Raw genomic sequence first — 144,179 nt, forward strand, 5'->3', positions numbered from 1 at the left:
GTGGCTCGGCACAACGAGGAGGAGGTCCGGACCGTCAGCACGGAAGTTATGGCGGTATAAGACGCCATTTCGTAGGGTGAAGTTGCGCGTGGAAGAATCGGGTGATGAAGAGGTAAGTCGTTGAATGAGGGAACGGAGCGACGGGTCACGGCGCTGCTCGTCACCGATGTGGAGAAAGTCAGATATTGCGAACACGCAAGCGACATCAGTAGGTGGGGTGGCCTCAGGGGGCTCAACAGGGTGACGTGAGAGGCTGTCAGCGTCTTTATGCAAGCGACCCGACTTATAGGTGACGGAAAACGTATACTCCTGCAGACGTAATGCCCAGCGACTAAGCCTTCCGGTGGGGTCTTTCAAGTTGGTAAGCCAGCACAGCGCATGGTGATCTGTGATGACTTTAAAATGTCTGCCGTACAAGTAGGGACGAAATTTAGCGAGGGCCCAGACAAGAGCAAGGCACTCGCGCTCTATAATGGAATAATTGCGCTCGGACTTTGACAGCAAACGGCTGGCGTACGCAATCACGCGGTTTTGGCCGGCTTGCGATTGGGCCAATACGGCGCCGATCCCGTGGCCGCTTGCGTCGGTACGCACTTCGGTGGGCGCGGAAGCGTCGAAGTGACCCAAAATGGGCGGTGACGTTAGGAGGGAAATCAAAGTGCTGAATGCTTGGGCTTGATCGGGTCCCCATGTAAAAGTGGCACCATTCTTCAAAAGGTCCGTGAGAGGACGAGCGATGTGGGCAAAATTTTCTATAAAACGGCGAAAATAGGAGCAAAGTCCGACAAAGCTGCGGACATCGTGAGTCGAGCGCGGCACGGGCAAATCGGTGACGGCTCGAACTTTGTCGGGGTCGGGCTGAACTCCAGAGGCGTCGACCAGGTGCCCAAGAATTGTTATCTGGCGGTGGCCAAAGCGACACTTCTTGGAATTTAGTTTGAGACCAGCGCGTCGAAATATTTCAAGGATATCTGACAGGCACTCCAGGTGTGTCTCAAATGTGGGTGAGAAGATGATGACGTCGTCTAGATAACATAAGCATGTGGTCCACTTAAAACCGCGCAAAAGGGAGTCCATCATTCTCTCGAATGTGGCCGGAGCATTGCACAGACCAAATGGCATAACCCGGAATTGGTAAAGGCCATCAAGGGTCACGAATGCAGTCTTTTCGCGGTCTTGCTCATCAACGGCTATCTGCCAGTAACCAGACCTCAGGTCAATCGACGAAAAGTATCTGGCGCCATGCAGGCAGTCGAGGGCGTCGTCTATGCGCGGAAGCGGGTAGACATCTTTTCTCGTGATCTTGTTTAAATGCCGATAATCCACGCAAAAACGCCACGTGCCGTCTTTCTTCTTGACTAAAACTACAGGGGATAACCACGGACTAGAAGACGGCTCAATGATGTCCTTGCTGAGCATTTTTTCGACCTCTTGTTGGATCACGAGGCGTTCAGAATGAGATACGCGATATGGCCGTCTTCGCACCGGTGCTGCATCTCCAGTGACGATGCGGTGCGTCACAGCGTGTGTCGTACTCAGTGGACGGCTGCCTAAATCGAAGATGTCTTTATAGGACGTCAAGAGAGAACGAAGAGCGTCGGCGTCCATTTGCGAAAGATCGGGTGCGATCATCGCGGCGACTTCATTCACTGGGAGTGATGACTGCACAGTGGGACCCAAACAAGGCGTCACGGGTTCTAACGGGGTAGTAGCGGCATGTGCTTCCAAAGGGCACAGTGATGAAAGTGCCATTCCTTTCGGTAAAACTTGAGGGAAGGAACCGAAGTCGAGGAACGGGAGACAGGTATTGTTGTCAACAATAGTGACTATAGTATGCGGCATAGCAACATTGCGTGACAAAAGCACATCCAGAAGAGGTGAAACGACGTAGTCGCCGTTTGCAACAGGGGAGGGCGGGGATAAGGAGATGTAGCTGACAGCGTTTGGGGGCAAACGAACGTGTTCGGTGTTGCAACAGCGCAGCTGGAGTGCGTCGGAAGAAGGTGGGAGAGGAAATTGGAGGCGGAGGAGTCCAGTAGAACAGTCGATGAGAGCGGAATGCTCAGAGAGAAAATCAAGGCCCAGAATGAGGTCATGAGGACAGTGTTCGAGTACGGTAAACAGAACGGCTGTTTCTTGGTCAGCGATGCGTATACGAGCTGTGCACATTCCGACGACCGGAGGCGTGCTGCCGTCGGCGACTCGAACTACACGGGACGTTGGCGGCGTAAGGACTTTATGGAGACGGCGGCGAAGGCTCGAACTCATGACGGAAATCTGGGCACCGGTGTCGATAAGAGCTCGTACTACAACTTCATCGACAAGGACTTCAAGCAAATTGTGTATAGTCGGCAAAGTCAGTAGAGGATTTACGGGCCGGGTCGTTGATGCAGCGTCACCTCCTTGAGCTGCATGACTTAGTTTTCCGGAGGGGGTCGAGAGTATTCGGCCATGGGGGAGGGGCGGCGAGGCTGCGGTGATCGGGACTGGCGGCGTTGCGGCGACGGCGATCGGTTCATTCGGGTGTTGGGACTGTTAGAGTTGGGCGGGTTAAAGTCAGTGCGGGAAGAGAAGCAGTTTTGCCGGTCATTGGAGTAGCCAAAGGATGGTCGAGTACTGTAGTTGGCGTAGCCGTTGCGGAAGGTCGGGGGCCTACGGTTGCGACAGTACCGGGCAATGTGGCCGACTCCAGAGCAACTAAAACAAATAGGTTTGTCGTCTGGTGTACGCCACTCAGCAGGGTTCCGGCGGGGGTAGCGGGGAGGAGGATGGTCGATGTGGGGACCGGGAGACCTAAACTGTCGTTGGAAAGTAGAGCCAATCGCGCACACAGGGTGAAGGCCCAGGTTGGCTATTTCGTCGCGGACAATGGCTTGGATGGCGGAGACGGTGTGGAGCTCGTTCCGTTCCGGCCCGTATGGCAACGCAGTAGTAGGGGCCATAGCCTCCAGTTCTCGGCGCACGATTTTTGTTGCCCCGTCACAATATATATATATATATATATATATATATATATATATATACAGAATAAGGGGTCGCTGTCCCGAAAACCTCGGAAAGCAAACGGGGGAATGCGGTATGTCACAGAAACAGATGACGAATTTTTTGAGCCAGGAAGAAAGTGGTGATAAAATGCCCGCCGGGTGGGATCCGAACCCACGACCTACAGAAAACGGGTCTGGTGCTATGACCGCTACGCTACCGGCAGGGCTCTTTCCCCAACACCTTCTTGGGTATTTATGTTAAGATATTTTTTTGTTTCCTGCACTTGCGGGGCGTAGCCAGCGCCACTCGGACTGCTCGGGGTGTAGCGGACCTTCTTTTTAACCCAAGGGCCGTGACTCGAGTATCTACGACATGTCGAGAGTGGTCGACCAGCGTTGAACCCTCTTAACCTACCTTTGGCACCAAGACTGCCAGAACACGCGCCCTCGCTATGCATGTAGCAAATCAGAAAACGGGAAACTGAGGGGCTCGTTGAATTAATACAGAATGAGGGTTGGCAGTCGAGAAAACCTCGGAAAGCAAAGGGAGGAATGCGGTAGGTCACAGAAACAGTTGAATTTTTTCAGTAAGAAAGTGGTGAAAAAAGGCCCAGCGGGTGGGATCCCAACCCATTACCTCCAGAATACCGGTCCGGTATGACGACCGCTACCCTACCAGCGGGGCTGTTTTCCCACCACCTTCTTCGGTATTTATGTTAAGGTATTTTTTGTTTCCTACCCTTGGGGGTGATAGCCAGCGCAACTTGGGCTACACGGGGTGAAGAGGACCTTTTTTTTAACCTCTGGGCCGTGACTCCAGTGTGGTGGAGAGTGGTCGACCAGCGGTAAACCCTGTTAAGCTACCTTTGGCACCAATACTGCCAGAACAGAGGGCCTCGCTATGCATGTAGAGAATCAGAAAATGGAAAATTAGGGGCTCGGTGAATGTATACCGAATAAGGTTTGGCAGTCAAGAAAACCAAGGAAAGCAAAGGGGGGAATGCGGTAGGTCAAGAAACAGATGGAGAATTGTTGAGTCAGAAAGAAACTGGGGAAAAATTGCCCGCCGGGTGGGATCTGAACACACGACCTCCAGAATACCGGTCTGGTACGAGAGAGAGAGAGTATAAGTGAAGGGTCAGATACATAGCAAGAATAATAACAACGAAGGTTTACTTATGTACCTGCAATAGGAATTGCCTTCATCTGATTACAATCACAAGATTTTGCTGTCGCAAACATTTTGAGCACATTTCTTATATAGCTTCGCAGAAAACTGTAGAGAAGGAGTGCAAAAATTTTTGGAAATGGAGAGTAGCAATGCATTTGTGCTATACCTGTGGTACAACATCAACCAGAAAAGAGGAGACAAAGAAAGAGAAAGAGGTAGAAAGAGAAGGGTTGTATGAGAAAGGCAGCGCTCAAGATTGCACGACAGTAGGGAAAGTCGCGTGGCGTGGGCTGCAATTTCAGACAATGCAGAAGACGGGACAATCACGGATTCAAAAAGAAAGAAAAAGTATACAATAAGGTATTGAGAATGTGCCGACGCTGGTTCAGACGGATCTATTCAGACATGAGCGAAGACTGGATTTTGGGTGTGCCCCTCGCCAATTGAAAGAATAGATATGGAGCACAATATGCGTTGAACTATCAACTAGCAACTGAACTGGAAATTGGTACGGTTCATTGACTACAAAGTTGCTTAGTGGTAGGGGGAACGCGGCCTCCTTCCCAAAATCATATCGCATTGCGGGCCGCATTGTGGTACTCAAACTGGTGTATTTTGAGAGTTTCTGCAAATCCTGAAGGGAAACTCAAAGGTATTAGTAAGAAGAACGTTATAAAAATTGTGGCGTAGGCAATTTCCATCAAGGGATAAGCACGTAGGTTTTTGGTAACTTAATTTATTAACAAGAATCGTTGACAAAAACTTATAAATAAGATAAAACTCCCGATCCTCGCGGTCGAGGTGGGTTTAAAAAGCGGTTTCTGAAATTGTTTTTTTTTAAGTGTTCAAATGCATGAACGGAACTGTTCACATGTCTGCACATGGACAAATAATGACAGCTTTTGCATGAGAGTGGTGAATATTGAATCGTTTCCGAAAGGGCATTCCAGTTTGGCCGATATATTGTTACATACAAACAGGGTCATCTAGAAGCTATACTGCATTAGCGGAGTAAGAGTTAAAGTTACCTGTGGGATCCGTCGACCCCCAAGGACAAAACTCAAGCGTCGCCTGGGAGAGTAGCGACCATCAAGGTCTATGTTTAATGGAACGTCGAAGGGAACTAAGTGAAGAGAAAGAAAACAGTGCGCGCGCTCATGCGGCCCGAGAAATGACGATGATGCCAGCACAGGAAGATTGACCTCTGTCCCTTCAATCACAATGGCTGCCAACACCAGGCCTATGGCTGTCGATGACGATATGGCTTTGACCCCTTCAAAGAGATTCTACATCTTCCCGGCCGCCAAGGACGCGGAGCCAGCATGCTTCTAAAGGGTAGATACGTTGAGTGGGCAGCCTGGTTCAATCGGGTAATGTTCGCTGCATATCGCTGCATCCATTGTTGTTGTCAGGGTGCCACTTCAGAGGCCGTCTTCTATTTTCGTCAAGACGGCGGAAAGGTTGTCCCGAAGGGCAGTTCATCACAGCAGCTTGCGCTCGATTGAAGTCATCCTTGGTCCTTGGATGTAGATCCACCGGTCAGTCAAGCAGAAGCTGCCGAAGAAAGGCTATCGGTCCTGCTTGTCGGTATTGGCCTGGCAGACGCGAGTCCCAGGCAGTTTCGGCACCAAGTTGTAGGATCCGTCGACACCCAAGGACAAGAATCGAGCGTCTAGGGGGAGAGAAGCGACCATCGAGGTCTATCTTTAATGGAACGTCGAAGGGAAATAAGTGAAGAGAAAGAAATCAGTGCGTGCACTCATGCGGCCCGAGACATGACGATGATGCCACCACAAGGAGATTGCCCTCTGTCCCTTCAGGACAATGGCTGGCCACAGCAGGCCTATGGCGGTCGAAGACGATGCGGCTGTGACACCTTCGCTGAGATTGTACATTACCCTTTAAATTTACGAAATAATCTGAAGCTGTTATGGTGGCACGCTGTGTAGTGATCATGTGAGGCTTACTTTAGATCGAGGTTTACCACAGGGCATGCAACCAGTAGTTTTCGGTCGGTTGATGCGGGAGTTAGCAAGAAAGTCGCCTAATTTCTATTACGCTGGTAGAGAATGAGTGGTGCTTCGAGGAATATGCTTTTTAAGCCTTTGCTTTGAATTAGGATATAGTGATGGTTTCTTGGTAGGGTTGACACGTTTGGAAGGGACGCCGAGTGGGTTAAAACCGAGTTTCTTTGCGGATTAACGCTCGGGCTCTTCTTTAAAGATTTCGTTGCGATGTAAGTGGTTAGCTCGCACAACAATGCCATTTATTACATGTTCCGAATAGTTTTTATTCAGGAGGGCGTAATAAAACCTCGAAAATTTTAGTCAAAGTTGGTTTGTGCATATTCTCCAAAATCGGTGGGGTAAAGAGTAAGGTGTTGCGGTCTTGCATTGTCTGACATGGCTACTTTGGAAGAGCAAATACTGCCGCGTGTCTGTCAATTTTTTATACCGTTTTGCTTGAAGCCGACCTTCTGAAGTAGTAATTGTAACCTCCAGAAAGTTTACACTGTGTTCCGAGTAGGAATGAGCAAGAGAAATACTGGGACGGGCTAGGTAAAATGCCTCAATTAAGTTGAGGAGGTGCGCGGCACCGTTGTGCCGGATCATGGATTTGTCGTCAATATTTTCTTTCTTTCTTTCTTCCGTATATTTAAAAAAAATGTTGACTTCATTAACCGTAGTATAAGACAGAGTCCAACCACACCACTTTTGCCTCCTTTCGCGTTGTAGACTGCCGACCTATCTTTCTGTATTTCCACAACGAGCCACTGATTTCTTTGCTATATTATTCTGCGAAAACCTAGCATGAAGAATCACATACACGTCGTCAAGATTATTCAGAAGGCCTCGGCAGTTCCCTTGAACGATATTTTGTCTTCCCAACATGATGTGCTAGAGCTACTGGAGTGTGACTATTTATGAAGGGTCTTTCGGGGCTTGGACTCTTGGAAGGGGTTTTTTAACATTATCTGGATGTTTAGATGGAGGGACCAGCTCCTTCCGCTTCGAAGCAGACAGGAAATGTCCCATATTCATGCCGTGATCAGATTTGGGAGGGGTACCCGGCGGACCGGTCTCCCCCCACTTGGCACACTTTCCGGCGCCCTTCGTTCGAGCCACGACTACTGAGGGCGTCAGGAGCGCCCCGGGTGGCAATGGCAGTGCCGCGGGCGCCTGCGTCTCCATTTCCTCGCTGCCCTCGCATATGCTTTGGGCCGGTGGAGAGGAGGCCGTGGATGCACCGGCATCCCCAACCGATGGGGTTGCCACCACAGCCGCTGCGGGCTCAGCGAGCAGTGTGGACGCTCCTTGGGCTGCCCGAGACAGCCCGGTGGGGGGCAGTGGCGGGATCAAGTCCGACTCGCGGTACTGGGTACTCGCCAAAACCAGACGCCGCTTAACCCCCAGGCGAGCTGAGTCGGCGTATCTTCCCAGGGGATACCGCCGAACCTCTTTCGCGCCACTGGGAAAGTGATGTTTTCTGTTACCATTATATTTATTATTATCTTTCAAAGTTGAAACTTCTCGCATTTTCGGGAATGTGTCGCGTGTGGGCCCTGACAGTTTATGCAGAGGAGTTGCTGTGAGCTGCAATTATCTGTTGGATGGTCATGTTGGGCGCACGTGGCACAGGTTATTTGGCCCCTACATGAGTTAGTACCATGACCCAACCATTGGCACTTGAAACAGCGCGCGGGTTCTGGATGTACTCTCAGAAGGAGAACCAGATGAAGCCTGCTTTGATGCGATCTGGAAGAGTGGGCTGGTCCAATGTAAGGATTGTATGCCCTGAGAGCATTTCCTTCTGATCTCTTGTGATGATAATGCGCCAAACTGCCGTCACACCTTGGTTTTGCAGGCCGTCAAGTAGGTGGGCCTCTGTCTCGTCTGCCACATCTGGCTCCGAAATCACGCCTTGGGAACTATTGAGTCTGCGGTGGGGCGTGACCCGGATGGCCCGATCGGCGATTAGGGTTTGAGCAAGGAGTTTATAGGCCTGACCCTGTCTACTGACCTCGACAAGTATTTCCCCAGTTCGATGTTTTTGGCCTTATACGACTCTCCAACAATACCCTTAAATAATTTGAGACCAGAAATACCCACTGTGAAGCAAGAGGTTTTGATTGGTTGACCGATTCCATCACCATGAAGCGAGGGAAGCTGTTCAGATTTGGAGGACTCCAGTTAGAAAGTGGTGGGAAAGAAACTCCAGTGCGCACCCTTTTCGGGGGCCGATCACGTTCGGGTTTGGGTTTTGCAAATACCATGTAGCACAGTATAGAAGCAGGGGACGGGAGTACTTTCTTCGCTCGGGTTACCCTGATGCCGAGAGAGGTCCCGGAGCTTCCTGCCTGGTTAACATACAGATAGACAATCCACTGGGGCTTGATCTGGGCTCCGACACCCACCGTTTGATGTTTCTACCCTTCACCTCACAACACATCGCCACCATTGGATACAGCTTATGTTTCGGGGCTCGGGGTCAGCGGTGTTGCCAACACCGTCACCAAGATTTCTCAAGGTGCCCCGTGCGGAAAGTGGCAGTTGGTTGCAGCGCCGACTCACCACAGCGGTGGAAGTTTTTTTTTTATTCAAAATACCTTACAGGCCCGGGGGCATTGGGTAAGGGGGGCAAAAACAGCAGATAAACAAAAAATAACAAGAGAAGTTATACAAAAACTAGATATTTAATACAGCAACACGTCAGTGAAACAAGAAAAAAAGAACATGATAACAGCTAGTAAAAGTGGCAAGACAATAAGAACAAGCAATAATAACATCTAGTGTGGTAGCCGCAACCGCAAAAAAAAAGAAAGAAAAAGGAAAACATCATGTAACAGAAAGGAATGCCAGCGTTCCTGTTTGGTGGGTTCACATGTAAAAATGCTTGTGCAGCTGATGGCGGAATGTTTCTGGGTTAGTCAGCGATACGATATTATCAGGCAGATCGTTCCACAACCGGATAGCACGTGGGAGAGCAGACGGATTGAAAGAGTTTGTGGTGCCGTAGATTCTGGTGAAGCTGCGTTGATTAAATAATCTGCGTGATGTGGAAAGAGGGGTTACAATGGATAATGGGGAGGGTCGGGCACGATTAATGTATTTGTAGAACATGCATAGAAGCGCGATTTGCCGTCGGATATGCAATGGTTCTAGTGAAAGATTATGTTTTATTGAAAGATTATGTTTTAGTCGTCAGCAAAAAGGCACATGGAAGATGTGACGCGTGTAGGCAAATCATTAATAAATATTAAGAAGAGTAGGGGACCGAGAACGCTGCCTTGAGGCACCCCCGAAGTGACTGGGGACAGCGGCGATGTATAATCATTCACTACCGTGAACTGTTCCCGCATAAAAAGAAAGTTACGAAGCCAAGTTAATGTTAAAGAATCTAGTCGAAGGGCGGACAATTTAGAGATTAAACGGCAATGGGCGACACGATCAAAAGCTTTAGAAAAATCAAGAAAAATACAGTCAGTTTGCAAGTTATTGTCCATGTTATTGTGCAAGTCAGTGGTAAATTCAAATAACTGCGTGTCACAAGAAAAACCTTTTCTGAAGCTGTGCTGGTTATCAAAGAAAAAGTTATTGGTTTCGAGGTGAGAGTAAATGTTAGAAGCGATAATATGTTCAAGCAATTTGCAACATATGCACGTTAGTGAAATAGGACGGTAGTTGTCGGGTGAATTTGTAGTCCCAGATTTATGTATTGGCACAATTTTAGCCGTTTTCCAGTCGCTCGGCAACTGTCCGGATGATAAGGACTGCAAGAAGATGTGGTACAAAATCTTACTTGAAATAGACTTTGTATTTTTTGGTATTTTCGAATTAATATTATCAACTTCTGCGGAGGTAGATAGTTTAAGGTTATTTATAAGACATTCAATTCCTTCGGCAGTTATTGCAATTGGTTGCATTTATGGACAGTCTAGGTCATCAAAACAAGGAACGCTGGAATAATCTTCTCTAGTGAATACTGATGAAAAAAATGTGGTAAATACGATGGGGCAGTCACTTTCAGGAATGGGAATGTGCTCATCATTGTGTAATACAATCTTGTTAGTATCGCGCGGGGGGGATATTTCTTGCCAAAATTTTCTGGGGTTAGTTTTTAGGATAGAAGGTAGGTCATTTGAGAAGTATTTATTTTTAGCAGTAGATATGGCCAACGAGTAATTTTGCAGACACTCTTTGTACTTCTGCCAGGCCTCCTTAGTACCCGAGCCTCGGGCGCTTTTGTATAAGCGTTTCTTCTTGTTTCTTTGTGCATGAAGAGATCTACTGAACCATGGGTTAGCTCTATCATTTGAGATGGATATCAGTGGCACGTATTTCTTAACCAAAGTAGATAATTTATTTCGAAAAAGCGACCAGTTAGTATCAATCGAGCGACTTTCAAAGGAGGGCATTAGTTCTGTAGTATAGAATATCTCCAGCTCTTTGTTCATTTCATTGTAGTTCGCTTTGTTATAGTCGTAAATTTTTTTTACATTGAATCCGGGAGGTGGTAATGGTAAGTTAAGTGTTATAATGAGCATGTTTTGATCACTGAAACCATCTCTATTCAAGACAGAGTCAACGCTTTCAGGAGCACTTGTAAATGCTAAATCTAAAATGTGGGATCCTCGGGTGGGTTCATTAACTACTTGGAAGAGATTGAAATCTAAAGTAATATTGATTAGTTCTAAAGAATCGCGACAGGACGATGATAGATGAACCCAGTCAATGTCCGGGAAATTGAAATCGCCCAAGAGATACGTTTCATCGGCAGCACATAACTGGGTAGCCGTAGCCACACTCGTGCGCAAGTCATTGAGAAAGGAAAACGGAGAATTCGGAGGGCGGTAGCAAACGCCTATTAGTATTTTAGTGGCACCCATTAAACAAGCAACCCATATGATTTCGACGGCAGAGTCAAATGACACAAGGTATGAAGAAATGGTTTTCTTAACCGCTAGCAAAACGCCACCACCTCTTTTGTTAGTCCTATCATTACGATATATGTTATATGCTTTGTTATCAGGGAGAATCTCGCTATCGTTTATGTCAGGATTCAGCCACGTCTCTGTTAGGGCAAGGATGTCGGCATTAGTATCGTCTAAGAAGGAACAGACTTGGTTACGTTTATGCAGTAGGCTCCGAATATTGGTAAAAGCAATTGATAGTGACGAACCTGAGCGAGGTGACAGAGGCCGATTAGCAACTTGAGGGCGCGTGGCCCCTTCTAGCTATTTTTACATAGGACGACGGCTATCTTTTACATAGCACCACATTGTTTCTGTTTCAAAACATTCTTCATCTGTTTGTAAGAAACCCCATTCTCCCCATTGCTTTCCGAAGTTTTCTTGACTGCCAACCCTTAATTCTGTCTTGATTCAAGGAGCCCATCATTTCCTATTCGACTTCGCTACATGCATAGCGAGGGCTCCTGTTCTGGCAGTCTTGGTGCCATAGAGAGCCTAATAGGGTTCAACGGGGGTCAACCGCTCTCGACATGTCGTACCCAGTCGAGTCACACAACGGTGGTTAAAAGAAGGTCCCCTTCACCACTAGTAGTCCGAGTGGGGCTGACTACCACTCCCAACTGCGGAACAAAAAATACCTTCACATAAATAGCCCAGAAAGTGGTGGAAAAACAGCCCTGCCGGTAGCGTAGTGGTTATCGCACCACACCGGTATTCTGGAGGTCGTGTGTTTAAATCCCACCCGTCGGGCAATTTTTTACCACTTTCTTTCATTCTCAAAAAGATGTTCATCTGTTTCTATGAAATACCGCGTTCTCCCCTTGGCTTTCCAAGGTTTTCTTGACTGCCAATTCTTAATTCGGTCTTGATTCAACGAGCCCTCATTTCTATTCTGATTGGCTACATGCATAGCGAGGCCTCTGTTCTGGCAGTCTTGGTGCCATAGGGAGCTTAAGAGGGTTCAACGCTGGTCCACCACTCTACATGTCGTAGACGCTCGAGTCACGCCTCGGGGTTAAAAAGAATGTCCTCTTCAACCTGAGTAGTTCGAGTGGTGTTGGCTACCACCCCCAAGTGCAGGAAAGACAAAAAAATAGCTTCACACAATACCCGAGAAAGTGGTGGGGAAACAGCCCCGCGAGGAGCGTAGTGGTTATCGCACCAGACTGGTATTCTGGAGGTCGCGGGATCAGATCCCACCAGGCGGGCATTTTTTCACCACTTTCTTTCTGTCTGAAAAAAGTCTTCATTGGTTTCCATAAACTACCACATTCTGCCCTTTCCTTTCCGACGTTTGCTTGGCTGCCGACCCCTAATTCTGTTTTCATTCAACGAGCCCCTCATTTCCTATTGTGAATAAATATATATATATAATATTGTTACGGGGCAAATACGCGTAAGGTGAAGCTATTTATAAGTCAAAATAAGCTGGGAAGCACTGGGTTAGGCAGCAGCGTGAGTCCGGGGCCAAGCGTTATCGTTCTCGTCGTCTTCTATCAGCGGCGCAGCGCCCACCGCATGTTTGGCGCGAACAGGGATTGCCCCGTCACATGACCCCCGGCGGAAGAGGCACCGTCTCGGTGCTGTCTAAGGAGAATCGGTCAGCGGGGCTGATATGGCTTGAGGCGGGCGACATGGACAACACTGGTAGGCGGGACAGTAGAGGACGAGGCCCAAGTAGAGACGGTAGGAGCAACCTCATATGTCACATCTGTGACGCGACGCAACACTTTGTATGGACCAGAATAGGGTTGGAGCAGTTTTTCGGACAGGCCATCACGACGTGCAGGGGACCAGAGCAGGACGAGGGATCCTGGAGGAAAGTGGACCGCGCGGTGACGTTCGTCGTACCGCGTCTTTTGTGAGACTTGCGAAGCAAGAAGCTGGTCGCGAGCCAGTTGATGAGCCTGATGGGGGCGAGTGATAGCATCGCGAGCGTATTCAGAGGAGCAGGCAGGAAGGAGCGAGTCCAAAGGCAAAGCCGGTTCACGGCCAAACAGTAGATAAAATGGGGAGAAACCGGAAGTGTCATGGCGGGAGGTGTTGTGCGCGAAAGTTACGAATGGTAATGCAAGGTCCCAGTCTCGGTGGTCAGAAGACACGTACATAGACAGCATGTTGGTCAGCGTCCGGTTCAAGCGTTCGGTGAGGCCATTAGTTTGCGGGTGATAGGCCGTGGCAAGCTTGTGTTTCGTCGAGCAAGAGCGGAGGATGTTGTTGATAACTTTGGACAGAAAGTTTTTCCTGCGGTCAGTTAGAAGCTGGCGGGGAGCGCCGTGGTGCAGAAGGACGTCAGAGAAGAAAGTCAGCGACGTCAGTCGCGCAGCTTGTTGTAAGGGCGCGGGTGATGGCGTACCGCGTCGTGTAATCTGTCGCAACGGCGACCCACCGGTTTCCCGCTTACGACAGTGGGAAGGGACCAAGTAAATCGAGACCCACCCGGAAGAACGGCTCATGGGGAATGTCGATGGGTTGAAGTTCTCCAGAAGGAAGTGTGGAAGGCTTTTTCCGACGCTGGCAGCTGTCACACGAGGCAACGTAGCGGCGTACAGATCGGTAAAGGCCAGGCCAGAAGAACCTACGCCGCACTCGATCATAAGTTCTGGTTATCCCTAAGTGTCCTGCGGTGGGTACGTCGTGTAGCTGGTACATAACGGTCGAACGCAGGTGGCTCGGCACAACGAGGAGGAGGTCCGGACCGTCAGCACGGAAGTTATGGCGGTATAAGACGCCATTTCGTAGGGTGAAGTTGCGCGTGGAAGAATCGGGTGATGAAGAGGTAAGTCGTTGAATGAGGGAACGGAGCCACGGGTCACGGCGCTGCTCGTCACCGATGTGGAGAAAGTCAGATATTGCGAACACGCAAGCGACATCAGTAGGTGGGGTGGCCTCAGGGGGCTCAACAGGGTGACGTGAGAGGCTGTCAGCGTCTTTATGCAAGCGACCCGACTTATAGGTGACGGAAAACGTATACTCCTGCAGACGTAATGCCCAGCGACTAAGCCTTCCGGTGGGGTCTTTCAAGTTGGTAAGCCAGCACAGCGCATGGTGATCTGTGATGACTTTAAAATGTCTGCCGTACAAGTAGGGACGAAATTTTGCGAGGGCCCAGACAAGAGCAAGGCACTCGCGCTCTATAATGGAATAATTGCGCTCGGACTTTGACAGCAAACGGCTGGCGTACGCAATCACGCGGTTTTGGCCGGCTTGCGATTGGGCCAATACGGCGCCGATCCCGTGGCCGCTTGCGTCGGTACGCACTTCGGTGGGCGCGGAAGCGTCGAAGTGACCCAAAATGGGCGGTGACGTTAGGAGGGAAATCAAAGTGCTGAATGCTTGGGCTTGATCGGGTCCCCATGTAAAAGTGGCACCATTCTTCAAAAGGTCCGTGAGAGGACGAGCGATGTGGGCAAAATTTTCTATAAAACGGCGAAAATAGGAGCAAAGTCCGACAAAGCTGCGGACATCGTGAGTCGAGCGCGGCACGGGCAAATCGGTGACGGCTCGAACTTTGTCGGGGTCGGGCTGAACTCCAGAGGCGTCGACCAGGTGCCCAAGAATTGTTATCTGGCGGTGGCCAAAGCGACACTTCTTGGAATTTAGTTTGAGACCAGCGCGTCGAAATATTTCAAGGATATCTGACAGGCACTCCAGGTGTGTCTCAAATGTGGGTGAGAAGATGATGACGTCGTCTAGATAACATAAGCATGTGGTCCACTTAAAACCGCACAAAAGGGAGTCCATCATTCTCTCGAATGTGGCCGGAGCATTGCACAGACCAAATGGCATAACCCGGAATTGGTAAAGGCCATCAAGGGTCACGAATGCAGTCTTTTCGCGGTCTTGCTCATCAACGGCTATCTGCCAGTAACCAGACCTCAGGTCAATCGACGAAAAGTATCTGGCGCCATGCAGGCAGTCGAGGGCGTCGTCTATGCGCGGAAGCGGGTAGACATCTTTTCTCGTGATCTTGTTTAAATGCCGATAATCCACGCAAAAACGCCACGTGCCGTCTTTCTTCTTGACTAAAACTACAGGGGATGCCCACGGACTAGAAGACGGCTCAATGATGTCCTTGCTGAGCATTTTTTCGACCTCTTGTTGGATCACGAGGCGTTCAGAATGAGATACGCGATATGGCCGTCTTCGCACCGGTGCTGCATCTCCAGTGACGATGCGGTGCGTCACAGCGTGTGTCGTACTCAGTGGACGGCTGCCTAAATCGAAGATGTCTTTATAGGACGTCAAGAGAGAACGAAGAGCGTCGGCGTCCATTTGCGAAAGATCGGGTGCGATCATCGCGGCGACTTCATTCACTGGGAGTGATGACTGCACAGTGGGACCCAAACAAGGCGTCACGGGTTCTAACGGGGTAGTAGCGGCATGTGCTTCCAAAGGGCACAGTGATGAAAGTGCCATTCCTTTCGGTAAAACTTGAGGGAAGGAACCGAAGTCGAGGAACGGGAGACAGGTATTGTTGTCAACAATAGTGACTATAGTATGCGGCATAGCAACATTGCGTGACAAAAGCACATCCAGAAGAGGTGAAACGACGTAGTCGCCGTTTGCAACAGGGGAGGGCGGGGATAAGGAGATGTAGCTGACAGCGTTTGGGGGCAAACGAACGTGTTCGGTGTTGCAACAGCGCAGCTGGAGTGCGTCGGAAGAAGGTGGGAGAGGAAATTGGAGGCGGAGGAGTCCAGTAGAACAGTCGATGAGAGCGGAATGCTCAGAGAGAAAATCAAGGCCCAGAATGAGGTCATGAGGACAGTGTTCGAGTACGGTAAACAGAACGGCTGTTTCTTGGTCAGCGATGCGTATACGAGCTGTGCACATTCCGACGACCGGAGGCGTGCTGCCGTCGGCGACTCGAACTACACGGGACGTTGGCGGCGTAAGGACTTTATGGAGACGGCGGCGAAGGCTCGAACTCATGACGGAAATCTGGGCACCGGTGTCGATAAGAGCTCGTACTACAACTTCATCGACAAGGACTTCAAGCAAATTGTGTATAGTCGGCAAAGTCAGTAGAGGATTTACGGGCCGGGTCGTTGATGCAGTGTCACCTCCTTGAGCTGCATGACTTAGTTTTCCGGAGGGGGTCGAGAGTATTCGGCCATGGGGGAGGGGCGGCGAGGCTGCGGTGATCGGGACTGGCGGCGTTGCGGCGACGGCGATCGGTTCATTCGGGTGTTGGGACTGTTAGAGTTGGGCGGGTTAAAGTCAGTGCGGGAAGAGAAGCAGTTTTGCCGGTCATTGGAGTAGCCAAAGGATGGTCGAGTACTGTAGTTGGCGTAGCCGTTGCGGAAGGTCGGGGGCCTACGGTTGCGACAGTACCGGGCAATGTGGCCGACTCCAGAGCAACTAAAACAAATAGGTTTGTCGTCTGGTGTACGCCACTCAGCAGGGTTCCGGCGGGGGTAGCGGGGAGGAGGATGGTCGATGTGGGGACCGGGAGACCTAAACTGTCGTTGGAAAGTAGAGCCAATCGCGCACACAGGGTGAAGGCCCAGGTTGGCTATTTCGTCGCGGACAATGGCTTGGATGGCGGAGACGGTGTGGAGCTCGTTCCGTTCCGGCCCGTATGGCAACGCAGTAGTAGGGGCCATAGCCTCCAGTTCTCGGCGCACGATTTTTGTTGCCCCGTCACAATATATATATATATATATATATATATATATATATATACAGAATAAGGGGTCGCTGTCCCGAAAACCTCGGAAAGCAAACGGGGGAATGCGGTATGTCACAGAAACAGATGACGAATTTTTTGAGCCAGGAAGAAAGTGGTGATAAAATGCCCGCCGGGTGGGATCCGAACCCACGACCTACAGAAAACGGGTCTGGTGCTATGACCGCTACGCTACCGGCAGGGCTCTTTCCCCAACACCTTCTTGGGTATTTATGTTAAGATATTTTTTTGTTTCCTGCACTTGCGGGGCGTAGCCAGCGCCACTCGGACTGCTCGGGGTGTAGCGGACCTTCTTTTTAACCCAAGGGCCGTGACTCGAGTATCTACGACATGTCGAGAGTGGTCGACCAGCGTTGAACCCTCTTAACCTACCTTTGGCACCAAGACTGCCAGAACACGCGCCCTCGCTATGCATGTAGCAAATCAGAAAACGGGAAACTGAGGGGCTCGTTGAATTAATACAGAATGAGGGTTGGCAGTCGAGAAAACCTCGGAAAGCAAAGGGAGGAATGCGGTAGGTCACAGAAACAGTTGAATTTTTTCAGTAAGAAAGTGGTGAAAAAAGGCCCAGCGGGTGGGATCCCAACCCATTACCTCCAGAATACCGGTCCGGTATGACGACCGCTACCCTACCAGCGGGGCTGTTTTCCCACCACCTTCTTCGGTATTTATGTTAAGGTATTTTTTGTTTCCTACCCTTGGGGGTGATAGCCAGCGCAACTTGGGCTACACGGGGTGAAGAGGACCTTTTTTTTAACCTCTGGGCCGTGACTCCAGTGTGGTGGAGAGTGGTCGACCAGCGGTAAACCCTGTTAAGCTACCTTTGGCACCAATACTGCCAGAACAGAGGGCCTCGCTATGCATGTAGAGAATCAGAAAATGGAAAATTAGGGGCTCGGTGAATGTATACCGAATAAGGTTTGGCAGTCAAGAAAACCAAGGAAAGCAAAGGGGGGAATGCGGTAGGTCAAGAAACAGATGGAGAATTGTTGAGTCAGAAAGAAACTGGGGAAAAATTGCCCGCCGGGTGGGATCTGAACACACGACCTCCAGAATACCGGTCTGGTACGAGAGAGAGAGAGTATAAGTGAAGGGTCAGATACATAGCAAGAATAATAACAACGAAGGTTTACTTATGTACCTGCAATAGGAATTGCCTTCATCTGATTACAATCACAAGATTTTGCTGTCGCAAACATTTTGAGCACATTTCTTATATAGCTTCGCAGAAAACTGTAGAGAAGGAGTGCAAAAATTTTTGGAAATGGAGAGTAGCAATGCATTTGTGCTATACCTGTGGTACAACATCAACCAGAAAAGAGGAGACAAAGAAAGAGAAAGAGGTAGAAAGAGAAGGGTTGTATGAGAAAGGCAGCGCTCAAGATTGCACGACAGTAGGGAAAGTCGCGTGGCGTGGGCTGCAATTTCAGACAATGCAGAAGACGGGACAATCACGGATTCAAAAAGAAAGAAAAAGTATACAATAAGGTATTGAGAATGTGCCGACGCTGGTTCAGACGGATCTATTCAGACATGAGCGAAGACTGGATTTTGGGTGTGCCCCTCGCCAATTGAAAGAATAGATATGGAGCACAATATGCGTTGAACTATCAACTAGCAACTGAACTGGAAATTGGTACGGTTCATTGACTACAAAGTTGCTTAGTGGTAGGGGGAACGCGGCCTCCTTCCCAAAATCATATCGCATTGCGGGCCGCATTGTGGTACTCAAACTGGTGTGTTTTGAGAGTTTCTGCAAATCCTGAAGGGAAACTCAAAGGTATTAGTAAGAAGAACGTTATAAAAATTGTGGCGTAGGCAATTTCCATCAAGGGATAAGCACGTAAGTTTTTGGTAACTTAATTTATTAACAAGAATCGTTGACAAAAACTTATAAATAAGATAAAACTCCCGATCCTCGCGGTCGAGGTGGGTTTAAAAAGCGGTTTCTGAAATTGTTTTTTTTTAAGTGTTCAAATGCATGAACGGAACTGTTCACATGTCTGCACATGGACAAATAATGACAGCTTTTGCATGAGAGTGGTGAATATTGAATCGTTTCCGAAAGGGCATTCCAGTTTGGCCGATATATTGTTACATACAAACAGGGTCATCTAGAAGCTATACTGCATTAGCGGAGTAAGAGTTAAAGTTACCTGTGGGATCCGTCGACCCCCAAGGACAAAACTCAAGCGTCGCCTGGGAGAGTAGCGACCATCAAGGTCTATGTTTAATGGAACGTCGAAGGGAACTAAGTGAAGAGAAAGAAAACAGTGCGCGCGCTCATGCGGCCCGGGAAATGACGATGATGCCAGCACAGGAAGATTGACCTCTGTCCCTTCAATCACAATGGCTGCCAACACCAGGCCTATGGCTGTCGATGACGATATGGCTTTGACCCCTTCAAAGAGATTCTACATCTTCCCGGCCGCCAAGGACGCGGAGCCAGCATGCTTCTAAAGGGTAGATACGTTGAGTGGGCAGCCTGGTTCAATCGGGTAATGTTCGCTGCATATCGCTGCATCCATTGTTGTTGTCAGGGTGCCACTTCAGAGGCCGTCTTCTATTTTCGTCAAGACGGCGGAAAGGTTGTCCCGAAGGGCAGTTCATCACAGCAGCTTGCGCTCGATTGAAGTCATCCTTGGTCCTTGGATGTAGATCCACCGGTCAGTCAAGCAGAAGCTGCCGAAGAAAGGCTATCGGTCCTGCTTGTCGGTATTGGCCTGGCAGACGCGAGTCCCAGGCAGTTTCGGCACCAAGTTGTAGGATCCGTCGACACCCAAGGACAAGAATCGAGCGTCTAGGGGGAGAGAAGCGACCATCGAGGTCTATCTTTAATGGAACGTCGAAGGGAAATAAGTGAAGAGAAAGAAATCAGTGCGTGCACTCATGCGGCCCGAGACATGACGATGATGCCACCACAAGGAGATTGCCCTCTGTCCCTTCAGGACAATGGCTGGCCACAGCAGGCCTATGGCGGTCGAAGACGATGCGGCTGTGACACCTTCGCTGAGATTGTACATTACCCTTTAAATTTACGAAATAATCTGAAGCTGTTATGGTGGCACGCTGTGTAGTGATCATGTGGGGCTTACTTTAGATCGAGGTTTACCACAGGGCATGCAACCAGTAGTTTTCGGTCGGTTGATGCGGGAGTTAGCAAGAAAGTCGCCTAATTTCTATTACGCTGGTAGAGAATGAGTGGTGCTTCGAGGAATATGCTTTTTAAGCCTTTGCTTTGAATTAGGATATAGTGATGGTTTCTTGGTAGGGTTGACACGTTTGGAAGGGACGCCGAGTGGGTTAAAACCGAGTTTCTTTGCGGATTAACGCTCGGGCTCTTCTTTAAAGATTTCGTTGCGATGTAAGTGGTTAGCTCGCACAACAATGCCATTTATTACATGTTCCGAATAGTTTTTATTCAGGAGGGCGTAATAAAACCTCGAAAATTTTAGTCAAAGTTGGTTTGTGCATATTCTCCAAAATCGGTGGGGTAAAGAGTAAGGTGTTGCGGTCTTGCATTGTCTGACATGGCTACTTTGGAAGAGCAAATACTGCCGCGTGTCTGTCAATTTTTTATACCGTTTTGCTTGAAGCCGACCTTCTGAAGTAGTAATTGTAACCTCCAGAAAGTTTACACTGTGTTCCGAGTAGGAATGAGCAAGAGAAATACTGGGACGGGCTAGGAAAAATGCCTCAATTAAGTTGAGGAGGTGCGCGGCACCGTTGTGCCGGATCATGGATTTGTCGTCAATATTTTCTTTCTTTCTTTCTTCCGTATATTTAAAAAAAATGTTGACTTCATTAACCGTAGTATAAGACAGAGTCCAACCACACCACTTTTGCCTCCTTTCGCGTTGTAGACTGCCGACCTATCTTTCTGTATTTCCACAACGAGCCACTGATTTCTTTACTATATTATTCTGCGAAAACCTAGCGAGGGTCTCGGATCTGGCAGCCTTGATGCCTAGGTAGCATAAGAGGGCTTCCCGCCAGTTACCCGCTCATGACAGGCTGTATACGTTCGAGTCCGCCCCGGGGGTTGAAAAGAAGGTCCCCTTCTCCCCGTGTAGTCAGAGCGGCGCTGGCTACCACCCTCAAGCGTCAGATACACTTCTAGTAAATATAAATAGCCCAGAAAGTGAAGGTGAACACAGTCGCCCAGATAGCCGAATTGGTAAGGCATTCGAGATCTAATCGAAAGGCGTGGGTTCGGTCCCCACTGTGGGCGCGTGTTTTTCTTTCTTTTGTAGGAAGCGGAGCCGTAGACTCGGTGAGGCGATGTGGCTCTCCTACATTTATTGGGGTGCGCAAGGCCCGGCTGGAACTGGAGTGGGAGCGGCGATGGCAAGCGACCGCCCAGGCGCTCGGTAGAATCCGATCTTGTTCTCGCGGTGCGTGGCACTGCTGACGCAGCTCGGCAACCACCGCTGCTGATGATGATTGTGGGATGCAGGGGTGATGATGATAGTTGTGCTGTTAACCGGTGAAGCTGTCGCCACTACAGGGCTCCCCCCCCCCTAGCGCAGGGCGCGTTAAGACAGAAAGAGAAGAACAAGCTATGTACAGATAATTACTAAGCATGTCCATGGTAGGTCCTTAGACAGTCCAGGTCAAATCGTGCGTAACTTAGAAAATCAATCCTGGTCTGTCCGTTGTGGGCCTCCGGAGCGTTGATTGGCCTCAGGTGGCCTTGGCTGGGAGTGCAAAGTGGACGAACTGGTGTGCGGTGTAGTAGTCCCGAAGTGAAAGAGGCACGAACCGCTGCCACAGTGCAAACTTGGCGGGGCCGGTAGAACGGGCGTTGCACGACCAGCCTCTTGCGACGCGTGTACACTGGCGCTCGTGTGCCACTACAAGGAGGCTTGTACTCTCGGAGGTGACGGTTTGAGCACGGTGTCTTGTGCGACATCGTTGCGCATGCTCTAATTCCAACCGCAGTACCACGCCTAGGGAGACAGCGGCTACAGCGAGTCACCCACTTCCCGGAACGCCGACGAATATGACCCCGCAACGCTGGTCGTAGCCGGCATGCAAGACGTTGTTTGGCAAAATGGCATTGACGCCTCGTCGATGTGCGCCGAAGAATTGCCAATGGCGAAACTCGCTTTCTTGACTGGTGCTTACGGCGTCGATGGTGACGTCGGCGTCGAGTTTCGGGAACGCGCTCCTCTGGTGGCGACATCAGTGGTTTATGAGGTTGGACGTCTGTCGTCAGTGGGTCGGGCTTCTCCTGGTAATCGTGCACGTCGCGGTTGACGGGTTGCTGGCGGTGGGTTTCAATTAGAGGAAGGGTCGCTGCTGTGTTGGTGTCCGCGGAGGGTGCCACGGCTGTCGCTTCACCCGAGTCATGTTGCGGTAGGAGTGGAACGGGGCTCTGTGTTACTGTCGTGGTGGATTTGACGTGCAGCAGTTGTGTAGCGGGCGACCAGGTTGGGAAGCATAGAACGCTCACGGAGCACTCACCGGAGCCCTTGCATGGGGTGGTTGAAGGGAAGAGGAGGGCTGCGGCTGGTTGGCGTCCTGGACGTCATCGGCTGTGGGTATTGTAGTCGTAGGTGTGGCTGCCGCGCTGGCGGTGGAGTCAGCGATGGCGACATTCGTTGCCGGAAACGACGCCGATGGTGCAGAAGGTACGATGTGCGGCGGCGAAGCGTGCACGGACCGCGCGAGTACCTAATCTGCTGCAGACCGAAAGCAGTCGGCCCCCAAGCCGTAGTGGGCGAGCACAGCAGCGCGGTCATCGTAGGGTGTTTCGCTGGGCGGTGGTAGGGCGAGGACGAAGCGGAGCTCGAGGCGAAGCGTCTCCCAGAGGATGGAGTGCTTGAGCGGCTGAATGGTGACGTAGTTCAGCGAGAAGGTGGCCTCAAGCTTGAAAAACCATCCTCGGAGGTGGCGTGCGTCGAACACCGGTATCGGCGGGTCCCCCCACGTCGCCATGTCGGTGTGCCGCTGGCCGGGTATCAGGCGCGGAACCTCCGGGTCACCAATTGTAGGAAGGGGAGCCGTGGACTCGCTTAGGCGATGTGGCTCTCCTACATTTATTGGGGTGTGCAAGGCCCGGCTGGAACTGGAGTGGGAGCGGCGATGGCAAGCGACCACCCAGGCGCTCGGTCGAATTCGATCTTGTTCTCGCGGTGCGTGGCACTGCTCACGCAGCCCGTCAAGCACCGCTGCTGCTGATGATTGTGGGATGCAAGGGTGATGATGATAGTGGCGCTGTTAACGGGTGAAGCTGCCGCCACTGCACTTTCTTTCTTCCGTATATTAAAAAAAATGTTGACTTCATTAACCGTAGTAAAGAAAAGAGCCCAACCACACACCTATGCCTCATTTGGCATTGTAGATTGCTGACCTATCTTTCTGTATTTCCTCAACGAGCCCCTCATTTCTTACAATATATATATATATATATATAAATATAAATATATATATATATATATATATATATATATATAAATATATATATATATATATATAATACGTAAAAAGTTTCGGACTACCGTAGCAATAAACCTTATGCAAAAGCGCGCCCTCTACCGGAAGAAAAACGAAACGAGCACGCGACGCCATGTTGGGGGATGGCGGTCGCGGGATTGCTGGTACGGAGCTTGCGAGGGCTTTCTCGGCATGACGATCCTTTTATATTCAGACTTAAGCGCAGAAAAATTACCGACGATTGATCTTTGGACCTTTCTTTGTTGCCCACATTTGCGGGCGATTTCGTAAATAAGCTTTATGCATCGAAAAAGCAGTCAGGGCGGCACCGGCAGGGATGCTGTTGAAGACTGTCGCGTTTCTACTTGTTTTTTTAGATGCAAAGCATCACTTGCTCGCGGCGATGTCCATTTTCCTTCCGGCGCAAGTCCGCAGCTCTCCTCCTCTCCACGCCAGCTCTGATAACGTCATTCTCTCCCCTCCCTCTGTACACACCACCTGTGTGCATTGCTCCTTATCTACCGCTCTCCACGGCAGCTGTGATAACGTCCTCTCTCCGCTCTCATCTACACAACAGGTGTTCCTGCTGCTTCTCCTCTCCCCTCCTCCTCGGCACTTCAGATAAACCAGGTCGGCGCCGCTGCTCCCTTCAGTTGCAGCTTCAGTCTGCGCCGTCGGATGAGCTGACAATGGACGCCAACAATTCTGGCAGCGACCCGCCGCGGTGGATCAGTGGCTAAAGCTTTGCGCTGCTGAACACGGGGTCGCGTGTTCGATTCCCGGCCGCGGCGGCCGCTTTTCTGATGGAGGCGAAAAGCAAATAAAATAACACCATCTTCCCACGTGGGAACCCTGAGGCATCTCGAGTTTACACGAGTTTTCACGGCTTCGCATATCCTCAGGGTTTCCACGTAGGAACATGGTGTAATTTTTTGGCTTTGAGAACGCAAACATTGAACGTATCCTGCGGGTTTCTCATCCTGCGGGTTTCTCAGGAGGTCATTCCTGAAACGCTTCAAAACTTTAGGGCTGTTCTGAGGTTGAAATGGGAGAGGGGGTCGCTCGCGATATATCTACACGCTCAGGATCCTCTGGGATGCAGAAAACCTGCAAAGGAAAAAAAAAACACTGAACAAAATAAATTGCACACCTGGCATTTTTTAACAGCGGAGCTGTTGTAGCTGGCCGTAATGAGTAGCGCGTAATGTGTGTGGCGTGTAACGCGTTGTATATTGCCAATAAATTACAAAAAAATTTCCAATAAAAATTAAATTACCTATAAATTGCCGAGCGCTGAGGAGCGCGTGCCTCGTGGGGACCGCCGAGCGTCCCCAGCCCACGCATAGGCTTCAGCGAAAAAAGAAAAAAATGGGAAAAATTTAAAAGCGAGAAAATGCCGAGCGCTCGTGAGCGCGTGCCCCGCGACGACCGCTGAGAGTCCTTTGCTCGCGCCGTGGACAACAAAACTGGGTGTACACTACCGCTTAAAAAACTCCGCTCGAAAAATTTCATCTGAGGAATATAGGCTACGGTCGAAAGCAGGCTACGAACGGTAAATGACCGATACTCGGGATTACTGCATACGTCACTTGCGCTACTCATGGCGCTACGTGAAGGTTGCAACTCTCGCGGATCCCTTAGTTGCTGTAACGTTTCGCAAACGAAAGAATGCGTAGTACTTCTATAAAAGCCTATCGAACGTCCAGAATAAAAAGAAAACGTGGGCACGCAAAGCACGAACGGCAGACTCAAATCTCTTCCCGCACGATAAAGAACGAGCTGACCGATGCAGTGCGCCTTAACAACATGCAGGGAGGAATGCTTCGCAACAAATACAGGGCTAGAAAATAGCTCACTTCGGGACATTTTTAGTCCTACACATAATATTCGTTTCGTGACTATGCGTGCGATCTAGCTATAATATTACTCCGCGAAGGGACGTCGACACCCGCAAGCGACTTCACGCAGGGCTCGAGTCATGCTGCCATTGAGAAATAAAAGAAAAGATGTGGACGCCGTTTCTGTGTTAGTCCTCGTCCCAAATACTGCCACGCGGCAGTATTTGGGCATCTTAGACAACGATAAATGCCGACGTGCGCGTCGCTAACCACGGGATATTGTGTACACAGAGGTATCGGTAGATCCGGGAATCCCCCAACATGGCGGAAGCGCACGCTGTTCCCGGAAGAGGGCGCCAGTTTTTGCATAAGATCTATAGGTCAAAACTGTTCTAGTGTTTTCTAGTGGAGTTTAATAGAGAGGGCGTATCAAATTTCTGGTCACCTAATTGCCGATCCTATTCTTTGACATAATCATTCCAGTCGAGAAAAACAATATCCCCTCCTTTGTCAGCTGGTTTGATTAAAATGTCCTGCCGGTTATTCAACGCATTGAGAGCATCCTGTTCGTTTTTTGTAATGTAGTGATGACGGGTTTGTCGTGATTTGTATGCCTGAAAAACGTCTCTCTGGACAGCACGAATACACAATTGGAATTTTTCCTCCCTTTGTGCACTGGGCGTCCAGTGGTGCTTGGCGACGATAGAAGGTTTGGCATTCTCCCTATCACTTCTATCGAAGAAGTACTCTCGCAAATGCAGAGTACGGGCAAACATATCTAGATCTTTCAGGAGTGTTAATTCTGAGTACTTCCCGTTGTTCGGGCAAAATGTGAGACCCCGGGACAGAACAAATATTTCACCGACGCCTAATTTGATCTGCAATAAAAAACGATGTTGCCGCCCCCGCCGCCGCAGTCAAACCGTAGCCCCAGATCCCCCGGTGTGCTGTCAGCAGCCTCGACACCGTCAACCGAATCCACAAGAGGCAGACTCGGTTGATGGGTGACACCCATCGCATACAACTCGCCATGTCCCGGAACGTTATCCCTCAGAACGTTATCCCATGTCCCGGAACGTTATCCGTTAAGCGTCAGATACGTTTGTAGTATATATAAATACCCCAGAAAGTGAAGCGGAACACATTCGACCAGATAGCCGAATTGGTAACGCATTCGAGATCTAATCGAAAGGCGCGGGTTCGGTCCCCACTTTGGGCGCGTGTTTTTCTTTCTTTCTTTCTCACGTAATTAATAATAATAAATAATAATGTAACCTCACTAACGGTAAAAAATATTCTAACCATTCCCCTGTGCCTTCTTTGGCGTTGTAGACTGCCGGCATTTCTTCCTGTATTTTCTAACGAGCCCCTCATTTATAAACCCTATTATCATGCGAAAGCTTAGCGAGGGCCTCGGTTCTGGCAGCCTTGATGCCAAGGTAGCATAAGAGTGTTTCCCGCCAGTTACCCGCTTATGACAGGCTGTAGACGTTCGCGTCACGCCCCGGGGGTTGAAAAGAAGGTCCCCTTCTCCCCGTGTAGTCTGAGTGGCGCTGGCTACCACCCTCAAGCGTCAGATACAGTTGTAGTATAAATAAATACCCCAGAATGTGAAGCGGAACACAGTCGCCCAGATAGCCGAATTGGCAAGGCATTCGAGATCTAATCGAAAGGCGTGGGTTCGGTCCCCACTCTGGGCGCGTGTTTTTCTTTCTTTCTTTCTCACGTAATAATAATAATAAATTATAATGTAACGTCACTAACGGTAAAAATATTCTAACCATTCCCCTATGCCTTCTTTGGCGTTTTAGACTGCCGGCATTTCTTCCTGTATATATATATATATATATATACATATATATATATATACATACAAGAAAAGAAAACTTTGAACAACGTAAAAGCTCAATTGTTGCCAACGGTTTAGCAAAAAGACGTGCGTTCTTGCTTTCGTCAGGGCGAGCTGATTCAGGAAGTCTCTTTGCTGAAACGTTGCAACAATCGGGCTTTTACCTTGTTCAAAGTTTTCTTTTCTTGTGTGCTCTACCATCTTCAATGATCTATTCCGCGCCTAATATATATTTATATATATTTATATATGTATATATATACATATATCCCTTTAGGTCAGGAATTAGTATATTCACTGCAGAAAAATTCTATACATCGAGGTTTAGCAGTGTTAAGTGTCTACAGGTAAGAAAAAAAGTTCAGTCTCTCTAGCATACTTATTACGCAAACGGCGTCGCGTCCCAATACGAAAATAACATTACTCAATCGTGCTTTTTCCTATAAAACATAATACAAAGCCGGAGGCAGTTTACAAACAAGGAGGTGAATAACAATTTTTGCACATGAAAGAAGCGTTTTTACTTTTTATAAATCATTTACGCCGCCTTAAAAAGAACTTAGCACAGCAACACACCGGAGCTCCAGCAAAATGTGGTGGCGTCACTTTTAAAAAGATGTTTATGAGTGCGGTTCCGCCATTCCACATTACATGGGGCTACCTTTTACTTCCGTAGGTTTCAAACATCACGCACCGCTCTGCAGCCTGAATATTTTTCGTTTTTACGAGGAAAACGACGAAGAAAGTCGCGTCTCCATAAGGAGACATGCTGACGGAAAGGCATTTATATATATATATATATATATATATATATATATATATATATATATATATATATATATATATATATATATATAAAAAATATATATATATATATATATATATATATATATATATATTAATGTATGTATATTAATGTTGTGTGAGGAATATTGGTGCAGTGGAATATTGTTGCGTCCAGGAATATCGATGCACAGCTTCTTTTATTGTATCCACGTGTTCTGTGAAGAAATTGTAGTTGCTCTCCATGCTCTCGAAAAGGTATCTCGCTACTTGTTGAGAAAAACCGGGCTCCTCGCTTCCGTGCAACGAATTGAAAGGTACTTTGTTCCAGTTTGGCTAATGCTGGGTAAAGCTCGCTTCGATTCTTCCGTACTACTCTAGAGAGTTTTAAGACCGTGGGGGTGCAGGAGCACCCAATAGTCGATCACATGTCGAAGAAAACTGTCGGGAGCACCTTTGCAGCCCTACGTTGGAGCGTAGAGAAGAAAACATTTCCCACATAGCGTCAGCCTGAGGCATCTCCACGTCTGCGCAAGCTGTTCTTCTGGCATAATCTTCTTGGGATGGCACCAGCTTATATGCGAGAGCTACAAAAGCGGCTTTCACCGACTTTCACCCACTTTCGACTGTATAAATAGGTCATAAAAATGTGTTGCCAGGCTGCGCAAGAGGCCCTTTTCAAACGATGTGGTTTTATCAGTTACAGATATCCTCTAACGAGAACTACTTTTGTGCATGGGCAAGCTGTGTTACTTGTAGATAAGTTCGGTAGTGGTATGCTAATAGCTCAGGCTTCCTTGGTTACAGGCCAGCCTTTCAAAGCCCCAGCCATTCATTTACAATCATTTCGCCCAGATTGTGAAGACCAGGCTTGGGAGGTTTGAGTGATATCAAGGCGCAGACTGAACACCGTCTCTAACATTACACACCGGTCACCTACACGCTCGGCTGAAAAAAAGAGCAGCCTAGCTACAAGTACCCGCGGCTACAGCCAAGAAAACCGCTAGATGAAGGCCGCCATAATAGAAAGTGTTGAACTACTTACGTATTGAACAGGCAGTACTTGTGCGCCGGTTTGGTACCGCTACGTAGGCCGGTGTGCCGTTTCAGTGCCGCATTTTATTGGCAGGTGTGCATTTAAATGGCATTTGAATGGCAAGAGAAACGCAACGTTCTCTAGCTTCGGCATGTCATCCCAATGGTTAAACGCGCGGACGCGAGTGTACTGATCCAGTCAGTCATCAACGTCTATATCGTAGAGTCCTGCGAAATGAGGGGGGTCACGTTGGCAGCTGGCGATAGCAAATGCCAAAGGCGCAGCAGGGGAGTTGCCAGAGGGACTGCTTCCTGCCTAATGCTCCATCGTTGCTACAGGCAATCGCCTACCTGAATGGATCTCTAAGGGTGTGCTTGGAAGCCGTTGAGGACGGGCTGGAGCGCAACCTCCACCACTTGTAAGGGCCTTGCTTACTTGTGGAGGTAAGGCGTTTATTTTATGCAAAACGCGTGTCCGAACACCGGTCCAGGAATCAATGGTGATGACCTTCAGTCACATAGTAGGCGTAGCGTTCCTCGAAGTGTATTATGATTGGGATAATTAGAAAGCGAAATAAATGATTTTCTACTCTGCGGAGCTTTGCGTTGAAAATATATATGTCTGCGTTGGGGGTTCCTGCCTAAAGACTGGCGTGAATCTTTAGGAGAGTGACATAAAACTGTGCTTATGGCATTTTTTTCCGCAGCGCCGAATAGTAATATATTTATTACGTACTATTTATTAGGTACTATTACATATGTATTCTTGTTATGTACTACAATACAGTTACACCTGAAGCGGCGAACCTATAAATAATGAATTCCCGATTTTAACGAAGTTTTGCAATTCTCCACTGCCAGCCCCACTGAATCCTTGGTGTTTCGCGACCTCTTAAACGAAGGCATTACGACGGTTAACCTTGCTGCAACGAAATCGCTAGGATGATAAGTCATTACCTTTGCACTTTTTCTTGAATATGGGATGAAAAAATGAAAACATTTAGTCAACTTCGACGCAATGCCCGTAGGCACAATGCGTTTGGCGTGTCAGTGAAGTTTCTATTAGCTGGTAGGCCTGGATGTCGGACTTTATTGCTCAACTCGACCGCTACCGGCGGTGTCGGTTAATCGGTGATGAGTTGTGCTGCCATAAAACGAGACGTTTTGCCTTTTCAAGACAAGTTCGCAATTTTAAACGCTGTCTCCGGCGGCCCAAAAATGAGGAACGTCGCCGCCCGGCATCCCATAAAAACTTTGAGTGTGGCGATGAGCACCAAGTTCGCAAAAAGGCTCCTTTCAGCATAACCCTGTCTTGAAAACACGTTAAGACACCAAAAATTGTCAAAAGGCAAACATTATGCTAAAATAACGTTTGTGAATATGGGGGTTAGTGAACTTGCATCTCTGGAGTGACGTTTAGTAACTGTAATAGCCAATCCCGCAGTTTTCACTGTGAAATAATTACGTTAAGGATGAGTTCACCATCACTAATGTCTAGAATTTTTGTTTTGCACACGCTTCGTTCAAGAGAGCCTTAACACAAAACCTACATGTAATGTTTGTCAACTTCGTTATTTCCACGTTTGACAGTACCTGCATTTTGATTCTATCGAATAAAAAAGAGACAGCAATTGGTCCGAATATTTGGCAACACCAATCGTCTCAAACTTGTTACATATTGTCACGTAGCCAAAGATGACACAGTCGTCTTGAAGGAAAAACAAGTTTATTGGAGCGAACCTATGCTCCCCTAACAACTCAAAAAGTACACAGGCGGCGAAGCAGCAGGTAACAAAGAGACGCAGTTCAGCGAGGGACGGCGAGTGGAATGCCGCGGCGTCTGCTCTGAAGATCAAAGATTGTTCTCTGCAAGCGACGTTAGAGCGAAAACGCTCTTTTATCAAAATGAGATAACCAGTGCGGCATAAAATCAAAGAATGGAACCCGCGCTTCGCTTGGGGCACAGATAACACAGCCGGGCGCAGCCGGGCAGCGAAAACATGAAATAAACAAATCCAATGCATGGTTCGCGCATTACGTACCCTCTAAGAGTGCATCGACCCGATCCTAATACAAAACTAGAGCCCCGGCAAACAAGAACAAAAAAGTCTGTCTTCCGGAGTCTCGGCAACGGAGGTTTTGGCGGGCGGCATTCACCAGATGCTGGTTCATTACACGAACTCGAGTGAGCTGGCGGGAATCCTCCGCACGTTTAAGATATCCTTGGACGTCGGCGTTGAGGTCGTCGTCTTCTACGTGCGGAAGCGTGGCGTCGAGCATCGTGGTAGGCTGTCTTCCTTTGAGAAGCTCGAACGGTGTCTTCTGTGTAGTTTCCTACTTCACTGTGTTGTAAGCAAATGTGACATACGGGAAGGCTTCGTCCCAATTGTTATGTTAAACGACGACGTAGGCAAACACCTTATCTACGATCGTCTTGTTTAGACGTTCCGTAAGTCGGTTCGTTCGGAGGTGGTACGCCATCGTTCTTCGGTGATCTGTGTTGCTGCAGGGTCAGATTCCTTGTATAAGCTCCGCAGTGAAGGCCCTTCCGCAGTCCGTGATAAGGACTTCAGGGGCTCCATGTCGCACCACAACTAGGTTTACGAAGAACTTCACTACTACTTGCGCAGTCTCCCTACCTAAAGGTGCCGTCTCTGCGTAGCGCTTCATGTAGTCTCTCGCTAAGATATCCCACTTGCTGTGGGATTGTAACGTAAGAAACGGACCCAGAAGATCAATTTCATCTGGTTGGAAGGGCCTTGAAGTGACGGCGATATCCTGCAAACGTCCGCGGGCCTCGCCGGTGGTGTTTTTTGTCGCTAGTAATACGCCAGTTGTGGACGTGGTGGGTCACATCAGAGGTAAAGCGCGGCCAATAGTACCTCGCCTTGTTTTTCCAATACACGGGTCGTCGTGGCACGCTTCGAATATTTCGTCACGAGCGTCCCCAGAGATGACGAAAACGTAATTCGTTCTCTTTCCGGGGCTTAAATTCTTCTTACAGAGGACGGCGCTTTTCAGGCTGAATGCTGGTAGGTTGCGTTTGAACGCTTTAGGCACGGCGACGTTGCGTCCTTTGAGGTAGCCGATCATGACGCGTAAGTCAGGGTCGGCACGCTGCTGCGCGGCTAGGTCGCTCTCCATCACGACTCCGAAGAACGCACTGTCTTCATCAGAGTCTTGCTGCGCCATGCACAGCCAAAAAGGCATCACCTTGAACTCATATAAGCCTTCCGGGGCTATAAATACAGGTTTCTCTTGGTGGGTTGACGGAGGCTAGGGACGGGCAATCGGCATCGGAATGTTTCCTGCGGGATTTATGGATGATTGCAACGTCGAACTGGCATATGCATGGGGGGTGTGGCGGTTGCTACACCAGCGTGGCCAATCCTGCTCTGGTGAGGGAGTGCGTTACCGGCAATGGTTGCCGGGGTCAGGCTGCACCCCAAGCCCCATTCTGCAATTCTATCAATACGCGGATTTAAAAAAAAACCGTTGGGAATTGTCCGGCACCGGGATTCGAACCACGGTCCTTCTGCACGCGAGGCGGATGCTCTGCGTCCACGCCACCGCTGCACCCGATGCAAGTACCGATGCACCGGTGCACTGGTGCAACCGGTGCAGCCGCTGCCAGTGCAAGCTCTATCGCCCAAGACGGCCAGAGGGGTCCTTTAAATTGGAGACCAAACAGCGCATGGTGGTCTGTCACATCCTTGAACGGTCTACCATGCACGTATGGGCGAAATCGTTAATGGCCCCAATAATAGCTAGGCACCCTTTCTCGGAGGCAGAGTAGTTTTTCTGCTCCTTTGACAGACCACGGCTGCATAAGCGATTACCTTTTCGCAACCGCTTTGCTCTAGGACGAGGATGGCACCCAAGCCTATATCACTGGCGCCCGTGTGCATTTTCGTTTCGGCATCTTTTGTGAAATGAGGCAGCACAGGCGGGCTTTGCAGGCGTGTTTGCAGCTCGAAGAATGCTTTTTCTTGGTCGTTTTTTCAGCTAAAAGGGGTGCTATCTTTCGTGAACCGGTTGAGTGGCTCTGCGATGCGTGCGACGTTTGCAACGAAGCGCTGGTAGAATGCGCACAGTACGGGTAATATTCGCACGTCCTTCTTATCGGTCGGCTTTGGGAAGTTCGCCATGGCTGAAGTTTTTGCCGGATCAGGTAGGACTCCCAGGGCGTTGATGACGTGACCGAAGAACTTATGTTCCTCATAAGCAAAACGGCACTTTTCTGGCTTCAGCGTAAACCGACACGTTTGTATGGCCCCGAGTACAGATTCCAATTTTGCAAGATGTTCGTTGAAAGTCCGGGCGAATACCACAGCGTCGTGAAGGTACACGGTGCACGTGTGCCACTTTACGCAAGCTAACACAGTATCCATGACTCTTTGAGGCGTTGCTTCGCCGTGCACAGCCAAAAAGGAATCACCTTGAACTTGTATAGGCCATGCGGGGTTATAAATGCAGTCTTCTCTCTGTCTCTCTCGTCCGCTTCAATTTTGCAGTACCCGGCCTTCAAATCCATCGATGAGAAGCACTCAGCGATCGGCAGAAGTAGTCGAGGGCGTCGTCGAATCGTGGGAGGGGGTACACGTCCTTTTTGTTATTTTGTTCATTCGCCGGTAGTCAGCATAGAACCCTGATGTGCCGCCTTTCAGATGCGAAGCATTTCATGATAGGGGCTATCTCCCCCCTGTTGTTGTTGCGCCGTTCCCAGCCGCCCTGCGCAAGCTCGGCCTGCTGAACGCCCGGCGGTGTCTTACCCTTTAACGTCTCCTGTCCTGGATCGACAGTGTTGCCGGTGTATTCCTGGGCCGGCACGAGACGAGCACGGTTCACACGCCTTTGACGTTCAATTGTCGTCGTCGGCGGCGTGCGTCGGCGGCGAGCCTCGGCGGGCCATGATTACAAGCAGCCCACAATCATACGGGGAATATGCATAGACCTCATCTTCAGCAACTTAGATTCATCCACTACAACAGCCCTTGACTTCACATTTCATGGACAATAAGGCGGTCATAATCAAAGCGGAACGCCAACCCCAGCTCGACGTCACCTACGTTAAACATGATTACGGTAATGCCTAAATAAAGATAAACTTATACCACATACAACGTCTCTCTATCTCTATTTAATGCCTCTCCACTCTTGCACCCCCTCCCTCCAATACAATTAAAGGCCAACTACACTCAAATTTCACCATGGCCAAATGCCTTGGAAATGTGTAGTAGGTACCATACGAAGTACTGCGACGCGACTGGTAGCTCTGTGCAATGCGTGGTATTCAGTTTCAGGCACTGAAAATAACGACCTTGCAGACGACAAAGCACCTGCCGGCGTGTCGCGCAAACAGTCATTTAGCCGAAGTGAGATGACAGCCGTCCGGCCGATCGGCCTGCATCGCAGCGGGAGAATCCAGGAAACTCGTATTTCGCGCCAGTACGCCTGGCATTCAAGGCTCCGAAGAGGCTTCTATAACCGTACGCTTCTCTTTTTTTCCAGTGTAGTCGCGACATCATGCCTACGCGGTGTGCTGCTGTCGGAGCGCACGATTAGTGTCGTGCTTGCGTGACAAGCGCTCGCTTTTCCGCGTGCTTCCCACACCCTCGCACGCGCGCGCTCACACTTTCGTCCTGGCTGGCCGAACCGGCCGGGTCGGCCGGTCAGCACAGCTCGCGCCAACAGCCGATACGTCACTTCCTCCTGCCTTTATTGGCCGCGTTTTGGCCAGTTTCGTTTTCAAAATCGCTGATTTTTTCTGGTCGCTTGCGGCGTAATTACGCACATTTTAGGCGTCATACTTCGTACATCGCGGTCTTTTAGTCATACTATGCAGGAATTTTGATTTCGCCCGGTTGAAATTTTGACTGCAGTTGGCCTTTAAACCATCTTCCCGTAGGATGAATATTGTCGAGCCTGTTCCCTCCCTTGCTGCGCCGTCCACACCTCCACGGCGCATGCGCGTCTCTCCGCGATTCTTCTCCTCACAGCCGTGTACACCAGGTGCGCACACGCGCTGCGTGCTACTCCACTGCGCATGCGCGCCTCTCCTCCATTCTCCTATTCCATTCTCCTCCTCACCCTATCCACGCTTCTTCTTACTCCAACACCACACACCATTTCTACTCACACTAATCACTTCAACCGCATTTACAAACCAACCAACCCCCACGGCTGCTTCGCATCCTCCTCAGGGTTCCCCCATGAGAAGAAGGTGAATTTTGTTTCTTCATGAGTAGACCGGGCGCCGCCCTGGGACTTTTCGATGGCTGTAAAATGTTGTCGCTGAGAATGTTCGATATGAGTCCGGATGGCTTCCCGCTCGTGTAAATAGACACGGTACGGTGACCGTAGGGTACGTCGGGCTATATCTTCGGTTAAATTCAGAGCTCCGCTAGGGGTGTCTCACGTATTTTGAGTTTGACAAAAAACACTTGCTGTTGTGACGCAGAGGATTCGGTGATCTGTCCCAATTTTTTTGCGGCAGCACCGTGTTCACATCGAAACGATACGGCAGCTTGGAACTATCTGCGCGTGCGCATTCAAAGTTGGCGACCGGGATCACTTGACCTGCTTCTTGCGTGTCTTCGAGGAACGCAACTGCGGCACCCTTGTTTAGATGCTAGTACTCTTCGTTGAAATTCGTGAACAAAATGTGGGATTTGCATCGCCCAAACCGCGGAATGCCTCTTGCGACGGCGACAGAGCGGTTCAGAAGCAACCTTTGGTCACTCTCTATGATAGCATCGACGTGAGGAGCAGCATCTTCACAGTATAGGAAGATCATCAAGCTTGCGCGGGGATGGGGTGTGACACGATCATCGGCCATCCTTACAGCGGCACGGGGTTCGGGATTCGGTTCCAGTGTCATGGAATTATCGGAGAAAAAATTTTCGACTCGGTCTGTAGATCAATTATAGCACCGTTGTCATTCAAGAAGTCCCTTCTAAGAACTACGTCGAGGTAGCAGTTAGGCAAATAGGCAAAATAAGGAAAGCGACAGCGTACGTGGTGCCATCTATGTTGACGAGTGATGTCAAAGTGCCACTGGGCATTACGAGATGGCGTCATGCAGGGCGTATGTGCCCATCGTTTCATTTGGTCCTAACTTTCTTGTGCATAGAAGCGAATGATCCGCTCATCACTGAGAAGTCGGCTCCCGTGTTTATGAGGGCGACTACATCGAAGGCGTCGATGGACATATGAACGTCGGACACCACCTTTCTCGAGTTTTGGGTGCGTCGGGGCATCGTATCTCGGCTTGTGCGTTTTGACAGTCGGGCACCGTGAGTCGTCGTTGTCGTCATCTGCTCAGTGGCAGTCTCCGTCTTGTCTGGTACGCGTCGGGGCGTGCGGCTGTCATCGCGTTCGGGAGTCTCGTCACGGTTAGGTCGGGTTGCATGGATGTGGGCATGTTCTGAGTCACGCCTTTTGGCTAATCCTTGCGTCGTTGGAAGGTTTTCGTTTTACCGCCGTTGTGTAACTTCACCACCAGAAGTTGCTCCCTTTGGTTTCCCCCGCATGGGCTGGGGAACGTCCCACGTGCGAAGTCAGCACTGCTACGGTGGTTCGGCGACTTGTACAGGTAGGGCAACGGCGAACAGTTGAAACGGGCAGGTCCACGGGTGGTGTTGGAAAGGTATTTTTCAATCTCAGCTGGGCGCAGGCTGGTTAGGGGGGCGTAATGCGTCAGATGAAGTAAACTCAATCTTGTAGGGGGAACGACGGTAGATGCACTCGGTCTCTCCGAAGTGGTAGCAGAGAGGACGATTATCGGAAGTTCGCCATACCTCCGTCTTCCTCAGAGTCTGGTTTCAGACAACTGGGGGTCGGGCGTGCGACAGTAGGCAGCGGTACGGTGGGGCCTGTTGATGACGTGTTGGAGCAAGGCGCGATCGACGAACAGCCGCGGTGTACCTCATAGCTTGTGGCTCGCGGAGTACTTCGGACGGCCCCGAAGTTCCCAACCTTTGTTGCACTTCTTCCCAACTCACGTCGGTAAGGGTAGCGACGTGATGCTCGGGTGTCGTGGGGAGAAAATTCTGCAGCCCATCTCTCACTACTGCGCAGATTGTCTACCATAGGCTATCAGCCAGAATCTCCATGTTGTCGACGTAGTTCGCATTGGCCGCGCTAAAAAGGTTGCGGTCATACTGCTTAGCACGCAATTCAAGGGCCTTTTGAATTGTGCTGGATTCGATTACGAATTCGGCGACGGTTTCTGGCAGATTGCGGATACGTCCAGCAAACAGTTCCTCCTTCACACTGAGCATTAGGAAGCGTAATGTCTTTTCTTCTGTCATTTCGGGCTCCGCGTTGCGAAATAGTTGCTTCATCTCCTCAACGAAGATGACGAATCCCTCGTTGGGGTGTTGCGTGCGAGGTTCCGAGAAAAGCGTGGCTCGTTCCTTCCGCGCGATGCTGGCGAATGTTTTCAGGAACTCGCTTTTAAAGAGAGTTCAGTCATTCAGGGAGCTTTTGTTGTTTTCGAATCAAGTTTGAGCTGCATCATCCAAAAAGAACACATGGCGAAAGGTTTCTTCGGCGTCTCACCTGTTAAAGATCCGGACGCGCTCCACTTTCTCCAGACAATCCTCAGGGTCTTCACCGGGGGATCCGTGGAACGATGGTGGTTCCCGGTGGGGTTTCAAGACGCTGGAGGGAGTTGATTCATGCACCATATTGTGAGCTGCGGCAGTCTTTCTCTTGGTTCGGTCCTGTAGAAGTTTAAAATCGCCCGCTAAACCTTGAAATCGGAGGCTTGCTCGCCTTTGGCTGGGTTGCCGGTGTCCAGAAGCAGCGGCGAGAATAAAGGATGCGTACCCAGTACCTCTACCAAATGTCACGAAGCCAAAGATGACACAGTCGTGTTGAAGAAAAAACAAGCTTATTGAAGCGAAGTCCTGCTCTCCTAACAAATCAAAGAGTACACAGGCGGTGAAGCAGGAGTCAATAAAGTGACGTGCGTCAGCCAGCGTCAGTGATTCGATTGCCGCGGCGGCCGCTCTACAGGCATATATGTTTTGGTGCGACTGTTTCTTGAAACGTCATGTTACATCCAGAATATTGTAGCAAGAATATCCTAGGCAAGTGACGTTAGAGAGAAACGCTGTCCTATCAGAGTGATATAACCAGTGCGGCATAAAAATAAAGAACGCCACCCGCACATCACTTGGAACACAAATAACACAGCCGGGCGCCGCTGGGTACCAAAACAAAACATAAACAATCCCAATGCACGGTTCGCGTTCCGCCTTTTTGGTGTTTTATATTTTTAACAGAAGTTTAAAATTTTACAGTCTGTCTCCGGTGGCCAAAAAATGAAGAACATCGCCGCCGGTAGAGAATCCCAGTTAGCACTATAAAAAAATTCGAGTGTGCAACAGCATCAAGTTGGCAAAAAGGCGCCCTTTCAGCATAAGAGTGTGCTTTTAACAAGTAAAGGCACCAAAAATTGTCGAAAGGCAAATGTTATACACAAGTTACGTTTGTGAATACGGGGGATAGTGTCCTTGCTTCTGTGGAATGCCGTGGAATAACTCTAATAGCTTATCGCGCAGTTTTCCAGTGTCCAATCAATACGTTAAAGGCGAGTTTACCATCACTGATGTCTAGCAATTTGGTTTCGTTCCTGCTTCGTTCACGCGAGCCTTAACTGGAAGCTTGCATGTTTTTGGCATCTTCGTATATCCACATTTCACCGTACCTGCATTTTGATTCTATCGAATAAAAAATAGACAGCAATTGGTTCGAATATTTGGCAACACCAATAGTCTCCAACTTGTTACTTACATCTGTAAATGTGTATTTATATAATTATTTATATATGTATTTATATTTATATATATGTATATATATCTACAGACAAACTTTGAAAGTCCGCGCTGTAGAAGATTTCTGTTTATAAAAATGCAAATTTATAAAAATATACAAATATATATAATACTTATACCTATACTTCGAACATTTTCTTATACTATTAAGTGGTTCCCATATATCTGACGGCTTATTTATAATAATTCTACTAGCTTTCTGTGTTTTCTTGTATATATATATTTTATATATATATATATATATATATATATATATATATATATATATATATATATATATATATATATATAAGAGAAGAAAAACTTCGAACAAGGTAAAAGCACGATTGTGGCCTTGTTCTTTTTTTTTACCTTGTTCGAAGTTTTTCTTCTCTTGTGTTCTCTACCATCTTCAAAGTTCTACTACTCCCTATATATATATATATATATATACATACATATATGTATATATATATATATATATATATATTGTTGAGGCGTGAAGAATTGCACCGCAAAAGCTGAAAGCAAGGTCAGCGGCCAATCCACTACCAAACCAACTACGACGGCCACTGACTGGAAGCGAAGAAAGAAGAAGCCCGGTGCTAGTTCTGACAAAAAACATGGCGTCTTTAGAATCGGCCAAAAGTTCATTAAATTGCCACAGCTTTTCCTCAATTCGACGCACGCACCTTGAATACACGTTAAATAGGCTTAATCTCATTTTATCTTTAACCGCTATTCTTTCCCTGGGTACTTCCATCATAGGATATTGCCACAGAGATGTTGTGATCGCCTTTTATTCCTTTGTTGCGGCAACAGGCCGGATGCCCTGCTAGATAGCTATGCCTTCATTCGCAAGTATTTTCCCTGGCAATCCTGTTCAATCCAAAGATTTCTTTTTCTACTCTCAAGGTTTTTCTCGTACTTCATTTTTTCCCCGGTATAATAAACCTGGTCACAGCATTATTATTACACTCAGCTTCTTGGCCAATACCCCGCGTGGGTACACGCCATGACTAAAGGAACCAACCAACCAAACAAACCAACAAGTGGCGCAGTCGACACCCCTTCAAGATCCGAGGTGACCAAGCCTCTGGACCTGCTCTCCCTCGCGGCGATCCAGCCGCAGAGGCGGCCCTCAGCAGCGGTCAATGCCTGCCTCGCCTTCCAGCCCTGCTGCCCGAGTGATCGGTGGGGCCACGGTCTCATCACGAGCGCTGAACGGAGGTAGCGCCGAGCCCCCAGGCGGCTTTGGGCGCGGTTGTCGAAGTGGACGACGTCTTCTCGACCAGCCGCGGCTTCCAACGTTGGCACCGTGATTTCTGTCATCTTTAGGGTTTCCGCCGATAGTGACCGACCCTCATAATGACGACCGCTGATGTGAATTCCAGCCGACCTTCTAGTGCTGCCCAGGCCCTCACAGAAATGTTTCAGCAGCTTCGTGACGTCATTCCCAGCCCGTTTCTATTGCCCGCCCACACGGTCGTCCCGGTCTTCTGAGGGTTCCAAGACGATGCTGGTTGTTGAATAAAACTAATGGGCGCCCTTGCCACTCACCACGCCTAGCCAGACCACACCAAGTTGTTAGTTGGTCAAGAACGCGTGCGCGATGCTGCTCGAGCATGGCACCTTTATGATGGTCACCCCATTCGTCACAGGAAAGCTGGAGCCGAGCGTTAATCGCTGCATTCGGTAACTGGACTGGCAGCTATGACGCTCACGTCAAGAAAATGCGTGCTCGTCGCCAACGCCCTAGCGAAAACGTCGTGACCTACATCTAAGACAAGCTGCACCTGCTTGCAGACTGTGACTTCCCCTGGGTGTCTCCTTTTGACAGGTAGTATGTCATTGACGGCCTGACCGACCCCACACATGCTGCAGCCGCCAGAAGAGAGCCCTCAAGCGTTCATCCGCCTAGCAGCAGAATTGCAACAGAGCACCACCCGGTGGCTGCCGCAGCCTCACCGGCAAGCTTCAACGCGGACCCTGTAGGAAAGCCGTGACCCAGGTCCCGAAATGATTAATGTTCAACTAAGGTATGAGAAGATGACCGGCGAGACTTTGACGGTTACACGCAACTGCATCGTAGCCGATCCAGCGTCGGCTCCCGTAGGTTCGCAGAAAGCGTCTCCGGAGAGCCTTCAACCATCGTCATTAAATTGCATCCCGCTGGAAGGCCTGCGATGGCAGTCAATGTCATCCGAGCTTAAGAAACTCCAGAGCTAGACTGGCGAAAACCTCTTTGCGGAAAATCACCCAGGCGCCGTTCACCAGCTCCATGACATCAACCTGAGGATCGGTTCTTCACTCTCCCAGTTGGAGTGCAGAGCTCTGGTGGAGCAGCAGCCACATGTTCTAACACTCACACCTACACCGCCGAGCAAACGAAGTGAGGACGGGCCTAACCACTTTTCGGAAACTGCGACGACACCCGTGTGCTTGAACCAAGAAAAGAACGAGAAGGGTGAAGGACACAAGGAGGCAATCATCGCAGAGAACACCTTTTCAGAGACCCCCCTCCCCAAGTAGACAGTGACAAAAGTGAAGGCAAGAACACCCAAGAAACGATGGAGTCAAATAGCAAGGAACAAACCGGAGAAAACAGAGCTGCGGCACAAGCACACAGAACAAGTTTATCCGAGAAGCCGGTGTGGCTTCCCTTGGAGCGTAAGAGAGCATATATCTGGTGCAGGCTAGGGAGGAAGAGATGAACCACAGAACCACGAGACATGCCCACCGACGGGAGACTCACAACTACCCGGTTATCAAAGTAAGGGACTGGCACAAACAGCTAGCCGGTGGCCTTCATCTCAGTGTGGCCGAATGTGAAGGCGTGAAGAATTGCACCGCAAAAGCTGAAAGCAAGGTCAGCGTCCAATCCACTATCAAACCAAGCAGGGCGGCGACCGACTGGAAGCGAAGAAAGAAGAACGCGGCGCTCGTTCGGACAGAATAATCATGGCGTTTTGAGACTCGGTCGCAAGTTCATTACAATATAAATATATAAATATAAATAAATCAATATATATATATATATATATATATATATATATATATATATATATATATATATATATATATATATATATATATATATATCGAAAGGCGTGGGTTCGGTCCCCACTCTGGGCGCGTGTTTTTCTTTCTTTCTTTCTTCTGTATAATTAAAAAAAAATGTGTACTTAATAAACCGTAGTGATAAAAAAAAGAGCCTAACCACACCCCTATGCCTCCTTTGGCGTTGTAGACTGCTGACCTATCTTTCGGTATTTCCTCAACGAGCCCCTCATTTCCTTACTATATTATTCTGCGAAAGCCTAGCGAGGGTCTCGGTTCTGGCAGCCTTGATGCCTAGGTAGCATAAGAGGGCTTCCCGCCAGTAATCCGCTCATGACAGGCTGTAGACGTTCGAGTCACGCCCCGGGGGTTAAAAAGAAGGTCACCTTCTCCCCGTGTAGTCAGAGAAGCGCTGGCTACCACCCTCAAGCGTCAGATACACTTCTAGTAGATATAAATAGCCGAGAAAGTGAAGGAGAACACAGTCGCCCAGATAGCCGAATTGGTAAGGCATTCGACATGTAATCGAAAGGCGTGGGTTCGGTCCCCACTCTGGGCGCGTGTTTTTCTTTCTTTCTTTCTTCTGTATAATAAAAAAAATGTTTACTTAATAAACCGTAGTGATAAAGAAAAGAGCCTAACCACACCCCTATGCCTCCTTTGGCGTTGTAGACTGCTGACCTATCTTTCTGTATTTCCTCAACGAGCCCCTCATTTCCTTACTATATTATTCTGCGAAAGCCTAGCGAGGGTCTCGGTTCTGGCAGCCTTGATGCCTAGGTAGCATAAGAGGGCTTCCCGCCAGTAATCCGCTCATGACAGGCTGTAGACGTTCGAGTCACGCCCCGGGGGTTAAAAAGAAGGTCACCTTCTCCCCGTGTAGTCAGAGTGGCGCTGGCTACCACCCTCAAGCGTCAGATACACTTCTAGTAGATATAAATAGCCGAGAAAGTGAAGGAGAACACAGTCGCCCAGATAGCCGAATTGGTAAGGCATTCGACATGTAATCGAAAGGCGTGGGTTCGGTCCCCACTCTTGGCGCGTGTTTTTCTTTCTTTCTTTCTTCTGTATAATTAAAAAAAAATGTTTACTTAATAAACCGCAGTGATAAAGAAAAGAGCCTAACCACACCCCTATGCCTCCTTTGGCGTTGTAGACTGCTGACCTATCTTTCTGTATTTCCTCAACGAGCCCCTCATTTCCTTACTATATTATTCTGCGAAAGCCTAGCGAGGGTCTCGGTTCTGGCAGCCTTGATGCCTAGGTAGCATAAGAGGGCTTCCCGCCAGTAATCCGCTCATGACAGGCTGTAGACGTTCGAGTCACGCCCCGGGGGTTAAAAAGAAGGTCACCTTCTCCCCGTGTATTCAGAGTGGCGCAGGCTACCACCCTCAAGCGTCACATACACTTCTAGTAGATATAAATAGCCGAGAAAGTGAAGGAGAACACAGTCGCCCAGATAGCCGAATTGGTAAGGCATTCGACATGTAATCGAAAGGCGTGGGTTCGGTCCCCACTCTGGGCGCATGTTTTTCTTTCTTTCTTTCTTGTGTATAAAAAAAATGTTTACTTAATAAACCGTAGTGATAAAGAAAAGAGCCTAACCACATCCCTATGCCTCCTTTGGCGTTGTAGACTGCTGACCTATCTTTCTGTATTTCCTCAACGAGCCCCTCAATTCCTTACTATATTATTCTGCGAAAGCCTAGCGAGGGTCTCGGGTCTGGCAGCCTTGATGCCTAGGTAGCATAAGAGGGCTTCCCGCCAGTAATCCGCTCATGACAGGCTGTAGACGTTCGAGTCACGCCCCGGGGGTTAAAAAGAAGGTCACCTTCTCCCCGTGTAGTCAGAGTGGCGCTGGCTACCACCCTCAAGCGTCAGATACACTTCTAGTAGATATAAATAGCCGAGAAAGTGAAGGAGAACACAGTCGCCCAGATAGCCGAATTGGTAAGGCATTCGACATGTAATCGAAAGGCGTGGGTTCGGTCCCCACTCTGGGCGCGTGTTTTTCTTTCTTTCTTTCTTCTGTATAATTAAAAAAAATGTTTACTTAATAAACCGTAGTGATAAAGAAAAGAGCCTAAACACACCCCTATGCCTCCTTTGGCGTTGTAGACTGCTGACCTATCTTTCCGTATTTCCTCAACGAGCCCCCCATTTCCTTACTATATTATTCTGCGAAAGCCTAGCGAGGGTCTCGGTTCTGGCAGCCTTGATGCCTAGGTAGCATAAGAGGGCTTCCCGCCAGTAATCCGCTCATGACAGGCTGTAGACGTTCGAGTCACACCCCGGGGGTTAAAAAGAAGGTCACCTTCTCCCCGTGTAGTCAGAGTGGCGCTGGCTACCACCCTCAAGCGCCAGATACACTTCTAGTAGATATAAATAGCCGAGAAAGTGAAGGAGAACACAGTCGCCCAGATAGCCGAATTGGTAAAGCATTCGACATGTAATCGAAAGGCGTGGGTTCGGTCCCCACTCTGGGCGCGTGTTTTTCTTTCTTTCTTTCTTCTGTATAATAAAAAAAATGTTTACTTAATAAACTGTAGTGATAAAGAAAAGAGCCTAACCACACCCCTATGCCTCCTTTGGCGTTGTAGACTGCTGACCTATCTTTCTGTATTTCCTCAACGAGACCCTCATTTCCTTACTATATTATTCTGCGAAAGCGTAGCGAGGGTCTCGGTTCTGGCAGCCTTGATGCCTAGGTAGCATAAGAGGGCTTCCCGCCAGTAATCCGCTCATGACAGGCTGTAGACGTTCGAATCACGCCCCGGGGGTTAAAAAGAAGGTCACCTTCTCCCCGTGTAGTCAGAGTGGCGCTGGCTACCACCCTCAAGCGTCAGATACACTTCTAGTAGATATAAATAGCCGAGAAAGTGAAGGAGAACACAGTCGCCCAGATAGCCGAATTGGTAAGGCATTCGACATGTAATCGAAAGGCGTGGGTTCGGTCCCCACTCTGGGCGCGTGTTTTTCTTTCTTTCTTTCTTCTGTATAATTAAAAAAAAATGTTTACTTAATAAACCGTAGTGATAAAGAAAAGAGCCTAACCACACCCCTATGCCTCCTTTGGCGTTGTAGACTGCTGACCTATCTTTCTGTATTTCCTCAACGAGCCCCTCATTTCCTTACTATATTATTCTGCGAAAGCCTAGCGAGGGTCTCGGTTCTGGCAGCCTTGATGCCTAGGTAGCATAAGAGGGCTTCCCGCCAGTAATCCGCTCATGACAGGCTGTGGACGTTCGAGTCACGCCCCGGGGGTTAAAAAGAAGGTCACCTTCTCCCCGTGTATTCAGAGTGGCGCAGGCTACCACCCTCAAGCGTCACATACACTTCTAGTAGATATAAATAGCCGAGAAAGTGAAGGAGAACACAGTCGCCCAGATAGCCGAATTGGTAAGGCATTCGACATGTAATCGAAAGGCGTGGGTTCGGTCCCCACTCTGGGCGCATGTTTTTCTTTCTTTCTTTCTTCTGTATAAAAAAAAATGTTTACTTAATACACCGTAGTGATAAAGAAAAGAGCCTAACCACACCCCTATGCCTCTATTGGCGTTGTAGACTGCTGACCTATCTTTCTGTATTTCCTCAACGAGCCCCTCATTTCCTTACTATATTATTCTGCGAAAGCGTAGCGAGGGTCTCGGTTCTGGCAGCCTTGAGGCCTAGGTAGCATAAGAGGGCTTCCCGCCAGTAATCCGCTCATGACAGGCTGTAGACGTTCGAGTCACGCCCCGGGGGTTAAAAAGAAGGTCACCTTCTCCCCGTGTAGTCAGAGTGGCGCTGGCTACCACCCTCAAGCGTCAGATACACTTCTAGTAGATATAAATAGCCGAGAAAGTGAAGGAGAACACAGTCGGCCAGATAGCCGAATTGGTAAGGCATTCGACATGTAATCGAAAGGCGTGGGTTCGGTCCCCACTCTGGGCGCATGTTTTTCTTTCTTTCTTTCTTCTGTATATAAAAAAAATGTTTACCTAATAAACCGTAGTGATAAAGAAAAGAGCCTAACCACACCCCTATGCCTCCTTTGGCGTTGTAGACTGCTGACCTATCTTTCTGTATTTCCTCAACGAGCCCCTCATTTCCTTACTATATTATTCTGCGAAAGCTTAGCGAGGGTCTCGGTTCTGGCAGCCTTGATGCCTAGGTAGCATAAGAGGGCTTCCCGCCAGTAATCCGCTCATGACAGGCTGTAGACGTTCGAGTCACGCCCCGGGGGTTAAAAAGAAGGTCACCTTCTCCCCGTGTAGTCAGAGTGGCGCTGGCTACCACCCTCAAGCGTCAGATACACTTCTAGTAGATATAAATAGCCGAGAAAGTGAAGGAGAACACAGTCGCCCAGATAGCCGAATTGGTAAGGCATTCGACATGTAATCGAAAGGCGTGGGTTCGGTCCCCACTCTTGGCGCGTGTTTTTCTTTCTTTCTTTCTTCTGTATAATTAAAAAAAAATGTTTACTTAATAAACCGCAGTGATAAAGAAAAGAGCCTAACCACACCCCTATGCCTCCTTTGGCGTTGTAGACTGCTGACCTATCTTTCTGTATTTCCTCAACGAGCCCCTCATTTCCTTACTATATTATTCTGCGAAAGCCTAGCGAGGGTCTCGGTTCTGGCAGCCTTGATGCCTAGGTAGCATAAGAGGGCTTCCCGCCAGTAATCCGCTCATGACAGGCTGTAGACGTTCGAGTCACGCCCCGGGGGTTAAAAAGAAGGTCACCTTCTCCCCGTGTATTCAGAGTGGCGCAGGCTACCACCCTCAAGCGTCACATACACTTCTAGTAGATATAAATAGCCGAGAAAGTGAAGGAGAACACAGTCGCCCAGATAGCCGAATTGGTAAGGCATTCGACATGTAATCGAAAGGCGTGGGTTCGGTCCCCACTCTGGGCGCATGTTTTTCTTTCTTTCTTTCTTGTGTATAAAAAAAATGTTTACTTAATAAACCGTAGTGATAAAGAAAAGAGCCTAACCACATCCCTATGCCTCCTTTGGCGTTGTAGACTGCTGACCTATCTTTCTGTATTTCCTCAACGAGCCCCTCATTTCCCTACTATATTATTCTGCGAAAGCCTAGCGAGGGTCTCGGGTCTGGCAGCCTTGATGCCTAGGTAGCATAAGAGGGCTTCCCGCCAGTAATCCGCTCATGACAGGCTGTAGACGTTCGAGTCACGCCCCGGGGGTTAAAAAGAAGGTCACCTTCTCCCCGTGTAGTCAGAGTGGCGCTGGCTACCACCCTCAAGCGTCAGATACACTTCTAGTAGATATAAATAGCCGAGAAAGTGAAGGAGAACACAGTCGCCCAGATAGCCGAATTGGTAAGGCATTCGACATGTAATCGAAAGGCGTGGGTTCGGTCCCCACTCTGGGCGCGTGTTTTTCTTTCTTTCTTTCTTCTGTATAATTAAAAAAATGTTTACTTAATAAACCGTAGTGATAAAGAAAAGAGCCTAAACACACCCCTATGCCTCCTTTGGCGTTGTAGACTGCTGACCTATCTTTCCGTATTTCCTCAACGAGCCCCCCATTTCCTTACTATATTATTCTGCGAAAGCCTAGCGAGGGTCTCGGTTCTGGCAGCCTTGATGCCTAGGTAGCATAAGAGGGCTTCCCGCCAGTAATCCGCTCATGACAGGCTGTAGACGTTCGAGTCACACCCCGGGGGTTAAAAAGAAGGTCACCTTCTCCCCGTGTAGTCAGAGTGGCGCTGGCTACCACCCTCAAGCGTCAGATACACTTCTAGTAGATATAAATAGCCGAGAAAGTGAAGGAGAACACAGTCGCCCAGATAGCCGAATTGGTAAAGCATTCGACATGTAATCGAAAGGCGTGGGTTCGGTCCCCACTCTGGGCGCGTGTTTTTCTTTCTTTCTTTCTTCTGTATAATAAAAAAAATGTTTACTTAATAAACTGTAGTGATAAAGAAAAGAGCCTAACCACACCCCTATGCCTCCTTTGGCGTTGTAGACTGCTGACCTATCTTTCTGTATTTCCTCAACGAGACCCTCATTTCCTTACTATATTATTCTGCGAAAGCGTAGCGAGGGTCTCGGTTCTGGCAGCCTTGATGCCTAGGTAGCATAAGAGGGCTTCCCGCCAGTAATCCGCTCATGACAGGCTGTAGACGTTCGAGTCACGCCCCGGGGGTTAAAAAGAAGGTCACCTTCTCCCCGTGTAGTCAGAGTGGCGCTGGCTACCACCCTCAAGCGTCAGATACACTTCTAGTAGATATAAATAGCCGAGAAAGTGAAGGAGAACACAGTCGCCCAGATAGCCGAATTGGTAAGGCATTCGACATGTAATCGAAAGGCGTGGGTTCGGTCCCCACTCTGGGCGCGTGTTTTTCTTTCTTTCTTTCTTCTGTATAATTAAAAAAAAATGTTTACTTAATAAACCGTAGTGATAAAGAAAAGAGCCTAACCACACCCCTATGCCTCCTTTGGCGTTGTAGACTGCTGACCTATCTTTCTGTATTTCCTCAACGAGCCCCTCATTTCCTTACTATATTATTCTGCGAAAGCCTAGCGAGGGTCTCGGTTCTGGCAGCCTTGATGCCTAGGTAGCATAAGAGGGCTTCCCGCCAGTAATCCGCTCATGACAGGCTGTAGACGTTCGAGTCACGCCCCGGGGGTTAAAAAGAAGGTCACCTTCTCCCCGTGTATTCAGAGTGGCGCAGGCTACCACCCTCAAGCGTCACATACACTTCTAGTAGATATAAATAGCCGAGAAAGTGAAGGAGAACACAGTCGCCCAGATAGCCGAATTGGTAAGGCATTCGACATGTAATCGAAAGGCGTGGGTTCGGTCCCCACTCTGGGCGCATGTTTTTCTTTCTTTCTTTCTTCTGTATAAAAAAAAATGTTTACTTAATACACCGTAGTGATAAAGAAAAGAGCCTAACCACACCCCTATGCCTCCTTTGGCGTTGTAGACTGCTGACCTATCTTTCTGTATTTCCTCAACGAGCCCCTCATTTCCTTACTATATTATTCTGCGAAAGCGTAGCGAGGGTCTCGGTTCTGGCAGCCTTGAGGCCTAGGTAGCATAAGAGGGCTTCCCGCCAGTAATCCGCTCATGACAGGCTGTAGACGTTCGAGTCACGCCCCGGGGGTTAAAAAGAAGGTCACCTTCTCCCCGTGTAGTCAGAGTGGCGCTGGCTACCACCCTCAAGCGTCAGATACACTTCTAGTAGATATAAATAGCCGAGAAAGTGAAGGAGAACACAGTCGCCCAGATAGCCGAATTGGTAAGGCATTCGACATGTAATCGAAAGGCGTGGGTTCGGTCCCCACTCTGGGCGCGTGTTTTTCTTTCTTTCTTTCTTCTGTATAATTACAAAAAAATGTGTACTTAATAAACCGTAGTGATAAAAAAAAGAGCCTAACCACACCCCTATGCCTCCTTTGGCGTTGTAGACTGCTGACCTATCTTTCGGTATTTCCTCAACGAGCCCCTCATTTCCTTACTATATTATTCTGCGAAAGCCTAGCGAGGGTCTCGGTTCTGGCAGCCTTGATGCCTAGGTAGCATAAGAGGGCTTCCCACCAGTAATCCGCTCATGAAAGGCTGTAGACGTTCGAGTCACGCCCCGGGGGTTAAAAAGAAGGTCACCTTCTCCCCGTGTATTCAGAGTGGCGCTGGCTACCACCCTCAAGCGTCAGATACACTTCTAGTAGATATAAATAGCCGAGAAAGTGAAGGAGAACACAGTCGCCCAGATAGCCGAATTGGTAAGGCATTCGACATGTAATCGAAAGGCGTGGGTTCGGTCCCCACTCTGGGCGCATGTTTTTCTTTCTTTCTTTCTTCTGTATATAAAAAAAATGTTTACCTAATAAACCGTAGTGATAAAGAAAAGAGCCTAACCACACCCCTATGCCTCCTTTGGCGTTGTAGACTGCTGACCTATCTTTCTGTATTTCCTCAACGAGCCCCCCCTTTTCCTGACTATATTATTCTGCGAAAGCCTAACGAGGGTCTCGGTTCTGGCAGCCTTGATGCCTAGGTAGCATAAGAGGGCTTCCCGCCAGTAATCCGTTCATGACAGGCTGTAGACGTTCGAGTCACGCCCCGGGGGTTAAAAAGGTCACCTTCTCCCCGTGTAGTCAGAGTGGCGCTGGCTACCACCCTCAAGCGTCAGATACACTTCTAGTAGATATATATAGCCGAGAAAGTGAAGGAGAACACAGTCGCCCAGATAGCCGAATTGGTAAGGCATTAGACATGTAATCGAAAGGCGTGGGTTCGGTCCCCACTCTGGGCGCGTGTTTTTCTTTCTTTCTTTCTTCTGTATATTTAAAAAAAATGTTTACTTAATAAACCGTAGTGATAAAGAAAAGAGCCTAACCACACCCCTATGCCTGCTTTGGCGTTGTAGACTGCTGACCTATCCTTCTGTATTTCCTCAACGAGCCCCTCATTTCCTTACTATATTATTCTGCGAAAGCCTAGCGAGGGTCTCGGGTCTGGCAGCCTTGATGCCTAGGTAGCATAAGAGGGCTTCCCGCCAGTAATCCGCTCATGACAGGCTGTAGACGTTCGAGTCACGCCCCGGGGGTTAAAAAGAAGGTCACCTTCTCCCCGTGTAGTCAGAGTCGCGCTGGCTACCACCCTCAAGCGTCAGATACACTTCTAGTAGATATAAATAGCCGAGAAAGTGAAGGAGAACACAGTCGCCCAGATAGCCGAATTGGTAAGGCATTCGACATGTAATCGAAAGGCGTGGGTTCGGCCCCCACTCTGGGCGCGTGTTTTTCTTTCTTTCTTTCTTCTGTATAATTAAAAAAAAATGTTTACTTAATAAACCGTAGTGATAAAGAAAAGAGCCTAAACACACCCCTATGCCTCCTTTGGCGTTGTAGACTGCTGACCTATCTTTCTGTATTTCCTCAACGAGCCCCCCATTTCCTTACTATATTATTCTGCGAAAGCCTAGCGAGGGTCTCGGTTCTGGCAGCCTTGATGCCTAGGTAGCATAAGAGGGCTTCCCGCCAGTAATCCGCTCATGACAGGCTGTAGACGTTCGAGTCACGCCCCGGGGGTTAAAAAGAAGGTCACCTTCTCCCCGTGTAGTCAGAGTGGCGCTGGCTACCACCCTCAAGCGTCAGATACACTTCTAGTAGATATAAATAGCCGAGAAAGTGAAGGAGAACACAGTCGCCCAGATAGCCGAATTGGTAAGGCATTCGACATGTAATCGAAAGGCGTGGGTTCGGTCCCCACTCTGGGCGCGTGTTTTTCTTTCTTTCTTTCTTCTGTATAATAAAAAAATGTTTACCTAATAAACCGTAGTGATAAAGAAAACAGCCTAACCACACCCCTATGCCTCCTTTGGCGTTGTAGACTGCTGACCTATCTTTCTGTATTTCCTCAACGAGCCCCTCATTTCCTTACTATATTATTCTGCGAAAGCCTAGCGAGGGTCTCGGTTCTGGCAGCCTTGATGCCTAGGTAGCATAAGAGGGCTTCCCGCCAGTAATCCGCTCATGACAGGCTGTAGACGTTCGAGTCACGCCCCGGGGGTTAAAAAGAAGGTCACCTTCTCCCCGTGTAGTCAGAGTGGCGCTGGCTACCACCCTCAAGCGTCAGATACACTTCTAGTAGATATAAATAGCCGAGAAAGTGAAGGAGAACACAGTTGCCCAGATAGCCGAATTGGTAAGGCATTCGACATGTAATCGAAAGGCGTGGGTTCGGTCCCCACTCTTGGCGCGTGTTTTTCTTTCTTTCTTTCTTCTGTATAATTAAAAAAAATGTTTACTTAATAAACCGCAGTGATAAAGAAAAGAGCCTAACCACACCCCTATGCCTCCTTTGGCGTTGTAGACTGCTGACCTATCTTTCTGTATTTCCTCAACGAGCCCCTCATTTCCTTACTATATTATTCTGCGAAAGCCTAGCGAGGGTCTCGGTTCTGGCAGCCTTGATGCCTAGGTAGCATAAGAGGGCTTCCCGCCAGTAATCCGCTCATGACAGGCTGTAGACGTTCGAGTCACGCCCCGGGGGTTAAAAAGAAGGTCACCTTCTCCCCGTGTATTCAGAGTGGCGCAGGCTACCACCCTCAAGCGTCACATACACTTCTAGTAGATATAAATAGCCGAGAAAGTGAAGGAGAACACAGTCGCCCAGATAGCCGAATTGGTAAGGCATTCGACATGTAATCGAAAGGCGTGGGTTCGGTCCCCACTCTGGGCGCATGTTTTTCTTTCTTTCTTTCTTGTGTATAAAAAAAATGTTTACTTAATAAACCGTAGTGATAAAGAAAAGAGCCTAACCACATCCCTATGCCTCTTTTGGCGTTGTAGACTGCTGACCTATCTTTCTGTATTTCCTCAACGAGCCCCTCATTTCCTTACTATATTATTCTGCGAAAGCCTAGCGAGGGTCTCGGGTCTGGCAGCCTTGATGCCTAGGTAGCATAAGAGGGCTTCCCGCCAGTAATCCGCTCATGACAGGCTGTAGACGTTCGAGTCACGCCCCGGGGGTTAAAAAGAAGGTCACCTTCTCCCCGTGTAGTCAGAGTGGCGCTGGCTACCACCCTCAAGCGTCAGATACACTTCTAGTAGATATAAATAGCCGAGAAAGTGAAGGAGAACACAGTCGCCCAGATAGCCGAATTGGTAAGGCATTCGACATGTAATCGAAAGGCGTGGGTTCGGTCCCCACTCTGGGCGCGTGTTTTTCTTTCTTTCTTTCTTCTGTATAATAAAAAAAATGTTTACTTAATAAACTGTAGTGATAAAGAAAAGAGCCTAACCACACCCCTATGCCTCCTTTGGCGTTGTAGACTGCTGACCTATCTTTCTGTATTTCCTCAACGAGACCCTCATTTCCTTACTATATTATTCTGCGAAAGCGTAGCGAGGGTCTCGGTTCTGGCAGCCTTGATGCCTAGGTAGCATAAGAGGGCTTCCCGCCAGTAATCCGCTCATGACAGGCTGTAGACGTTCGAGTCACGCCCCGGGGGTTAAAAAGAAGGTCACCTTCTCCCCGTGTAGTCAGAGTGGCGCTGGCTACCACCCTCAAGCGTCAGATACACTTCTAGTAGATATAAATAGCCGAGAAAGTGAAGGAGAACACAGTCGCCCAGATAGCCGAATTGGTAAGGCATTCGACATGTAATCGAAAGGCGTGGGTTCGGTCCCCACTCTGGGCGCGTGTTTTTCTTTCTTTCTTTCTTCTGTATAATTAAAAAAAAATGTGTACTTAATAAACCGTAGTGATAAAAAAAAGAGCCTAACCACACCCCTATGCCTCCTTTGGCGTTGTAGACTGCTGACCTATCTTTCGGTATTTCCTCAACGAGCCCCTCATTTCCTTACTATATTATTCTGCGAAAGCCAAGCGAGGGTCTCGGTTCTGGCAGCCTTGATGCCTAGGTAGCATAAGAGGGCTTCCCGCCAGTAATCCGCTCATGACAGGCTGTAGACGTTCGAGTCACGCCCCGGGGGTTAAAAAGAAGGTCACCTTCTCCCCGTGTAGTCAGAGAAGCGCTGGCTACCACCCTCAAGCGTCAGATACACTTCTAGTAGATATAAATAGCCGAGAAAGTGAAGGAGAACACAGTCGCCCAGATAGCCGAATTGGTAAGGCATTCGACATGTAATCGAAAGGCGTGGGTTCGGTCCCCACTCTGGGCGCGTGTTTTTCTTTCTTTCTTTCTTCTGTATAATAAAAAAAATGTTTACTTAATAAACCGTAGTGATAAAGAAAAGAGCCTAACCACACCCCTATGCCTCCTTTGGCGTTGTAGACTGCTGACCTATCTTTCTGTATTTCCTCAACGAGCCCCTCATTTCCTTACTATATTATTCTGCGAAAGCCTAGCGAGGGTCTCGGTTCTGGCAGCCTTGATGCCTAGGTAGCATAAGAGGGCTTCCCGCCAGTAATCCGCTCATGACAGGCTGTAGACGTTCGAGTCACGCCCCGGGGGTTAAAAAGAAGGTCACCTTCTCCCCGTGTAGTCAGAGTGGCGCTGGCTACCACCCTCAAGCGTCAGATACACTTCTAGTAGATATAAATAGCCGAGAAAGTGAAGGAGAACACAGTCGCCCAGATAGCCGAATTGGTAAGGCATTCGACATGTAATCGAAAGGCGTGGGTTCGGTCCCCACTCTTGGCGCGTGTTTTTCTTTCTTTCTTTCTTCTGTATAATTAAAAAAAAATGTTTACTTAATAAACCGCAGTGATAAAGAAAAGAGCCTAACCACACCCCTATGCCTCCTTTGGCGTTGTAGACTGCTGACCTATCTTTCTGTATTTCCTCAACGAGCCCCTCATTTCCTTACTATATTATTCTGCGAAAGCCTAGCGAGGGTCTCGGTTCTGGCAGCCTTGATGCCTAGGTAGCATAAGAGGGCTTCCCGCCAGTAATCCGCTCATGACAGGCTGTAGACGTTCGAGTCACGCCCCGGGGGTTAAAAAGAAGGTCACCTTCTCCCCGTGTATTCAGAGTGGCGCAGGCTACCACCCTCAAGCGTCACATACACTTCTAGTAGATATAAATAGCCGAGAAAGTGAAGGAGAACACAGTCGCCCAGATAGCCGAATTGGTAAGGCATTCGACATGTAATCGAAAGGCGTGGGTTCGGTCCCCACTCTGGGCGCATGTTTTTCTTTCTTTCTTTCTTGTGTATAAAAAAATGTTTACTTAATAAACCGTAGTGATAAAGAAAAGAGCCTAACCACATCCCTATGCCTCCTTTGGCGTTGTAGACTGCTGACCTATCTTTCTGTATTTCCTCAACGAGCCCCTCAATTCCTTACTATATTATTCTGCGAAAGCCTAGCGAGGGTCTCGGGTCTGGCAGCCTTGATGCCTAGGTAGCATAAGAGGGCTTCCCGCCAGTAATCCGCTCATGACAGGCTGTAGACGTTCGAGTCACGCCCCGGGGGTTAAAAAGAAGGTCACCTTCTCCCCGTGTAGTCAGAGTGGCGCTGGCTACCACCCTCAAGCGTCAGATACACTTCTAGTAGATATAAATAGCCGAGAAAGTGAAGGAGAACACAGTCGCCCAGATAGCCGAATTGGTAAGGCATTCGACATGTAATCGAAAGGCGTGGGTTCGGTCCCCACTCTGGGCGCGTGTTTTTCTTTCTTTCTTTCTTCTGTATAATTAAAAAAAATGTTTACTTAATAAACCGTAGTGATAAAGAAAAGAGCCTAAACACACCCCTATGCCTCCTTTGGCGTTGTAGACTGCTGACCTATCTTTCCGTATTTCCTCAACGAGCCCCCCATTTCCTTACTATATTATTCTGCGAAAGCCTAGCGAGGGTCTCGGTTCTGGCAGCCTTGATGCCTAGGTAGCATAAGAGGGCTTCCCGCCAGTAATCCGCTCATGACAGGCTGTAGACGTTCGAGTCACACCCCGGGGGTTAAAAAGAAGGTCACCTTCTCCCCGTGTAGTCAGAGTGGCGCTGGCTACCACCCTCAAGCGCCAGATACACTTCTAGTAGATATAAATAGCCGAGAAAGTGAAGGAGAACACAGTCGCCCAGATAGCCGAATTGGTAAAGCATTCGACATGTAATCGAAAGGCGTGGGTTCGGTCCCCACTCTGGGCGCGTGTTTTTCTTTCTTTCTTTCTTCTGTATAATAAAAAAAATGTTTACTTAATAAACTGTAGTGATAAAGAAAAGAGCCTAACCACACCCCTATGCCTCCTTTGGCGTTGTAGACTGCTGACCTATCTTTCTGTATTTCCTCAACGAGACCCTCATTTCCTTACTATATTATTCTGCGAAAGCGTAGCGAGGGTCTCGGTTCTGGCAGCCTTGATGCCTAGGTAGCATAAGAGGGCTTCCCGCCAGTAATCCGCTCATGACAGGCTGTAGACGTTCGAGTCACGCCCCGGGGGTTAAAAAGAAGGTCACCTTCTCCCCGTGTAGTCAGAGTGGCGCTGGCTACCACCCTCAAGCGTCAGATACACTTCTAGTAGATATAAATAGCCGAGAAAGTGAAGGAGAACACAGTCGCCCAGATAGCCGAATTGGTAAGGCATTCGACATGTAATCGAAAGGCGTGGGTTCGGTCCCCACTCTGGGCGCGTGTTTTTCTTTCTTTCTTTCTTCTGTATAATTAAAAAAAAATGTTTACTTAATAAACCGTAGTGATAAAGAAAAGAGCCTAACCACACCCCTATGCCTCCTTTGGCGTTGTAGACTGCTGACCTATCTTTCTGTATTTCCTCAACGAGCCCCTCATTTCCTTACTATATTATTCTGCGAAAGCCTAGCGAGGGTCTCGGTTCTGGCAGCCTTGATGCCTAGGTAGCATAAGAGGGCTTCCCGCCAGTAATCCGCTCATGACAGGCTGTGGACGTTCGAGTCACGCCCCGGGGGTTAAAAAGAAGGTCACCTTCTCCCCGTGTATTCAGAGTGGCGCAGGCTACCACCCTCAAGCGTCACATACACTTCTAGTAGATATAAATAGCCGAGAAAGTGAAGGAGAACACAGTCGCCCAGATAGCCGAATTGGTAAGGCATTCGACATGTAATCGAAAGGCGTGGGTTCGGTCCCCACTCTGGGCGCATGTTTTTCTTTCTTTCTTTCTTCTGTATAAAAAAAAATGTTTACTTAATACACCGTAGTGATAAAGAAAAGAGCCTAACCACACCCCTATGCCTCTATTGGCGTTGTAGACTGCTGACCTATCTTTCTGTATTTCCTCAACGAGCCCCTCATTTCCTTACTATATTATTCTGCGAAAGCGTAGCGAGGGTCTCGGTTCTGGCAGCCTTGAGGCCTAGGTAGCATAAGAGGGCTTCCCGCCAGTAATCCGCTCATGACAGGCTGTAGACGTTCGAGTCACGCCCCGGGGGTTAAAAAGAAGGTCACCTTCTCCCCGTGTAGTCAGAGTGGCGCTGGCTACCACCCTCAAGCGTCAGATACACTTCTAGTAGATATAAATAGCCGAGAAAGTGAAGGAGAACACAGTCGGCCAGATAGCCGAATTGGTAAGGCATTCGACATGTAATCGAAAGGCGTGGGTTCGGTCCCCACTCTGGGCGCATGTTTTTCTTTCTTTCTTTCTTCTGTATATAAAAAAAATGTTTACCTAATAAACCGTAGTGATAAAGAAAAGAGCCTAACCACACCCCTATGCCTCCTTTGGCGTTGTAGACTGCTGACCTATCTTTCTGTATTTCCTCAACGAGCCCCTCATTTCCTTACTATATTATTCTGCGAAAGCTTAGCGAGGGTCTCGGTTCTGGCAGCCTTGATGCCTAGGTAGCATAAGAGGGCTTCCCGCCAGTAATCCGCTCATGACAGGCTGTAGACGTTCGAGTCACGCCCCGGGGGTTAAAAAGAAGGTCACCTTCTCCCCGTGTAGTCAGAGTGGCGCTGGCTACCACCCTCAAGCGTCAGATACACTTCTAGTAGATATAAATAGCCGAGAAAGTGAAGGAGAACACAGTCGCCCAGATAGCCGAATTGGTAAGGCATTCGACATGTAATCGAAAGGCGTGGGTTCGGTCCCCACTCTTGGCGCGTGTTTTTCTTTCTTTCTTTCTTCTGTATAATTAAAAAAAAATGTTTACTTAATAAACCGCAGTGATAAAGAAAAGAGCCTAACCACACCCCTATGCCTCCTTTGGCGTTGTAGACTGCTGACCTATCTTTCTGTATTTCCTCAACGAGCCCCTCATTTCCTTACTATATTATTCTGCGAAAGCCTAGCGAGGGTCTCGGTTCTGGCAGCCTTGATGCCTAGGTAGCATAAGAGGGCTTCCCGCCAGTAATCCGCTCATGACAGGCTGTAGACGTTCGAGTCACGCCCCGGGGGTTAAAAAGAAGGTCACCTTCTCCCCGTGTATTCAGAGTGGCGCAGGCTACCACCCTCAAGCGTCACATACACTTCTAGTAGATATAAATAGCCGAGAAAGTGAAGGAGAACACAGTCGCCCAGATAGCCGAATTGGTAAGGCATTCGACATGTAATCGAAAGGCGTGGGTTCGGTCCCCACTCTGGGCGCATGTTTTTCTTTCTTTCTTTCTTGTGTATAAAAAAAATGTTTACTTAATAAACCGTAGTGATAAAGAAAAGAGCCTAACCACATCCCTATGCCTCCTTTGGCGTTGTAGACTGCTGACCTATCTTTCTGTATTTCCTCAACGAGCCCCTCATTTCCCTACTATATTATTCTGCGAAAGCCTAGCGAGGGTCTCGGGTCTGGCAGCCTTGATGCCTAGGTAGCATAAGAGGGCTTCCCGCCAGTAATCCGCTCATGACAGGCTGTAGACGTTCGAGTCACGCCCCGGGGGTTAAAAAGAAGGTCACCTTCTCCCCGTGTAGTCAGAGTGGCGCTGGCTACCACCCTCAAGCGTCAGATACACTTCTAGTAGATATAAATAGCCGAGAAAGTGAAGGAGAACACAGTCGCCCAGATAGCCGAATTGGTAAGGCATTCGACATGTAATCGAAAGGCGTGGGTTCGGTCCCCACTCTGGGCGCGTGTTTTTCTTTCTTTCTTTCTTCTGTATAATTAAAAAAATGTTTACTTAATAAACCGTAGTGATAAAGAAAAGAGCCTAAACACACCCCTATGCCTCCTTTGGCGTTGTAGACTGCTGACCTATCTTTCCGTATTTCCTCAACGAGCCCCCCATTTCCTTACTATATTATTCTGCGAAAGCCTAGCGAGGGTCTCGGTTCTGGCAGCCTTGATGCCTAGGTAGCATAAGAGGGCTTCCCGCCAGTAATCCGCTCATGACAGGCTGTAGACGTTCGAGTCACACCCCGGGGGTTAAAAAGAAGGTCACCTTCTCCCCGTGTAGTCAGAGTGGCGCTGGCTACCACCCTCAAGCGTCAGATACACTTCTAGTAGATATAAATAGCCGAGAAAGTGAAGGAGAACACAGTCGCCCAGATAGCCGAATTGGTAAAGCATTCGACATGTAATCGAAAGGCGTGGGTTCGGTCCCCACTCTGGGCGCGTGTTTTTCTTTCTTTCTTTCTTCTGTATAATAAAAAAAATGTTTACTTAATAAACTGTAGTGATAAAGAAAAGAGCCTAACCACACCCCTATGCCTCCTTTGGCGTTGTAGACTGCTGACCTATCTTTCTGTATTTCCTCAACGAGACCCTCATTTCCTTACTATATTATTCTGCGAAAGCGTAGCGAGGGTCTCGGTTCTGGCAGCCTTGATGCCTAGGTAGCATAAGAGGGCTTCCCGCCAGTAATCCGCTCATGACAGGCTGTAGACGTTCGAGTCACGCCCCGGGGGTTAAAAAGAAGGTCACCTTCTCCCCGTGTAGTCAGAGTGGCGCTGGCTACCACCCTCAAGCGTCAGATACACTTCTAGTAGATATAAATAGCCGAGAAAGTGAAGGAGAACACAGTCGCCCAGATAGCCGAATTGGTAAGGCATTCGACATGTAATCGAAAGGCGTGGGTTCGGTCCCCACTCTGGGCGCGTGTTTTTCTTTCTTTCTTTCTTCTGTATAATTAAAAAAAAATGTTTACTTAATAAACCGTAGTGATAAAGAAAAGAGCCTAACCACACCCCTATGCCTCCTTTGGCGTTGTAGACTGCTGACCTATCTTTCTGTATTTCCTCAACGAGCCCCTCATTTCCTTACTATATTATTCTGCGAAAGCCTAGCGAGGGTCTCGGTTCTGGCAGCCTTGATGCCTAGGTAGCATAAGAGGGCTTCCCGCCAGTAATCCGCTCATGACAGGCTGTAGACGTTCGAGTCACGCCCCGGGGGTTAAAAAGAAGGTCACCTTCTCCCCGTGTATTCAGAGTGGCGCAGGCTACCACCCTCAAGCGTCACATACACTTCTAGTAGATATAAATAGCCGAGAAAGTGAAGGAGAACACAGTCGCCCAGATAGCCGAATTGGTAAGGCATTCGACATGTAATCGAAAGGCGTGGGTTCGGTCCCCACTCTGGGCGCATGTTTTTCTTTCTTTCTTTCTTCTGTATAAAAAAAAATGTTTACTTAATACACCGTAGTGATAAAGAAAAGAGCCTAACCACACCCCTATGCCTCCTTTGGCGTTGTAGACTGCTGACCTATCTTTCTGTATTTCCTCAACGAGCCCCTCATTTCCTTACTATATTATTCTGCGAAAGCGTAGCGAGGGTCTCGGTTCTGGCAGCCTTGAGGCCTAGGTAGCATAAGAGGGCTTCCCGCCAGTAATCCGCTCATGACAGGCTGTAGACGTTCGAGTCACGCCCCGGGGGTTAAAAAGAAGGTCACCTTCTCCCCGTGTAGTCAGAGTGGCGCTGGCTACCACCCTCAAGCGTCAGATACACTTCTAGTAGATATAAATAGCCGAGAAAGTGAAGGAGAACACAGTCGCCCAGATAGCCGAATTGGTAAGGCATTCGACATGTAATCGAAAGGCGTGGGTTCGGTCCCCACTCTGGGCGCGTGTTTTTCTTTCTTTCTTTCTTCTGTATAATTACAAAAAAATGTGTACTTAATAAACCGTAGTGATAAAAAAAAGAGCCTAACCACACCCCTATGCCTCCTTTGGCGTTGTAGACTGCTGACCTATCTTTCGGTATTTCCTCAACGAGCCCCTCATTTCCTTACTATATTATTCTGCGAAAGCCTAGCGAGGGTCTCGGTTCTGGCAGCCTTGATGCCTAGGTAGCATAAGAGGGCTTCCCACCAGTAATCCGCTCATGAAAGGCTGTAGACGTTCGAGTCACGCCCCGGGGGTTAAAAAGAAGGTCACCTTCTCCCCGTGTATTCAGAGTGGCGCTGGCTACCACCCTCAAGCGTCAGATACACTTCTAGTAGATATAAATAGCCGAGAAAGTGAAGGAGAACACAGTCGCCCAGATAGCCGAATTGGTAAGGCATTCGACATGTAATCGAAAGGCGTGGGTTCGGTCCCCACTCTGGGCGCATGTTTTTCTTTCTTTCTTTCTTCTGTATATAAAAAAAATGTTTACCTAATAAACCGTAGTGATAAAGAAAAGAGCCTAACCACACCCCTATGCCTCCTTTGGCGTTGTAGACTGCTGACCTATCTTTCTGTATTTCCTCAACGAGCCCCCCCTTTTCCTGACTATATTATTCTGCGAAAGCCTAACGAGGGTCTCGGTTCTGGCAGCCTTGATGCCTAGGTAGCATAAGAGGGCTTCCCGCCAGTAATCCGTTCATGACAGGCTGTAGACGTTCGAGTCACGCCCCGGGGGTTAAAAAGGTCACCTTCTCCCCGTGTAGTCAGAGTGGCGCTGGCTACCACCCTCAAGCGTCAGATACACTTCTAGTAGATATATATAGCCGAGAAAGTGAAGGAGAACACAGTCGCCCAGATAGCCGAATTGGTAAGGCATTAGACATGTAATCGAAAGGCGTGGGTTCGGTCCCCACTCTGGGCGCGTGTTTTTCTTTCTTTCTTTCTTCTGTATATTTAAAAAAAATGTTTACTTAATAAACCGTAGTGATAAAGAAAAGAGCCTAACCACACCCCTATGCCTGCTTTGGCGTTGTAGACTGCTGACCTATCCTTCTGTATTTCCTCAACGAGCCCCTCATTTCCTTACTATATTATTCTGCGAAAGCCTAGCGAGGGTCTCGGGTCTGGCAGCCTTGATGCCTAGGTAGCATAAGAGGGCTTCCCGCCAGTAATCCGCTCATGACAGGCTGTAGACGTTCGAGTCACGCCCCGGGGGTTAAAAAGAAGGTCACCTTCTCCCCGTGTAGTCAGAGTCGCGCTGGCTACCACCCTCAAGCGTCAGATACACTTCTAGTAGATATAAATAGCCGAGAAAGTGAAGGAGAACACAGTCGCCCAGATAGCCGAATTGGTAAGGCATTCGACATGTAATCGAAAGGCGTGGGTTCGGCCCCCACTCTGGGCGCGTGTTTTTCTTTCTTTCTTTCTTCTGTATAATTAAAAAAAAATGTTTACTTAATAAACCGTAGTGATAAAGAAAAGAGCCTAAACACACCCCTATGCCTCCTTTGGCGTTGTAGACTGCTGACCTATCTTTCTGTATTTCCTCAACGAGCCCCCCATTTCCTTACTATATTATTCTGCGAAAGCCTAGCGAGGGTCTCGGTTCTGGCAGCCTTGATGCCTAGGTAGCATAAGAGGGCTTCCCGCCAGTAATCCGCTCATGACAGGCTGTAGACGTTCGAGTCACGCCCCGGGGGTTAAAAAGAAGGTCACCTTCTCCCCGTGTAGTCAGAGTGGCGCTGGCTACCACCCTCAAGCGTCAGATACACTTCTAGTAGATATAAATAGCCGAGAAAGTGAAGGAGAACACAGTCGCCCAGATAGCCGAATTGGTAAGGCATTCGACATGTAATCGAAAGGCGTGGGTTCGGTCCCCACTCTGGGCGCGTGTTCTTTCTTTCTTTCTTCTGTATAATAAAAAAAATGTTTACCTAATAAACCGTAGTGATAAAGAAAACAGCCTAACCACACCCCTATGCCTCCTTTGGCGTTGTAGACTGCTGACCTATCTTTCTGTATTTCCTCAACGAGCCCCTCATTTCCTTACTATATTATTCTGCGAAAGCCTAGCGAGGGTCTCGGTTCTGGCAGCCTTGATGCCTAGGTAGCATAAGAGGGCTTCCCGCCAGTAATCCGCTCATGACAGGCTGTAGACGTTCGAGTCACGCCCCGGGGGTTAAAAAGAAGGTCACCTTCTCCCCGTGTAGTCAGAGTGGCGCTGGCTACCACCCTCAAGCGTCAGATACACTTCTAGTAGATATAAATAGCCGAGAAAGTGAAGGAGAACACAGTTGCCCAGATAGCCGAATTGGTAAGGCATTCGACATGTAATCGAAAGGCGTGGGTTCGGTCCCCACTCTTGGCGCGTGTTTTTCTTTCTTTCTTTCTTCTGTATAATTAAAAAAAATGTTTACTTAATAAACCGCAGTGATAAAGAAAAGAGCCTAACCACACCCCTATGCCTCCTTTGGCGTTGTAGACTGCTGACCTATCTTTCTGTATTTCCTCAACGAGCCCCTCATTTCCTTACTATATTATTCTGCGAAAGCCTAGCGAGGGTCTCGGTTCTGGCAGCCTTGATGCCTAGGTAGCATAAGAGGGCTTCCCGCCAGTAATCCGCTCATGACAGGCTGTAGACGTTCGAGTCACGCCCCGGGGGTTAAAAAGAAGGTCACCTTCTCCCCGTGTATTCAGAGTGGCGCAGGCTACCACCCTCAAGCGTCACATACACTTCTAGTAGATATAAATAGCCGAGAAAGTGAAGGAGAACACAGTCGCCCAGATAGCCGAATTGGTAAGGCATTCGACATGTAATCGAAAGGCGTGGGTTCGGTCCCCACTCTGGGCGCATGTTTTTCTTTCTTTCTTTCTTGTGTATAAAAAAAATGTTTACTTAATAAACCGTAGTGATAAAGAAAAGAGCCTAACCACATCCCTATGCCTCTTTTGGCGTTGTAGACTGCTGACCTATCTTTCTGTATTTCCTCAACGAGCCCCTCATTTCCTTACTATATTATTCTGCGAAAGCCTAGCGAGGGTCTCGGGTCTGGCAGCCTTGATGCCTAGGTAGCATAAGAGGGCTTCCCGCCAGTAATCCGCTCATGACAGGCTGTAGACGTTCGAGTCACGCCCCGGGGGTTAAAAAGAAGGTCACCTTCTCCCCGTGTAGTCAGAGTGGCGCTGGCTACCACCCTCAAGCGTCAGATACACTTCTAGTAGATATAAATAGCCGAGAAAGTGAAGGAGAACACAGTCGCCCAGATAGCCGAATTGGTAAGGCATTCGACATGTAATCGAAAGGCGTGGGTTCGGTCCCCACTCTGGGCGCGTGTTTTTCTTTCTTTCTTTCTTCTGTATAATAAAAAAAATGTTTACTTAATAAACTGTAGTGATAAAGAAAAGAGCCTAACCACACCCCTATGCCTCCTTTGGCGTTGTAGACTGCTGACCTATCTTTCTGTATTTCCTCAACGAGACCCTCATTTCCTTACTATATTATTCTGCGAAAGCGTAGCGAGGGTCTCGGTTCTGGCAGCCTTGATGCCTAGGTAGCATAAGAGGGCTTCCCGCCAGTAATCCGCTCATGACAGGCTGTAGACGTTCGAGTCACGCCCCGGGGGTTAAAAAGAAGGTCACCTTCTCCCCGTGTAGTCAGAGTGGCGCTGGCTACCACCCTCAAGCGTCAGATACACTTCTAGTAGATATAAATAGCCGAGAAAGTGAAGGAGAACACAGTCGCCCAGATAGCCGAATTGGTAAGGCATTCGACATGTAATCGAAAGGCGTGGGTTCGGTCCCCACTCTGGGCGCGTGTTTTTCTTTCTTTCTTTCTTCTGTATAATTAAAAAAAATGTTTACTTAATAAACCGTAGTGATAAAGAAAAGAGCCTAACCACACCCCTATGCCTCCTTTGGCGTTGTAGACTGCTGACCTATCTTTCTGTATTTCCTCAACGAGCCCCTCATTTCCTTACTATATTATTCTGCGAAAGCCTAGCGAGGGTCTCGGTTCTGGCAGCCTTGATGCCTAGGTAGCATAAGAGGGCTTCCCGCCAGTAATCCGCTCATGACAGGCTGTAGACGTTCGAGTCACGCCCCGGGGGTTAAAAAGAAGGTCACCTTCTCCCCGTGTATTCAGAGTGGCGCAGGCTACCACCCTCAAGCGTCACATACACTTCTAGTAGATATAAATAGCCGAGAAAGTGAAGGAGAACACAGTCGCCCAGATAGCCGAATTGGTAAGGCATTCGACATGTAATCGAAAGGCGTGGGTTCGGTCCCCACTCTGGGCGCATGTTTTTCTTTCTTTCTTTCTTCTGTATAAAAAAAAATGTTTACTTAATACACCGTAGTGATAAAGAAAAGAGCCTAACCACACCCCTATGCCTCCTTTGGCGTTGTAGACTGCTGACCTATCTTTCTGTATTTCCTCAACGAGCCCCCCATTTCCTTACTATATTATTCTGCGAAAGCCTAGCGAGGGTCTCGGTTCTGGCAGCCTTGATGCCTAGGTAGCATAAGAGGGCTTCCCGCCAGTAATCCGTTCATGACAGGCTGTAGACGTTCGAGTCACGCCCCGGGGGTTAAAAAGGTCACCTTCTCCCCGTGTAGTCAGAGTGGCGCTGGCTACCACCCTCAAGCGTCAGATACACTTCTAGTAGATATAAATAGCCGAGAAAGTGAAGGAGAACACAGTCGCCCAGATAGCCGAATTGGTAAGGCATTCGACATGTAATCGAAAGGCGTGGGTTCGGTCCCCACTCTGGGCGCGTGTTTTTCTTTCTTTCTTTCTTCTGTATAATAAAAAAAATGTTTACTTAATACACCGTAGTGATAAAGAAAAGAGCCTAACCACACCCCTATGCCTCCTTTGGCGTTGTAGACTGCTGACCTATCTTTCTGTATTTCCTCAACGAGCCCCCCATTTCCTTACTATATTATTCTGCGAAAGCCTAGCGAGGGTCTCGGTTCTGGCAGCCTTGATGCCTAGGTAGCATAAGAGGGCTTCCCGCCAGTAATCCGTTCATGACAGGCTGTAGACGTTCGAGTCACGCCCCGGGGGTTAAAAAGGTCACCTTCTCCCCGTGTAGTCAGAGTGGCGCTGGCTACCACCCTCAAGCGTCAGATACACTTCTAGTAGATATAAATAGCCGAGAAAGTGAAGGAGAACACAGTCGCCCAGATAGCCGAATTGGTAAGGCATTCGACATGTAATCGAAAGGCGTGGGTTCGGTCCCCACTCTGGGCGCGTGTTTTTCTTTCTTTCTTTCTTCTGTATAATTAAAAAAAATGTTTACTTAATAAACCGTAGTGATAAAGAAAAGAGCCTAAACACACCCCTATGCCTCCTTTGGCGTTGTAGACTGCTGACCTATCTTTCTGTATTTCCTCAACGAGCCCCTCGTTTCCTTACTATATTATTCTGCGAAAGCGTAGCGAGGGTCTCGGTTCTGGCAGCCTTGATGCCTAGGTAGCATAAGAGGGCTTCCCGCCAGTAATCCGCTCATGACAGGCTGTAGACGTTCGAGTCACGCCCCGGGGGTTAAAAAGAAGGTCACCTTCTCCCCGTGTAGTCAGAGTGGCGCTGGCTACCACCCTCAAGCGTCAGATACACTTCTAGTAGATATAAATAGCCGAGAAAGTGAAGGAGAACACAGTCGCCCAGATAGCCGAATTGGTAAGGCATTCGACATGTAATCGAAAGGCGTGGGTTCGGTCCCCACTCTGGGCGCGTGTTTTTCTTTCTTTCTTTCTTCTGTATAATTAAAAAAAAATGTTTACTTAATAAACCGTAGTGATAAAGAAAAGAGCCTAACCACACCCCTATGCCTCCTTTGGCGTTGTAGACTGCTGACCTATCTTTCTGTATTTCCTCAACGAGCCCCTCATTTCCTTACTATATTATTCTGCGAAAGCCTAGCGAGGGTCTCGGTTCTGGCAGCCTTGATGCCTAGGTAGCATAAGAGGGCTTCCCGCCAGTAATCCGCTCATGACAGGCTGTAGACGTTCGAGTCACGCCCCGGGGGTTAAAAAGAAGGTCACCTTCTCCCCGTGTATTCAGAGTGGCGCAGGCTACCACCCTCAAGCGTCACATACACTTCTAGTAGATATAAATAGCCGAGAAAGTGAAGGAGAACACAGTCGCCCAGATAGCCGAATTGGTAAGGCATTCGACATGTAATCGAAAGGCGTGGGTTCGGTCCCCACTCTGGGCGCATGTTTTTCTTTCTTTCTTTCTTCTGTATAAAAAAAAATGTTTACTTAATACACCGTAGTGATAAAGAAAAGAGCCTAACCACACCCCTATGCCTCCTTTGGCGTTGTAGACTGCTGACCTATCTTTCTGTATTTCCTCAACGAGCCCCCCATTTCCTTACTATATTATTCTGCGAAAGCCTAGCGAGGGTCTCGGTTCTGGCAGCCTTGATGCCTAGGTAGCATAAGAGGGCTTCCCGCCAGTAATCCGTTCATGACAGGCTGTAGACGTTCGAGTCACGCCCCGGGGGTTAAAAAGGTCACCTTCTCCCCGTGTAGTCAGAGTGGCGCTGGCTACCACCCTCAAGCGTCAGATACACTTCTAGTAGATATAAATAGCCGAGAAAGTGAAGGAGAACACAGTCGCCCAGATAGCCGAATTGGTAAGGCATTCGACATGTAATCGAAAGGCGTGGGTTCGGTCCCCACTCTGGGCGCGTGTTTTTCTTTCTTTCTTTCTTCTGTATAATTAAAAAAAATGTTTACTTAATAAACCGTAGTGATAAAGAAAAGTGCCTAAACACACCCCTATGCCTCCTTTGGCGTTGTAGACTGCTGACCTATCTTTCTGTATTTCCTCAACGAGCCCCCCATTTCCTTACTATATTATTCTGCGAAAGCCTAGCGAGGGTCTCGGTTCTGGCAGCCTTGATGCCTAGGTAGCATAAGAGGGCTTCCCGCCAGTAATCCGCTCATGACAGGCTGTAGACGTTCGAGTCACGCCCCGGGGGTTAAAAAGAAGGTCACCTTCTCCCCGTGTAGTCAGAGTGGCGCTGGCTACCACCCTCAAGCGTCAGATACACTTCTAGTAGATATAAATAGCCGAGAAAGTGAAGGAGAACACAGTCGCCCAGATAGCCGAATTGGTAAGGCATTCGACATGTAATCGAAAGGCGTGGGTTCGGTCCCCACTCTGGGCGCGTGTTTTTCTTTCTTTCTTTCTTCTGTATAATAAAAAAAATGTTTACTTAATAAACCGTAGTGATAAAGAAAAGAGCCTAACCACACCCCTATGCCTCCTTTGGCGTTGTAGACTGCTGACCTATCTTTCTGTATTTCCTCAACGAGCCCCTCATTTCCTTACTATATTATTCTGCGAAAGCCTAGCGAGGGTCTCGGGTCTGGCAGCCTTGATGCCTAGGTAGCATAAAAGGGCTTCCCGCCAGTAATCCGCTCATGACAGGCTGTAGACGTTCGAGTCATGCCCCGAGGGTTAAAAAGAAGGTCACCTTCCCCCCGTGTAGTCAGAGTGGCTCTGGCTACCACCCTCAAGCGTCAGATACACTTCTAGTAGATATAAATAGCCGAGAAAGTGAAGGAGACCACAGTCGCCCAGATAGCCGAATTGGTAAGGCAGTCGACATGTAATCGAAAGGCGTGGGTTCGGTCCCCACTCTGGGCGCGTGTTTTTCTTTCTTTCTATCTTCTGTATAATTAAAAAAAATGTTTACTTAATAAACCGTAGTGATAAAGAAAAGAGCCTAACCACACCCCTATGCCTCCTTTGGCGTTGTAGACTGCTGACCTATCTTTCTGTATTTCCTCAACGAGCCCCTCATTTCCTTACTATATTATTCTGCGAAAGCCTAGCGAGGGTCTCGGTTCTGGCAGCCTTGATGCCTAGGTAGCATAAGAGGGCTTCCCGCCAGTAATCCGCTCATGACAGGCTGTAGACGTTCGAGTCACGCCCCGGGGGTTAAAAAGAAGGTCACCTTCTCCCCGTGTATTCAGAGTGGCGCAGGCTACCACCCTCAAGCGTCACATACACTTCTAGTAGATATAAATAGCCGAGAAAGTGAAGGAGAACACAGTCGCCCAGATAGCCGAATTGGTAAGGCATTCGACATGTAATCGAAAGGCGTGGGTTCGGTCCCCACTCTGGGCGCATGTTTTTCTTTCTTTCTTTCTTCTGTATAAAAAAAAATGTTTACTTAATACACCGTAGTGATAAAGAAAAGAGCCTAACCACACCCCTATGCCTCCTCTGGCGTTGTAGACTGCTGACCTATCTTTCTGTATTTCCTCAACGAGCCCCCCATTTTCTTACTATATTATTCTGCGAAAGCCTAGCGAGGGTCTCGGTTCTGGCAGCCTTGATGCCTAGGTAGCATAAGAGGGCTTCCCGCCAGTAATCCGTTCATGACAGGCTGTAGACGTTCGAGTCACGCCCCGGGGGTTAAAAAGGTCACCTTCTCCCCGTGTAGTCAGAGTGGCGCTGGCTACCACCCTCAAGCGTCAGATACACTTCTAGTAGATATAAATAGCCGAGAAAGTGAAGGAGAACACAGTCGCCCAGATAGCCGAATTGGTAAGGCATTCGACATGTAATCGAAAGGCGTGGGTTCGGTCCCCACTCTGGGCGCGTGTTTTTCTTTCTTTCTTTCTTCTGTATAATTAAAAAAAAATGTTTACTTAATAAACCGTAGTGATAAAGAAAAGAGCCTAACCACACCCCTATGCCTCCTTTGGCGTTGTAGACTGCTGACCTATCTTTCTGTATTTCCTCAACGAGCCCCTCATTTCCTTACCATATTATTCTGCGAAAGCCTAGCGAGGGTCTCGGTTCTGGCAGCCTTGATGCCTAGGTAGCATAAGAGGGCTTCCCGCCAGTAATCCGCTCATGACAGGCTGTAGACGTTCGAGTCACGCCCCGGGGGTTAAAAAGAAGGTCACCTTCTCCCCGTGTATTCAGAGTGGCGCAGGCTACCACCCTCAAGCGTCACATACACTTCTAGTAGATATAAATAGCCGAGAAAGTGAAGGAGAACACAGTCGCCCAGATAGCCGAATTGGTAAGGCATTCGACATGTAATCGAAAGGCGTGGGTTCGGTCCCCACTCTGGGCGCATGTTTTTCTTTCTTTCTTTCTTCTGTATAAAAAAAAATGTTTACTTAATACACCGTAGTGATAAAGAAAAGAGCCTAACCACACCCCTATGCCTCCTTTGGCGTTGTAGACTGCTGACCTATCTTTCTGTATTTCCTCAACGAGCCCCCCATTTCCTTACTATATTATTCTGCGAAAGCCTAGCGAGGGTCTCGGTTCTGGCAGCCTTGATGCCTAGGTAGCATAAGAGGGCTTCCCGCCAGTAATCCGTTCATGACAGGCTGTAGACGTTCGAGTCACGCCCCGGGGGTTAAAAGGTCACCTTCTCCCCGTGTAGTCAGAGTGGCGCTGGCTACCACCCTCAAGCGTCAGATACACTTCTAGTAGATATAAATAGCCGAGAAAGTGAAGGAGAACACAGTCGCCCAGATAGCCGAATTGGTAAGGCATTCGACATGTAATCGAAAGGCGTGGGTTCGGTCCCCACTCTGGGCGCGTGTTTTTCTTTCTTTCTTTCTTCTGTATAATTAAAAAAAAATGTTTACTTAATAAACCGTAGTGATAAAGAAAAGAGCCTAACCACACCCCTATGCCTCCTTTGGCGTTGTAGACTGCTGACCTATCTTTCTGTATTTCCTCAACGAGCCCCTCATTTCCTTACTATATTATTCTGCGAAAGCCTAGCGAGGGTCTCGGTTCTGGCAGCCTTGATGCCTAGGTAGCATAAGAGGGCTTCCCGCCAGTAATCCGCTCATGACAGGCTGTAGACGTTCGAGTCACGCCCCGGGGGTTAAAAAGAAGGTCACCTTCTCCCCGTGTATTCAGAGTGGCGCAGGCTACCACCCTCAAGCGTCACATACACTTCTAGTAGATATAAATAGCCGAGAAAGTGAAGGAGAACACAGTCGCCCAGATAGCCGAATTGGTAAGGCATTCGACATGTAATCGAAAGGCGTGGGTTCGGTCCCCACTCTGGGCGCATGTTTTTCTTTCTTTCTTTCTTCTGTATAAAAAAAAATGTTTACTTAATACACCGTAGTGATAAAGAAAAGAGCCTAACCACACCCCTATGCCTCCTTTGGCGTTGTAGACTGCTGACCTATCTTTCTGTATTTCCTCAACGAGCCCCCCATTTCCTTACTATATTATTCTGCGAAAGCCTAGCGAGGGTCTCGGTTCTGGCAGCCTTGATGCCTAGGTAGCATAAGAGGGCTTCCCGCCAGTAATCCGTTCATGACAGGCTGTAGACGTTCGAGTCACGCCCCGGGGGTTAAAAAGGTCACCTTCTCCCCGTGTAGTCAGAGTGGCGCTGGCTACCACCCTCAAGCGTCAGATACACTTCTAGTAGATATAAATAGCCGAGAAAGTGAAGGAGAACACAGTCGCCCAGATAGCCGAATTGGTAAGGCATTCGACATGTAATCGAAAGGCGTGGGTTCGGTCCCCACTCTGGGCGCGTGTTTTTCTTTCTTTCTTTCTTCTGTATAATTAAAAAAAATGTTTACTTAATAAACCGTAGTGATAAAGAAAAGTGCCTAAACACACCCCTATGCCTCCTTTGGCGTTGTAGACTGCTGACCTATCTTTCTGTATTTCCTCAACGAGCCCCCCATTTCCTTACTATATTATTCTGCGAAAGCCTAGCGAGGGTCTCGGTTCTGGCAGCCTTGATGCCTAGGTAGCATAAGAGGGCTTCCCGCCAGTAATCCGCTCATGACAGGCTGTAGACGTTCGAGTCACGCCCCGGGGGTTAAAAAGAAGGTCACCTTCTCCCCGTGTAGTCAGAGTGGCGCTGGCTACCACCCTCAAGCGTCAGATACACTTCTAGTAGATATAAATAGCCGAGAAAGTGAAGGAGAACACAGTCGCCCAGATAGCCGAATTGGTAAGGCATTCGACATGTAATCGAAAGGCGTGGGTTCGGTCCCCACTCTGGGCGCGTGTTTTTCTTTCTTTCTTTCTTCTGTATAATAAAAAAAATGTTTACTTAATAAACCGTAGTGATAAAGAAAAGAGCCTAACCACACCCCTATGCCTCCTTTGGCGTTGTAGACTGCTGACCTATCTTTCTGTATTTCCTCAACGAGCCCCTCATTTCCTTACTATATTATTCTGCGAAAGCCTAGCGAGGGTCTCGGGTCTGGCAGCCTTGATGCCTAGGTAGCATAAAAGGGCTTCCCGCCAGTAATCCGCTCATGACAGGCTGTAGACGTTCGAGTCATGCCCCGAGGGTTAAAAAGAAGGTCACCTTCCCCCCGTGTAGTCAGAGTGGCTCTGGCTACCACCCTCAAGCGTCAGATACACTTCTAGTAGATATAAATAGCCGAGAAAGTGAAGGAGACCACAGTCGCCCAGATAGCCGAATTGGTAAGGCAGTCGACATGTAATCGAAAGGCGTGGGTTCGGTCCCCACTCTGGGCGCGTGTTTTTCTTTCTTTCTATCTTCTGTATAATTAAAATAAAATGTTTACTTAATAAACCGTAGTGATAAAGAAAAGAGCCTAACCACACCCCTATGCCTCCTTTGGCGTTGTAGACTGCTGACCTATCTTTCTGTATTTCCTCAACGAGCCCCTCATTTCCTTACTATATTATTCTGCGAAAGCCTAGCGAGGGTCTCGGTTCTGGCAGCCTTGATGCCTAGGTAGCATAAGAGGGCTTCCCGCCAGTAATCCGCTCATGACAGGCTGTAGACGTTTGAGTCACGCCCCGGGGGTTAAAAAGAAGGTCACCTTCTCCCCGTGTATTCAGAGTGGCGCAGGCTACCACCCTCAAGCGTCACATACACTTCTAGTAGATATAAATAGCCGAGAAAGTGAAGGAGAACACAGTCGCCCAGATAGCCGAATTGGTAAGGCATTCGACATGTAATCGAAAGGCGTGGGTTCGGTCCCCACTCTGGGCGCATGTTTTTCTTTCTTTCTTTCTTCTGTATATAAAAAAATGTTTACTTAATACACCGTAGTGATAAAGAAAAGAGCCTAACCACACCCCTATGCCTCCTTTGGCGTTGTAGACTGCTGACCTATCTTTCTGTATTTCCTCAACGAGCCCCCCATTTTCTTACTATATTATTCTGCGAAAGCCTAGCGAGGGTCTCGGTTCTGGCAGCCTTGATGCCTAGGTAGCATAAGAGGGCTTCCCGCCAGTAATCCGTTCATGACAGGCTGTAGACGTTCGAGTCACGCCCCGGGGGTTAAAAAGGTCACCTTCTCCCCGTGTAGTCAGAGTGGCGCTGGCTACCACCCTCAAGCGTCAGATACACTTCTAGTAGATATAAATAGCCGAGAAAGTGAAGGAGAACACAGTCGCCCAGATAGCCGAATTGGTAAGGCATTCGACATGTAATCGAAAGGCGTGGGTTCGGTCCCCACTCTGGGCGCGTGTTTTTCTTTCTTTCTTTCTTCTGTATAATTAAAAAAAAATGTTTACTTAATAAACCGTAGTGATAAAGAAAAGAGCCTAACCACACCCCTATGCCTCCTTTGGCGTTGTAGACTGCTGACCTATCTTTCTGTATTTCCTCAACGAGCCCCTCATTTCCTTACTATATTATTCTGCGAAAGCCTAGCGAGGGTCTCGGTTCTGGCAGCCTTGATGCCTAGGTAGCATAAGAGGGCTTCCCGCCAGTAATCCGCTCATGACAGGCTGTAGACGTTCGAGTCACGCCCCGGGGGTTAAAAAGAAGGTCACCTTCTCCCCGTGTATTCAGAGTGGCGCAGGCTACCACCCTCAAGCGTCACATACACTTCTAGTAGATATAAATAGCCGAGAAAGTGAAGGAGAACACAGTCGCCCAGATAGCCGAATTGGTAAGGCATTCGACATGTAATCGAAAGGCGTGGGTTCGGTCCCCACTCTGGGCGCATGTTTTTCTTTCTTTCTTTCTTCTGTATAAAAAAAAATGTTTACTTAATACACCGTAGTGATAAAGAAAAGAGCCTAACCACACCCCTATGCCTCCTTTGGCGTTGTAGACTGCTGACCTATCTTTCTGTATTTCCTCAACGAGCCCCCCATTTCCTTACTATATTATTCTGCGAAAGCCTAGCGAGGGTCTCGGTTCTGGCAGCCTTGATGCCTAGGTAGCATAAGAGGGCTTCCCGCCAGTAATCCGTTCATGACAGGCTGTAGACGTTCGAGTCACGCCCCGGGGGTTAAAAAGGTCACCTTCTCCCCGTGTAGTCAGAGTGGCGCTGGCTACCACCCTCAAGCGTCAGATACACTTCTAGTAGATATAAATAGCCGAGAAAGTGAAGGAGAACACAGTCGCCCAGATAGCCGAATTGGTAAGGCATTCGACATGTAATCGAAAGGCGTGGGTTCGGTCCCCACTCTGGGCGCGTGTTTTTCTTTCTTTCTTTCTTCTGTATAATTAAAAAAAAATGTTTACTTAATAAACCGTAGTGATAAAGAAAAGAGCCTAAACACACCCCTATGCCTCCTTTGGCGTTGTAGACTGCTGACCTATCTTTCTGTATTTCCTCAACGAGCCCCTCATTTCCTTACTATATTATTCTGCGAAAGCGTAGCGAGGGTCTCGGTTCTGGCAGCCTTGATGCCTAGGTAGCATAAGAGGGCTTCCCGCCAGTAATCCGCTCATGACAGGCTGTAGACGTTCGAGTCACGCCCCGGGGGTTAAAAAGAAGGTCACCTTCTCCCCGTGTAGTCAGAGTGGCGCTGGCTACCACCCTCAAGCGTCAGATACACTTCTAGTAGATATAAATAGCCGAGAAAGTGAAGGAGAACACAGTCGCCCAGATAGCCGAATTGGTAAGGCATTCGACATGTAATCGAAAGGCGTGGGTTCGGTCCCCACTCTGGGCGCGTGTTTTTCTTTCTTTCTTTCTTCTGTATAATTAAAAAAAATGTTTACTTAATAAACCGTAGTGATAAAGAAAAGAGCCTAACCACACCCCTATGCCTCCTTTGGCGTTGTAGACTGCTGACCTATCTTTCTGTATTTCCTCAACGAGCCCCTCATTTCCTTACTATATTATTCTGCGAAAGCCTAGCGAGGGTCTCGGTTCTGGCAGCCTTGATGCCTAGGTAGCATAAGAGGGCTTCCCGCCAGTAATCCGCTCATGACAGGCTGTAGACGTTCGAGTCACGCCCCGGGGGTTAAAAAGAAGGTCACCTTCTCCCCGTGTATTCAGAGTGGCGCAGGCTACCACCCTCAAGTGTCACATACACTTCTAGTAGATATAAATAGCCGAGAAAGTGAAGGAGAACACAGTCGCCCAGATAGCCGAATTGGTAAGGCATTCGACATGTAATCGAAAGGCGTGGGTTCGGTCCCCACTCTGGGCGCATGTTTTTCTTTCTTTCTTTCTTCTGTATAAAAAAAATGTTTACTTAATACACCGTAGTGATAAAGAAAAGAGCCTAACCACACCCCTATGCCTCCTTTGGCGTTGTAGACTGCTGACCTATCTTTCTGTATTTCCTCAACGAGCCCCCCATTTCCTTACTATATTATTCTGCGAAAGCCTAGCGAGGGTCTCGGTTCTGGCAGCCTTGATGCCTAGGTAGCATAAGAGGGCTTCCCGCCAGTAATCCGTTCATGACAGGCTGTAGACGTTCGAGTCACACCCCGGGGGTTAAAAAGGTCACCTTCTCCCCGTGTAGTCAGAGTGGCGCTGGCTACCACCCTCAAGCGTCAGATACACTTCTAGTAGATATAAATAGCCGAGAAAGTGAAGGAGAACACAGTCGCCCAGATAGCCGAATTGGTAAGGCATTCGACATGTAATCGAAAGGCGTGGGTTCGGTCCCCACTCTGGGCGCGTGTTTTTCTTTCTTTCTTTCTTCTGTATAATTAAAAAAATGTTTACTTAATAAACCGTAGTGATAAAGAAAAGAGCCTAAACACACCCCTATGCCTCCTTTGGCGTTGTAGACTGCTGACCTATCTTTCTGTATTTCCTCAACGAGCCCCCCATTTCCTTACTATATTATTCTGCGAAAGCCTAGCGAGGGTCTCGGTTCTGGCAGCCTTGATGCCTAGGTAGCATAAGAGGGCTTCCCGCCAGTAATCCGCTCATGACAGGCTGTAGACGTTCGAGTCACGCCCCGGGGGTTAAAAAGAAGGTCACCTTCTCCCCGTGTAGTCAGAGTGGCGCTGGCTACCACCCTCAAGCGTCAGATACACTTCTAGTAGATATAAATAGCCGAGAAAGTGAAGGAGAACACAGTCGCCCAGATAGCCGAATCGGTAAGGCATTCGACATGTAATCGAAAGGCGTGGGTTCGGTCCCCACTCTGGGCGCGTGTTTTTCTTTCTTTCTTTCTTCTGTATAATAAAAAAAATGTTTACTTAATACACCGTAGTGATAAAGAAAAGAGCCTAACCACACCCCTATGCCTCCTTTGGCGTTGTAGACTGCTGACCTATCTTTCTGTATTTCCTCAACGAGCCCCCCATTTCCTTACTATATTATTCTGCGAAAGCCTAGCGAGGGTCTCGGTTCTGGCAGCCTTGATGCCTAGGTAGCATAAGAGGGCTTCCCGCCAGTAATCCGCTCATGACAGGCTGTAGACGTTCGAGTCACGCCCCGGGGGTTAAAAAGAAGGTCACCTTCTCCCCGTGTAGTCAGAGTGGCGCTGGCTACCACCCTCAAGCGTCAGATACACTTCTAGTAGATATAAATAGCCGAGAAAGTGAAGGAGAACACAGTCGCCCAGATAGCCGAATTGGTAAGGCATTCGACATGTAATCGAAAGGCGTGGGTTCGGTCCCCACTCTGGGCGCGTGTTTTTCTTTCTTTCTTTCTTCTGTATAATTAAAAAAAAATGTTTACTTAATAAACCGTAGTGATAAAGAAAAGAGCCTAACCACACCCCTATGCCTCCTTTGGCGTTGTAGACTGCTGACCTATCTTTCTGTATTTCCTCAACGAGCCCCTCATTTCCTTACTATATTATTCTGCGAAAGCCTAGCGAGGGTCTCGGTTCTGGCAGCCTTGATGCCTAGGTAGCATAAGAGGGCTTCCCGCCAGTAATCCGCTCATGACAGGCTGTAGACGTTCGAGTCACGCCCCGGGGGTTAAAAAGAAGGTCACCTTCTCCCCGTGTATTCAGAGTGGCGCAGGCTACCACCCTCAAGCGTCACATACACTTCTAGTAGATATAAATAGCCGAGAAAGTGAAGGAGAACACAGTCGCCCAGATAGCCGAATTGGTAAGGCATTCGACATGTAATCGAAAGGCGTGGGTTCGGTCCCCACTCTGGGCGCATGTTTTTCTTTCTTTCTTTCTTCTGTATAAAAAAAATGTTTACTTAATACACCGTAGTGATAAAGAAAAGAGCCTAACCACACCCCTATGCCTCCTTTGGCGTTGTAGACTGCTGACCTATCTTTCTGTATTTCCTCAACGAGCCCCCCATTTCCTTACTATATTATTCTGCGAAAGCCTAGCGAGGGTCTCGGTTCTGGCAGCCTTGATGCCTAGGTAGCATAAGAGGGCTTCCCGCCAGTAATCCGTTCATGACAGGCTGTAGACGTTCGAGTCACGCCCCGGGGGTTAAAAAGGTCACCTTCTCCCCGTGTAGTCAGAGTGGCGCTGGCTACCACCCTCAAGCGTCAGATACACTTCTAGTAGATATAAATAGCCGAGAAAGTGAAGGAGAACACAGTCGCCCAGATAGCCGAATTGGTAAGGCATTCGACATGTAATCGAAAGGCGTGGGTTCGGTCCCCACTCTGGGCGCGTGTTTTTCTTTCTTTCTTTCTTCTGTATAATTAAAAAAATGTTTACTTAATAAACCGTAGTGATAAAGAAAAGAGCCTAAACACACCCCTATGCCTCCTTTGGCGTTGTAGACTGCTGACCTATCTTTCTGTATTTCCTCAACGAGCCCCCCATTTCCTTACTATATTATTCTGCGAAAGCCTAGCGAGGGTCTCGGTTCTGGCAGCCTTGATGCCTAGGTAGCATAAGAGGGCTTCCCGCCAGTAATCCGCTCATGACAGGCTGTAGACGTTCGAGTCACGCCCCGGGGGTTAAAAAGAAGGTCACCTTCTCCCCGTGTAGTCAGAGTGGCGCTGGCTACCACCCTCAAGCGTCAGATACACTTCTAGTAGATATAAATAGCCGAGAAAGTGAAGGAGAACACAGTCGCCCAGATAGCCGAATCGGTAAGGCATTCGACATGTAATCGAAAGGCGTGGGTTCGGTCCCCACTCTGGGCGCGTGTTTTTCTTTCTTTCTTTCTTCTGTATAATAAAAAAAATGTTTACTTAATACACCGTAGTGATAAAGAAAAGAGCCTAACCACACCCCTATGCCTCCTTTGGCGTTGTAGACTGCTGACCTATCTTTCTGTATTTCCTCAACGAGCCCCCCATTTCCTTACTATATTATTCTGCGAAAGCCTAGCGAGGGTCTCGGTTCTGGCAGCCTTGATGCCTAGGTAGCATAAGAGGGCTTCCCGCCAGTAATCCGTTCATGACAGGCTGTAGACGTTCGAGTCACGCCCCGGGGGTTAACAAGGTCACCTTCTCCCCGTGTAGTCAGAGTGGCGCTGGCTACCACCCTCAAGCGTCAGATACACTTCTAGTAGATATAAATAGCCGAGAAAGTGAAGGAGAACACAGTCGCCCAGATAGCCGAATTGGTAAGGCATTCGACATGTAATCGAAAGGCGTGGGTTCGGTCCCCACTCTGGGCGCGTGTTTTTCTTTCTTTCTTTCTTCTGTATAATTAAAAAAAATGTTTACTTAATAAACCGTAGTGATAAAGAAAAGAGCCTAAACACACCCCTATGCCTCCTTTGGCGTTGTAGACTGCTGACCTATCTTTCTGTATTTCCTCAACGAGCCCCTCATTTCCTTACTATATTATTCTGCAAAAGCGTAGCGAGGGTCTCGGTTCTGGCAGCCTTGATGCCTAGGTAGCATAAGAGGGCTTCCCGCCAGTAATCCGCTCATGACAGGCTGTAGACGTTCGAGTCACGCCCCGGGGGTTAAAAAGAAGGTCACCTTCTCCCCGTGTAGTCAGAGTGGCGCTGGCTACCACCCTCAAGCGTCAGATACACTTTTAGTAGATATAAATAGCCGAGAAAGTGAAGGAGAACACAGTCGCCCAGATAGCCGAATTGGTAAGGCATTCGACATGTAATCGAAAGGCGTGGGTTCGGTCCCCACTCTGGGCGCGTGTTTTTCTTTCTTTCTTTCTTCTGTATAATTAAAAAAAAATGTTTACTTAATAAACCGTAGTGATAAAGAAAAGAGCCTAACCACACCCCTATGCCTCCTTTGGCGTTGTAGACTGCTGACCTATCTTTCTGTATTTCCTCAACGAGCCCCTCATTTCCTTACTATATTATTCTGCGAAAGCCTAGCGAGGGTCTCGGTTCTGGCAGCCTTGATGCCTAGGTAGCATAAGAGGGCTTCCCGCCAGTAATCCGCTCATGACAGGCTGTAGACGTTCGAGTCACGCCCCGGGGGTTAAAAAGAAGGTCACCTTCTCCCCGTGTATTCAGAGTGGCGCAGGCTACCACCCTCAAGCGTCACATACACTTCTAGTAGATATAAATAGCCGAGAAAGTGAAGGAGAACACAGTCGCCCAGATAGCCGAATTGGTAAGGCATTCGACATGTAATCGAAAGGCGTGGGTTCGGTCCCCACTCTGGGCGCATGTTTTTCTTTCTTTCTTTCTTCTGTATAAAAAAAAATGTTTACTTAATACACCGTAGTGATAAAGAAAAGAGCCTAACCACACCCCTATGCCTCCTTTGGCGTTGTAGACTGCTGACCTATCTTTCTGTATTTCCTCAACGAGCCCCCCATTTCCTTACTATATTATTCTGCGAAAGCCTAGCGAGGGTCTCGGTTCTGGCAGCCTTGATGCCTAGGTAGCATAAGAGGGCTTCCCGCCAGTAATCCGTTCATGACAGGCTGTAGACGTTCGAGTCACGCCCCGGGGGTTAAAAAGGTCACCTTCTCCCCGTGTAGTCAGAGTGGCGCTGGCTACCACCCTCAAGCGTCAGATACACTTCTAGTAGATATAAATAGCCGAGAAAGTGAAGGAGAACACAGTCGCCCAGATAGCCGAATTGGTAAGGCATTCGACATGTAATCGAAAGGCGTGGGTTCGGTCCCCACTCTGGGCGCGTGTTTTTCTTTCTTTCTTTCTTCTGTATAATTAAAAAAAATGTTTACTTAATAAACCGTAGTGATAAAGAAAAGTGCCTAAACACACCCCTATGCCTCCTTTGGCGTTGTAGACTGCTGACCTATCTTTCTGTATTTCCTCAACGAGCCCCCCATTTCCTTACTATATTATTCTGCGAAAGCCTAGCGAGGGTCTCGGTTCTGGCAGCCTTGATGCCTAGGTAGCATAAGAGGGCTTCCCGCCAGTAATCCGCTCATGACAGGCTGTAGACGTTCGAGTCACGCCCCGGGGGTTAAAAAGAAGGTCACCTTCTCCCCGTGTAGTCAGAGTGGCGCTGGCTACCACCCTCAAGCGTCAGATACACTTCTAGTAGATATAAATAGCCGAGAAAGTGAAGGAGAACACAGTCGCCCAGATAGCCGAATTGGTAAGGCATTCGACATGTAATCGAAAGGCGTGGGTTCGGTCCCCACTCTGGGCGCGTGTTTTTCTTTCTTTCTTTCTTCTGTATAATTAAAAAAAATGTTTACTTAATAAACCGTAGTGATAAAGAAAAGAGCCTAAACACACCCCTATGCCTCCTTTGGCGTTGTAGACTGCTGACCTATCTTTCTGTATTTCCTCAACGAGCCCCTCATTTCCTTACTATATTATTCTGCGAAAGCGTAGCGAGGGTCTCGGTTCTGGCAGCCTTGATGCCTAGGTAGCATAAGAGGGCTTCCCGCCAGTAATCCGCTCATGACAGGCTGTAGACGTTCGAGTCACGCCCCGGGGGTTAAAAAGAAGGTCACCTTCTCCCCGTGTAGTCAGAGTGGCGCTGGCTACCACCCTCAAGCGTCAGATACACTTCTAGTAGATATAAATAGCCGAGAAAGTGAAGGAGAACACAGTCGCCCAGATAGCCGAATTGGTAAGGCATTCGACATGTAATCGAAAGGCGTGGGTTCGGTCCCCACTCTGGGCGCGTGTTTTTCTTTCTTTCTTTCTTCTGTATAATTAAAAAAAAATGTTTACTTAATAAACCGTAGTGATAAAGAAAAGAGCCTAACCACACCCCTATGCCTCCTTTGGCGTTGTAGACTGCTGACCTATCTTTCTGTATTTCCTCAACGAGCCCCTCATTTCCTTACTATATTATTCTGCGAAAGCCTAGCGAGGGTCTCGGTTCTGGCAGCCTTGATGCCTAGGTAGCATAAGAGGGCTTCCCGCCAGTAATCCGCTCATGACAGGCTGTAGACGTTCGAGTCACGCCCCGGGGGTTAAAAAGAAGGTCACCTTCTCCCCGTGTATTCAGAGTGGCGCAGGCTACCACCCTCAAGCGTCACATACACTTCTAGTAGATATAAATAGCCGAGAAAGTGAAGGAGAACACAGTCGCCCAGATAGCCGAATTGGTAAGGCATTCGACATGTAATCGAAAGGCGTGGGTTCGGTCCCCACTCTGGGCGCATGTTTTTCTTTCTTTCTTTCTTCTGTATAAAAAAAAATGTTTACTTAATACACCGTAGTGATAAAGAAAAGAGCCTAACCACACCCCTATGCCTCCTTTGGCGTTGTAGACTGCTGACCTATCTTTCTGTATTTCCTCAACGAGCCCCCCATTTCCTTACTATATTATTCTGCGAAAGCCTAGCGAGGGTCTCGGTTCTGGCAGCCTTGATGCCTAGGTAGCATAAGAGGGCTTCCCGCCAGTAATCCGTTCATGACAGGCTGTAGACGTTCGAGTCACGCCCCGGGGGTTAAAAAGGTCACCTTCTCCCCGTGTAGTCAGAGTGGCGCTGGCTACCACCCTCAAGCGTCAGATACACTTCTAGTAGATATAAATAGCCGAGAAAGTGAAGGAGAACACAGTCGCCCAGATAGCCGAATTGGTAAGGCATTCGACATGTAATCGAAAGGCGTGGGTTCGGTCCCCACTCTGGGCGCGTGTTTTTCTTTCTTTCTTTCTTCTGTATAATTAAAAAAATGTTTACTTAATAAACCGTAGTGATAAAGAAAAGAGCCTAAACACACCCCTATGCCTCCTTTGGCGTTGTAGACTGCTGACCTATCTTTCTGTATTTCCTCAACGAGCCCCCCATTTCCTTACTATATTATTCTGCGAAAGCCTAGCGAGGGTCTCGGTTCTGGCAGCCTTGATGCCTAGGTAGCATAAGAGGGCTTCCCGCCAGTAATCCGCTCATGACAGGCTGTAGACGTTCGAGTCACGCCCCGGGGGTTAAAAAGAAGGTCACCTTCTCCCCGTGTAGTCAGAGTGGCGCTGGCTACCACCCTCAAGCGTCAGATACACTTCTAGTAGATATAAATAGCCGAGAAAGTGAAGGAGAACACAGTCGCCCAGATAGCCGAATTGGTAAGGCATTCGACATGTAATCGAAAGGCGTGGGTTCGGTCCCCACTCTGGGCGCGTGTTTTTCTTTCTTTCTTTCTTCTGTATAATAAAAAAAATGTTTACTTAATACACCGTAGTGATAAAGAAAAGAGCCTAACCACACCCCTATGCCTCCTTTGGCGTTGTAGACTGCTGACCTATCTTTCTGTATTTCCTCAACGAGCCCCCCATTTCCTTACTATATTATTCTGCGAAAGCCTAGCGAGGGTCTCGGTTCTGGCAGCCTTGATGCCTAGGTAGCATAAGAGGGCTTCCCGCCAGTAATCCGTTCATGACAGGCTGTAGACGTTCGAGTCACGCCCCGGGGGTTAAAAAGGTCACCTTCTCCCCGTGTAGTCAGAGTGGCGCTGGCTACCACCCTCAAGCGTCAGATACACTTCTAGTAGATATAAATAGCCGAGAAAGTGAAGGAGAACACAGTCGCCCAGATAGCCGAATTGGTAAGGCATTCGACATGTAATCGAAAGGCGTGGGTTCGGTCCCCACTCTGGGCGCGTGTTTTTCTTTCTTTCTTTCTTCTGTATAATTAAAAAAAATGTTTACTTAATAAACCGTAGTGATAAAGAAAAGAGCCTAAACACACCCCTATGCCTCCTTTGGCGTTGTAGACTGCTGACCTATCTTTCTGTATTTCCTCAACGAGCCCCTCATTTCCTTACTATATTATTCTGCGAAAGCGTAGCGAGGGTCTCGGTTCTGGCAGCCTTGATGCCTAGGTAGCATAAGAGGGCTTCCCGCCAGTAATCCGCTCATGACAGGCTGTAGACGTTCGAGTCACGCCCCGGGGGTTAAAAAGAAGGTCACCTTCTCCCCGTGTAGTCAGAGTGGCGCTGGCTACCACCCTCAAGCGTCAGATACACTTCTAGTAGATATAAATAGCCGAGAAAGTGAAGGAGAACACAGTCGCCCAGATAGCCGAATTGGTAAGGCATTCGACATGTAATCGAAAGGCGTGGGTTCGGTCCCCACTCTGGGCGCGTGTTTTTCTTTCTTTCTTTCTTCTGTATAATTAAAAAAAAATGTTTACTTAATAAACCGTAGTGATAAAGAAAAGAGCCTAACCACACCCCTATGCCTCCTTTGGCGTTGTAGACTGCTGACCTATCTTTCTGTATTTCCTCAACGAGCCCCTCATTTCCTTACTATATTATTCTGCGAAAGCCTAGCGAGGGTCTCGGTTCTGGCAGCCTTGATGCCTAGGTAGCATAAGAGGGCTTCCCGCCAGTAATCTGCTCATGACAGGCTGTAGACGTTCGAGTCACGCCCCGGGGGTTAAAAAGAAGGTCACCTTCTCCCCGTGTAGTCAGAGTGGCGCTGGCTACCACCCTCAAGCGTCAGATACACTTCTAGTAGATATAAATAGCCGAGAAAGTGAAGGAGAACACAGTCGCCCAGATAGCCGAATTGGTAAGGCATTCGACATGTAATCGAAAGGCGTGGGTTCGGTCCCCACTCTGGGCGCGTGTTTTTCTTTCTTTCTTTCTTCTGTATAATAAAAAAAATGTTTACTTAATAAACCGTAGTGATAAAGAAAAGAGCCTAACCACACCCCTATGCCTCCTTTGGCGTTGTAGACTGCTGACCTATCTTTCTGTATTTCCTCAACGAGCCCCTCATTTCCTTACTATATTATTCTGCGAAAGCCTAGCGAGGGTCTCGGGTCTGGCAGCCTTGATGCCTAGGTAGCATAAAAGGGCTTCCCGCCAGTAATCCGCTCATGACAGGCTGTAGACGTTCGAGTCATGCCCCGAGGGTTAAAAAGAAGGTCACCTTCCCCCCGTGTAGTCAGAGTGGCTCTGGCTACCACCCTCAAGCGTCAGATACACTTCTAGTAGATATAAATAGCCGAGAAAGTGAAGGAGACCACAGTCGCCCAGATAGCCGAATTGGTAAGGCAGTCGACATGTAATCGAAAGGCGTGGGTTCGGTCCCCACTCTGGGCGCGTGTTTTTCTTTCTTTCTATCTTCTGTATAATTAAAAAAAAATGTTTACTTAATAAACCGTAGTGATAAAGAAAAGAGCCTAACCACACCCCTATGCCTCCTTTGGCGTTGTAGACTGCTGACCTATCTTTCTGTATTTCTCAACGAGCCCCTCATTTTCTTACTATATATATATATATATATATATATATATATATATATATATATATATATATAGTTAAGACAAAAGGTTCTTGGCTATGAGGTTAGCTGTACGATAGAGAAGTCAAACTGAAAAACATAACAACATTTATTCTAACGTTTCGACCGGGGGCCGGTCTTTTTCAAAGATCTTTTTCAAAGAAAAAGACCGGCCCCCGGTCGAAACGTTAGAATAAATGTTGTTATGTTTTTCAGTTTGACTTCTCTATCGTATATATATATATATATATATATATATATATATATATATATATATTGTAAAGGAGATACTCGACGTTCCTGTAGAAGGATGGGCCCGTTTATTCGTGAACGAGGCGTCAGCGCAGCAGGGGCGAGCCGAGACGACCAGCTTATCGCGAGGCTGAGCTTCAACGAGAGCGTCCTCTTCTTCGTAGTCATCCGACGCATACCCACATACGGGGAATTGCCCGTTATGACTTATGCTGGTCACAATTGCTCGTACATTTGCGCTACATACATACTTGCTACAATACCCCCGGCGAAAAGGGGAAGCCATCCTGGCGACCTAAGGGGTACACGACATGAGCGGGTCATAGTACGGCTTGAGCCGCGCGACATGAACTGTCTCACGCCCCCGACGGCGGCGATCTGAAGTGGGCGTTACAGGCTCAACAACATAATTGACCGGCGATGTTCGCTCCACAACCCGGTAGGGGCCGTGGTATTGCGACACAAATTTCGGTGACAGTCCGGGCGTCGGGCACGGTATGTAGAGCAAGACGAGGGATCCGTTCGGAAAAGTTGGAGCTGAGACCGAAACGTCGTGACGTGCCTTCTGGCGCTGCTGGTCTTCCGTTGTAAAGCGACGAGCAAGCTGGCGACATTCCTCGGCGCGTCGAGCGACGTCTGAAACTGGCATGAATTCGGAGGCGTCAGGTCGGTACGGAAGTATACTGTCCAGCATGCATGAAGGCTCACGACCGTAGAGCAAAAGGAACGGCGAAAATCCTGTGGTTGTCTGCTTAGCGGTGTTGTAAGCATACGTCACGAAAGGAAGAACGAGGTCCCAATTGGAATGGTCCGAGGAAATGTACATTGCGATCATATCCCCCAGTGTGCGGTTAAACCGCTCTGTCAGTCCATTGGTCTGTGGGTGGTATGATGTGGTTTTGCGGTGAACAACGTTGCATTCAGCTAGAAGGGTCTCCACGACGTCGGATAAAAACACGCGACCTCGATCACTAAGTAGCTCGCGAGGAGCGCCGTGGCGGAGAATGAACCGCTGAAGGAGAAATGACGCTACTTCTCCAGCCGTGGCCGCCGGTAGCGCAGCTGTTTCGGCGTAACGCGTTAGATGATCAACGGCGACGATGATCCAGCGGTTACCGGCAGCTGTGCTGGGAAGTGGGCCGTAGAGATCAATGCCCACTCGGTCGAAGGGTCTCGCTGGACAGGGCAACGGCTGAAGTGGAGCGCTGGTGTGCTGCGGAGGAGTCTTGCGCCGTTGACAGTCTGGGCAGGATTTAACGAACTTTTTCACAAAGGTATACATCCCACGCCAGTAGTAGCGAAGTCTAAGGCGCTCGTATGTTTTCAGGACTCCAGCGTGAGCACACTGCGCGTCATCGTGAAAGGAAGAGCAAATTTCCTTGCGTAGGTGGCGAGGAATCACTAGCAGCCATCTTCGACCGTCGTCGTGGTAGTTGCGGCGGTACAGGAGTTCGTCACGAACGGTGCAGTGAGCAGCTTGTCGGCGCAGTGATCTTGGAGCAGCGTTTGCCGGCGGGCATGAGAGATATTCGAGAATCGAGGTGATCCACGGGTCCTTACGCTGCTCACCAGCCATGTCCGCTATGGCGAGAGGCGCCAGGGTGTTATCCGCCGTCGACAAGCTCGCGACGTCCGATGGAAGCGGCGAGCGAGAAAGGGCGTCAGCGTCGTTATGTTTGCGTCCTGACCTGTACACAACACGGATATCATACTCTTGTAGGCGGAGGGCCCAGCGAGCGAGGCGACCGGAGGGATCCTTTAGTGAAGACAACCAACAAAGAGCATGATGATCCGTCACGACGGCGAAAGGGCGTCCGTACAGGTAGGGGCGAAACTTGCTGATGGCCCAAACGATAGCCAAACATTCCTTCTCTGTCACAGAGTAGTTCGCTTCCGCCTTCGTCAATGTACGACTCGCATAACTGACTACGTATTCCTCATAGCCGTCCTGTCGTTGGGCGAGGACTGCACCCAATCCCACACCACTGGCATCGGTGTGGAGTTCAGTTGGTGCGCGCGGATCGAAATGTCGGAGTATGGGTGGCGACGTAAGGACACGGCGTAGCCTCAGAAAAGCGTCTTCACAGTCAGCGGACCAATCAGAAATTTCCCCACTTCCACCGAGAAGTTGCGTGAGGGGCGCAATGATGGAGGCAAAGTTCCGTACAAAGCGCCGGAAATAAGAACAGAGGCCGATAAAGCTTCGCAGGGCCTTCATCGTAGTCGGCTTTGGGAACTCTGCCACGGCACGGAGTTTCGCTGGATCCGGGAGGACGCCATCTTTCGAAACTACATGGCCCAAAATGGTGAGTTTCTGAGAAGCGAAGCGGCACTTTTTAAGGTTCAGCTGCAAACCGGCGGAAGTCAGGCATTTCAGTACTTGCTCCAGGCGCGTTAGATGGGTCGTAAAATCTGGTGAAAACACGACGATGTCATCTAAGTAGCAAAGGCATGTTTTCCATTTGAGACCGCGCAATACGTTGTCCATCATTCGTTCGAATGTCGCAGGCGCATTACACAGTCCGAATGGCATGACATTGAACTCGTAGAGCCCATCTGGCGTTACAAATGCCGTTTTAGAGCGATCGGCGTTGGCCATGGGGACTTGCCAGTAGCCGGACCTCAAATCCAACGATGAGAAGTACTCGGCCCCTTGCAAGCTGTCCAGGGCGTCATCAATTCGGGGCAGCGGGTAAACGTCCTTACGAGTTATTTTGTTGAGACGTCTATAATCCACGCAGAACCGAATGGATCCATCTTTTTTCTTGACAAGGACCACAGGAGAAGCCCAAGGACTCATCGATGGTCGAATGACGTCGCGTTTTAGCATGTCCTCCACGTGTTCCTCAATAACACGACGCTCGGTGGAGGACACACGATACGGCCGCTGTCGCAATGGTGCGTGGGTGCCAGTGTCGATCTGATGCGAAACAGTTGACGTGCGGCCCAAAGGAGTGCCATGACAGTCGAATGATGAACTGAAGCGTCGTAGAACGGTCAATAGTTGGTCGCGTTGGGTCGAAGTAAGGGCGTCGTCAATGGCGTTGAGAAACATAGTCGCATCACGTTGGATATCACGTAAGCAACCGGAGCTAAGCGCGGTGATATGAACGGGAGAAACGTCTTCAGCTACGTCGATAAGAACGGAAGGCTCAACTTTCTCTACAAGGCCAACGCATTCACTGCGAAAGAGTTTCATGGGGTACGGATTTGGGTTTGAGAAAGGCACAGAACAGGAACCGGATTTGAGGTCGAGGACAGCGAACGGCAGTGGAAAGGATTTGCGAAGCGACAAGAGACCAGAAGGAGCGAATATGACTGTGGCGTCCGAAACACTGCTGCATGACAATGGCACAAGCACAGTTGAATCCGGTGGGATGTCGGTGTCGTCAGCAACAAGCAACTTTGCCGCGGCCTTCTCACAATCGTCTTCAAGTACCGGAAACAGCTCTACTTCAGCGCGCGCGCAGTCAATGATGGCGTGATGTCGCGACAAGAAGTCCCATCCGATAATGAGATTGTGAGAGCAGGACGGCAGGACGATGAGTTCGATTATGTAGACGACCCCTTGAATTGTAATCCGAGCAGTGCATGCGGCCAGCGGTTCCACAGGTTGCGCATTAGCGGTGCGCAGAGTAACACCATGTATAGGCGTCGTCACCTTACGCAACGATCGGCAAAATTTATCGTCAATAACAGAAACCGCAGCTCCAGTATCAATGAGCGCCAGGGTAAAAACACCATCAACAAACAAATTGATTAAATTAGGCGGCGAAAAAGGAGGACTTTGGCATTTCGACGGTGACGCAGTTTTTGCCTCCGGAACTGCGGCGTCTAGTTTTCCGTCTGACTAGTCGTAGGGCGACGGCGCATCGGAGAGAGTGAGCGGCGTCGTGGAGACTGCGAGCGACGGCTGGCGACGTCACGGTCATCGGACGAGATGGGTGTCGTCGAAAACTGGGCTGGGGCGTGCGTCATGGGTGGTGAGGGCGCATAAGGAAAGGACCACGATGAGTTGCGCGTACCCGTCATGCCACGGCGACAGTAGCGTGCCACATGTCCCGCAATCCCACACGAATAACAGATAGGGCGATTATCGGACGTGCGCCAAGGGTTTGCGAATGGGGACGCCGGACGCGGCACGACAGGCATCGGGCGAATGCGTTGAACTCCGGCAGTGGCATGACTCCCAGTGCTTGCAGCAGTCGCAAGGTAGGGTCCCGGTGCGGTTCCAGTAAAAGGTCGCGCCGCGGTCTCGGCATAGGTTAGAGGCATATGTTGTACTGCATCGGCGAAAGCCAAAGGGGCGGTCATCGGCGTTTGCGGCGTGATGTCGGCGTAAGCCACTGGGGCTACCGCGAGATTGGGCTGCCGGGTGCATGGAAGTGCGTCAGCGACTTGTTGTTGTATCACGCTCTTGAGGGTTGGGGCTAAATTGGGCTGAGGCATCTTCACTACGTCGCCAACGAGAGAAAGCTGACGAGCCACTTCTTCGCGAACAAACTGCTGAATCTGGGCGAAGAGGACACCCTTATCGTCAGAGGCTAAGCTGCAAAGCGAGTGGTCTTGCCCCGTGGGTTTGCGAGTGAGAGCCCTCTCTCTGCGGAGTTCATCGAAGTCTTGGCAAGCATTGATGATTTCAGCGACAGTGCGAGGGTTTTTCGCGATCAGCATCTGGAAGGCGTCGTCTTCGATGCCTTTAAGGATATGCTTGATCTTTCCCTGTTCGGTCATAGCGTCGTTTGCCCTGTTACATAAGTCAAGGATGTCCTCGATATAAGAGGTAAAGCTTTCATTCGTGCGCTGAGCGCGTTCGCGCAAACGCTGCTCAGCGCGCAGTTTTCGGAGTGCTGGGCGCCCGAACACTTTGGTGAATTCGGTCTTGAAGTCTGACCGTGTGCGAAGATCAGACCCGTGGTTCTTATACCACGTCTCTGCAACACCGGTAAAAGAGAGACTGACGCTGTTTTGCTTATGCTTATCGTCCCAGTTGTTATGGGTGCTCACACGTTCAAAGGTGGCGAGCCAGTCCTCAGCGTCCTGGTCATCAGCGCCGTTGAAGAAGGGGGGATCCCGTTGACGGACCGTTCCAGGGCAGATGATCGGTGCCACAGGAGGTGTGGACTCGTGGTGGTTACCGTGAGACATCGTCGAGGGAAGTGTCCGACTGCGTAGCTCCAGGGTAGACAAATGGGGACCCGAGCAGGACCGCAACCTCCACCAAAAATTGTAAAGGAGATACTCGACGTTCCTGTAGAAGGATGGGCCCGTTTATTCGTGAACGAGGCGTCAGCGCAGCAGGGGCGAGCCGAGACGACCAGCTTATCGCGAGGCTGAGCTTCAACGAGAGCGTCCTCTTCTTCGTAGTCATCCGACGCATACCCACATACGGGGAATTGCCCCTTATGACTTATGCTGGTCACAATTGCTCGTACATTTGCGCTACATACATACTTGCTACAATATATATATCGTCAGGTGAATTTCTGCCTCGCTGCCTCCGAGAAGATATTTGTCCCCATCGGTAACAATCATCATCACTGGTAGCTTGAGGTTACCCCATCATCTGCTGTATATACTCATCATCACCGACACAACCTCTTCATCGGCTGATCGTCAGCAAGGACGCTCAGTCGCGGTCCTGGTTCTTCTCCGCCTGACGCCTCCAAATAAACGTGCGGCGAAGGCAACGGTCCCGTCTAATTCGGTCTACGGCCTCGGAAGTGGTGGTGTTGCGACTCGATCTCGAGCTGTACCTCTCCTTCGACACTCCTGAAGCTCCGTTCCAGTCGCTGCTTGCCCTGAAGACCAATGTCCTGGTCGCAAGACAGTTCCAGTGCGCAGTCTGAGCACCTCTGCATTGCATCGTGACCACACCCAGCAAGACCCGCCGAGTTCGTTGGCCTTAGGGGCGAAGACGTGGAGGAGTGGCTGGACAGCTACACACGCATCAGCCAGTTCAATGGGTGGGATAATCACCTCAAATTGTTCCACGTTGGCTTCGCTCTGAAGCAGGTCGCCGAGAAGTGGTATTGAAACCACCAACACGAAATTACCAACTGGGAGGGCTTCATGACGGAGCTGCAAAAGATTTTTGGCTCTCTAAACCACAGAGTGACAACACAAAAAGGAAACTAGAGGTCCGTGTGTAGCCAGGCAACGGGGCAAACACCTCATACATCGACGATGTTGAAGTGCTGTGTCGCCCCGTCGACAAAGATATGCTGGAGTCCGACCGTGTCCGCCACATTCTCAAAGACATTGGTGAGTTCGCTTTCCACGCAGTTGTCCCCCAGAACCTTTCAAACGTAGCAGACGTAACATCCACCTGTAAGCGTATCGACGAACTTCAGTCTATCCGCCTCCCATGGGACACGACGTCTACCACTCATGTTGGGAGCGAAACCTCCGTGCGATAATTCGAGCATATTTCGCAAAGAAGTGTACGGCAACATCTCTCATTTCGCCCTCAGTGTTCGTCAAGCGGCTACGGCTCTTGGCGTTCACGAGATGGTTAAAGAGGAGCTGGCGGCTATGCCTGCGCTAGGACCTCCTGTCCATCCGGTTGCCCCATCAACACCCTCCAACTCGGAAGTCACTGGCCGGCCGGACACCTGTTCCCTTGCCCGCGATCACGACTCACCCTTCGTCTTGCTATGTTGCAGCCATTCCTTACGTGCCGAGCACAACGCCTTACTTTCCAGCAAATCAGCATGCCTCCTGACAGCGGCCCGTGTGCTCCTATTGCGACATTCAAGGTCACAACTCCCGCTTTTGTCGACGCCGCCAACGGAATGAAAAACGTGGCCATGCTGCATATGAGGCGTGCTATTTCGGGCGCCTCAATTATTTTCTTTGTCTTCTGGTTGGCGTGACGAGTGATGAGTGAACAGCTGTCAAAGAGGGGCCTACAACCGCAATCGTGGCAATGAATTTCCAAGTGGCCCTTGAAAACCTTATGAACATTGCAATTATGCTCACGCAGCCTCCCTGTGTCCTCTGTCGCTGTTTTGGCGTTACACGAAGTCACGGATTTGCCGCTACCAACAAGCACAAAGCCAAGCTTTAATACCCTATACGGGAGCATTTTTATATGGAGCCAACAGAAGCGTGCTTAAGCCATGTGGACAATGCACAGTGCGGAATGTTGTTGGTTCTCTTCGGAGTCGTGTACAGTGTGTGGGGTAGTCACCTGTGCGCGTCATCTTAATATGGGTTGGGATTTTCTGTCATCCGTATCCCGCGTCATTTCATGTGATCATTCTTAAATTCACCTCACAAATACCGAGCATCTCAGCGGCATTTCTGAAGTGCCACCGCCGCAGCTCACAGCAAGTGCAGATTGCGTTTTGAACCCCCCACCCAGACTCTCTTTTCCGTCTGCTCAAACCGAATCAGTGACGGAGGCATGCTTATAGTTCCCTCTCTATGTTTCCTGCCCAAAGGCGCCGTGATACCTACATGCCTCGCCTGATTCGCACGTGGATCAGCAAAGCATCGGTATACTAGCATCACTTCAGAACCCATATTTCTCCCCCGCGGGCGCTACTATCACTTCTGTTGTGTCTGACAATACGCCGTCATTAGATCCCCTGTCCTCCGTCTCTTCCGTTACGACGCCTACGAAGTCTGAGCCAACTCTTTTCGCACTTACGGCTACCATCAGCAATGATGTCTCCGAAAGCGAAACAATCCAGCTACTTCAGCTTCCCAAAAAACACAAGGACACCTTTGCTGACTTTCTAGCAAGCTGGGGCAGACTTCTGTGAAAGCACATCGGATCGAGACGGATGGTGTAACGTTTGGCTGTAGGACAAAGAGACGATCAACATTTGGCTGGGCCTTTGCAACACGAAAGACCTATGGCCGTTTATTTGCTGCGCTTAAGTAGCCGTGTTCACAGCGGGGAAGGGGAAAGAAGGCCACGAAAGAAAATAAAGCAGACGGAAGGGTGAAAGAAAAGGACGAGGCGATATCGCCTTGGGCGAATGCTGATAGTATATAGTGTGGTCTGTTACATCTTCTGTTCACAGATTTTCAAAATACGGATTTGTTTTGCACTAGCTTACTTCATGGAAGGATAGCCCGTAGGAAAGGCGCTTCGGTTCGCTGCGCTGGCGTCGTGACCTGCGCAGTGAAGCCAGTGGGCTTCCTTGAGTCTCTGGGGAAGTGGTGGCGTTGGAATCATCCCCTTGATCAGCTGGTTCTGCCTGGTGACAGCCTAGTAGGTTGTCCGCTGTGATGTTGCCTCGATGTCTATCACTGCACGTCGTCGAGGACCTCGAGTCGGGGTGCGAAATACAGTGAGCCACATCGCTAACCTCGCCGTAGCAGTTTTCGTCGGTTCGCAGCAAGTGCTGTCGGTTGCGTCTCAGAAGGCCATGGTCATCTGTTCTGATCACGTATTATCGTGGTGCAGTCTCTTTTACCACTTCCGTTCGGGTGACCAGCTGCCGTATTTGATCCGGACCACGTTTCTGACTTCCAAGGGTGGTAGTCGCCCACCTCGGGAAGATTAACTCTGTTTCAATACGGGGATCCTTCCGTCGACATTGTATTCAGAAAGTGTGGCGTGCAGGCGGCAACCTTGCAGTAGTTCTCCGGGTGATTGACCGCTGTCAAGGGGAGAAGATCGATAAGCCAACAGACCCAGCCATACATCACCAAGATATTCATGGGTTTTCTTTAGAATACGCTTCATGATCTGCACCCGCTTTTTGGCTAAGCCAATTGACCGTTGGAACTCGGGACTTGACGTGATATGCTCGAAGTCATACCGGTTTACGAACGATGAGAACTCTCGCGATGCAAATTGAGGCCCGTTCTCGGAGCAGACTCGACTGGGAATTCCGTATCGAGAGAAGATAGCAGATATTTTGTCGATTACTTCCACCGCCATGGTACCTCTTAGCTTCTCGACGTCACGAAAGTTAGAGGGGACATCAAACACAACCAGTTCGTTATCTCCAGCGAATGAATATAGGTCTAGTCCTACGCGATGCCACGGTAGTTCGGACGTTGGATGTAGCTGGAGGGGTTCAGTCGGTTGGCTGTAGGTGTACTTTCGACATACGCAGCAAGTTCGCGCACGTTATTCAATGTCACTGCTCATTCCCGGCCAGAAAACTAATCTGCGAGCTCTAGCCTTACATTTGTTAATACCAAAGTGCCCTTCGTGAATACGCTAAAAAATTTCCGCACGCATTGATTTAGGCACAACCACTTTGCAACCCTTGAGCATCACTCTATTGAGCACGGATAGCTATTCCGCATACGGCTTCAGTACGCCGTCTATTGCCATGCCATCTTCCATATGTTTCATAGTGTGGCTTGCGTTGTGTGAACGTCCACGTCATCGACTTGGTAGTTTCCGCCAGTTGGTAGTGCGGCCCGGGACAGCATGTGTGCCAGTAACATGTCCTTCCGAGGCACAAACTGCAATAAAAATCAAATTTCATCAGACGTATAAAAAACCGTTGCCGTCTGGGTGGCAAATCTCCAATGGTCTTTTGGGCAATCGCAATAATTACCGGCGATCAGTTTCAACCGTAATCGTTGGTCAATATTCGAACTGATGTAAGTTTTCACAAGCGAAAACGATTGCAAGTGTTTACTTTTCTATCTTTGCGTATCGTTATTCACTCGTCGTCAGCGCCCTTGAAGCGTAGGTCACTGGGAGCCAGTCATCCCCGTGTCTTGGAAATAAGGCAGCACCGATAGCCGTTCGGAAGCGTCCACAGTTATGTTAGTGTTTCTTTATTTCATCAAAAACAGCCAGCAACAGATGAGTTGTAAGCGCTGCGCAGATCTGGTCCCATTCTCGCTCATGTGCTCTTGTCCACTCAAACACCGAGAATTATTTCACTACGCTTCGAAGCAGCGCTGTTTTGTCGCTCAATGCTGGCAGGAATTTTCGAAAGAGTTCACGACACCGAGAAGTCTACGCACACCCTATTTATATTTTGGGAACTTGCATGGCACGGTCGCTTTCGAATAAATCGGGACAAGTACGAATTCCGTCTCGTCCTATAACATCGCCAAGGAGTGTAACCTGTGTGGTGCAGAACACACACGTAGCTGAAATAAATGTTAGCCCTTCCTCCTGTGCCCGTCTAAGCACCGCAGTCACGCTTTCGTCAGTTCTTTCTTTGAGTCGCCCTATATTAAAACGTTGTCTACGTAGGCGCGCACTCCCGGCAGCCCTTCGAACATCTCTGTTAATGTCTTTTGCAACACCTCGCTGGCCGAGGAAATTCTGAAACGAAGACGTAAAAAACGGTGGCACCAAAGTGGTGTCGCAAGAGGCAAATTCATGACGTTGCCTCGTCTAAAAGAATCTGATGAAAGCCGGCATTGGCGTCGAGCCGGGAGAAGTATTTTTCTTCTGCCAGCTCGCTCTCTATGTCCCTTCGTGAAAGCATAGGAGAGTGCTCTCGCCTAATGATCCTGTTCACTGCTCTCGGGTCCATGCAAATGCGAAGCATACCATCCTTCTTGTGCACAACAACCAGGGGGCTCAAACAATTGGTTGGTTCATCCATCTTTTTCCATTCTTTTTCATTTTGGAGTTCTTGTCGCAGACGCCCTTTCAACACTATGGGTACTCTACGGAAAGGCTGGACGACAGGAACGGCATCCTCACGTAGCAACATTTTGTAGCGTCGCTTGACGCAGCCCGTACCGCTGAAGAGGTCAAGAAAGGCAAGCAGAAAATGCGTTCGGTCATCGTCTACATTCGCAGCGTCAGTCGTCACCGGTATTAAACCAAACTGTTGGCATGCCTTTAAGCCAAGGATGGCTTGGCGCCCCCTTTTCACAATAAAGAACGTGACAGAAGGCTGCGCTTTACTTATATCGAGATCTTTGGTTGCCCCGCTAGTACTTGATTGTGATGTCGTATGCGGTGAGGATGGCTGCGCTCTTTCCGGGTGTGCTTGCGTTGGTGATTCGGTTGAACAGAGTTTGGGCAGCAATTTTGCCTGAGACCCGGTGTCTACCTTCAATTGTATCTCCTGGCTGACTATTTGGCCGCGAACCATCCCATCCGCTCCTATGGCTCCGGTGACCCCGCAAACGATCATGCCCAAGATGTCAAAGTTTTCGTCGCTTTGTTCCAATTTGTGCACCTCGTTTATCCTGCGAGCATTGTTGCAGCATGCGGCGAACTGATTTCGTTTCTTGCATGCATAAAAAGTTTTTCCATATGCCGGGCGCCGCTCTGGGGGTGCATATACCTTGTTACAATTTCGACACCGAGTTCCATTCGGAAACTTCGTGCGGTTGCTCCGGCATGTAAAGTCAACGTGCAGGCTTTCCTTTGACCGTGCTCTGTTCTGAAGGGCAGAAATCTCAGCGGCTTTGCAAATGTCTTCTGCTTTCTGCAAATTTAAGTCTATGTCACTTAGCAACTGTTATTGAAGTTTTGCATTATTTGTCCCAAAAACCACTTGATCCCTGAACATAGACTCTTCAAGGGAAGCGAAGTTGCACAGCGTTGCTTGCTTTTTTAAGTCACGTAGGAACCGTTCAAAAGGCTCGGGCTCTTCCTGTGTTCGTAGTGGAAAAATATGCACAGAAAAGGGGAAACCAGCGAGCAGAACGCAGGACAAGAGTAGGAGGCACACACACAACACCGCTGGACTAACAACTGGTTTATTTGGCAGAAACAGATCACATATATACGCCAAAACCTGCGCGCGCGCACACTTTTGAACAAAGTGAAGAACTAAACTATAAATATAAGAATTCAAATGCTTTTTCCGCGATAACAACCGAAGGGTCGCTAACGCAACTCCGTTTATTTTTTCTTATTAAATATGCTTCGAGCAGTTCGCGCACACGTCTCGTTTTCCCACGACAGATAGTGCTAGCGAGGTGAAACCGTGGGGCACAATTCTGGCAATCTTTTACATGCGAAACTAAATTGGTTCCCGTGCCCGATCCTAAGGTTCCTCGGTCCTGCCTCAGGCGTACATTGAGGCACCCGCCAGTCTGCCAAATGTTTGTTTTTCCACAGGAAAACGGGATAGAATAAAACGACCCCCACTACGCACATGGTGAACCTCGTCTGGTGGTTAGTTTTTCAAGTGTCAGCTTGCTTCTTTCCATCCGAGATTTGGGGGCACAGACCAGAAAGTTAGCGGGGAGCAGAGAAATCCACGTTGACATCATATTCTTGAGCCACTTTTTTCAGCCCATGGGAAGTCTTGTGGAAGTAAGGGATGACTTCAAACTTATTTCTCCCTTCTTCCAATGGGCAACCAGGCCTTGCAGTAAGTTTTTTCTTCATTTTCTGACCCAAGGATTCACCCACCGCCAGCAAAACCTGAGAGGCAAACCCTGACGCCTTACACCGGTCAACCTGTTCCGCCAGACTTTGGTGCATCACATGCGGGCAACGTTTCTTCACAGCATTCATGAAACAAGAATTTACTATGCTGCGCTTCACCAACTTCGAGTGTGCCGAATCATACGGCAAAAGCGCCTTTTTAGAGCGAGGGGCGTATTTCCAACACACGTGTCGGTAGGGTAAAAAAGAAATTTTTAAATCTTAGAACGTAATGGTCTTGTTGGACCCTAGCGGACCCTTGAAAGGGGATTTCACGTCTGGAAAGCTGCCTTTACCCTATCGAGGGGCCGCTGACCATTGTCCATCTGGCGGGGCGCCCAGCCATCATGCCGCGTTGCGCCATTGCCGGGGGTGAAAGAGTCTGGCGTCCTGTCCTGCCAGAGGCGGTTGCGAGTTGAGCGTCCGTCGTGGCTGTGGGAGGCACCATTTCAATTCGTGTTTCTTGGGGGCGCCGGGCATCTCCCGGTAAAATAGGTACAAGCGACTCCCCGGCCTGGCGCTCGGACTTAGTGCTACAATGCTTGGGAAGTTCACCCGAAAAAAAGTGTGCCTCCTCCTCTTGTCCTGCGTTCTGGTCGCTGGTTTCCCCTTTTCTGAACAATAGGAACCAACTTGCCCAGCAATTCACTCTTTTGAAAAATGTGCTTTTCGTGGACTTCATTACCCTCGTCGATACGATATTCTTCAAACTTCCGCAGTAACGTGTGATATACTTCTCTGCTCTCACCTGCGGCAAAGGAGAAGTTGTTGTAGACATCGAGCGCCTCGTCCCCCGCGGTGCTCAGAAGAATCGCTGCTTCTACGGCAGATGGGCGAGGCTCCTCCGGTTCCGTAGCGGTGATGAACCGCTGAAGCTTCTGCTTGAATACCAGCCAGTTTTTCTGATGTTGCATGACAGGTTCAGCGGTTCTGGGGGCTTGACGACGTTCATCTTGAACATCAGAACTACTTCTTACACCATGTAACGTTTGGCTGTCAGACAAAGCGAGGATCAACATTTGGCTGGGCCTTGCCAAGACGAAAGACCCCCGGCCGTTTATTTGCCGCGCTTAAGTAGCCGTGTTCACAGCGGGGAAAGGGAAAAGAAGGCCAGGAAAGAAAATAAAGCAGATGGAAGGGGGGAGAGAAGGACGAGGCGGTATTGCCTTGGGCGAATGCCGATAGCAAATAGTCGGATACATGGTCCGGTCTGTTACAGATGGGACACACATCGTCCGCCGTCACCCGTATTTTGTGTCGTCGTCCAAACGAAAAGTGATCCAGTAAAATGTAGTGGACATGCCACAACAAAATATCATTCGGCCGTCCTCCAGCCCGTGGTCTTCCCCCGTGCTTTTGGTCAGCAAGAAGGATGGTTCGTGTCATTTTGTGTGGAATATCGAGCTTTTACACGATTACCAAGAAGGATGTTTATCCAATGCTGCGTATAGATGACGCACACGACTGCCTACAGGGAGCAGAACGTTTCTCCAGCCTAGAACCGCGATCTGGTTCTTCGGGGATACCTACGCACAAACCTTACAACAAAAGACAGCGTTTGGGACTCCAAACAGCTTATACGAGTTTAACGTAGTGCCGTTTGGTATATGCAACGCCCCAGCCTCATTTGAACGCATGAGAGATATTGTCCTTCGCGCCCTAAATGGAAGACCTCTTGTGCTACCTGGATGACATTGTTATTTTCTCTTCAAGTTTTCCTGAACGTCTCCGTCGTCTCGACGAAGTTCTGACTAATCTGGTCAAAGCCGGCCTGAAACTGAACACCAAGAAGTGCAACATCCCCCACAAATCCATCAAACTTCTCGGTCAAGGTGTAAGCAAAGATCGTATAACGCACGACCCAGACAAAATTTCCGCTGCGGTCAATATCCCTCTACTTCAAGAGCAAAAATTCTTTTGCAGTTTTTAGTCTTCCGTAATATTTACGCCGTTTCGTTCCCAATTTCCCCACCCTGGCCTCACCAATCAGCGGCTTCGTTTAAGTAAACCCTTGGTCTGAAGTGACAACTGCGAGAAGGCTTTTCAATACCCAAAGCAAGCACTGACTTCCGGCCCTGTACTTAGCCATTTCGATGACACGCAGCCTGCCTTTCTTTATACTGATGCGAGCGGGCATGAAATTGGCGCCGTCTTGCTACAACGGTATGATCACTCGTGTAAACGAGCGGTTGTATACGCAAGCCGCTCTCTGCCGTCCGCAGAAAAGAATTACCCTATCACAGAGCAAGAGTGTCTGACTATTGTGCGGTCTGTACAAAAGTTCCGGCAATACCTTTATGGTCGACACTTCGCAGTCGTTACAGATGACCATGCTCTGTGTTGGCTGTCTTTTTTTAAAACCCGGTAAGGAAGACTTGGACGCTCCATTCTCTGCTTGCAAGAATATGACTTCACGGTGATCTATAAGTCTGGTCGCAAGCATCTCGACGCGGACGGGCTTTCGCGGTGTCCGCTGATGAAGTCTTCAGATGATGTTACCCTACATTCCAATGTGCCACCTTTGCCCATCGCAATATCGATATTCCCATCAAAGACCAACTAAACCCCTGACTTGGTTGCCCGTCCGACACGGTTATTGTCGGACAATGATCGATCGGCTCACGTGCTCCACATGACAACCAAATTGCCGCCTGCTTCGTCAGCTGCGGCAGTACGAGCTTCTGGATGGCGCACTGTACCGAATCAACCACGACACCAATGGAGCTTGATGGGTTCCGGTTGTGCCCTGTTCCCTTCCTGCACGCATTCTGGAAGCTTTGCACGATCACCCGACTGCAGGCCACTTCGGATTCTAGAAGACTTAAGACGGCGACCGAGGACGCTTCTTTTGGCCAGGGCTTTGTGCCAGTGTAACCAAATACGTCGCCTCTTGTGTACCTTGTCAGCACAGGAAACGCTCTACGTCACCCCCTGTCGATCTACTTTATAGTAGAAATTTAAAGCGCAAAAATGTAGACACTGGACGAACGAGACAAGGACAAGCGTCTCGTTCGTCCGCTGTTTAAATTTTGGGGCTTTAAATTTGTACTATGGATTACCAACTAGCTCGAAATCACACGTTAAGATCTACTCCAGCCTCTCCCGTGTCCAGCAAGTCCGTTTGATGTGTTGCCATTGACCTTACGGTCGTTTGCCTACGACAGCACCTGGTAATCGCTGTATAGTTACTGTCGTGGGTCATCTCACTCGCTACGCAAAAACCACTCCACCTATTTCAGCTAGCGCCCCTGAGTTTATTCACATCTTCTTACACAACATCTTTCTACGCTACGGAGCGCCCCTCGATTTCCTAAGCGACCGAGGCAAGGCATTTCTGTCTCAAATTCTTGACTACTTTCTTCAAACTTTCAACACCTGTCAAGAAGATGAAGTCCAGCTATCATCCACATACAGCCTTGCAGAACGCTTCCATCGAACGTTTTCTGATTCGACCTTTATGTATATTCAACCTGATCATCGCAACTGGTACGTCATTTTACCTCCTGTTACCTATGCTTACAATACCGCTATTCAGACCACAACCAGATACTCCCCATTCTGCCTTGTATACGGCCGTCACCCTTCGCACACTCTGGATACCTGCTTCTTCGCCATTTCCGTGTCACCTTCTGCTACGCCTCCCGAACAATTTGATGCTCCTATTGAACACTTCCGCCAACTTGCCCGCTTGAGCATTAAATTCAGCCAACAGAATAGAAAGCAACGCTACGATGCTGTGCACCAGTCTCCTCAATTCCGACCCGGTAACGAAGTCTTGGTGTAAACATCGGTTCAGGGAATCTGCAAAACATTCTTGCTCCATTCCCTTCGTCCGTACAAAGTTCTCGAGGCGACCTCTTCTGTAAATTATCACGCCACCCTGGTTTGCCCAAATTCCGACCGCCGCCATCGTGGCAACGAGAAAGTTCCCCTTTCCCAGCCCAAGGCCTTCACTCGCCGCGACGAACTGTGAAACACGGCCAGGTGGCCGTTTCTTTCAACGGGGGGGCCAATGCATGAGCTAAGTTTGTGTCTCGCTGCCTCCAAGAAGATATTTGTCCCCATCGGTAACAATCATCATCACCAGTAGCTTGCGGCTATCGCATAATCTACTGTACATACTCCTTTACCAGAATAGCTGTATATATAGCTTTATATACAGCTATTCTGGGAAACTGCGACCTATTGGCAAAACGTAAGCTTTACTCTGCTAGAGCACTGCTTCACCTCAGCTTGTTTAAAATTCGAGTACAGGTGCATAGCCTTATGGGCAGCATGTTCCACAGGCAGGGCTTACTGTAGCTTTTGGTTTTAGAGAGTTTCACGGCCATTAAAATAGTCGTCGGTATAAAATTGAGAAATCTCAGCAAGCGCGCACATAAAATTGCTATATATAAGCAGTCAGATACACGGCAACAACTTCATTGCATTTGTTCTGCCATGTTTATGCACACACACACACACACACACACACACACACACACACACACACACACACACACACACACACACACACACACCACACACACACACACACACACACACACACACACACACATGTATATATATACACATAAATAAATAAATAAATAAATATATATATTTATATATGTGTGTGTGTGTGTGTGTGTGTGTGTGTGTTTATATATATTTATCCGGGTGTGGGTGGATGTGTGTTGGAGCTGTGTTTTTATGGTTCTGAATATACACATAAACAATAGAGATATTGCACTTGTTATTGCAGTATGGATGAAATAAATGGCGCTGGATGACTCAGCGTATCACTTACACATTGAATCTTCTGCAAAAGTGGCCAGCAAGCGTCCTTTATAACAATAAATATTTTATAAATAGGGGCTTTCTATTCGGAAACTTTTATCACACTCGAAACAACTCCAAACTCAATTCCGCATTTTTATTCGGCACGATTGCTAAAAGAAATAAGCCAAAAGCGCTCAACATAAACGGCACCGCAATTTATTGGCAACCATTGATTGTCCTGTACAATTACAAAATGTAGTGCAAGTAGCAAGAATTTCGTGCAGTTGCTTTTAAACTTCAACCCGAAAAAATGAAGCGATATTTTGTTAATCGAGAATCGCGTGTTGAGTTTTCAGCAGAAGTCATTAATAAATTGTAGTGAAATTTTTGTTAGACACCAGCGACACTAGAAGATATTACTGCTGCAATTTTGATACCAACTGTTTCCCTTAGGCTGCATAATATGCAATAAGATCGCATAAAAACTGCCATTGAAGAAAGCGCACAAAATCGACCAACACTCAAATCACCCAGAAATGAGAAAGTTGAGAAATAAAATTGTTTTTAGGTGGTGGTAATCCCGTTACCATACCAAGCAGACTAGGCGCACTGAGGTTGAAGACCTCCCTCATCGACATTCAACCGCTCCCCTCCCACGCTGCTGGAGTCCGGTCTTCGTCTCCGAAATTCCCCAATTCCTCTCTCCATGGAAGTATTAGCCTTTTTTTGTAGATCCGTCTTCGATGATTCACCTTGCCACTCAATGGTCTAGCGGTTGTCATTTCACCAAACTGCGGGTACGCAGAAATTCATTTGATTTATTTATTTGCACCATTATATTGGCACATTCTCTATTGCTGAAATGGGTTTATTTACAGTTATGTGATCTGGGAAGAGCCAAGCATAAAGAACGGGATGCGGCCAGCGCAGTCTCTACCCGACACTCCTCATCAATTACACCACAGTGGGCTTGGCCAATTCCTTTCCAATAGAAACCTGGGAGACAGTAGTCCTCGTAGAAACTGCGCTGTACCACTTCCCCGTGGCGAGGCGAAGCTCACCGAGCGAGTTGAAGTTGTCGGGATTTGCAAGGCTTCAGGCGGGCGATGCAAATAACTTGAGTATTGCCGGATCGACGGTCTTGTGACATGGCTTTAGCGATTTCAGCATTCAGGTAACTTGAGTTTCGCACAACTACAAACGGGCTGGCATAGGTTTATGAAAACTTCTGGCAAAAACCATGTTTGCGTAGCGGCGTCCAGAGCCAGACAAGGTCACTGGTAAAGGGCAAAGCTGGTGCGTGTCATCAGTCGTATCGCGCCTTAGTCTTCGCCTTGGAGGTCAAAGTCCGTAGTCGGGCAAAGCGACGCGCCTCTTCAGAACGACAGAGAGTGTGCGCTACAGAAACATCTTCATGATGATAAAAGGGCAGAATAGTCGAAAAAAATGCTTGGCAGTCGCATGTATAAAAAACTACACCATCTTCCCGTAGGGGAATTCTGAGTAGTATGGGAAGCATGCATGGGGTCGACGCAAGTGCGCATTCGTTTTCAGTTCGTCGCTTCTGTAAGGTTGAGCTACGTAGCTACCGTTATATTTACCGTTTTGTTTCAATGATTTCACCACACTTTTCCCTTACCAGAACTACGAAAAGGGAAATTGCGTTGACCCCATGGCTGTTTTGCATACTACTCTTCCCCTACGGGAAGATGGTGTATTTTATTTGTGGTGGTGGGCATGAAAGAGAGAGTGGAGAGGCATGAAAGAAAGAGAGGGGGATGTTGTACGTGGTATGAGTTTGTCTTGATTTAGGCATTATAATCATCATGTTCAACGTTGGTGACGTCCAGCTGTGGTTTCATTCCGTTGTGATTATGACCGCCATATGGTCTGTGAAGTGATAAGTCAAGGGCTGTTGTAGTGGGTTAACCCTAAAGAAGCTGAAGATGAGCTAGCTGCACGTTCCCCGGGTGAATGTGGGCTGCTTGTAATCACCGGCCCCCGAGACTCGCCGACGCACGCCGGTGCCGACAATTATGAAACGTCGAAGGCGCGTGGACCGTCCTCGTCTCGTGCCGGCCCAGGAAGACACCGGCAACACTGTCGCTCCCGGACCCATTGAAGGGTAAGACACCACCAGCAGTTCAGCAAGGCTAGCATGCACAGTGGGGGTGTGGATGGCGCAACTCGCTGCGTGCTGACATGTGGTTTTAAAATAAATTCTCTTCTCACACAACGACGACAAGGGAGGTCCCGACCATGAGATGCATCTAAAATATTTTTGGAGCCAGCCATACTGGGCGGCTAAGCCAAAATGTCGCGTTTTGCCCCACCTCTCATTTTGCCCCGCCTTACCCTACAGGGATATTTCTTTTTCGTAAACCTGCTTCTTTCATAAATATGATTCTGTTGCATGTGAGGGCTGTTGAAAATTGGGGGAGGGCGCGGCCTTGTAAAGCCGGGTGTAGCATCACATTCTTCTGCAGGTCTCCGATATAATGTCTTTGATGCAAAATAAATTTTTATAGTATTCATTTTATTTATTTATTCAATATTTTTATTATATTTATTTATTTGTTTCTTTGTTTATGCGAGATTTTATTATACCCTGAACACCCGAAAGGGCATTCTATCGGGAGTGGGAAGTAGGAGGAGATTAAACCAGTGCATTATGCCTTATAGTGGATCTCGTAGCGTGACCAAGGGACGCAACTCTCCCTCGTGGACTGGGATACGCTAGTCGCCGCCAGGCTGCAGCCTGCGGCCACCCCGAGCCCTTAAACTTATTGCAAATATTAAGTTTTCTCTCTTTCTCTCCCTCTCTCCGGACGTTGCACAAACATTGGGGCCGAGTAAGGCGAAGAAACTTCATGTACAGATATTTACATTGCGTTTGACTGACGGAACACGGTTCTCCCGATCCCGATTTTAAATAACCAGGTTGGATCCGTTTTTTCACGCCCTTTTCTTGGCTGACGTCAGGACGCACCAGCCGAGGAAATCCGTGGCACTGAAATTGACGTCCACACACCCACAAAAAGGAGGCACTTTTCCTCTCGCACAAGCCGGTCGGTTGGCTTCAGTGGTGTAACCTTCCCCAAACAGCGCATTCTCGGACCCACAACAAAGCGGACCCACGTTGCGCTGCTCACAGCTGCAGACTGTCACCGGAAGAGCAATGGAGCACGCCATGGTTCATCCCTCCATACAATATTCTTGCTCATTGTGACTTGCCTTGCCGGTGGGTGCTTGCAGTACTGTGAAGCCGCGGAAAGCGACTTCGGTCCAGCAGCATAGTTAGTCACCCCCGCCTCCTTGCGCACAAAGCCTTGTCGCACCCCGTCGATGAGCGGGTGCGACAGGAACAGGCGAAAACCGGAAGACGGGAAAGTTGGGTAATTGAACCCGATAATATTGCAGACAGTTGTCGCAATGTGAATACGCCGATAGTAAGAGCATCTCAGGCCGGCAGGAAGTTCCCGATGCCGTTGGTTTCCAGCCCATGTAAAAGAGAGTGTTGTCCCAGGTAGAGATTTCGGGCCGGCACAGAAACATCTCAATCAGCCTTTAAACAGGGTAACTTATTCTTTTACAACGACGAAGCGGTCTGGGTAGTGGCCCAGACATTGACTACAACACTGCTGCCGTTCTATGTCTTGGAGCGCTTCTTGGCTCTCTCACGTGCCATGGGCAGCACCGAAAAAACACAAAAAACACAACTCCAAAGCCAGCAGGGGCAAGACAAATCTCCTGAAACACCACCTACTGGCTCGTAAACCAAACATACTGATTAAAAGCCATTTATTGTGGCAGCACTCAAAACGAGATAATGAGAGAGACAGAGACAGAAAACGTTTATCGAAACAAGAGGGACGGGGTAGGGGAGAAAAAACAGCCCCTTCCCACTGGCGCAGAAGATTGATGATTGATTGTAGGGTTTAAGGCACTGACGCAACGCAGGCGATGAGGCGCGCCGTAGTGGAGGGCTCCGGTTTAATTTTGACCACCTGGGGATCTCTAATGTGCGCCGAAATATTGTACACACGAGCGTTTTCGCCGGCCGCCGCCATCAAAAAGGCTACTTATAGATATACAAAAACATCCCCCTCGCGAGGGGCACGATCAAATGCACAGCATTTCCGAGGGGGTGCGCCGGCAAGTCGTATGGATTACGTATTGGTTGTTGGTTTTCTTGTTACACGCTGCACGTCATCAAATTTGCGGTGGGCTACAGCGGGGCGTCCCGGCAGCACGAGACGCGACCAGCGCTGCTGGTCTCTCGATCATAGTCTCGATCGCGGGACCTGTGTCGCCATCTTGCGGAGGCGCGTGACAACTTATGGCGGGTCTCTCGATCATAGTCTCGATCGCGGAACCTGTGTCGCCATCTTGCGGAGGCGCGTGACAACTTATGGCGCTTTCGAAACAAACCATAAATGAGTGAAGGATATAAGGCGCTATCGGTGCATCGAAATCCGTGTTGGTTGCGTGGCTCAATCGGTAGTGCGCCCGGCACTTGCCGTTCCGCCCGCGCCGTCATGGGTTCGAATCCGGGCGCCGGAAACTGTTGTTTCTTTTATAGTGTAGTGGCCTGGCTGCGGACTAGGCCGAACGCCGCGTGACATTGTGAGTTACTAAAATGCTATGCATTTAAAAAAGAAAAGTGCCTATCCCATGACCTTGTGCTTAGCGGTATTGTAAGCGTATGTGGTAAAAGGTAAGACATCGTCCCAGTTTTTGTGATTCGGAAAGACTTACTCGGCCAACATGTTTGTCAGTGCGCGGTTTGTTCGCAAAGTCAGGCCATTTTATTGCGGGTGATATGGCGCGCTGTGTGGGTGCTGTGACCCATGGAGACGAAGGAGCTATTCGACGATATCAGCTGTTAATTGTCGTCGGCGATCACTTATAACCACAAAGGGTGCACCGTGGTGCAGTATGATGAAGTGCAGGATAAAGTGTGCGACTCCCGAAGCTGCAGCGGATGACAAGGTAGTTGGTTCCGCATATTTTGTCTGGTAATCGACACACGCAGTTATCTATCTATTCCTGGCTACCGACTTGGGAAACTGCCGAAACAAGTGAACTGCTACGTTTTTAAAGGGAACGTTGGTGTATGTACTCGATGCAAAGGCCCTGAAAGACGAAATGGGGGATATTTGTACCGTTGCACACCTCGCCTATGGCGACGTACTCCTTCGTTATCTTGGGGAGCCACAGCCAATAGAAACGTTGACGGAGTTGGTAAAGCGCACGGGGAAATCCAAGAGGTCCTGAGGTGATGTCGTGCCTAGAATGCAGTACGAAAGGGCTGAGGCTCTCAGGAACGACAAGCAGAAAACGAGTAGCGCTGGACGAATACTTCCGTCTCCAGAGCAAGCGATCTCGGACGACGACGATGAAGTTGACGATAGAGTCTCCTGTGTGGACACAAAAAATGGTTGCATGCTGCTATCTTTTTGTTGCTCTTCCTGAAACAAGAGTACATCGGGGAGCGTAGTGGAGACAGAAGCTCATGAATTCATATGGTGTTCTCGTCAAATATCTGCGCTTCTTGAGGCAGGCATGAGAAACAGTCACCCTAGGTGTTGAGGTGCCCGCTCTTGTAGACAACAGCCAAATCGAATTCCTGAGCCTGTTATGACCAGCGAGCGAGTCGACCAGAGGGGTCGCGTAGCGCGACAAGCCAGCACAGGGAGTGGTGGTCTCTTACAATGGTAAAATGGCGTCCATAAATGTATGGTCTGAAGTTTTGAATGGCGAAAACGATCGCAAAGCGTTCTTGTTGTGTCACAGTTGTGTCACAGTGCGTAGGCGACACCCCTATGCGCACCTCCATGCGGTTGGACCAGCACAGCATCAACACCGATGGCGCTGGTGTCTGAGTGGATCTCAATGGGGCCGACGAATTGAAGTGGCACACCACAGGACCGGTTGTCAAGAAATCTTTCAAATCAGTGAAAGGCGAGTCACATTCGGGTATCCACACGAAGGGTGCGTCTTTACAACGAACAGCTGTGAGGGGACAGGCGATCTAGGCGAAGCCTTTGATGAACTGACGGAAGTTGTAGCATGGTCCGAGGACGCTTCGCATGTCCTTTAGTCCTAGGGTTTTCGAATATCACAAACCACCGCAATCTTTCGTGGATCTGGCCTGATTTTGTCGCAGTCAACAAGGAAGCCAAGCACAAGTGTCTGGCACTCTCCGAATTAGCACTTTCTCGAGTTCAGGACCAGGCCAGCCTGTGCGATGCTCTAGAGGACAACATTAGGACGCTGGTTGTGCTCGACGAACGTCCTGCCGAAGGTTATTACATCGTTTAAATAACACATGCCAATCTCCCACTTGATGCTCCGCAGGACAGAGTTCATGAATTTTTCGAATGTTGCATGTGCGTTGCACCGGCCCAATGCCATCACATTAAATTCGAACAAGTCGTCTGGTGTGAGGAATGCTGTCTTTTTTGTGTCGTCCGGGTGCATAGGAATCTGGCAATTGCCCAATCGAAGGTCAGCAGAAAAAATTAAAAAGCAGATTGCAGATAATCGTTTGCTTTGGCAATTCGCGGAATTGGATACACGTCCATCTTTGTCACATTATTAACTCTGCAGTAGTCAACGCAAACTCGTCCTGTGTTGGCCTTCGTTGTGAACAGTATAACAGTGGCCACCCATGGGCTGCTAAATTCTTGAATTACACCGTTTTGAAGCATTGTCACAGTTTGCTCACATATAGCCCTGCGCTCAGCACGGGCACGCCGTAAGGTTTCTGCCGCATGGGTGGTGCATTGCCGGTGTGAATTGGATGCTGCGTATGAGACTCAGGCTGCGGAGGAGGTTATTTACCCTGCGCACACCAAACACCGAAGCATGCCGAGCCAGTAATTGTTGGAAGCCGTGTCATTGCTAAGATGGCAAAGATTTGTTAATCATTGTATTGAAATTGCCTCTGTTGTCCGTTTTTATATTACTCTCAGGGTCAGACAGAAAAATAGCGTCTAGTGAACTATTTAAATTGTCGGCGTAAGTGGCGAGCAGGAGGCCATGAGGAAGAAGTACTGATTCTAAACTTGCATTCACTATTCACAAGCGAGAAAAGCCACCCTCATGTTGAACCAAATCCCGAGGTACGAAAACAGTTTTATTCCCCGTTGTGTTCAGTTCGGGCTCAAATAATGCCGCAGTGGAGCTGCCTGTGCTCATATGAACGGGCTTCGTGGAAACGAACAACGGTGAGACAGGAGGCAAAAGCGTGTCATCAGCAACAGCGAACACCCCTTCGACGGTTTTGGTGGCGTGCTCAATACAGACAGGCAACGCACTTCCCAATGAAATCTCTCTAGCACTGCAATAACGCTTGCCCGCAAATTCTGTGAAAACGTCGATACCAACAATGACTTCGTGGGTTGCGTACTCTAATTAAGTAAACTCAGTTATGAAGGTGTCTCCGCCAAGCACAACGTCTGCCGAGATAATTCCCACGAACCGCAAAACCTCACTGCTAACACTATGACAGTGTCTAGCTTCATCCCAATTACATAGGTTTATGTCCAAGGCGGTCTTTAAATGAAAAGCTCATCACTGACACACTAGCACCAGTATCCACCAGAGCATTTTTCCTCACACCGTCAATACAAACACACACCATGTGCTCTACGATCACTATTGACAAGGGATTAGGTGAAACCGACCGTTCGGTGACCTAACCCCTGTCGGCCGCACCAGCTAGTTTCCCAACGAGGAGGCTGCGGCGCGATGTTTCGGTCAGAGACGGCGGGAGCCGGGTGGTTTAAAAGTGGATCCTGGTGGATTGGGTCTTCACGTTGACTGGGCGATGGAGGACAAAAGAACCGAGGAGCTTGCTGCTGGCTGCGGCGACAGAAGGAGCGATGTTGCGAACTAACCACACAGAAAGAGAAAAGAGGTGCTTCACGACAGCGGTCGTGGTCGCCTTTTTTGCCTGTAGAGGGCTGGTTTGACGTTTTGGTGTGGTTAGCAACCAATAACTCTACGGGATTTGTTCTCGTAGCCCAGTCGCTGGGATGGCGCTCGGAAGCTTCGAACACTGGCACCATCTTGCGACAACGTACCGGAGGGCTCTGTATAGCGTCGCTATGGTAGGGGCTTGCAGGCACACCCCGACCACATCTCCGGTACTTGCCGGCAAGGCTCTTGAACGGCACACGGGTGGTACACGCAGTTGGCCCGATGTGATGAATCGGGAGGCAGATCGGTGGTTTCCGCTTGAACTTAGTACCCTAGTTCTCCCGCCGACCCAAGTATGCCGTATTCTCAGGTGGACTATTTTCCGCATCAGCGACAGTTGGAACGTTGGGTAGACCGCAAAATTAGGGGCAAATCCGCCGAAGCTTGAGAGCCTCGAATGTGTGGCAGCCGTTGGCCACATCTTCTGCAGAAGTTAGGTTTTTGTTCGGGATCAAGAAATTGTACACGTCTTCCGCTTTACCCTTTAGCAAATGGTCAACCTTGTCCTCATAGTCATTGTAGTCATTGTAGGGTTTATGGTGGAGCAGAATATAAGGACCTTATTTATGTATGCCGTACAAGTCTCGCTTGGCAGCTATGCTCGCAAAGCGAGCGTCTGTTTGGCCTTTTTCCGTTGGGAAATGTGGTCGCCAAAGGCCTTTTTCAGCTCCTCGACGAAGATTGCCCATGTCTTGACCCTTGCTTCAGTGTTTTTGAACCAGGTCAAAGCTGTTTCAACGAGATACAACACTACATAAGATAGTTGCGGTGCAGTGTCCCAGCGATTGTATTTGCTCCCCTTTCGTAGTGTTTGAGCCATTGCTCATCATCTTCGTCATTGTTACCAGAGAACGAGTGTGGTTTCTTGTGATGCCAACCGGTTCTGGTTCGCTATCTCAGCCTGGTCCAAAAACAAGTCGGCGATTCGCCTGGTCCGACGGAGAACCCAGGATCTCGCTAGGTCCACAGGGTCCAGGACGTCCTTACCCCGCACCTCTACCGCATGACACGGCATTGAATAATGAAATAGGTTTATTTACAGCGATGTGATAAGAGAAGGTCCAAGCGAGCTTATCGGGAAGCGGCCGGCATTGTTGCTACCTCAACTTCCTCTTATACCGAAACCACAGTAGGCTTGGCCCATCCCTTTCCATTAAAAATTCCGAAGACAGCATGCCTCATAGAAACTGCGCGTTAACAATATATTGAAAATTTACTTCGCTCTCTGATCTTTCTCACTTTCTTATCGTTCCTCCTATTTGTCTTATTCTGGGGCCCGCTGAGCCAACCACGAACTGCTTTCAATTGTTTTTTGAGGCCGCAAATCTCCGCGCCCTATGCCCCAACCAGAAGGACGCATTCGCATTACATTCTGCTTTTCAGTCATACAAGGAGCTTACTTTTCCTAATCCGATAGGGTTCTGCGTGGACCCCAGTCCGTAGCTGTTCACCAACCAATTCCTTTGTCTTGGTTGGGAGCAGCATTGGCGACGACCCCGAAGCAGCTATATTGTTCTGCTGTGTGGAATGTTTTATTACGTATGCTGTAAAGGCGACGTTCTTGTTGTTACAATATTGTTTAAAATTACGCAATTTTTTTAACACAGGGTCTTGTTTTACAAATACAGTTCCTCAGTCGTTTTAGTTGGTTTGCTGACAGGCTTAGCACGTCTATGATGCTTTCTAACCTAAAGTGGTCATGTATTCACCGTTCTTTTGCTAATTTTTTATTTTACCTGACAAGCTTTCTTTATTACGTACGCTGTAACGGCGCCTTTACAGCATACGTAATAAAGCTTTCTTCAGGGAAGCTTTGAACACTTTGGGCGAGATGGGTTTACCCCAACAGACTTCTTTAGGGATGGCGCAGTCCTCACTTCGCTGATCGCGTGTGATTATGCCTCAACATCCTTTATATATGCAGTATTGAGATCTTATGTACATTTCCTCTATTCAGTCATCTTTAAAAAGGCACCGTCGAGTGTGCCGTTGGTCACGTAATAGTCCACGTGGTCTCACAGGATGACGATGTAGAGTTCTACAGTGTCTCTGCGACACCTATGTCGTAAATAATCAAGCAGTGCATTTAACACTTTTCGCTGGGATGATGGAGATGACCATGGTCCAAGAAGAGCTTTCAGTAACAAAACTGTGTTGTTGAAGTACTCGACCTTCTCGGGGAAGTGGTTCTTTTCCTGGTTGTGTGCCGGACACTCTAATACAACGTAGTCAGCAGTTCCTGACAAACCACAGTTATCACAATAAGTGTTTGCGGTTTTACAGAGGCGATGTCTGTAGGAGTTCGTAACTGCTGTGTGGATATGCAGCCCATGATAGAGCGTCGCAAGTCGACGTGGGATTTGCTCTGGGAGCCTCATTCTGAGGTCAGAGTCTATATGATACAGAAAAGGGTGGTGAGTTTCGGGAAAGGACCAGAGGCGGTTTCGTTCTTTTAAGGCAAGCTGCTTCGCTAGCGCTGCAGCCTCTTGATTTCTAAAGAAAATTTTCTTTACATTGCGCAGTTGTACCCCTCTGCGGGTCGCCTCATCTGCTTTCTCGTTCACGAGAATGCCACAACTTGCGGGTATCCATTGCAACATCACACGTCCCTAGCTACGGAGGCTAGATGTTGCAGGCAGTGAGGTCGCGGGATACATTGTCGTGAAGGCTGAAGCAAGTGGTGTTCCGTTGGGTTTGCAGCGCTGTATTTGAATCCGTGAATATAGCCCATTCTACACATGGCTGACAAAGAATGATGCGGAGTGCTTGCTTAATTGCATGAAGCTCGGCCGACGTGGATGACGTTGCACGTTCAAGGCGGTAGGACTGCGGTTGGCCTGTAGACTGAACATGGACGACCGATGCACTACTGGGAGGTTAGAACAACCGTCCGTAAAGATGTGGGCCATATGTGATAACAGCCACTTAAGCGGGCGAGCACGACTTTAAGGAGGCAGAATTGCGAGAGTGTTTGCTTTGAGGTGACACCAGGTATGCTGAGTTTCATGCACGCGGGTGACAGAGCCCAGGGGGAAAATCAGATAGCATGGTTGGTGTCGCTTGGGATTGTACAGATATGTTAATACAGTTTATCATCTCTGCAAAGCTGGAGCTTTCGTTCCGCTGTACAACACGGATCAAAGGATTGGTTGATGTGTGTAATCAATGCCTCGGGTATATTCGGAACGTCTCCTGTAGCCGAAGAACATCTAAGGGCAAGCAGCCAGCCTCCGCATCGGTACCGACGCAAGAAGAGCCCCTAGAAAGGCCAAGGCAGGTGCGCAGAAAATTATTTCTTGCCCTATCAAGCTACTTGTGGTCAACAGCCGCTGTAAAGCAGGCAGGCTAGAACGCAGCAAGCCATCAACATAAGCCTTGGAGAGAAGCACCATCGATCGCCAGTCTCCCGCACGGGGCACCTTAAGTATTCATGGTGACGGTGAGGAGCGACACCACGGACCCCGAGCTCCCAAACATAAGCGGTGTCCAACCGTGGCGTGTTGTTTAAAGGTGAAGGGTAGAAGCCGTAAACAGTGGCCGTCGGAGCCTTGGTCAAGCTCCAGCCGATGGCCTCTCTGCCTGTCTACGAGACAGCTCCCTGTCTGTTAGACAGGCAGGGAGGCCATCCTTTGACTACCAGGGTAAGGGCAAATGAGAAAGTACCCCCGTCTCCCTGCTTTTCAATGTATCATAAGGCATTTTCGAACCCCCCCCGAAACGTGATCGGTCACGAAAAGGGGCCGCACCGAACCTTCATTCCCGGCCTTGCCAACAATTGCACCCCAAAAGACAGATAATTATTCGCGCTTCTCGATTGTTGAATCTCTTGGCAAGTCAAATCCTATCTCGTCCCAGTCAGTGTTCCTTATCACCGAATTCCTTGAAGGGTTCCTGGGCGAGTCTTTCCAAGCCAATAAACTGAGGACCGGCGAAGACGTGGTCGAGGTGAACACTCACCAGCAAGCCACAAGCCTCCACACCCAGAATCGCAAGGCAGATCTGGACATCAGAGTCACACCCCACCGTAGCCTCAATAGCCCTCAGGTCAGGTGGTGATTTCTGAGCCAGATCTGAAAAATGTGATGGAAGCCGATCAGCTCGAAGGTCTGAAAGGCGAGGGCGTGACGGCAGTGAGGCGCATCAGCATGCAGCGAGATGATAAGAAAATCATGACAAAGCATATAATCTTGACATTTGACCGTTCCACACTCCCAGAATACATCAAAGCAGGTTTCATTCATTGTTCTGTGCGGCTGTACATCCCGAACCCGTGGCGCTGTTTCAAGTGGCAACGGTTCGCGCATGGCACCACCGCCTGCCGTAGTCAACTAACATGCACCAAGTGTGCACAATATGATCATGCATCTGACAACTGCCCATCGAAAACCCTCATCTGTGCTAACTGCCAGGGAACCCACGGGGCCTACTCAAGAACTTGCGAGAAATTAAAGCAGGAGAAGGAGATCATCAGGGTGAAAGTCACTGAGAACCTTACCTTCCCAGAGGCGCGAAAGAGATTCGCCTCTTTACCTCTGGGGAGGTATGCCGACGTAGCACGCGGGGGGTGAGCGGCATCTGGTATGCACAGGAACCCAGTTCAGAGAGTCTGGCCTGGTCCCGCTCCCGCCCCACGCTGGGTTGCCTCGCGCAGCCCAACCCGGCACCACGCCGCTTGCTGAGTCAGCAGCAGTTGTGGTGCAGACCACTTCTGTCGGGACCCGTGCCGCTACCGCCTCTAGCCTTCCCGTCCTCCAATGCGTTGGAGGGTGCCGAGGGGATGGACACCATGGGCCTCGCACCAGCTCCCACCGTCACCGCACTGCCCTTGCCAACTCTTCTTCTCTCCTGCCCCCCCCCCCCCCCCCCGACAGCGGCGGCTCAAACGAAGGGCTCCCGAAAGGGGGCCAAGTCCGAGGGCCCGGTTCGACGGGCACCCCCGGACATGTGAGGACGAGATGGATGTCGCGCCATTCTTGCCTGCAACGTGCCGCAAGTAGCGGCCTGGGACGGTCAAGACAGAAGAAAGGCCCAAAAAGCCAAATCCCAGAGTGACAGCCTCGAAAGACACATGAGCACACATACACACAAACTTCACTAGCTTCTAAATCTTCATAATTGGAAGAGAAAATATTACTCCATGGAACTGTACAGGCCTCTTTAAAAATAGTGATGACGTCCATGAGATATTCCATTCGAACCAGCCAAGTGGGATGTGTCTTCAGGAGACACATTTGAATTCCAATCACACAAATTTCCTAAATGGGTACACGGTATTCATAAAGGACAGGGTCGGCTGCACACACTCTTCAAGAGATGTGGCCATTGTCACCCGGGAATCATTAGCATGCCACCGTCTCTCTTTAAACACTGTCCTTGAGGCTCTACCAATCCGCAAAATATTAATAATTACGTTGATAACCGTATGCTCTATATACATTCCTACTGATCATGCACTTTCGAACTCTGACTTCGATGCGCTGGGCGATCAGCTGCCCGAACTGTACATCCTAACAGCCGAACTTAATGCACACAACTCTCTTTGGGATTCCTCCAGAACGGATGCCCGAGGTCGCCTGATAGAGAAATTTCTTACATCTTCAGGAGCATCCCTTTTCAACAAAAAACAGCCTACATACCATAACTTAGAACATAATACATACATCTCGATTTGGCTATTGGTTCTGCAATTGACTTTCCATGTCTTAAGTGGGGCGTGGGCACTGACCCATTTGGTAATGACCACTTCTCCACTTCCCTAACATATATAGGTAAAGGCCCATGCAGTCCATCTTCTCGTAAGAGGTTTAAAGAATCAAAAGCAAACTGGAGTATATTCACAGAAGCAACTAAACTACACCACACAACCATAGGACACCTACAAGTGGAGGAAGCAGCCCAACTCATCACGGCACACATCTTCGACGTTGCCGAAAAGCCCATTCCCCACGCCTCCAGTGCTCCGCGCAACCAAAGGAGGCCGTGGGGGAATGAGGACTGTAGGCGGGCGCGAGGGGCCCAGAACAAGGCGTGGGTTGTCCTTCGCCGGTACCCCACGTCAGAGACCTTCATTTCTTTTAAACGGGCAAAGACTTTAGGGAAGCGAGTGCGTCGTTAGGCGAAAAGGGAGAGTTGACGCACCTTTCTCACTTCCATGAACTCTCACACTGACACACACAAAATCTGGACACGAACATGCAAACTAAAAAGACAACAGATACACAGCCTGCCCCTGGTTAGTACAACCGGGGACACACTGGAAGACCAGGCTAACACACTCGCACAACACTTCCAACGTGTTTCCAGTTCAGCGCACTATACCAACACTTTCATAAAACACAAAACATCCTCTGAGAAGAAGTCCTTGCGAGATAGTAATAGGTCGACCTCATCTTATAACGCCGCCTTCTCACTTCATGAGCTGAAGATCGCACTCAGTGCTTGTAAGCCTTCAGCTCCGTGTGCAGACAACATTACATACGCTATGATGCAACACTTACACGCAGACACACTTCAAACCCTTCTTCACCTCTACAACAAAATATTTCTTTCGGGGCACCTTCCATGGTCATGAAGGGAGGCCATCGTAGTGGCCTTTCGAAAGAGGGGAAGGACCATTCCTCTCCAGCAAGTTATCGTCCCATCGCCCTGACAAGCTGCCTGTGTGAGCTGCTCGAGAAGATGGTGTACAGACGACTGGTATACTTTTCGGAGTACAATGGTCTCCTCGACAGCTGCCAGGTAGGCTTCAGGGTGGAGCGATCCACCAACGATCAACTTGTGAGCCCGGACTCTTACATAAAATATACGTTTCCACATAAGCAATATTGCATGACTGTATTTTTTGATATCGAAAAAGCGTATGACAGAGCATGGTGCTATGGCATCCTCAGAGATTTGAAATCTTTTGGAATACCAGGAACATGTTTAATACTCTAGAAAGCTACCAAACATTTCGGGTGTGAGTCGGCTTTCCGCTTTCTCTGTTTCACGTACATGAAAATGGTTTGCCTCAGGGGTGAGTTTTGAGCTGCACATTGTTTATTGTAATGATGAACTCACTGGGAAAGACACTGCCACCACAATTTCTTTTTCTATGTATGGGAACGAGGCGCAGATATCCTTCAAATTTTGTAATTTGTCCATATGTGAACGCCAAGTGCAGGTTGGCGTTAATACTTAAGGCTTACTCGCTGGGCAGCTCAAAATGGCTTTAAACGTAACCGCATGAAAAGTACCTGCATCATATTTTCGAAGAGGCGTGGGATCCAGCCAGACCCTGACATTAAACTTAATGATGACTCAATTCCTGTAAAGAAGCAACAAAAGTTCTTAGGCGTAGTGCTGGACGAAAAACTAACTTTCATTCCTCAGATTCTTCAACGTAAGCATAAATGTTTAAAAACAATGAACATCCTGAAAGTCATGTCGCACCAGTCCAATTGTTTGGACAAGCAGCTACTCTTGCGAGTTTTTACAAGCTTGGTGGGGTCTTGCTTGGATTATGGGAGTGTGGTTTATGGGTCGGCCACAGAAACATCGCTGAAAATGCTGGACCCAATGCTGCACTTGCGGCTTCGCCTTGCGTTGGGTGCATTTCGCACTAGTCCCGTGCGAGCCTGTATGTCGAATGTGACAAATATTCGTTGGATTGCCAGAGAACATACATGGATCTTTTATACGCGTGTAAGGTTTCATCGTTGGCAACCATCCTTTTAAACCTGTCATCTCCGATACAACTGCATCCCAACTTCTTTTAAGTCGCCCATCTATTCCTGGCCTATTCTCACACCGTGCTAGAGATGAAGCGTCTAATCTTGGTGTCATTTTTTCAGACACCTGGAAATCATCTTTTTTTGACCTTTTACCACCATAGAAGCTTCGGGCTGTGCCGTGTGACGTGTCATTTGTAGCTATAGATAGAAAACAAGTGTCAACAACTGCAATTCTGCAGCATTTCTTGTTTCTGGCAAATGAGTACAGGGGTGCAGAATTTTATAGCGACGCATCAAAAACTGCCCTTACTGTGTCGTGTGCGACGCACGGACCCGATTTTAGAGTCTTTAAGACCCTTAACTCGAAAACCAGCATTGTTGCGGCGGAAGCCTATGGAGTTTTGCTTGTTTTAAATCACATAGTCCAACATAAAATACCCAAGTCTATCATTTTCGCAGATTGACTGAGTGTTGTACATGCACAATCATCTAACAAGTCTTCTAAAAACGATGTTCCTAATGTAGTGTATAAAACCATTATATCAGCGTATGCATTAAATCTCGAGGTTATCATGTGTTGGGTTCAAGGCCAGTCTCGGATTGCGGGAAATGAGACCGCGGATCAGATATCCGCTGCTGCTGCACATGCAAATACACCGGGCATAGCAACAGCACCCTACACTGACCTCAAGCCACACTTCACAGAACACCTTCGCGAAACATGGGAAGCACTGTGGAATCAACCGAGAGACAGCAAAATACACATAATAAAGCCACTCTTGGGACCATACATGACTGACACATACAACGGACACACTGAAGTTGCCCTTGCTGAGTTCCGGATAGGCCAACTCCGCACAGGATCTCCAATACTCCTGTGTAGCGGGTGTGGAGAGACCCTATCTGTAATCCACGTACTACTCGAACGCAAAGCACTCGACACAACACGACACAAACACTTCACCCAACTTTACAGGAAACACATCCCGTTACATCGAGCGTTTTTCCTCTCTGATGATCCTACATTTTCTGCCAAGCGCGTTTTTAAATATTTGGCTGAAGGTAAATTCTTAGACTTCATTTCATACCACGCATGATCACAACCTGGCCTTATACACCAGCCATCCTCACGGTCTTTTATTGATTTTACTTTTGTTCTTGATTACTGATTTTAGTGTTCACGTTCTCACCTCTCATATTTAACCACCGTTTTGGTGCTCTACCCCAGTTGGCCTTGCGCCATTACAACCAATCATCATCATCGATCGCCAGTCACTGCCCCATTGACTTCCGGCAAGCTATCCAGTGACGTGCGCCTCTGCGGAAATGCGAGTACGTAGACTTCGAACGTCGGGGGCCCAGGGGAGGTTTTGAACCATGGTTATCCCGAGGTATCTTTGAGTGCGCACATAAGGCAGGCAACGGCCCCCGAGGATTAATGGGTACTGATTCATCCGCTTGCGGGTGAATGCCATAAAAATGCTCTTCTCAGGTGAGAGGCGAAGGCCCTTCGGTGCACGAAAAAGCTTTTATTTCATTGAGGTCCGTAACGGTGCCGCAGGCATTTAGAGATGTTTTCTTTTTTTGAGTGAAGCTTTAAAAAACATCTTTAAATGCATCGAACACCATTGCGGACCTCAATGAAATAAAAGCTTTTTCTTCGTTTCCAAGTCTATGCGCGGATTTTTCGATACTCTGGGGATTTTTCAATCACTTTATTGACGACATTGCGATGAGGCATTGTTGCGTATCTTCATTGCCCCCAGCGGGTCTTCCGGTTAATAGTTATTTGGGCTGTTACATTTTCCATTTACTATTGCTTTGGTAAACAGCCTGTATACAACTGAGAGTGGTCTGACGGAGTTGTAGGTCTTAAATATTTTCGGGTCCCCCTCCTTGTGAATCCCAATTTTGTTTCCTATATTCCCGACATTTCGCAGCATGTAAGTCTTTACGCAGTTTGTAAATAGCTCAGGAGGTATTTTCGATACAATGTATTCGCCCTTTTGAAGGGACTATCGTTATGCTGTCGCCACCTGCCGCTCTTCATTATCATTGCATACGCGTGAAGGCCATTTCAATGTCTCTTGTTAGTATATAGTGGGACTTAGCGAGCTATGTCGTTACCGGCAATAGTTGCTCCGGTGTAACGTTGCTGAGAATAGCCTTGCGTAAATTCGTTCAGCAACTTTGATTATTCCGTCTTTGTTGTGGGTAATATTACCGACTTCAAAACTGCGGGCGTACATTGTGTACCTCACTATAGCTCGATTCTTTTACGTTGCTGTTAACTTTCATCCTTTTTCCAAAACTTCATCGATACATGCTGCATTGCACGCATTCCTGTCGTTTCTGTTGCTTCTGGTAATAAATTTGACAGCTTGAATAATTCAATTTGATCCGCAGTACTTCCCATTTGTATGTTAATGCATTTAGCAATTTGTTCCATTTTTGTGAGTCAGCCATTTTCTGGTGAGAGTAAATGAGATGCACAGGAACTATGTGTGCTGCAGCACGTCATAACATGCTTGGAAACAGTGCGGCCATTGGATGCGGAAATGGACTGATTGCCGAGTCGGGTACATCAAATTCTAAGCGGAGCCGTTGAAGCACACCAAGAAGTTCAGCTTGTTGACACGTGTATAGCCCACGGGCGCCAAACGCACTGCACAGCTCAGCAAATGTCTGCGAAGCAAACGAGCACGGATCAACTCCATCGATCCTGAAGTGAGACAGAAATTTGGTATATCAACGTCCAGAAAAGTTCAATATACTTTATGCCGCCTACACTTTCGCCTTCTAGAAGGGAGTTTAGAACCATACATACGGTCCGGACAAAAAGGTGCTCAACAAACCTCGATCCCAACGAGCAACGGAAAACCTATTGCAGTACGGAAACACATCAGGTCAAAACAGTGAATGGGCACCGCCATAGGCGCAGAAAAACGTTCTCACGTTTTTCTGCGCCTGGTAAGATATCGGTGAAGATATTGATGGTAAGTCGTAAGATATCGGTGTAGCAGATATAAAGGCATTTCCTGAGCAGGGCTTACACAATGAACGAAGCAACATGTTCTAACACACGTTTGAACCACAAATTCAGCGTTGTACTTAAACGACGCAGCAACCTATTGTTGTCATAAAATACAAACTTTCTAAAACCATCAGGGATCTAAATGTTAATTCGGACATTGCTGATATTCAACCATGTCCATACGGAGAAGGGTGACAAAACGAACAGTATTGTGTAGTTTATTTCACCTGCCAAGCGAGACGCTGTTCTCCAAAAGCACGAAAAGGTGCGTGTTACGAAAAATTAATCGCACTGTGTGTTCCAGAACAGATCTACCTTATTAAAACCTATGTCCCTGCACTTATCAGGAAGCTCATAGGAACGGGAGCACAACTAGAAGTTCGCGCAGTCGCTGGAGAGAAATTGTTTGCAAAGCGTACTTCTCGCTCCAAATTTTTTCTCAGGATAAATTCAAGCATCTTTGAAAGTTAGGCCATCAGAGTGTCTAACGTAATGTCTTAAACCTTGCTGACCCTCACCATGATACCATATAAGCAAGTAGAATCACCGCGATCCAATGAATGTGCATGATCAGCCTTTACACATATTTCCTTTTTAAATAAGTACTGGGGGGCAATGCTGATGATGAAAATTTGCCTTTTTACAGAATCATTTTAATATTTAAAATGCTTGGAAAACGTTGTTTCACGACACCTGGACATGTTTAAGTAACCACGATGGGTTCTTTTATTTTAACCGGATATGCAAACAAGGTGGTGCGGTGGCGCCTACAAGAGTTTCAAGCACAAATTTTGAACTTGCTGCTGAATTAACTAAAAGCGCTAATCAATAGAGTGTTCCGAATTCACTGAGCAAAAACAACTTCTAGCGTTGTGTGTCGGCCCGGAAAACGAAACATTGCTCAATTTTTTATTTCTATTCCGAATTCCTAGAGTACATCCCGCAAAGCAATTTCCCACTTTTCCTGTTGGGGTGATTTCAATGTTATTATTTTAAAGAAACCTTCCACCCCTCTTTCGAACAATGATGGTAGTTACACGCGAAGTTTTCTCTTGGTGGATTCTTTAGTTTTAAAATCGTACTCTTCATGTGCTACTGTGGATGTACACTAGCTCAATTTTTTACCAGTATCATTGAGCGTCGACCGTTCGGTCGATCAGCGCCATGTGGTGGACTGATATGGCAAACTCAGCGAGAATAGCTGCATGCGGAATAAGCAAAGGCCATTGGTGCCGTCGTCTGCTAGGCTGTTGCAAGAGCAGACGGCCACCACCGATTTGGTTATTTGCGTATCACACTGCCTGCTATACTCAAAAATTTTCAAGACCAACAACGTGGTGCCAACTATAAACAGAGTAATCAGCGTTGCCGAACGAACCTTGCGCTCATCAATGCAGACTCCCTGTTTTCTATTGGTGTCACGTGTCTGGTCTTCAAAAAAAATTTCGAGTATAGCAGGCAGTGTGATAACCAAATAAAAATCGGGGGCGGCTGTCTGCTCTTGGAAAAGCCTATCAAATAACGGCAGCAGTGGCCTTTGCTTGGTGCTCATGCGGCTATTCTCGCCCGGTTTGCCGCATCACCCAATCACGCGGCACTGATCGATCGAACGGCCGACGCTCCCGTGATATTGGTAAAAAATAGGGCGGGTGTACGGACCACCTTTATGGCATACCCACTGAAACTGTCCTGTGTGTTCTTCGTAGAAGTGACGTTTGGGTTTGAGGTGGGAGGCGCGAATTGGCACCGACAGCTTCAAGTATGCTTGGACCATGCCCGCAGTTTCAAATACAATTGCTACAGCGAACAAGATCACGCGTAATACGTTGTCTCAATTTGCTTTTTGGTAGTGAAAATACGAACACAAGAGCCAGATGCATGTTCTAGAACATGAGTAATCATGGTACAAATTTTTATACACGACACAGAAATAAAAATCATTTACGCAATAATGTTGCTGTTCGGCCAATGGGGACTACAAGTTGGAAAGCTTGACTGCTCCTTGCTGTTAAGAAAAAGAACTGTAGAGGATGACTAAAATAGTTTTATTGAACTTTTCTTGCGTGTATACAGAAATCTTTCTTTTTTTAGACCCTAAACAACAACGAAAAAAATCTCCAAAGTACTTATGGCATTAAGATTACAAAAACAAGTGCGTAGTTGCTTTCTATGTTCACACTCAGAAATCTCACTTAAACAATTTACAAATCATAGAAATAAATAAATACAAAAGGTGACTTCGTACGAAAAAATTTGTTTTCTGACGTCAATCAAAAGAGCCTTGCTGCTGGGAACGTTGTGAAAAAATATTTAAAGTCGCAATCGCGCCCCATCCTAAGCAAAAGAAATATCTGAACACTTTGAATTGACTAGCACATAACTGTTGGATGAATGTATTGATGATTTTCCTAATATTTGATCCCTAGTACCCAGGTCCCGTCAGTCAGCAGTAAGCAATCAGGCCACTTCAGCTGCCTTTTAGGATCGCACTGACAAAACTGAAACAATTTCTTTCATAACCATCCAAAATCGTAAAGTTGGACATGTGGCATCAAACACATTAAGTCAATAAAATATTCTTTTTGCATTGTTCCGGGTACTCGTTTTCACTTCTTATTTCTAATCAAAATGTTTTAAAGTAATAAAGCAAACCTAGGTTTACTTATTTTGCAAAATTGGAGATAGAATTTATCTACCAAGTACTACCTTGCAAGAGTATTTTATGTTGTTTCTACAAGACTCAAAGCAAATAATTCTGTGCGCATGATTTGTTTTTGGAAGAAGATCATATTGAGACAAACTTTCAGTCTACCTACCCGACTGGTAAAAATAAAAAATGGACACACCGGCCAGAAATGATAAAGATATGTGAAATATGCGGTGTATTGTTTGTACTGTCGAAACACTGCGACTGCTTTATCACGACGTTCTATTTACGAAGCTTGAAAATGTGCACTCGTAAGCAGCCATATGTTCATTTGAGAGTCATCTCAGAAACAGATGCTACTGCTTAAGTATCCGTGACTCCTAATAATCGGTTTTATCATTGCAACATTTTTGCTCAGGGAACTGTTTTAAATCAGGTGTTATTGATGGTCATCATCAATGACGTACCTAAAATAAATCCGAAACGGCAAATGGTAATGAATGCGGATGATATTACTCCGCGTCAGTCGGGTGTCAACTTATTAGATGTAATTATTGGTTGCAGGATAGCCTGTCAAAATATTTGAGATATGATTATAACTAAAAAGAGCCCTCAAACCATTGAGCCTGTTATTGTTTTTGCAAGAAATATACCCTTTCCTGTACACAACAGCATTTGCCTTGACAACCTAGACATTTCGCTCCACAATAGAGCAACTCACTAGCCCCTAAATAAATTGAAGTCTTCAAACGTCGTTAAGGATGGCTTATTCGCCATTGTAAATATATTTAACGAACAATTCGGCTTAGTCGATTCTACACAACACCAACTGCCACTGAACAGTTACAACGACCTCCCGAGTCTTTTTTCTTTTGTCTAGATAATCTTAAAAAACTATTGCCATCAAACAAAAATAAACAAAGGAGTGCCGGTCTCGACCTTATTATTCCAAATACTGTAAATTGTTCTCAAATGTTTGAGGAATTCCTTCTTGTCCTGTAATCCACTAATATTCTGGTTGAGCGTATGCTTCTCTATGGCGAAAAAGCAAAAACAACCTTAAGTTCTTTTAACAGAAAGAGAGAATGGGCTCCCAAACACCATCCGATCTTTCTTTCGCAATTCTTCAGCAAGATTGCTGAAAACTGTTTTATAAATCATTTGACAAATTATTTTTGAAATTTGAGTGTTCTGTTACCTATTTCTTGTGGACTCAGCTGAGTGTGACGAGTAAGAGTGTCGTGATCTTTTTCAGACAAGAATAAAACAGCAGTTGACTCGCGACGCAATGCCGGTGCACCAGCAAACTCTTCAGTTCTATTAGCCAAACCATCTTGTTGAACAAATTGATGAAAAAAAAACGTCCAGTTAATGTAGCCGAACTTTTGTTTTCTTGTTGTTGTCATATTTTATTGTCATACCCTTCTCTATATGTAATGTAACATCAAGTTTAAAAACCATTAAATACGGTGTCCTAACGGGATCTGTAATACCACCATTTTTATTGTTTGCTAGAGTATTGTTTTCAAAAAGTTCCGTTCTGCCGGAAACTTTTATTACGCAGATGACACTGCTATATTACTGCCTAGTACATTAGTTGATACCGTTAAGTGTAATCTCAGCAATAATATTTAAGATATGTACACAGTATTGCAACTAATTCAACTTTTGTGGTTTTTCATTGCCAAAAGCAACACATCTACAAACCTGTGGTCTTGCAGAACAGTTATTCAAGCTCAATGAATACCAACTTATTTTCAGCCGATACCACAATAACGCTACAATATTACTCACAAAACATCGTAAACTCGTGAGCAGGAATTCGGGCAAAATTCAGCCTGCCTGTTTACCTGTACAAGTATGAAAATAAACTTAATTCGTTCCTTACTGGCGTGAAGTATTTCACGCAGTGTACACTGCTATGTTATGGTCCAGTACATTAGTTTTTACAGTTATGACTAATCTCAGCACGGATATTAACAAAAATGTGCTTTTTAGTAAAAAAAGAGTCTACACAAATTGCAACTCAAAAACTTTTGTGGTTATTTATTCATAAGAAAGGCCACTACTCTCTCCAACCCAGTCGTCTTGTTTAACAGTTATTCAAATTCAATGGGTAACCAATCTTTTGGCCTAAACCATAATTACGCTTTGTTATTTTTTACAAAATGCCGCATACTCGTGATCATGGTCATTTCTCGCCTTTTCACGTGGGTTTTTTTATTTTGTCAACAACAAGTTTTTTTTGGGGGGGGGGGGTTTACTTGTCATCACGGTATTGTTTGTGCTCTACATTTTGAAAAGCCTGCAAATCGTTTGGGATAGTTTTACTGCGTCTTCACTGAACCGCTTGGAAAAAATGTGAGTGATCGTTATTAACGAAATGCATTACACTTTATAACGTTTTATTTGGACGCGTTAACACGGCCTAAACAATTTTAGGTCGTCGAGTCTTCCAACGTATACCTTTAGCAATGAAAGCTGTTAGCTCTGTTAGCCATTAGCTTTCAAGTAGTACAAACACTTGTGGGGCCTACATGCTTTACAACACGACGCATACTAGTACACGTGCATGTTCCCATGCCTCTAATGTTTCATAATAATGTAAAAAGCAGCCCAAGCAACACAGCGATGATAGAAGGCGATGACGCACAGTGCTGAACTAGCAACTACTTCTTTATTAGAAATCACGTATTTACACGCAAAACTGTACCACTGCGTGAGCAGACAGCAAAGGGGGCATGTAATTACCCAAAACTTGACATGCTCAAAAAGTGTGGCATATACCGTTGTTGTGCATCCGGGAGGTGGTTACTCTGCGCAAGCTGATAAAAAATTAACATTTCTTGTCCAATAACGATACAGAAGGACCACTAATGCAATTACACTGTTTCTTCTAATATAAAACGAATGTGTTTTTTTGGGAAGCAGCTCTTTATCTTTGGCGACTAGTTTTGTGTCCCCAAAGACAGGAAAAAAACACTGAAATTTTAGCACTGCAAAACAATGGGCGAATAGGGATCCCTGTTTTAAGATCTTTCTTTTGCTTGTTTGCCTAACATTAAATAGACCGTAGAAAGAAAAATTAGATATACCACATTCAAGCTAAAACACACAAAACTTGACAGATTTTTTGTACAATATCGTTCATCTTCAGCTGTATCTGCCAAATTCTGCTCTACCGGGCCGCAACTGTTCCTTAATTTCTTTGGGGCAGAGACCAGGACGTGCGCGGCGTAACGTCCCTCCACATTTTAAAACAAAGATACAACATGTGCAGACGTAGATAATTGATTTTTTTTCTTAGACTGCTTCTCCGCGAACTACGGAACCAGATTTCACCCACTTTTGTACTTTGCCAACCAAAGGACATAATACATGCTTGCCGCACCCGGCCGAAGTTCGCATTAGTCTTCTCGGTAGATTCTTAGAGGTTATTCATGATCATCATCATCATCATCAGCCTATCTACGCCCACTGCAGGGCAAAGGCCTCTCCCATTATTCTCCAATTACCTCGGTCCTGTGCCAACTGTGAACAATTTATTGCCGCAAACTTCTTGATCTCATCTGCCCATCTAACTTTCGGCCGCCCCCTACAACGCTTGCCTTCTCTAGGTATCCACTCTGTTACCCTTAATGACCAGGGGTTATCTTGCCTTCGCATTACATGCCCTGCCCACGTCCATTTCTTTTTCTTAATCTCTGCTAATATGTCCATAACACGTGTTTGTTCCCTGTTCCACTCCGCTCGCTTCTTGTCCCTTAATGTTACACCTATCGTTTTCCGCTCCATTGCACGCTGAGTCGTTCTCAATTTAGGTTGAACCCTCTGGGTAAGCCTCCAGGTTTCTGCCCCGTAGGTGAGTACCGGTAAGATGCAGCTGTCATACACTTTCTTCTTCAGCGACAATGGTAGGCATTCATTATCTGAGAATGTCTGCCATATGCACCCCACCCCATTCTTATCATTCTAATTATCTCTGCCTCATGGTTGGGATCTGGGGTCAAAACTTCCATGAGGACCTTTCATGGTCGTTTCACGTCAACAAACTTGGAAGCTGAGTTGTCACGACTAACAGGAAGCATATACCGAATTCAACATCTGATAACCCCCTCGCTAAAACAAACACTCTACTATTCTCTTTTCTATTCGAGACTGAGTTATGGCATAATAATTCGGGGAACCACGACGGCCTATAACTACAATATCCTAATTATATTGCAGAAAAAAAAATCTTCGCACATGTGAGAACGACAAGGGAAACAAACAAAATTTAAGGACAGACCCACTCTTTATTAGGTATAACATGCTTAAAGCTGATCAAATCTATTACTTCAAACTCTTACAACACATTATTAAAAACCGCCTACATAACGTACTAACCACGAAACCTAGCACATACCCAATACGCGAGCCCTTAATTCCACCACCTACAATCCGCACTAATTACGGTAAACAGGCTATTTCTTATCAAGCTACGAGTATATTAAATAGCAGTGATATGAAAATGAATTTCCTGAGACCATTTGTCCCATTCAAAACAGAATGCAGAAAATGTCTAGTCCGGAATGCCACTTCATTCTCTACACTTCGAACTGGTGTTGTGAAATATTGTTTCTTTAATATTTGTTGAACCACAAGAACGTTGCATTGGGTGTTTGAATATGCAGCTTATATTTATGATATATACTTATGCTGTAAATAAATTCACTGGACCCATTGTTAGAAATACATGTCTATTCCCTTCTGTAAACTGTACGCCCCATTAACCTCTTGTAAGATGTATGCTTACCTAGTGTGTGTTAATATAAGTTACATGGATAGGTACACCACTGAAACGTTTCATCTATGCTCGTGGATATATTTTAGTAGTATTGTGATTCATTTTTTTATATATATATGAACCTGTGTTATGTGTTTTACTCTTTTGTTAGGTTGAATTTGTGTTGTTGAATTTCCTATCTCGTTTTGCTCAGAGCCAGCTGTTTGAATGTAAATACTTTGTGTGAAACTGTGAAACCGGTAAGGGGGCCGGGGCCCCGTCAGGCGATGCCCGCCTATAGCCTCGGCTCAGCCTTAGAGCTGTTTAAGAAAATAATAATGGAAAAAAAAATTTGGCCTAAGTAGATAAATTCGCTTACTACTTCCACTGCCTCACCACCTATCTCAAACCGCTGTGCTGTCCCGAGGTTATTGATCTTTATTTTAGTTTTCTGCATATTATTTTCTAGCCCACGGTTCTACTCTGTTCGTTCAGTGCGGAAAGCATGCTTTGCAATTCGTCCCCCGAGTTACTTAGCAAGGTAACGTCATCAGCAAATCTGAGGTTACTGAGGTAGTCTCCATTAACCCTTACTCCCACCTGTTCCCAATCCAACGTTCTGAATACTTCTGGTAAACATGCTGTGAATAACATTGGAGAGATTGTGTCTCCTTGTCTGACACCCTTCTTAATAGATATTTTACTGCTCTCCATGTGGAGGATGATGGTAGAGGTTATTCAGAGGAATGCAGATATTCACACCATGCTTCTCACAGTAAAAGGTGTAGTGGTTGTATCCCTGTATCCAAGTATAAAACCTAATAGCGAACCGTAGACACCAGCATGCCACGAAGATAATACATGTTTTTAATATAGGAGAAACGACGGTAAGGGCATTAGTGTTCTGTCTTGTATTTTGCTGCACAAGATACTTAAATTTCTGATCTGCTATCAGAGTGTAATTTTTTCGGGGATGAGGACATACAAGCTGCGGAAGGGGGGGCGGGCGGCTTGCACTACAAACTAACGCAAGTCGTCCAGCACCATAATTGTAAGAATGAACTTGTTCACGGACACAGGGGCCATTACAGATTTTCATCTCAGTTCAGTAAGTTTCTCTGCCACGCAGTCACGATGCCAAAGCAAAGCACCGAACAACGTGCTCCACTCAGGATTTCGGCTGAACACATTACCTGTCCTCTTCTTGCAGCGCTGCTCGTGGCCGTGTCTTTTATAGTTTCTGATTCAGACACCGACAAACTCATAGCGTGCATACATAGCATTTTTATGCGACAACGCTGCCAGTGCATTCCTGGAAAAAATCTAGGAAGTATGTGATTACTAGGTTTAACGCCCCAACGCCACCCAGGCGATGAGGTGTGCCTTAGTGGAGCACTTCGGCTTAATTTTGCCCAACTACAAATTTCAAACAGGAACCAAAATCTTGAACACACGGGTGATTTCGAGAGTTTCCTCCATCAGAAAAGCGGTCACCCAAGCCAGGAATCGAGCCCGCGTCATTATGCGCAAACAAAACGCCCTAGCTACTGAGCCACAACGGAGTGTGACGAAGGAAGTGAAGTTATCGTGGTGACCGATTTCAGCGGCAGCTACACAACGGCTCTTAGCCTCACCTATTCCTCAACTTCGATCTCGCTCTATCAAGAGGAAAACCTGGGAGGTTACGAGTTTGTGACGACACTACAATCCCTTTTTTTTGACGTCAAAGCTACCAGAGACGCCTCTGGCGAAGCACCGAAGTATTACCAAAAATGAAGGGTTACCTTCGCGACAGTCACCCAACCGGGTGTACTCGCCATAGCGCTTAGCTATACGGACGCATTTTAAATACTGGCTCGGTGGTGACATCATGAAACACATAAAAAGCCACTCCGTGGCTCCAGTGGCGCCCTTGAAAAATAGTACCGGTAGCCTGAGATTCTGCTTTCAGATGTAACGATTGAAAAAATAAAACAAAAAAAATCACCACTCCTACAAATTTACGACGCTTCTCGCCACCTCTGACATTAGAAGCATATCTCTTTGATGGACCTAAAGGCCCGGTACTGGAAAATGAAAGTCGACGAAAGCGACCGTGAGACGACCATGTTCACAAGACCGGATAGATTATACGACTTCGAAGGGAAGCCGCTTCGACTGTGCAGGGCACACACAATGTTCTAGCAACTCTTAACGCCTTTTCTAGCAGGCCTGAAAAACCACACCTTCCTCGTCCGCCTAAACGACGTGGTCGTATTCGGCTAGAGCATTACCCAACACCTCTCAGGGTTGGAACCGGCACTTTTGGCAATCCATACACCAGGATTATCATCAAAGCGCGTAAATATACGCTTTGCAGTCGAGAAAGTCAAGCTATGGTTTAGTTGTCAGCTTCGAAGGACAGTCACCTGACCAGGAAAATGGTCAACCATCAACCCTGAGGCCAAGGAAAAACACGCGTACGAATGTTTTTTGGACACCTGTCACAGTGGACCAGTGTCTAAGACTTTGTGCTGCTGAAAGCAAGGTCATGACTTCGATTCCCGGCATGATGCCATGGTCGCGCATTTGATTCCTGGTAGAGGCAAAATCTGGAACGCCCGTGATCTAGAGATTTCGGCGCACGGTATAAATATCTTCCGGTGGTAAAAACTAATAAACAACAGTCCACTACGGCGCACCTTATCACCGGGGTAGCATCAGCGCGTAAAACGTTATAATAGGTCAAAGGTCTTTTGAACAGTTCACGTATTATTTGCCCAAATCATGCCTAACTTCCTTGTGTGTTTTGTTGTAAGCTGATGGTCGCGCCCGACTGTCATACCTAAGTTCAAAGCATAGCCCGTGTCTGCCTCTCCTCCATTTGTAATCCACACTAGCAATGTTATTTGTTAGGAGAGTGTGACACCCTGTAGTTTCTTGACTAGGATTTTCTCTGTTCCTTGTGTAATTCCACACTTTGAAACAACGGAGCAGAACGGCCCGCAAAGAAACTCCGCCGTATTTGATTTGACGACACTGTCACGTTTTGTGGCACGTCTTGAGTACCTCAGACAGATGGACACGGGAGAATCGTTGGCACATTTGCCACAACACACGTTTATTATGCACAACTACAACACCTAAGCAAAATAAACAACAAAAGGAACAACAAATTCAACCAAAGAAATTCCTAAATTCTAACCCCTAACAAAACCCAGAAAAGCCAACAAACAAAACCAAAAGCCACTACAATGAAGTCCCTAATAAAGCAACCCGTCCTAGTTCAAGTCGATACAACGTCCATATTAACAATCCTAGCAACAATGGTCATATACTACCAAGTCCCTAGCGGACGGGCCTACCGCTGCCTCGCGCGCTGATGTGTCGTACGCGTAGCGTGGGCATGACACGCTGGTAGTCGTAGTTGTTCGCTGCAGTGGTGCCGGTGGTGGTGGTACCGATGTACTTGTGCGTCGTAGTAACACGGTGGACCCCTTTTCAGCGACCCTTCGTGGTAGCCCTCGTAGCCGGAGGCAACCCTTGGCCTCGGTGCCTTCGCCGTGGTAGCAGGTAGCACCGGGAGCTCCGGGAACATCGCCGCGTGGGGACCGCCAAGGCGTTAGTCAACGTTGCGTGCTCGCCGTACGCAGGCGCCCGGCCGTAGCCGCTGGGGTCACCGAAGCGCAGGTTTGTGGTACGAGGTAGAAGTAGGAGCCGATGCCACGTCGGTACACTCCGGACCAGGCTGACGTGGCTGTGGTCGATAGCGTGGCCTAGTAGCACCGGCTTGTTCCTCGGACTCGTGCCACCTGACCTTCCTGCTGTGGCGTTCTTCTGATCTCTCTCCCTCCCGGCCTCCGCCCCGGGAATAAATTGTCTTTTCCCAGCCGTCGCGGCACTATTTCATTCGCTGTGCCCCTGTCCGCTGCACGGGTCACCGCCACATTGGTTATTTCTGCACTTACCTCCATCGCGTCACTTCGTCATTAGTCCGCCCTCTCCACGGGAAATTTTTTTCTTTTTTTGTTTATTTATTTAAGCAATACCACGGGCCACGAATGGGCCTAAGCAGGAGTGGTGGTGTTACATTGTGTTAAGACCAGTTACACAATTTCTAGTGGGTAAAATAAACAGGTGAACAAGGCAGTACAAACTTATTAGGTACATATGTGAAAATTATTTTTTTTAGAAATCAAACATTTTATCAATCATTTGAACATGCTACTGGAAGAAATAATTTCAGGGGGGAGTTTGTACCAGTCGGTTATAGTAATGGGAAAAAAAGAATACTTAAATGTGTTAGTGCCCACCAAGATAGGCGTGAACTTAGCGGAATGATAGTGCCTCGTGGGACGCGATGATAATGGAGTGTAAGGCCGATGCATCAAGCCGTGAAATTCCTTGTGCTTAATGTAAAAGAAATTTTAGCCTGGCTGTTTTTATTTGAGATTCCAGTGTTGGAATTTTGTTAATTTCCATTAGATTGGTTGGTGAGTCAAGAAGGCGATAACGATTGTATATAAAGCGGGCAGCTAATTTTTGAACTTTTTCAGGTATATAAGTTAGTTTTTAGAGAGCGGATTTAGCTACGCATGGATATTCTAAACTTCGTCGTATTATTGTGTTGTAGGCAAGAAGCTTTATGTTGGAAGGTGAGCGTTTCAGTTTATGTCTCAGCAAACGCACTTTTCTCCGAGCTGACGCGAATGTTCTAAAGGGACACTGAAGTGAATTTGTCAAGCTCCCGTTTTTGCTTGCACTGTGTAGACTGGCTCAAATTAACACACTATTCATCGTTTATCCGTTTGACAAATCGGTAATTATTTTACAAAGCGCGAAAGAAGAAAAACTACCATGCGCGGTTTGCGGCGGCCGCACCAACTAAAGGCTGTGACGTCAGGAGGGGGGGCACCGTGATTGGACAATGCCCAAGGTTAGCAATCAGACAAGTTTCGGTTTCGATTTCGGTTCTGTAAAACAACATGCTTGACATCCGATGGAGTTGTTGGATGGCCATTCTCGATATCTCAGTAATAGCCGTACCGCGCTTCTGCCATGTTGTCGGCTGTGAAATGTCTAAGATAAACCGCCCAGGGCGGCTTGGAATCGTAGAAATCACTAGACGAGGCCTACGCAGTGGATGAACGCCCTCCTCGTCACCGCAGACTCTCAAATGCCATGCGCTTTTCCCTCATATTCGGAGCTTGCCTCACTCATGTCTGTTCGTATAAAGCTAGTTCGCACCAGGCCAAGGGTGTGCTGATTGAGGCGTGGGCCCACTGCCCGCAAGCAGTCGGTGCTTGTAGCAACAGCACGCCAACGAGAACTCGCTAGCGCGTCATTGCCAGTATGCGCGCGTTCTGCGACCTCGCTCGTGGAGCAGTGAACGTTACGGCCCAAAAAGGATGAACTCAGTCCAGAAAACATCGGCCGCATACAAAAAAAATCAACTTAAAAAAAAAAAACATGTACTCACGGGGATTCGAACCTGCGACTTTCAAAATAGTAACCCCAGCGCCTCAAACCGCTAGGCCACGAGCCGGCACTGCCCGGCTGGATGTATAAGGTCTATAATGTATAATCAGTTTACACTTTTATTTATTTTAAGCATTTCAAGTACTTTATGTGACTCTTTGTTGTATAGCGCTCCTGCAGTAAGCGTCCCCCAAACTTCCACAATATCTCACGTCTAGCAATTGCATTTCTTTGACGGAAAAGCGTTCGCAGATGTGCGGTCGTGCTGCTGACCGCTGTGCTTGTTTACCCAGCGCAAAAAATGCTTCCTGCTCCCTACTTTTGCGCTGTACGGTAAAAGTTTCAGTTGATTTTATTTTCATAGTACCTATATTGACTTCGCTGACTCTTCTCCCGCCTTCAATTGGCCTTAGATTTTCCTACTAGCGTAAAGTCAGCGAAGCGTCGCATGTGCACTTGTGCAGCGCTTGTGTGGAGCGACCCGGACACTGAGTTTGACACAGTGTACAAACTAACAAAGTAAAGAAAGGCACATTCTTTCATTCACAAAGGTGTTGTGGCTTAGTTTAAATTGAGCGAGCGAATAGCGACGACCCGTCGGCGGCCGGCGGACGAAACGTTGGGCCGACTGACTCGATCGGTAGGTCGGCTGGTCGGCGAACCGTGCAGTAGCGCAGCCATTTTCCAGCTCATCTCCTGCTGACGTCACACGAAAACGCCACAGAAAATGGGCGAGCGTAAAGAGAGGAGGACAGCATTTTCGAATTGATTTTTCTACTAAATAAATTCGCGTAAACGCGACCAGAGTGGTCGAAACAAGGCTTACGGACTCCGAACTACAATTTGCGCTAGTAATCCCGGAATGTTTACAAATCACTTCAGTGTCCCTTTAATTATCGTGTAGACCGAGTTAATTTGCTATTTATCGTAACCCCAAAGTATTTGAAACTGTCGGTTTGAGAGATAGGAACGCCGTTAATTGTGTACTGATATTCATATGGCTGCTTTTTGTAAGTAATACGCATAAATACGGTTTTGTCAGCATTTAGTTTCGTGTCCCAGTGGTCGCACCATTTATTTATTGCGTCAAGACTGTTATTTAAAACGCTGATCCTTAAGGGAATTAATAGTGCTGGACAACAATCAATCGTCCGCGAATATACTGATTGTAATGCTTTTTAACGCAGTTTGTTAAATCAATTTTAAAAATCAAGAAAAGTAGTGGTCCGAGGACACTACCTTGCGGTACCACGGAGTTTACAGGAAGACATTGTAAATGAGAACCATTGATATCGACAAATTGCATGCGGGAGTATAAATAGGATTTTAACCAGTTTACAATGGTGGACGGAAAACCAAGTAAATTAAGCTTAAATATTAGATTTGAGTGAGAATTTCTATCGAAAGCGTTACTGAAATCTATCAATACTACGTGTGACTGGCCTGATTTTTCAAGAACAGCTGATAGTGAATAGGCAGAAGCAATTAGCTGAGTAGTTGTAGAAAATCTCTTAGGGAACCCGTTTTGGAATGGCGACAAGATGTTATCCGCTTCTTAAAAGTTTATCATGTTGTTAAATATGATGTGTTTCATGAGTTTACAACACGGTGATATTAGTGATATGGCCTATAATTTGTTATAATCGCGTAATCATCTTTCTTAAACGCTGGTATCACTCAGGCGATTCGCCGTTCCATCGGTGCAATGCCTTGGGAAAGGAATGAACGAAAAATGACAACTAGGAAACGTGCGAGGGACTCAGCGTACCGACGTAGAAATGCGTTCGGAATGCTGTCTGGACCTCATGATGATTTAGTTTTTAAGTTAAGAAGCATCGAAAACACGCCTTCCAAAGTAATGAAATCCGGATTAACCACGACAGAGTTATCATATGAGTTGTCGCAATTGGTCGGGTAAGAAAACACTGAATGAAAATAACGAATAAATTCGGTCGCGATTTGCTTCGAATCTCGGATTCGAATTCTCTTTCTGCGTCTTCATCTTCGTCGGCCTCTGGCTCCACTATGCCTCGTCTTTGTTTATTCCTAAGGTGGGATTTTCGCCATAATCATGAGAGACACTGTATGGTGCGCTTCGTTTTATTGACGAGACCTTCGCCACTGGGGTACGTTTATAGCTGTTAGTGGAGCCCAAGTTCACTCCGATAAGCCTTTGCTCCTGGAAGACAACTAAATCGTCTTCAGCTACGGCACATCGGCTAGTGATGCTGCGCACATAAACCCTAAACCCGGAGAAAGTCATCAAGCTAGCCCAACTGGCATAAGTGACGAAGGCACCATGACCAATGCTGCCAGTTCTCTTGTTGATCTTCAGCAATCAAAGGTGCCGCCATTATTTCAGGACACGCCTTTTTAAAATCTGGAATACTGGTGAACCTAGACAAACTGCTCACGGTTTTTACTCTCTGGGGCGAGTAGCACACACATAGGCAAGCGTTTTCTACCTTTAGAATAAGCATGTATGAAGTTCAAAAAAGATTAGAGCTTTCTATAGTCCTAGAAAAAAATGAGGATGCACCTTAACGGCATTTATTAGACCTCTGTTGAAGGAATGGGCCGACGTGTTCCGCACACGTGGAGACAACACACTATCAAAACTGCTTCGTTAGGCGAAAAAATGAGGAAGCTCTTAAGGTGAGGTGATCCTGAAATATTAAAATGAAAACGTTGCGCTGCCTGATGCGTGGTGGAAGATCTCTTTGTTGTGCTTGTGGATAGACCACCCAAAACAGTGGCGAATTGAAGACCGAGGCTGGAATAATTGAAGAAGCCTTCAATTTTCTGCTTAGCTGTATGACCGCCAGTTTGCTGGTACAGCCTGTGCGAACTGCATCGACAGTGTGTGGATTTCGGTTTATACCCTACCATGAACCAGTCCCGCTGTGGTCACGGAAGAGCTGAGGAAACGTTTCCCAGTGACGCCACAACCTCAAATTGCTTCCCTGGCGGACGTGCTCCGAGAATAATTTGAACTATCACTGACGACTCCTACACCAACAGAAGCACAAGAACTTCATGGAATGAACTATGCCGCCGCTATGTGCCATTCTAACCTTTCTGTCCTTCGCATGCGGGAGGTCCGGCTGTCTTGATCACCTTTAGTTCCGTACCACGGTATGGCTAACGAATGGCAAACTGCGAACTGCGTATTGCGAACCGAGGTATCGCCTAGTCTGCTCTTAACTACTGGGGAAAGGGCAGTCACATCCACTTATGCTTACCGTTCAGGCGGCTCATACTGCAAATTTTCTCCATCGACGCCCCTCGGCCGTTGCTTTGTTATACCACAACCGAGATTGAACATTACGTCAACGCTGAGGCGGAGGCCCAGCGCATTTCCTCCGATCGCCATCGGCCTTCCCATACAAATTGTCAAGCGCACACACAACGCTGAATATACAAGACGAATGCTCAGGAACCCAAATAGCAGAAACAAAAAGCAACCTCTGGAGGTTCAGTAGCGCTACGACGAACCCAGAAAGGTTTCAGAGATAAAATAACGCACCAATGATCGCCATTCACAAAGTGCCTCGGCCACGAGGACCCGATTAACCCTGACGTTACCATGGAAACCAACAATGACGCGTCACGACACGCACCCCCAACCAACCGTCAACACACCGCCCATATGACACCAACCCAGTAATTAACGCCCACCCGCGCTACTGCAGACGCGACCCCAAGTCATACCTCAATCTCGCAGGCTACAACCTCCGCTCTACACCTATCAACGGTCTTAGCTTGGTGCACTGATACACACGGGAGTTGGATCTTCAGTGATGAGTGTTTCTCTTGCGATCGAGCTGAAAACAGTTGAACCAGCTGGGAATGGGCGCATATAAATACAGCAGGAGGTCATCCCGTCACTCAAAGTGCCCCCGGTATATCGCTCCTCCCCATAAACGCAACCACGCAATTTAGCGGGTTTTTCATATCTCGCAAATGCTCCAGTGACGTATTATTGGGAAAAGACTTTCTCAAGGACAACTGAGAGTTTTTGATCTTCAGACCTTTTAGGTATATTCCTCCAGAGATCAGGCCATGTTGCCGAAATCAAGCTCCCAACTACAAACTATTCTTACAATTGCCAGTGAACACGTCATGCTGCCTTTTTTTCAAGCCCGATGAACGCCTTCTACTCCTAAAAGGATGGTCATGGCACCGATATTATTGTGGGAAGTCTCAAGAGCTTCCGTCTCGAACGCAGTGTCTCCAGCAAAAAAACGCATACTGTGCTTTTGCGTAGAAAACCCCACGTTCTGCTCCCAAATTGCAGCGAACATCAATTCAAAAAATTGGCCGCGTATCTGCTCCTTTCGTTGCAAATGTCGTCAAAAGGCGATAGTCTTTATCGACTTTTGCCAAGTAAATGCCTCAATTCGCTTTCCCGCTCACTTCTCATGTTGTTCCTCTTGCGTGGCGCTCTTCCCAAGGTAAAGACGGCACAGGTTTGCTTAAATCATTTTAAATTTCCCGCGTTCCACTGCTCCAAACCGGGTGTCTCGATGCCACCGCTGCCGTACGGCGAAGACGCGAGTGAATCGAGGCGCCCTACTTATACGTTTATAGAGCCGCGTTTCCCCACTCCACGTGCGTTGCAAACAGAATGTGGAACCTATTTAGTGGAACCTTTCGTAACTGTTGCTGGTTGATTTCTTAAAATGGCGCCAGAAGCTATAGTGGCGCGGCCGACAGCAGGCGACGGCGTAGGGAATTTTTTTCTGCAGTTGATGAAGTATTTAATTTCGCCAAAGTCAAGCATGTATGATTTTTTTATAAAGGAACACTGCTAATATCACTGCTGTAATAAATTGTTGTCTGATATTTGCGTAATGTCTTGTTCTTTTTCAACAATGTTGACATGTATGAACATTACACCGGACTTAGACGGGTAGATTTAGCTGTGACTATATAAGACTATTGCGCAGGCATGGTTTTACTTTGGCCGGGTGGCTGAATCGAATCACAGACAGACAGACGGACAGGCAGACATACAGACAGACCAAAATTTCTGGGTTTAAGTAGCCAAAGAAAGACTATCGTCTTTAAAAAGGTGCCACAGTTGCGCTCCTTTGTTTGACCGCCTTTAGGCCGCCCTTTTGACCGCTGTTTCGAAAATTCCTCCGACCTTCACATTTTCCTCTCCGTGAATCCAGCGCTACCACAAGAGAGGTACAAAATTTTTAAATTTTGTAACGCCTTTACAGTGACTGGTTTGTGGACACAGCGACTACGACAGACGACCTAGCGAAGCACAGAAATATTCCCAAAGATAGAGCCGGACCTACGCGAGAGTCAACGTAGCTGGTGTTTTCACATGAGTGCCAAGCTATCCGGACGGACGTGGAAGACATGCTCGACGACGGCATCATACAACCCCAGAAAACCCCCTATGCGGTACCAGTTCTTCTCGCGAAGAAAATTGTAATAGGAGGCTCTGCATTTACTGTCGACGAGGAAACAAAATCAGAAATGAAGACGTGAACTACCTCCTACAATACTACGTCGCTTTTTACCACCTCTGCAATGCAAAGTACTTCTCAACGATGGACAAAAAACAGGGTGCTGGCAAATCAAAAAGCACGTGATGGACGGTGATACTACCGATTTTTAAGAGCGGACGTACTTTAGGCCATGTCGTAAATGCTGAGGGAGTCCTTCCTGGCCTGAAAAAAGCTTCAGTCGTAGGCAGCTTTGCCATGGCGAAGGAGAAAAAAAGAGAGCGAAGGTTTCATTTACTCCGTGCCTACTGACGGCGTTCGTCGAAAACTGAAACATTGCTCAAGCCCCTGCGCACCTCACTAAGTCCCTCAGAAACAAACAGCACCAAAACGCTTTCGGCGATAGTTAAAACACGATCAAGTGAACCCCGATCTTCCTGACATTTAATTCGAGCTAAAAAATCTCATTCCCCGCATTTGCCAGAGGGGCTCGATGGTTTCATGAATTGGAACTCACGAAATATTTAGGCGCCAAATAGTTACTTGTATTAACGAAGAAACTTTGAATGTGTTTTGACAGAACGCCACAAAGTACATTGCTCCAACTTAGAAAAACTCGAGGCATCTCGTTTTGCGTTTACGGAGATCTATGATATAAAATCTGTTGTCCCGTAACCGCCGACCTAACTGCGCGGCCAACACGCTTTACAAAATCTTGAAAGGAAAGTCCGCCATCCTCCGTGCCACTTCGTGTGGAATCGCATCGAAGAAAAAACACCTTATGGCAACCCAGCATGAAAATTCGGACGAAGCTTTGTTGAAGTAGTTCAATGGCATGAGAGCCAAGAACGCACACGAAGAAAAACAACAACGGCATAATACGTCTGCCCTCTTTTTATACGGAACTCATCTTTCAAAAAGGAATATGAAAAAAAAACAAAGTAACAGAACGAAACAAATGCAAAGAATACTAACTAGAAAGAAATCAGTATAACTGAAGAATACGCACTTCACTTTCTATTGCCTTCACTCTCCATTTCAGCCAGAGAAAACTATAAAGTGCAATAAAACGTAAAGCAAGCTGTACGAAAGCTATTGATAAAACTCCTTAGGTATACAATTTGAAATAAAGAAAACAAACCAAGAAACTATCAAGAGAATCATAAAATGTTTTGCAATAAAAAACGGAAGAAAGACAGACAACAAAAACGACCAAATTCACACAGAGACAGTTCTCACGGCTAACACCCAACCAACCATTCTCTTGTCTATTGCTTTAGGCTTCGTTTCTAAACATTATTAATTTTTTTATTACGCCTTTCGGTCTTTGGGGAAACGGAGTAATCTGTTTGCTTTATTTTACCAGGTAGGCACCCTGATCAATTTTTCACTTAAAAACAACAACAAAAACACACGATCACATCAACCTTACGACAAAAGTACACTGATAAAAGGGAAGGCAATGTTCAGTACTACACTACAACTTGAGGTTCAGGATAAGGACAGCTGTTTGTACTCCCGTACCAGGACCGGATATCGCTTATTGTATTTTTCTTTAATTTTACCCTTTCGTTTTCTATTTTCTTTCATAAATTATTTTACCTGTTAATACTTTACCATTTAAAGAAGCTTGTGGTAGTTACTGGTGCAGTGGAGGGACTTTCCTAATTAATCTTGTTTGCCTCACGATTGTTCTGTCTACCTGTAATGACATCGAACCGTAAATTCACGGCTCTACAGCGGAGTTTGCAACCGAGGTGCGACCTACAGAAAGTACAGCATTAGTGGTGTGTGTTCCACGTTGTATTAGCCAGAAGGAGTGTACCTGCGCTACAGCTACGGCGGCAAGGCCACGGCAAGTCAGTTTCAGGGAGACAGCAAGAACTAGACAGACGTAGTTTAGTGAGACATTTTCAAAGCGAAGCTGTTGTTTTTGGCCCTAAGTTTGGGCTCGCAGAAGTCTGCTCGAGAGGAACGCTGTCACGCAGCTGTCACAATAACTGCTAGACAATGGAAAGGCACTACGTAGCGGTGCCGCAGCACACGACAGTTGTGTTTCGCCATAATTGTGGCAAGACTTCTTTGGAAGGAGAAAAACGTTTCGTCACGTACGCCCAAGTGTTATTTCTCAGAAGACGCCCTCCTATCGTCGGGAGCATATGCTCTGTATCGTAGAAGTCCCTTCGCGTGGCAGCATCTCCACCGCTCTCGCCACGACTATTTTGCACTTCCGAGGAAGAGGTTGTGCTCTGAGAGGGTAGGCGTGATGACTTGCAGGTCCCGCCACCGCAGCCTTAAGTCTATCAAAAAGAAGTGGGGGAGGTCTACAATGCTGAGGATCAATTTGTACCAAACACTCGCGGAAATGACGACTTTCACGAATATGACTACGCCTACGTGCAGAGGAACTATCAAAATAAACAATGACGCTGAAGCATACCCTTGTCCGTCGGTGGTCAGCTAGAGCATCGGCATCGAAGTCTTGCTCGTGAGTGCAAGCTACCTCTTGATATGTGGTGTTGTATGATTTCAAGCATGACTATTCTGTTGTTAATTTGTATGTTTTTAGTTATTAGTTGCATGATTTGTTCAGTTTTTTGTGTGTTTTTACTGTTATCATGGCGGTTGTAAAAAATATTGACTATGTAAAAATATTGTTTCGTCCAACCCGCAAACGCCTTACAAGTTTACCTTTTTTTTTGCGCGACTGTACTGTTTGGGACTAGGGCCTCTTCTTCTGCCGCCTGCCTGTTCCCCAGCTTTACCTTATCTGATAGAATTAAGCAATGTCTTGTGAAAACTGATTTTTAGCACACATCTCTATTTGACTACATCACCGCATTGCATGTTACAAATGCTTTGTAATTTTAGCCATAGTTAGAAAAACGGTAATTCTTGGGTTGTGTGTCTAAGGTTTTCTTAAAAATATTTTGATACCCGCACAGCGACCAACAGGTAAAGTTCACCAAAAAAAGATAACTACCATTATCTGCATTGTTGCTTAATATTAGGCAATGTTCCACGAAGTGTACGTTGCGGAAGTTTATATGAACAAAATATTTTGTTCAAGCTTTATTGCTTTCTTCGCAACACACTTACTCAGATATGTGCGTTCATAGGAAAACAGTTGCAAATTCAACAAATGCGCTTGTTGGAGTGGCGGGTATGAGAGCGCGATTTATTACGCCAAAAAGACGACGTAGTTCTATCCTTCAAAACCACTTTACGCGGCAAGAAACACCGAATTACAGCACTGTACTGCCCCACCTTTTCTAGAAAAAGCATTTGAGTTATTCAAACGTATAACCAATGTAGCAAAACCTGAGAGCACGCGGCCGCGTAATTATACCACCCACCACAAAAGTTAAGAGTAAACCGAATGGTATTCTCTCTGGCCGGGGCCAGCACACACTGCTTGGTAGTCTGCAACAATTCCTGATACCGAACCTACACTTCCTAAAACACGGGCAACGCAACCGACCCCACCTGGTTACAAGAACTTTAGGTAAAATTGCTACTCCTAGTAGCTCAATGCAAGTATGGACGAAAAATGCGTGGAATGGCGGAGCAACACGCGGCATACAGAGCGGGTAGTGTACGCTATCATGATCATCATCATCATCACAAGTTGATCTACGCCGTCTGCGGCGCAAAGGCCTCTCCTATTAATCTCCCAATACCCCGATCCTGTGCTAACAGCGATCAATTTATCCCCGCAAACTTCTTGATCCCATCAGCCGATTTATTTCACCGAATGCACACTATTTCCCCCATGTAGGAGAGCAGTAGCACGTTACAGTTGGTATAACAAACAGGCACAGCCAATTCCCCGCGTGCGCCTCCCCGTCCGAACATCTGTATCCTCGCGCACAGTCTCAATACCTGCTCATCGCCTCCGTGCCTTCGCTGCAATTTTTCACGCACTTCTTCCTCCAGTATTGTGCTCCTCTTCACTTTTCTGCGCCCAGGTTTTAGTGACAAAAAAAACGGTTGTAAATAAAGCTTCAATAAATAGCTTCACTGTTAAAAAAGCAAGCAATGTTGAGCAGGTTACAACTTGCAAACATAGTGAGACTATGTTCTACAAAGAAAAACACCAGGTGGAAATTAAAGATATACGTTGTAGGAGAGAACGAGAAAAACAAGTGGCAATAACAAAGGTAAAAACCCAAAAACCTTTGTCATTGCCGCTTGTGTTTGGTTGAAACTGATTATGCAATCTACGACATCTTCGTAAGCTTTAGTGTTATATTAACTTATCAAATATTTTGTACAACGAAATTTGTTTTTCTAAACAATTTTATTGTCACATAATTGGCTTACCAAGTACTGAAAGCAAAAAAAAATTTTCAAAGTAAGGTTGTGGACGTTCTACATCAAAAATCATAAACCTAAATGCTGTTTTACCTAATCGCATTAGAGGCCAACATTCTCAACGCCGGTAACTTCTTTTTAGAGCCAAGCACAACCAAATCTTCAGTAAAACGTGACCCAAAAGGTGTGAGGCTGTATATTAGGCTGTAGAATCTTGCAGGCTTCGTTTTCTTATGAGGACCTCTTATTCTTTTGACCAATTGTATGCCTAATAAAACCTAGTAATAGAAATAATAATGCCGTACTATTCGGTAAAGATAGACGGCTTCCGAAACTCCACTTCTTAACTAAGTGCAACAAATAAACCACTCATCTTTGTAATTTGCGAATGGGGATAATTCCTGTGCACCATTTAAAATAAATTCGCAAAAACTCGAAATTTATTCTAGGGAACAAACATGGGGCGGTCTCTTTTTCTCCCGCGTCGTAGACATCCGCTCAACCAGTGAACAGACCAGAAAGGTCGCATTGGCCTGTTTGACATCCACAAGTAAGCCTCCAGGAAGCACAATGAACATGACATGAATGAGGGCATGAAACCTATTGGTTCCTGAGCACGCCTCATCCTCATGCCTCCACTTCCCGCTAGTGTAATCATAAACTGGTGAACGCCTATGCGCGTGTTTAAAGTCAAAAGGAGCAGGAAATAACATGTGTGAAAGACAGTTTGGCGGAGGCGAGAAGGAGAGCCGGGGCAGCGCCGAGTTAGCAGATTCACCGGAATGTAAAAGTGGTGGAGGGGCGGGTTTACATATACTGATTCGCAGTAAAACGGCGAAAGCATCTTGTTATTCGTGCTATCCCACTGATGGTGAGCCAAAAATAATTACAAGCTGTTCCTAAAAGAACTGATTGTATTGAAAAAAATTGCCCCCACCTCCCCGAAGGGAATCGTGAGGAAGTGCGAATGCATTTCTTGCGCCGAGAGTACACGGCGTAGTAATTCTGCCATCGCCTTGAGAGGCGCAGTACCGGCGAGGGGGAGCTGTCAGGCGAGGGGAGAGGCGCGGCAGCTGCAGAGCATGTGACGTCACGGCGCGAGGAGAGGGGGAGCAGACGCAAAGGCGCCAGCGCGCGGTCACGTGGGAGTGTGACGTCACGGCGCGAGGAGCGGTGCGGGAGCCGGCGCGGGCGCGCGCACCCACGGCGCGGGAGGCGGAGCGCGCGCGGGTCACGTGGGGTGGGACGTCGCTGCGCCGTTGCTACAGACGCTCCTCTCCGCTCCTCGCGCCGTTGCTAGGGGAGATAAGGAGGAGCAATGCGGACGGCGGATTCAGGGTCGCTTATAAAGTGCATCGCACTTAAATTATTTATTAATTCACAGTATGGTGCCTTACAGTATAATGGTTCCTGGGAATCGCAATGTGATCACACGGGGGAGTTTACGTTAACTCACTGGCGAATGCCAACGGATTTTAACTTTACCCCCCTCATAGCATCACCCCGTGCATTCGCACTTAACCATGTTCACCCTCGGGGAAATGCGAATGGCGGAAGGTTCGGGGTCGCTTATAAAGTGCATTCGCACTTGCCCCCACCTCCCCGGCGGACGATTCAGGCTCGCTTAAGAAGTGCATTCGCACTTATTCCTGGCCAATCTCCCACGTGGGTA

General features: G+C 47.9%; 1 protein-coding gene across 1 annotated transcript; it reads right to left on the bottom strand.

Annotated features, from left to right (window-relative positions):
- Positions 1 to 22,493: 22,493 nt before the first annotated feature.
- Positions 22,494 to 89,902, bottom strand: LOC144160744 (uncharacterized). The gene is made up of 3 exons (XM_077691928.1): positions 89,798 to 89,902; positions 88,455 to 89,216; positions 22,494 to 22,688 (listed from the first exon to the last, which is right to left on the bottom strand). Exons 1-3 carry the CDS (start codon positions 89,900 to 89,902, stop codon positions 22,494 to 22,496), a joined length of 1,062 nt encoding a protein of 353 aa, XP_077548054.1.
- Between the last annotated feature and the right edge of the window lie 54,277 nt (positions 89,903 to 144,179).

Source organism: Haemaphysalis longicornis, unplaced genomic scaffold (assembly GCF_048455015.1).
Source record: "Haemaphysalis longicornis isolate Haplotype H1 unplaced genomic scaffold, Haemaphysalis longicornis Haplotype H1 scaffold_11, whole genome shotgun sequence".
Classification (NCBI taxonomy): Eukaryota; Metazoa; Arthropoda; class Arachnida; order Ixodida; family Ixodidae; genus Haemaphysalis; species Haemaphysalis longicornis.

Excerpts from the sequence above, each read along its gene's own strand:
- LOC144160744 (XM_077691928.1), bottom strand. The coding sequence starts at position 89,902 with ATGCAGAGGTGCTCAGACTGCGCACTGGAACTGTCTTGCGACCAGGAC. Across the intron at positions 89,217-89,797 it reads TCAGGAGTGTCGAAGGAGAG|CTACGCAGTCGGACACTTCC; the intron begins GTACAGCTCGAG and ends TCTACCCTGGAG. Across the intron at positions 22,689-88,454 it reads TAGCCCCAACCCTCAAGAGC|CTTGAGGCCACCTTCTCGCT; the intron begins GTGATACAACAA and ends TGGTTTTTCAAG.